The sequence below is a fragment of the Dipodomys merriami genome, unplaced genomic scaffold (genome assembly GCF_024711535.1).
Source record: "Dipodomys merriami isolate MVZ:Mamm:240054 unplaced genomic scaffold, mDipMer1.0.p SCAF_8, whole genome shotgun sequence".
Taxonomy (NCBI): domain Eukaryota; kingdom Metazoa; phylum Chordata; class Mammalia; order Rodentia; family Heteromyidae; genus Dipodomys; species Dipodomys merriami.
In genome coordinates, this window is record NW_027206401.1 from 21,784,769 (window position 1) to 21,928,947 (window position 144,179).

Consider the following 144,179-nt stretch of genomic DNA (forward strand, 5'->3'; position numbering starts at 1 on the left):
ATTTTAAGGGTTTCTGAGAGCCTGGCATGTTCAAGTGAATTATCCACACTGATGTCCTACTAAAGGAATTTTTCTTTCCCTTTCTTTTTTTTGAAACAATGTCTCTCTTACTAGCTAGTGCAAGGTGACCTCAAAATAGTGATCCCAGTGCCTCTGACCCTCAAGAACAAGTGTGCACAGCAGTTCTGATAATGACTCTGATTACCTTTGAGACTTTAAAATACAGATGGCATAACCGCAACAGTAATCACAGACACACGATGTGTAATATAGAAACATGAAGTTCAGAGGCTTTACAAAATTCACAACAAATTTGGAACTCAAGTCAACCTGGAGGAACTATTAAATCAATAAAAATAGAAAACAAGAGAGAGCTACCTTGGTAAAAGCAAAGTAAAAGCCATTGTTTGCCTTTTTATGTAATTTTTTAAAGTACAGACATACTTTAAAACATGGGTTTAAATTAACTGATTATGATCTAGTTAGTCCTAGAGTTAATCTGTGCCAAAACATTGGTCTGTGTGTCTTCCTTAGCCATAGGTGACTATAGTAGGAGGTGGGTTGGGCATGTAGAATCTTCCGCTCCAAAAACGTCTAGGGACTCTTAGGCTAAACCATGAGTTTAATATAGAAACAATTTCAGAAAATGAAATATATATGAATAATAAATGTATAATAAATATATATCTATCATTGTTACTTTTTCTCAGTAATCAACTACAGGGTAGATATTTATTTTTGTATGGACCATCTACCCAAAAAATTCTTATCCAAGCATAGTAGCAAAGTCCTGCAGTTTCAGCACTTAGGAGATAAGACAGGATGATTGTGAGTTTGATTCCAGCCTTGGCTACATAGAGAAACTCTCTCTAGGAAAACTAATATTCAAAAAATTGATTCAATTGGTAAATAAATAAAAGTAATTTTAAATTCTGAATTGTCTATTTGGGTAAGAGTGGGAGTTTCAAGTTTGATACAGACATGTAAAAATTTTGTTTTCTTTAAAAAAAAAAAAGAGCTATAATTATCTTACTTCACTTCATAGTATCTTGGATCATCTTTGCTTTGACAACCCAGTCAAACACATACATTTTGTTCTTTCTTAGGACTTTGCTGGTGAAATATTTCCAATAAGCATAGTTATTTTTAGAAAAAGAGGAGGCTCCTAACTTTAAATTGAGAGCATGTATAATTCCATTTTCAACATATTGGGTAGAATCATGGTTTAATTTCAAAATCTATCTATTATCTATCTATCTATCTATCTATCTATCTATCTATCTATCTATCTATCTATCTACCATCAATTTTTGTTTCTTATATGTGAAAAATGCTGTAAACAGTATGAGTCTGATTGTTTTCATGGCTATGACATAAAAGTCAAAATATATTTATTTTCAGAAAATATTTAGTTGGGACTTTTCTCCTAAATGAAGTGTTGAACAAACTTACAATATATTTAAGGAAATACTTATTTTTGAAGCAATCATGTTTACTAAGCATATTGCATAGTTGACTATTCCAATAAAATTCATAAAACAATAAAATTTGTATTGATCCTTCACATCAGGAACTACATCAGTATTTTCATTAAACCATAAGAATACTTTGTGATCTGAAACTACTGAGGGAGAATTTGCTCCCTTATACAATAATAATACTTATATAATACGAAAAGACTATTACTTATATAAGAATATACTAAGCACTCATTTGCAGTTTGTTCCTATATGAACAGGTTCATGGACAAAATAGGAGAAATATATTCAACTATTTTTGATAAGTGAGTTCATCTGCAGAAATTCAGGACAACATGGCAAAATAAGGGCATTTCAAAAAAGGCATTAAGACAGGATTTATTATAGATTTTAAATCTAGAAAAAGAAATAAATAAGCAGCCTGTTTTCCTCGTGCATGCTGTGTTCTCTGGGCCTTCAATACCAGCTCACAGCTCTAATGGATGTACCGTCACTGCTTCTGGCTTTCTTCTTTGGAAGTTTTCCAGTTGCTCTTTATAAGAGCATAAGCCTTGTTCTCTGCAGCTGGTGACTTTGCAAAACTGGCTTATTTTTTGAGGTTTTTTTGACTTTGCTTTTTTTTCTTTCTGTTTGGTCCTCTAGATAGTAGTTGTTCCAAGAACTTGCTATAAATCATTTCTCTGATGACAAGCTTTGGATGATAACCATGGTAGGCTGTTGATGGCCTTGCAGAAGATCTGACCACTGTACCTCTTCACTCTGTGTTTTACTCTTAAGGCAGAAGTGTTTATGCACTTTTTCAGAAGGGCAATAAAGTCTACTTGACTGTATTGCAAGCTCAAGCTATAGCCTTAAGCTGTAGCCTCAAGCTATCCTGTCTCAGGCTCCAGAGTAAATGGACCATTGGTACTATGCCTTAACTTTTTAGCCATAGATTTCTTTAGTTCTTTAAACATTCTTGTAATAATCATTGGTTTAAAGTAGTTGTTTTTTCCTTTGATGTCCAATGTCTATGGTTCTTCAAAGACCATTTTATCTTCTTTTTCTTTTTTTCAGAGCTGAGAATCTTGTACATGCTAGGCAAACACACCCTCAGTTCATAATTGCTTTTTTCTTTTTCTTTTTTTTATTGTGAAAATACTGTACAGAGGGGTTACAATTACATGGGCAAGATAATGAGTCCATTTCTTAGCAAGCATTGTAGCCTCCTCCTTTGTTTCCCCTTCCCAACCCTTCCCATCCTCCCCCTGTCCCCCACCAATCCTCCCCCCCACCCCGCACCAAAGTTGTAAAGTTCGTTTTTGACATAACGACTTGTACACCTCATTGTTGCAATGGGTCCACCTGTATCCCTATTTGCTTTTTTATTTTTTTTGAAACAAGGTCTTGCCACTATCTCTGCATGGGCTGTCCTTGAGTTTGTTATTCTCTTCTTATTACATCTTGAATAGTAGGGATTATAGGCATTTGCTACCTTGTGGGGCTCAGGGTTAGTTTCAGTTGATTATTTCTTCTTCCTATGTATCAGCCACACTTTCCTGATTATTTGTGTGTGTGTTGTAACCTATTATTGTTGTTGAAAATCGGATATTTAAAATACTATAATGTGACAACCCTGCAAGTCAGATTCCCCACCCCCCACCCCAAGGTGTTGAAAACCACCTTGTGCAATTATGCAATTCAGCTATATCATCCTGCTGTGACAATGTATGCTTCTAGGTGATGGCAGGACAGGACATCTCTCTCTATGGTTTGAGGCATATGTTATTATGTTATATATGTTATTATATATATTATATGTATGTTACTATATAGGATTTAAGAAACAGCCCTACCCTGAAACTAGTCTCTTAGCACACTTGCCTTCAGGTGTGAGTCCCATGTTCATGAGTCTCTGCTGCTGAGTGCCCAGGATCAGACCCATGAGGGCCTCTCCTCAGAGACCTGAGTTCAAGATTCTAGGTTTCTGACAAGCCTCAAGTCTTTGTCTTTGGATGATAGTTGCTTCCTAGGGGGTATGCACTTCTGTGTTTCTTCAGTGGTCTCTTTTTGATGTTTTATTTTGTTTTAGTTCTCTAACATCTAAGTATTCTTTTGACCATTTTATGATATAGTTCTAATTTATATGACTGGTAAATTTTCTGTTTTCCTGTCTTGGTTCCTCGTGATGCCAGTGTGAGGCCACTAGGAGGTTGACTCTAGGGATGCATAAAAAGGCAGGAGACAAGAACAATTGTCTCTTTCAGGCTGAGAGAGCTTTGTGGATACAGAAAACAAGGAGATCTAAGTCCTTTCTTCAACTCTGGTCTTTGAACCTCTCTCCAACATCTATTGACTCCGCCTAACTGGGAGTCAGATGACAAAGGAGAAATGTGCTTTGCTAAGCCCCAGCATCACATAGGGTAAGTTTGGAGCTGAGATTTGTCTGTGAGGCATTCTTTTGCTTAACTCATTGGAGCACTTACTCTATTTTAGAGGATAGAGTGTTGCATGATTCTATAACCCTAAATAAAAAAATTAAAATAGTTTAAATTAACAAATAAGACACAAGGAAATTTGTTAGCTTGTTTGTATTTGGGAGGATAAAGGGGGGCACAGAAAAAGTGGAATAAAGGGTAAACAAATACAACAGTGGTACTCACTTGATACTATGTGGAAAATGAACTGTGCATCCTGTAGGTGGGAAGGGGAGTGAAAAGCTGGGAGAGATGGAGAGAAGAGAAGACATAGTTCAAAAATATTGTACTCATTACTTGATTTATGTAACTGTAACCCCACTGTATATCACCTCAACAATAACAATAACAATAAAAAATAAAAATAGTTCAAATTATTATCATTTTGTCCTTTGACTATATTTAAGGAAGAAAGGAAAAACAATACCAGTCCTAGCACCTAGTATCATAGTAAAGTCAAGCCAAGGTCAAGCATAAGAAAGCGAAGTTAAGTAATGAACAATTAACTCTCCACTTATCATGTAAGAATAGAAATTCGAATTTAGTACATTGAAAAAATTTAGGTCCAAGGAATAATAGAATACAGTGACAAAAATATCATATAATCTAACACTCTATGGTTTGCCTTGTGTTATTGCATGGCTCTTGTGTGTGAGGTAGGAAATAGGGTCTGGCAAAATTAGGAAAATGTGTGGTTTTAAGATTGGACTTCCTACAGTATTTTCACAATAAAAAAAAAGGAAAGAAAAAGAAAAAAAATTAAAAGAAGTTTCTACCTTGGAATTGTTTAATTAGATACTAAAGGAATAGTTTCTCATGTGAAATTGGACACATATTTAGTCTTTTCTTATACACTTTAACTCTGGGCTTCAAGCCCTTTTCTGAGTTTTCTTGCTCATAGTTGGTGTTCATTTTGACCAATGCCTCCAATCCAACTTTTCTGGTTCCCTGGTGATGGTGTCTCATGGACTTTTCTGCCTGGGTTGGCGTCAAACCTCAGTCCTTTAGATGTTGGCCTCCTGAACAGCTAGAATTACAGGTGTAAGCCACCTGCTCCCATCATTAAAGTTTCTTAGTTAAACTATTAAAGACTATATACAAACCAACTTTCACATTTGGTTATAGCCTATTCAACTTAGCAAATGTTTTCTATAAGTAAAATTGTATTATACATGTTGTATTCACAAATAACTAAAGTCTCTAGGGTAATAAACTAAAGGGATGCAGAACATTGAGAGGAAACAGAAAACAATGTCTGCAAGTACAGTTCAGAGTCCTCACTTCTTCTAGGAGACAAATTAGATGCAATGAAGCAAGGAAGAATCTTATTTCCAGTCTCAAGTCTTAGATTGATACCTCACTTGAGAAGGAATCAGGATAATGTGTTTAGCTTTTATCTAAACATAATGACCATGGCCAAAATAAGTAAAAACTTTCATGAATTTTAGGGCAATTTAACAGTCTCTGTATTCATTTCATAAAGTCTCATTAGCCAATTTATTTTTTTGCCTAGACTTTAAAGGTCTTTTCCTTTCCATTTTGTGGCTAATGTCTTCCTATTATCAAGACTGTACATGCCTTTAACATCCACCCATTCCCTGTCACATTGTTGTTTTGAGGGTTGAGGTCTGAGTGACAAGTACATTGATACAACTGAATCATCCTTCTGCAGGCATGTCTTTGTTATCAGATCGGTTTTCAAGTTGATTCATACATTTTAAAAGCACATCCGTTGAACGAGATTAGTCTTTGCATGGTACGACATTCAGGCGAGTAAGAGGTGATAGAATTTTTTACTTTAGACATGTGAACCAAAGTAGATAGTAAGCTGACATATGGCTAAGCAGTTCTTTTCTACCTGGTTATCAGATTAAGCCACCAGAGTGAGGCTTGAGAGAACATTTATCATGAAAGTTTATTGGATCAGGGCCAGGTTTCCACCCTCCTACTATGCCAGGATTTTCTAGCAACTATGCCAAGTTATGTCTTGCCTTAGTGGAAAGAGGATTCAGAAAAAAAAATGAAAAACTGAGAGGTAAAAAATAAAAAGCCAATAGAAATGGACATTTTATTGGATTTCTATGAGGAACCTCAAAAGCATCCCAAAGAAGATCATATAAAAAACCAGTAAAGTTGGAAACATGCATTCCATCAGTCCAACTTTAGAAAAGATTCTATATTACTGTATAAAATAATTATATTCCCTAATCATTATATATGTCGGAAGTACATATTAGCAACAGAGTAAATATCCATATTGTTATTAGTGAGGAAAATATGAACAATTACATTTTAAAGAAAAAAAATTTTGAGAAATGTGAAGAGTTGTGAGGCCCTTTAAAATTACAAGAATTATTTGGGTGCTGGTGGCTCACACCTGTAATCCTAGCTACTCAGGAGGCTGAGATCTGAGGATCCCGGTTCAAAGCCAGACCAGGGAGAAAAGTCTATGAGACTCTTATCTTCAATAAACCACTAGAAAACCGGAAGTGGTGCTGTGGCTCAAGTGGTAGAGCGCTTGCCTTGAGCTGAAGAGCTGAGGGAGAGTGCCCAGGCCCAGAGTTCAAGCCCCACAACTGACCAGAAAAAAAAATTACAAGAATTACATTATTCCACCATATAGCTGTACAAACAGTTCTAGATATGTCTTATGAATGAAGTACGACTTTCCTCATTTGAAACACAGAGGATTTAGGTAGGAAGAATGAATTTGTTTGGCTTGGAATTTATCTAGGCTGTGGGGATATTAGCACACCTTTGTTTCTTTGAGATTGTGGTAACCTTTCATGAACGAAAATGTCTAAAGTGCCCTGATTTTCCTTCTGGGTCAGAAACAAACTTTTTGTTTGATGGAGAAGACCATTCCATAATAACAGAACATATACTTTTGGAAGGTTCTCTTCTTCGCTTTTACGCAAGTACTCACATTCTATTTTCCCCTCAACTTCTTGGCTACCTTTTTTTCTCCTCCTACATATCTCACATCTCTCATTGGCATAAGCTATAAACAACAACAAATAGTCATATACTTATCTTCTCTCACCTAACTTGTTGCATCCAGATCACTAGTTTAATATAAAGATAGATATCTTTAGTCTGCACCCCTCCCCCCCGCCCCAGGTGCTTGGGATCAATAACCTTATTGGCAAGTGGCTTACTACTGAACTACACTCCCATAGTGTAACGATCATTAACCACACTAGGGTGTGTGTGTGCGGGGGGAGGTCATACCAACTTTCTGAATAGTTTTTTTTTCCTTTTCTAGTTAATTTTTCATGTCCCTGTTTCATTTTGGAGTAAAGCCTAACCCTCTTCTTGAAGGTCCCAAATTCTTTATTATGCCTGATTAAATCTTTTTACTGAGTTCCTATTTCCTATTCTTTCCTGTTTAACCTTTTTGTAGATGCCTATTTAACTAAGGTTGAGCTTTCTTCTTCTATTTTTATGCTTACAATGTTTCCTTACCTTTGCTTGCTATTTAATTAAAGATATAATCAAAGACTAGCTAGTATTGCAGGAGCTCTTAAAAGCACAGTAAGTCCAATCTCTCTTGAAATGAAAAATTACTCTTAAATTTCTTTTATGTTTTCCATAATGGGTAAAAAGCATTCTCTCTGATTACTCTCCATTCCATTGGTGGAAAGCTTTCTGTACATCACCCTCATATTTGATGGAAACTTTTTCCTTACAAAGACTACTTAACTAGAATAACACAAAATAAAATCCTTCCATAACTTATAGGACATGTCTTGTTTCCTTGTGGTTTTCTCTTCCTAGGGTAATTAGTGTCAACATATTCAATTGTTCTTTTTCTATAACATGATACTCATCTTATATTATCTTGGTCCCTAAATTTCAGTGTTGATGTTTCTGTGTATAATTACCTGTTTCCTGAGGCTTTCTGCCCTAGTCTATCTGGGCAGTTATAACAAAAATACCACAGACTGATCGGCTTAAACAATAAGCATTTATTCTCTACTGTTCTTGAGTCTGAGAGAGTCTAAGATGAAGGTGCCAGAAGAATTTAGTGTCTGGTGAGAACCCACTTCCTGGATTATAGAGAACCATCTTTTCCCTAAAATAGCAGAAAGAAAACTCCATGAATTACTTACCTTAGTCTCTATGTCCTAATATCATTACATTGAGGATTAAGATTTCAACACATGACTTCAGGTAGGACCAAAATGCTAATGTTTAACATTAATTTTTGGGAAGACCCCCCCCTAAGGTTAGCCTAAAGTTAATGTATAATATTTCTCTTCAAGATATTCCAAATAAATATTTTATTTGAATGTTAACATTCATTTGATAATTTAACATAATTTTTTAATTTTTCAAAATTTCTGAGCTTCTTACACATCACTTATAAAATATGCTTTCTCCTCTGTGTGTGTGTGAGCTCTAGTATTGGCACAAAACAAACAACAATAATTTCATATTTCAGGCAATATTGCAATATGTATGTGCTAGTCAGCTTTACATTCCTGTGACAAAGTGATTTAGAAATAAGCTTATAGGAAGAAAGGCTTTTTGTAGACCAAGATTTGGAGCTTTCAATTTCATGTTGGCTAGAACTTTCATGATCTAATCACCTCCCAACACTGCTGTGTGATAAGCCTTTAGGATATAAGCCTTTGGGGAAATATCATATCCAAACCACAACAATGAACTTTCCATGTTTACACTTAGAGAACAAAGATGCTAGTATTGCTATTATTCAAAATTCATGGAAATATTAAACTGGGAAGAAGCTTAGAACTCACCTTGGTTTACCATGACTACTGATTACTAACTTGGAAAAATACTAGGGTTCTTAAATTATACTAAAAATTATAGGAAGGGATTTTTCCTTTGCTCTAAATTGTTTCTTAAAAGGAGGCCAAAGAGGATAAGTCTTTCCAATCATACCTTCATTACAAAGAGTTTTCAGCCACTGCTCATCTTAGTAAATGAAGCATTATTCTTAGGTACCATAAAATATATGCTGAATACTGGAAATTTACTAGAATTCAGTAAATTCACAGTAATGTAGATTCTTTCTAAACTCCTAATAAACCTATAACTCTAGACTATCTATCCTAAGATATGGAAATAATTTTTTCCCCTTAAAATCTACAAGCCCTACCTCCACCCCAAAAGGTGACTTTTTCTTAGAAAAATGAGCACATTTTAAGGTAAAAAATGTTTATTTAAGGGGTTTAGAATGTATGAAGCCAATTCTCTTGAGTTTGGGGATGAGAAGAAAAGAGTGGATATGTAAAGCTAGTCTATGTTTGGCACTTCTTGTTGGTCTTGTTAATCAAATTGTGATTTAAAGAATATTAATGGACAATATCACTTTTCTTGAGCATTTTATTGTTTTCTTTTATGAGATAAAGCAATACTGAATTTTTATATTAAAACAGGTATACTGGCATGTTCTGAGTATAGGAACAAAATTATCTCAGCTTTACCCAGTCTAAAACACTTGGAAAAGGGCAATTGATTTTTTAGTATTTTACTGAAAGTTTGAAAACATTTTTTTCTTGGAGAATGTTATGTTTATTATTTTATTAGTACTATGAAGTGGCATGATTAGTTAACTGTTGCTTGATTTCTGCCCTACTTCTCAATCAAAAATTTAAAAATAACTTAAGGAACAATCAGTCCTTGGAATAAATCTGAATCAATTATCAGCTTAATTGATATGTAATTACCCAGTAGTAAAGTTCTTAAGAAATCATAAAAATCCCACATTAACATTACTTGGGGAGGGGCATTATATCAAAAGTTTCATTGTTCAGCTGTGGCTTTTTTTCCCCTAAAAGTATAAACCTTTAAGTAAAGTAACCGTTCCTTAAAACTTTTAGGCTATTAATGTGTTGGGCAACACGTGAAAGAGTGGAGAATACAGAATTTCATAACTTGTGAAATTTCCAGGCAGAAAATAAAATCCTTGTTATACCACCCTTCCGGAATCATTCTAGGATAAGACTTCAATTGGATGAAATAAAAAGTCTTTTGTGACTGTTCATGGTACATATCCTGAGTAGGCAATTTTCAGAACTGTGACTCATGACAAAAGGAAATCCCACAGAAACTTTCTAAATTCTAACTTATTTTCATATAAATGATCACAATCAATGGTATTATTAGTAGTCAGTTGAATATTATTAATATTTGTGTGAACTATGGGAGTCTATAGGCACAGAGCTCTTTTTAAAATCATGGAGTCGGGCTGGGAAGGTGGCTCAGTGGTAGAGTGCTTGCCTTGCATGCCTGAGGCCCTGGGTTTGATTCCTCAGCACCACATAAGCAAAAAGAAAAAAGCCAGAAGTGGTGCTGTGGCTCAAGTGGTAGAGCGCTAGCCTTGAGCTGAAGAGCTGAGGGACAGCGCCCAGGCCCAGAGTTCAGGCCCCACAACCGGACCAAAAAAAAAACAAAAAAAAATCATGGAGTTATTTATTTATTTATTTATTTATTTTATTTTTGGTGGTTGTGGGGCTTGAACTCTGGACCTGGGCATTGTCCTTGAGCTCTCGAGTACATACCACTTGAGCCACAGCGCCACTTCCGGCTTTCTGGTGGTTAATTGGAGATAAGAATTTCATTTTTCCTGCCTGGGCTGGCTTTGAATGGTAATCCTCAGAGCTCAGCCGCCTGAGTAGGTAGGATTACAGGTGTGAGCCACCAGCACCCTGCGGTTTACCATTCTTAAGATGGCCAGAACCATATCCAGTGGCTTAAGTAGTTTTGATTTAAATTACTTTATCATCTCAGACTTTTTCTAGATTTAGGATTTTAAACAAAACCTTGAGAATATACTCATGCTTATCAAAGAAATAGATCATGACAGGGCAAGGAAGGGAATTTCCTTCCACAGTTCAAATGACTTCCATTGAGAGCCTCTTTTAAAACCTTACAGTGTACCTTTTATGTGGATTTTTTTCCTATGTTTAAATTTGATTTACTAATTTTCTTTGCTTTGTATTTTCTTTTGGATTTAAAAAAACGCTTTTCTCTTTGATTTTTCATTTATATTCTGTTGGTGCCTTGGAACATTTTGCACTGTGAATATACATCCTTTTAGTGGGCAAAGTGATGTATGAATCCACAGGTGACACAGAAACAGGAAGTGCTCAAGAAAACACCCAGAAGCAAACAATTTATAGATTTTAGAAATTGTGCACACACTTAAAAAGGGTGTCCCACCTGGACTCAGAGCAGAGTGGACACAGAAAAGAAATAGTTCATGTTTTCTCTGAAAGCTTCTCATGCAATTTTCTTTAAAATATATCAGGTTACCACCTGTAATCCTAGCTACTCAGGAAGCTGAGATCTGAGGATTGCAGTTTGAAGCCAGCCTGGGGAGAAAAGTCCTCATGAGACACTTATCTCTAATTAACATTCAAAACTGGAAGTGGCTTTGTAGCTTAAGTGCTAGAGCTCTAGCCTTAAGAATCTAGAGGCCCTGGGGCTGGGAAGGTGGCTCAGTGGTAGAGTGCTTGCCTTACATGCATGAGGCCCTGGGTTCGATTCCTTAGCACCATATAGCAGAAAAAGCCAGAAGTGGTGTTGTAGCTCAAGTGGTAGAGCTCTAGCCTTAAGAATCTAGAGGCCCAGAGACAGTGCTCACACCCTGAGTTCAAGCCCCACAACCTACCAAAAAAAAAAAGATTATTAGATTGATAAGGATATAGTCCTTTTTCAACCTAGGTGGAAGAAATTTTATTAAAGATTTCCAAATGTTGTAAAATACCTATAGTTCCAGCTTTCTAGAAAGCATTTCTTGAACCCAGGAATCTGAGACCAGCTTAGGCAACATGGCAAGAGCCAGTCTTGAGGATGAGAGGTATGGGGAAAAAGGGTGGAAAAGGGAGAAAAGAAAGAGGAGAGGGGTAAAGATAAGGGACAAATTGAGGAGAGAATAATTAAAAGCATTTCCAGTAAGGTTGGATACATCCAGGAATGTTGAGAGCTGGGTTCTGATTTCTTGAACATAGTATAGACAGGCTGAAAGTCCCACAAAAGTGCCCTCAACTTTCCATGGTGCAGAGACTAATGTTGGAGTTGGACAGGAGGATGGCATGGTGATAGCTGGAGAGGGGCTGTCAGCAGTATGACAGGGCAGATTTGTTGAGTGTCACATGCTGTATCACCAAGCTGGAAAACATTAAGAGAACCATCAGTCCTGCTGCATTAGATTCAGATTGGTCTGTGCTGTAACAAATACTGGAGAGAAATAATTCATGGAAGGAAGACTTCATCTGGCTCATGATTTCAGAGATTTCAGTTCCTGGTTGGCTGGCCCATGTTTTGGGCTTGAGGCAGAACATCATGGCTGAAGGACATAGCTGAGCTAAGCTCCTCTCCCCGTGGAAACTAGAAAATAGTGAAGAGTAACAGGAAGGGATCATGCTAGATACACCCTTCAAAGATATGTCCCCAGGAACATGCTTCCTCCAGTTGGGCCCCTCTGCAGTTGTACCACCTCCCAGTACTCTTGTCAAAGTTCAAATGAGTCAATGGATGAAACCATTGATTAGGTCAGAGCCTTTATGGCCTAATCATTGGAAACAGAGACACAGTCAAAGGTGTGCTTTAACTAATTTCTAGATGTGTCTCAGCCCAATCAAGCTGACATCCAAGATGAATCATCTTGTACCTGCCAAGGTACAAGAAAATTCTTAATACTGTGTTGAACTGAAAGGCTTTATTAGATATGCCTCCTTGGGTGTCAACACTGAGGCAGAAATTCAAGCACCCAGGTGCCAAACGAGACGCACTTCTTCTTATAATATTCAAGGGCTAGATGGAACCCATCTCTATACAGCAGAAATAAGGGGGTGCACTGGAGAACAAAGCATGCTTGGAACATTTTGCACATGTTGAATTGTTTTAGATACAAGCATGAATTAGGCCATTCAATTCCTCATTACCATTTAATAATGTTCAATTTTCATCGTTCATCCTACAGTGACAATGAAAGTTCTGAATAGAGAAGCAACTGACTTTATAGGTTGGCAAATGGAACAGAGCTTTTTGTGGTAAGTGTGACCATCATAGGCAATGGCCCGTGTGCCAGACCTTGCTTCTCCATCAGCCAATTCCAAAAGTAATAGGAGTTTTCACTTCACTTAATCAGATACCAGGAACACTCTTCCTTCAAATGGGCTGTTTGCCAAGCTTCAATGAAAGAGGCTTTAAAAAAAAGTAGTAGCTTTATTGACATATTTGTTATTAACATAACAAAAAGTCACTCAGTTAAGTGTATAGTTTTTGTGCTTTTATAGCAGGGAGGTCATTACTAGGATTTGAATTTGCAAAGCATGAAATTGTTGAGGATAGTACTGGGATTTGAACTAGTAAAGCATGCAGTTCTTAAGGTGCTTTTTAAAAATATGTATTTACATGGCAAAAGGTATCTGTAATGCCTCTATATATCATCTCTATAATAACAATAAAATATTAAAAGATAAAAAATATATTTATAGGATTGTGTAACCATTTCCACTTCTACATCTTATCAATATGTTCAGCAACCATTCAATAAATTGATTTTATTTAGTTTAGTTTTGTACTAGCTGCTACACTACATACTCTTAGAGAGAATAAATTAAAGGATATTTCTGCCTTTAAGAAACTTATGTAGGAGCTGGGAAGGTGGCTCAGTGGTAGAGAGCTTGCCTTGCATGCCTGAGGCCCTGGGTTCAATTCCCCAGCACCACATAAGCAAAAAGAAAAAATCCGGAAGTGGCGCTGTGGCTCAAGTGGTAGAGCGTTAGCCTTGAGCTGAAAAGCTGAGGGACAGCTCCCAGGCCCAGAGTTCAGGCCCCACGACTGGACCAAAAAAAAAAAAAAAAAAAAGAAACTTATGTCAAGTTGGGGAGGTGGAAAGGTACAGAAGCAAACAGATAATTAGAATATTACTAATATATGTGGCAGAAGAGATAAACAGGAAGAGTTTTGAGGACAGAGAGGAAGGATATTTATTCTGTGATAGTCAAAGAAAGTGTCCCCACATGTATCATACTAATAGGACTTCCCCGAGCAATAAATAGGACAGGAGGACAGAAGTATATTCTAGGCCAGTGGAATACCATGTGCCTTGGGGCAGGAAGGGCATGGCTAGACTTGAACCCTTCCAAGAAGGAGCTGAGACACAGAGTACTTCTGGTAAGGCAACAGGTTTGGTGGCAGGTGAAGCGAGGTGCATGCAGCCTTGAAATCACAGTGGAACTCTTATCTTTCCAGCAGGTTGACTTCAAAATTTTCCCATTGAAAGCTTTTGAATGGAAGAATGAATGGTTACTAGAGCATTTAGGACAACATGAGCTTTTGAAGAGAAAAAGAAGAAACCTTAAAGAACTTTTTTTCCTATTATGTTTCATGAGGTGTCTGACAACTGGAGAGCCTAGGGTTGGGGTTGAAAGCACCTTGGGTAAAGGAAAACGTTTTTACCCAGGTGTTATCTTTTTTTAAAAGAACTGCTATTTCCCACTTAGTAGTTCATGCTTCATTGTAGAACCTTTTGAGTTTGAGGGTTTTTGTTTGTCTTTTCAGGGGATCACTGTGTTTGATAAAGTTCATGACCCCACTATTAAATTTCCAAGGTTTGATAAGTCCTGTGTTAAGCTCTCTATAATGCGACACAGAAATTGGAAGCCACCCGGTCTTCTTTGAAGATCTGCCACGGCTTCCTTGAACACCTTTCTGTGTTTGTTTAGGGGTGCTGTCAACACTTCTGTCAAACAGAGCCCCTGGATTGCCTCATGTTCTTTGGGGATAGAACTTTGTCTTAGTATAAGGACTTGTTCACAAAACCTTGCCAATTTTCACTTACCTAGATTTCTGCCTTTAAAAAGAGAAAGGAAGAGAGAAAGTGAAGGAAAAGAAAAAGAAAATGAGTGAGAAAAGTTGAGAAAAATTCCATAGAAGGTAAGAATATCACTGGATGGTAGAATTAACTTGAAAGATCAGGGAAAAGTCACCTCTGTGAAGGCTTTACAGGTATTTGGCAACAATATTCAAGCTGGGTAGACTTAAGTTATTAGAGTGTAATCAGAAGTTCTAAAAGAATCATAGAACTGCAAGGGATCCCATGATAGCTAGATAGTTTATAGTGCAGTCCTATATTACTGCAACTTAGAGAACTCTAGAAATAGTTATATGCAATGTTGAATGCCATAATTTCAATTGTTCACCCCTCTTTCATAATAATAAGGAACATTTTTATTTCATTTTAATAATTATAGATTACAGAGAGCATTAACATACTGGAAAATACTGATTTAAATACTGGTAAATTTTAAACAGCTGTCAGGGGTAATAGTGTTTTAGCAACAACAAAAACACTTAAATAGAAGTTCGAATAGATCAGCAATCACTCAATTTAGAATACAAAGTGGAAATAGAACACAGAGAAACAAAATACTCTGGGAATGATTGATATATTACCGAAGAATTTCAATTCACACGAATCAAAATTTTGTTTATTTCTCTCTTTAAAACAAGACATAATGAGGCATAAAAGATTTACTGAAGGCCCACATTTGAAATATATATTTGAATATACATATTTGAAATATACTGAAATCTAAGTAATAAAAACCCATTTCATGAGTTGTTTTTTATTTTTCTCATACTTTCAAGATTGAGCCTACTTTATGAATTACAAGGAGCATAAATTTTAAATGTACCATTTTATGTATGTATAAAATCATTGAAGCGGGGCGCTGGTGGCTCATGCCTATAATACTAGTTACTAAGGAGGCTGAGATTTGAGGATCGTGATTCAAAGCCAGCCCAAGCGGGTAAGTCCATGAGACTCTTATCTCCAATAAACCACTAGAAAACCAGTAGTGGCACTGTGGCTCAAGTGGTAGAGCACTCACCTTGAGCTGAGGACTGCAATGCCCAAGCCCAGAGTTCAAGCCCCATGACTGACCAAAAACAAAACAAAACAAAAAATCATTGAATGATATATAGAATATTCCCAGTACATCATGAAACTCTGCATTTAATATTACTATGTTAGTAGCACTGGGGTTTGAATTCAAGGCCTTATGCTTGCTAGGCAGAAACTCTAAAATTTGAGCCATGCCTCCAGAGTTGATCTTATATTTTTACTCAGGCCAGCCTCAGAATTCAACTCTGTTACTTATGTCTCCTACATAGCTGAGATTACTATCTATCTATCTCTATCTATCTATCTATCTACCTATCTACCTATCAACTATCTACCTATCTACCCATCTTTGAGACTGCATCACTTTTTTTCTGTAAAAACAAACAAATGAACTATTGCTTCAAATACCTTCCTGGTTGAACCTCACAATAACTGTGCTGAGAAAGGAAGACAGATTTAAAAGAAACATGTAAAATCTCATCTATTTAAAATTTTAGAAAACGCAAATGAAGCTATAGTGACAAGTGATCAGTTGTTGCCATGAGTTGTGATGAGAAGGCAGTGGAGAACAGAAAGGATATGAAAACACTTGAGGAAACTGGATCTATTCATTGTCTTGATAGTTTGATGGTTATTCTGATGTATACATATTTGAAAATATATCTAATTGTATACTTTGAATATGTACAATTTATTGTTTAAATTATATCTCAAAACCATTAATTTTTTTTCAGGAATATATTTATACTATTTCCATTTATATTTTTCCACAAATCAATGTAAACATGAATGAGTTGTATACTATTTGTATTTAACTTTCCCATTGGAAGAGACATGCCATTATATTTCTCTCCTTTTATTCATTAAATCTTTCAGTGGCAGACATATTAGGATGTCAGAGAATCAGAGAAAAAGCTTTCTCATTAGTAAAGGAAAGAAATAGTATTATTGAATTCCTATTATGTAATATCGTCAGTTTACATGTACCACTTATTTTGAACAAAAATACACTTTTTTGGTTTTTAACTTTTCTATTGTTATTATAAAGGTTTTGTTCAGAGAGATTACAGTTACATAAGTCAGGTAATGAGCGCATTTCTTTTTGGAGAATGTCACTCCTTCCTTCACTCTCTCCCAGTTTTTCCCTCTAGTCTCCACCCACAAGTTATATAGTTCATTTTCAACATAATACATGTAAATGTATTATGTAAATGTATGTAGTTTATAGATGAAGAAATTAAGCCCAAAGAATTTAACAGCAAATAGTGCAACTATGACTGAAACCCAGCCCTGTGTGACTTCTAGGACGTAGGGCTTTCCATCAAGCCATAATCAAATATAAAGAAATTTTGGGCACTGAGTAACATGCCTAATTGTTTCTGAGGAAGTCTGAAGCCTTTGGGAGAGAGGCTCTAGTTTCTGAGATGCACTGGAAGCTCTCAAGCATTTTGTGCTTTTTTGATTGACAGAGTCAAATTACATACCACCTACCAGGCAGAATTATTATTTCCTTATTCATTGGTCCGGTACTACATATGTGGTCAATTCATAAGTCTTTTCCTTCTACAGTTACCTCAGTGATCTGTATTTAAACCAGCAATGAACAATTGCAATGGGGTAGAAGCTACCAGTTTTATTTTAATATAATATTTGTAAGCATTCTTTGTGGTCTGTTTCAATTCTCACAGGGATAAATTATTACTCATATTTCTGAATTGGAGTATATTACATAAAGTTTAAATGTGTAAAATAACACTTAAAAGTCATAAAATAAACATAAAATTTAGTCCTGGAATGATATTAAACATATTAAATGATGATAAAGTGTAAAATAACACTTAAAAGTCATAAAATAAGCATAAAATTTAGTCCTGGAATGATATTAAACAGCATTGATGGTTAAGAACTATTAGGTAAGCGTGCATACATTCTAAGCCCCTTACAAATTTGTATTACTCTTACGATTTCTTTCTATTACGTATAATGAACAGCTGAGTGAGCTAATTCCTTTCTAGAATTTGACATTTGTCTTTGATACAGACAAAACCCATTTAAAAAACAAGCTTCAACACCGCAGCTGCTTCCTAGTAGTAATGAGGCTGGCTTTTAAACATATCATTACTGCCTTGTGCTCTATGAAGTGAGGACACTGACTCACAGGTTATGATTTATGTTTAGTATTCATCATGTTACACGTTTGTGTTCAGTGCATACGTCACGACGCTGATGAGCACCGGTAATTGAGTCCCTGCTCCATACCAGAAACTAGGAATTATGCGACAGTATAGTGTCGCGCTGTAACCAAACTCTAAATTTAATCATGTATGCCACATTCGGAACAATAATCCGGAATTCAGCAGTAGGTCAAAGATCCTGGCTAGCAACTTTCAGTCCAAACTAAGAAGTCAGAGGGACGGGATTTCCCAGCAGGCCGTCCGCGGCAGTCCGTCCGCCCGTGGGCGGGGCCACGCCGAGACGCTCCACCCCTACCTCCACCCTCCTCCACTCCCCCCCACCCGCCAAGCGCACTAGTGCGCATGCGGAGAGACGACTGTGACCCTGAGACGTCGCGCCGTGCGCAGGTGGGACGCCGCGCGTGCGCAGACGCTCGGTGCGGAGCCCGGCCGGAAGCCAAGATGGCGTGTAAGTGGTCTACAGGCTGCAGTTGGCGATCTATCAGTAACTGAGCCGGGTGTTTTGGAAGCGGCTGTGACACATGCCCTGACTGCCGCCATGGCCCGACATCGCAATGTCCGGGGCTATAACTACGATGAAGGTAAGTGGCCGCGAGAGGCCGGGACATCCTTGGAAGCTGTTCCAGCTGGGACCCCAGCCCGTGGTACCCAGTTGGAATCCCGGGACTGTGGCGCCGGGCTGAAGCTGGGGAAGGTAGCCGTGCCTAATTGGGTCGTGAGCGCGTCCCTCCGGAGCTGGGGTTCCCGGGGGAGCGGCAGGTGCCGCGGCAGCGCGGGGAGCCAGGCGTCCGGCGGGGTTGGGGCCCAGCAGGCCGCACCCAGCGCCCCCTCTCCCGCTGTGGGTCTTCCCTTCTGGGCGCCCACCTGCCTGCTCCGGCCTTCTCCCTCGGAGCTCTTGGCGGAAACGCCCGTGAAATGTTATTTGTAAAACGCAGACTGCCTTAGTGCTGATGTTCAGCCGACCTGCAGTGAGTACCTGTGTGTTTTTCCATGGCAGGTTTGAGGATGAACACACGTTTTGTTTTTAGTGCAGAACGTAGTTTGAACTGTTTTTTTTTTTTTTTTCCCAATTAAGTTCATTTTGGGAACGTCGGAGTCAGTAGAAAAAAGATGCATACCCCAAGAAGGGCAGTTGTAGAGTCAATCAGATATTCTTTTTTGTTTGTTTTTGGGTTCGGTCATGGGGCCTGAACTGTCCCTCAGCTCTTCAGCTCAAGGCTAGTGCTCTACCACTTGAGCCACGGCGCCACTTCCAGCTTTTTTCTTTTTGCTTATGTGGTGCTGAGGAATCGAACCCAGGGTCTCAGGCATGCAAGGCAAGCGCTCTACCACTGAGCCACCTTCCCAGCCCTCAATCAGATATTCTTGAGGCATATACTCAGTTTCATGTCTGACAAGGCTCAATATAAATGTTTTGAAATGGTAAGAAAAAGCAATTCTAGAAGTAAAAGCATGGACAAAGACCCACTGACTTAAATAAAATATGTATGTATGAATGTTCTCTAGGAATTTAAAAGAAGTTAAAAGTTTTCAGAAGAGGACTCCACGCAGTGGGTAATGGTAGTCATCAGGAAACATCACATTAGTATAAACTAATGTGAACGAATGCAGGTGAAGAGTAGCTTTAAGACTTAAGGCTTAAGGCATTGTAAAAGTGCAGAGAAGATACTATTAAACAGGTTATTATTGGCACCCCAGTAGATTGTTCTACGTCATCAGTGCACCATAATAGGGAAGGAGAGCTACACTCTGAGCTGTATTTGGAGATTGTGACCCAGGGTGTCCAGCATATGTTAATTTTCTGGTGTTCACTTTAGAATGAAACCCCTTTTGAGTAAGTTTTGTAAAGCATTGTCACCTAAGAGGTGACTTCACACTGGGAGTTACTTTTACAAGTATGAAATGAAATACATGAATAGACCTTAATGTTTCTCATTTATTTCTTTAATAGAAATGTTGCTCTAAGATCAGCATTAAGATAACGGGTAAAAGCAACAGAATCAGAGAAGCTACAAAAAGTAAAGAGTGACACTATTATGTGGCTACATAAAAGAGAACCTATAAACCAGATGGGAGTAGGCTATGAGCATTTCTATGTGAAGGATTCCTGGAGAGAGAAGAACTGCTTAATCTCACATAGTGCTGATCTCAAGGCCACCTGAGGTCAGGTTGTCAGGTCTCTTTGGAACAGTTGGTGACATCATAACCAAACTGGTTTTGTAGCCTAGGAGTCTCAACCCCTTTACCTGCTGATGAAAGTGTACTCATCTTCAGTATGCACTTTACTCTTATTCCCAGTGAAGCTTTCCTTTGGACTCTTAGAATCATGATTTAAAAATCGCAAAAATGAGTCTAACCTGAATGTCTCGTGGTCTAAAACTGTATGTTTTTTTTGGTGCCTCTATTTAACTTACACTGTGTTTTTCTCTGTAATTTGGGTAGTACTTAATGTGACTGTCTCAGCTACTTAGTTTTAAAAGTCCTAGTTTAATTTTACAGTAGCTGGCATAATACATAAATGTAGTAAATACTTCAAAATTTTGTTGAAGAAACAATCCATTTTTATCTAGACCACAAGAAATAATCTTTTTATATTGTAGCACTTTAGGGTCAATTTCAGTATTGACAAGGTGACCTTGTTTTAAAAAGTCTTGTTTTAATTATCAAACTATAGAGTTATTTGTCAGTTATTTGCCAATTAATTTATTATTTGGAATTATTAATTTGGAATTGTGATCTAATAAATTTATACCTTTTATCAAATCTTAGCACTGGTAATTTTTCTTTGCCACAACATTTGGTTTTAGCCTTTGAGTATGATGACCCTGATGTATGATTTTGCCAACCTCACATTGGTTAACTATATCTTTGGGAATTGGGTTGGATGTTATATTCCTGCTCATCTTTCCATAGCCTCTCCATTCCTGGTTCTAGTTTAGTTCATCTTGAGTGTTCCCAAATTGCTCTATATTTCTCAGGTTGACACTTGTTGTTTGGTTTTGTGATTTTCCTTTCTTGTCTGAATTCTCTGTCAGAATTTTAAAGTGAGGAGCTTGGAATGTAATCACTTTTGTACCACTAGTTGTCTCCTTAGTAGTCCTTGAAAATGTTAGTATTTGCTGTATTAGTGAATGTATTTAGATAAATAATGTTTGTTCCTAATGGCTTTTTAGTATTAAATAGTTTCATCCATTAACTTTAAGTAATACTAATTTTGTGTCATATATGCCCTTCTCTACGCCATGTTTTGCCATAGAAACCCTTTATAACAGGTATAGTGATTTGAAAATCATTAAAGTGGAGGGAAGTGCCAGAAGGGAAGGTGGCCAGGGAGGTTTGCTGCCTTACTTAGAGTGAGCAGAGGATGTTCTGCAAAGAAGTGATATTTAAGCTGGAGCCTCACCAGGAAGAAACAACCTTAGGAAAATCTGGGCAAAGGTTGATTCCATTGCGAGGGGAACAGGTCTCTTAGTTTCAGTGAAGTGAACACAAAGGACAGAGGGACAAACAGTGTAGACGCTACACTCTACCCTGTAGAGTTATTTTTTGTGATATGATTGTATACCCTGTGCTAGTGAGTTCTACGGAAAGTCCTTTGGTATAGAGATTTAAATGCATTTAAAAAGGAATGGATCTGGGCTGGGAAAGTGGCTCAGTGGTAGAGTGCTCACCTTGAGTTGAAGAGCTCAGGGACAGTGCTCCGGCCTAGAGTTCTAGCTCCATGACCACCACCACCAGCACCACCACCACCACCACCACCACCAACAACAACAAAAAGGAATGGATCCTATTTCAGGTTTTCTTAGCCTTGGAAGGACAATTCAAGTATATTGTATATGGATTATAGTTTTTTCCCCCCCTGTATCAGTACTGGAGCCTGAACTTTTTACTCAAGGCTGTCTGTCTACCACTTCAGCCACAGCTCTACTTTGGGCCTTTGGTCTTTAATTGGAAATAGGGTCTCATGGACTTCCCTGCCTGGGCTGTTTCAGATTTCCATCTCCTGAATGTCTAGGATTACAGGTGTGAACCCCTAACACCCAGTTTATATATAATTAATTTTGAAATTAGTTTTGATCACATGTGAAAATTTGGGAAACCTGAATAGAAGCAACTAGCTTCAAAGTAGAAGAACCGTGTACATTTTTATAAATACAGAATATCATTAAGTACTAACTTTGTGGATGAAATTCATAGACTTTATGGAAAAGTAGTTCTAGGATTTTTAATTTTGACAGTTTTTTAAAGAGAATTTAGATACTTCCTCATTAATAGTAAAACAACAAAAATGAACTTCTGAATGAGCTTATCTCTCTTTTTTTGTTTCAGATTTTGAAGATGATGATCTCTATGGCCAGTCTGTAGAGGATGATTATTGTATTTCTCCATCAACAGGTGAATTTCACTGTCTTGGTTTGAGTACTTAAAAATGCCAAGTAAAGGCTATTGCTTTTCTAGGACTAAAGTATTTCATAAGACTACACAATTTGTAACATTTGAATATATATATAAAATATATAATATAAACCTGTTTATATATAATAAACATAATATATACATGTGTATATGTGTGTGTATATATAGATATATGTTAAATTTTTAAAGGTATATAGTTTGTCCATTATAGTATTTAAAGTTTTGATTCAACCTGCTGAAGACTATGCTTTTGAAGTATGTAATCTTAATATAATAAAATAGTCATTCCATCAGTAATGAAATTAACAATCTCCAGAGGCAGACAGCAGTTAATTTTATATCTCCAAGGATACTTTGAATATTAAGAAGCAATGATGCTTTAGGTAAATAAACACTTCCAATTTTACATACTTTTTGGATACTTTTTTAAAATTGGCACATACTATACATACTTATGAGATAGCAGTGCGATATTTTGTTCTTTAGTTTATCTGCTGCTAAATAGTTTGGTAAATAAACTATATATAGTTCAGTCTGCTGATAGAGCTATAGAGATTTAGAGTACAAATTCCTTTATGATTCTATATTAGGACTGCATCTTCTATATCATCTGCAATCATAGAAGGAAACTGAGCTTTTTTACCTATCTTTCATGTATTTCTCTAAAAGTATGTTTGTCTTCAAATTTTAGCCATCCATCTATATATATAAAATCAACCATTGTGTATAATGTGGGTGCATGTATGTAGTGTATGCACACACGCACGCACGCACGCACGCACGCACACACACACACACACACACACACACACACACACACACACAGAGGAAATGCCTCACAAATTCCTCTATAGTTTTATTATAGCAGTACAAGGTGTACAACTTACCAGTAGTTAGGTGTGGTAAAAATACAATTCATAAAACTTCAAAATTTTAAAAGTTTGGTATAATTAAAATTATCTTCAAAGTCCTCTGGGATGGTCAAATTTTGTTTCTCTTCAAATTCATATGTTGAAATTATATCTCAAGGTCATGGTATTAGGAGGTGAGCCCTTTAGTAGGAGATTCACTTATGAGGATGGGGTGCTCAGGCATGGGCCAAGGGATGAAGAACATTTGGTCATAAAAGTTCTGAGAAATTATTTGCCTGTAGACTTCTTTTGGCTTATCTCCATTTAGTGATAATTTTATATGGCCCTCAAATAATGTTGACATATCCAAATGGACCGTTGCAGAAAAAAGGTTTCCCACCCCAAAAAATTCCTTTGCCCTCCCGCCTTGTGAGGACATAGCAAGTAGGCGCTGCCCATGAACCAGAGTTTGCCCTGATCTTAGACTTCCAGAGCTGAGAAATACATTTTTCTTGTTTCAGAAGGTATGGAGTTAATACAGTATTTTGCTGTCTAGCCTGAACAGTGTAAAATATTTTTCTTGTCTCGTAGTCTGTTAGGCTATTGTTTTATAATCTGTATCTGCTTAAATTCTATCTTTAGTCCCTGAAGACCAAACACATCTTTTTAGCAATTTTTTCTTTATAAAGGTATGTGTGCTTTAGAACTAGTCTTAAACACTTCTATTCCTTCTATTATCCTTTTCTAGTTACTTGTTTTGAAATCCAACTGGGACTTTATTTATGTGCCTTCGCTTAAGGTCATGTACTTTCCTCATTTAACCTAATCATGTCCTTTCCAGACTGTTGCCAGTCAGGATTCTGTTAGGAGATAAAAATTATACCAGGCACCTTACCTGAGGAAGTTTAACTTAGAAAGCTGTTAAAGTCTTACAGAGCAAAACACATGCAAAGGAAAACCAGAATATCAAGAAGGTAATAACTTCAGGAAGTACTTACAATCCCATTTCATAGGGGAATAATTAATTGGGTAGGGTTGAAACTGACTTTTTAGAAACTTGTGGAGGCTTCCTGAAACTGAGACTTAGACTACAAGAAGAGGGTTTTGCTTTATTGTTTTGAGTGTGAACTTTACAGGAGGGCTGTATAGGTGGTATTTAAACATCTAGGGTGAAATGCACTGCCCTGATGATGCTGGTGTCTCCAATGGGACCCTTTGAAGCTGGGGTTCAGCCTTTTGAAGAAGGGATTCCACCCTCCTGGATGGGTCTGGTATCTGCAGAGTGAAGGTGAATTTGATGCTTTTTCTGGGGACTGTGGAGAAACTGACATAATTGTTTACTGAAAGATTAATGTTGCCAGGATGATGCTGGCTAGAATAAGAAGCAAAAATGAAAAGAGTGTATACCTTCCTTCTCCAGCCTTTCACTTTCCCTTTAGCATCTTATTGGCTCATCCTAAAAGGGAGTCAGCTATCAAAGACGACGTGTTGCTGGGCGCTGGTGGCTCATGCCTGTAATGCTACCTACTCAGAGGCTGAGATCTTAGGATCGCAGTTCAAAACCAGCCTGGGCAGGAAAGTCTTGAGACTCTTATCTCCAATAAACCACTAGAAAACCAGAAGTAGCGCTGTGGCTCAAGCGGTAGAGTGCTTACCTTGAGCTGAAGAACTGAGGGACAGCGCCCAGGCCCAAAGTTCAAGCCCCATGACTAACAACAACAACAACAAAAAGACATGTGTTTCACAGACATAAACCACAGAGCTGAATAAATGGTGGGTTAGTAACTGGAGAGATAGCTTAATAATGACATTTCTTTGAAGCTCCCTATTGAGGGACTTGCGGTAATGTAGGGGTTAGTGATAAGAGAGGTTACATTTTTCTCCCCTAGGAGTCCCACTCTGTGTACTTCACAGGACTGTGGCAATATGGCAAGAGCCTAGTCATAGTAGGTGACAGTACTACTGTCCATGCCACTCACATTTGCAGTGCAATAGAGATGTATGGTATTTTCACGTATTTAAAATGATTATAAGGGTTCAGTATTAGAATGGCATTTTAAAGAATACCCCTTCTGTATGGCAGATAGTGGACTGAATGAGGTTATTGGATTAGGTAGACTTAGGAGACTATGATACTAATTTAGAGGCAATCAGGAGATTTGGGATTGTGTTCTTGAAGTAGGGTGTCTGTACCATCAGTATCAATTGAAGTTTGTTAGAGGGCACTCTTCAAGATTCTGAAACTCAGAGTGAGGTACAAGCAGCTGTTTGAACATGCCCACTAGATTATGGTCCCCCACAAAAAAAAAAAACAAAAAACAAAAACTGGTGGTGATGTGATGATGATTTTGTTAGCAAGAGTCCCAAAGCATGGGGGACATCACATGGGAAGAGCTGGAAGTTTGTGTCTCCTACACCTCTTAAAAGAATTGCTTTAGGCTGGGTGCTGGTGGCTCAGACCTGTAATCCTAGCTGCTCAGGAGGCTGAGATCTGAGGATCGTAGTTCAAAGCCAGTCTGGGCAGGAAATTCCCTGAGACTCTTATCTCCAGTTAACCACCAGAAAACTGGAAGTGGCAGTCTGACTAAAGTGATAGAGCACTTGCCTTGAACTAAAGAGTTCAGGGACAGCGCCCAGGCCCAGAGTTCAAGCCCCATGACTGACAAAAAAAAAAAAAAAGAGTTCAGGGACAGCGCCCAGGCCCAGAGTTCAAGCCCCATGACTGACAAAAAAAAAAAAAAATTTTTTTTTGTTTTTGCAATGAACTACAGGATTTTATTCTGGAATACCAAAGGCCACCTTTCCCCTCCACAAACTTGTATATTTTTATTACTGAGATCTTTACATATTTTAAAAGTCAACCTAAGCTGGGCGTGGCGACATATGCTACTTGGGAGGCAGAGACTACCAGAGGATTGTGAGTTTTAGGCTTGGCAGAGTTAGTAAGGCGCTATTTCATAAAAAAAGTACAAAAATCAAAAGGGTTGGGGACTTGGCACAAGAGGGAGAGAACTTGCATGCATGAGGCCTTGGTTTAATCCCTAGTACTAGGGGGAAATGGCAAAACCAACCTGTATTTTTAATAATCTTGACTTCCTGAGTTTGGAGGTGGAATTGGGAGAGTGGCATCCTGGGTGGAAGAAACTACTTAGGATGAGGAGACCATGTACTCATGCAGGTTTCAGCAAAGAGGGCTAAGAAAGGAAATAGGAACCAGAGATTGGGTAACCAAATTACTCACTCCATAATCCACTGCTTTAAGTCATAGATTAGAACCTTTAATTTTTCTTTGTAAGAGAAATTGAATGGTGCTTGCTTCAGCAGCACATACCTCTGTGGTCACTGTATTTGATTTTGGTGCCCTGGGTATTGTATATACGTTTATCTGAATAGGGAAGGGAAAGGGGACAACAAAATGGTGAGACAAAGGACAAAGGGCAAAACAGTACAACAACAGTACTCACAAGACAATATGTTGGAAATGAACTGCACAACTTGGCGGGGGATAGGGGAGAGGGAAAGTGGGAGAAAAATGAGGGAGGAGTAACAACTCAGACAAGAAATGTACTCACTACCTTATGTATGTAACTGTAACCCCTCTGTATATCACCTTGACAATAAAGTTAAAAAAATGAACATGAAATGGCATATTATAGTGTTCCTTAATCATTTTATATTCTAGCTGCTCAGTTTATTTACTCACGACGTGACAAACCTATAGACTATGATTATGAAGAACTGAAAGACTCTCCCAATTCTCATTTGAACCACCAGCTAAGTGAAATTGACCAAGGTATAGTAAAATAAAGAACTGTATCTATGATTCTTACTTGAAAATGATCAAACACTAAAAACACCAGAATTGATGGATTTATTGTTATTGTTTATGGTAATGACTATGGATAGTAACAATATTAGCATATTTTGTATTTTGTAGGAAATTGGAGATTTGTTCCTTATAAGGAGTAAATTTAATTGTATGATTTAAAAGTTAGCTGTGTGGCTGTTGGTTTTCAACTGGGAAAATTTATTTGGATTTTCCATAGGAGGGAAGTTCCAGTGATTTATTATAAGACATTAAAAAATTATTTATTTCATGAGTTCTCTATGGATCTTATGGTTAGCTTTCAGGAACTCCTTTATTTACAAAGATGCTAAGTCTGGAGAAGCTAGAACGAAAGATTGAAGACCAGTGTAATACTGTACAAGTGTCCTACTATTCACATTTGTGTACATTGTTTTAAACTAGAAGTTGTTTTAAATTAGAAACATTTTATGAATAATCTTTAAATATCATGTTGCCTCAAGCATCACTGAAGTCTTAGGTTGATATTGGCCTGACATGACATATAGGACAGTAATGCATCTGGTGATAGTGAGCAGGTTTTGATAGTGAGCAGGATTTGATAGTGGACTGATTTGTTTTTTTCTCTGCAGTGTCATTTCTTTCTATAGATACTGTAATTAATTTGTAATTTGTAAGTTGGAAACAGTAAAAAGAAATGTAGGAATCTGAGCTAAGTCAGTATACCAGCTGCCAACCAAATAGATAGATGATAAAAAAAAAAAAGGCCTAAATCTAAAAATATTATGCTGCAGAAAGAACAGAACAGAAAAAAAAATAAAAAATTAGGAATCTTGCTTGAAAATCTGGATAAAAGTTTGGAGAGGTGATATTTTATGAACTAATCAGTTGTATTAATTGTGTTCTTAGAGTATTATGGTAACTTGTGGGATTTATCCTTTTCTTATTTGTGTACCTCAGAGGACACAATAGTTAGGAGTTAGGAGTTCAATGCATGGTTGAGAAGCAAAGTTAACATTCAAGCTCACATATATGCTGGGCACTAGTGGCTCACGCCTGAAATCCTAGCTAACTCAGTTGGCTGAGATCTGAGGATTGAAGTTTAAAGCCAGCCTGGATCAGAAAATCCATGAGACTGATCTCTAATTAGCCACGAGAAAACCAGACATAGTGCTGTGGCTCCAAGTGGTAGAGCACTAGCCTTGAGCAAAAGAGCTCAGGGACAATCCCAGGTCCTGAGTTCAAGCCCCATGACCACCACCAACAAAAAACAGCAAGCTCACATATGTAAGTATAATTGCAATAGTATAGTAATTGCAACCACTTTTACCAGATGGTACTCATTTAAGGGCTAACCAGATATTAACATAGTTAATCCTCACAAGAACCTTACCAGCTAGGATGGTTTATTGTCTTCATTTTATAGGGGGAGGGGAAATGAGGACCAAAATAATAATGAATTATTATTATTACCTGGTGTTGTAACAGCTAAGGAAGTGGCATTTTGATATGATCTAAGCCAGTCTGCCTCTGTAACCTGTACTTTTAACCTCCCAATACACTGTCTCTGTTGTTATAGAAAGTAGTTCTTATAATAATTAGAAGAGGTTCTGAAACTAGCCAGTTATGCTAAATACTCTGTTCTTACATTCAGTAATTCACTCATTTACCAAATAGGTCTTAGTATTGCCTTTCAGCCTTTTAAGATAAATCTTCCACTGAAGCAAAGTAGAATTGCCCAACACAGTTTTTAACTAGTTTTTTAAATTACTATTTTTCTTTTGTTGGTATCAGTATTTGAACTCAGGTGTTTTCTTAGTCATGGGTATGAGCTTTTAAGTTCAGCTCTGTTTGATTTTTGTTTTAGTTATTTTGTTTGCCTGGGGTCAGCCTTAGGCTTTGATCCTCTCACCTATGCTTCCGACGCAGCTGAGGTTATAGATGTATACTATCATTTCACCTATTTATAGAGATGGAATCTTTATGCCTTGCTGCCCATGAACCTTAATGCTTCCTATCTCTGCCTACCCAGTAAGTGGGACAACAGTGTGAACCACTATATTCAGCCTTAATTGCTCTTTCTTTGAAAAGGAAATGGCAGTAGAGCATTTGAAGTTGTTGCACAAGTGGTAAAGTGCTTGTCTAGGAAATGCCAGTAGATCTTCTGTTCAACATGGAAACATTTATAATGAAGCACAAATTAGAGTTTGTTGAATTTTTTTTTTAATGCTGGTCTTGGGGTTTGAACTCAACATCTGGGCACTGAGTTTTTTTAAGCTCTAGGCTAGCACTCTACCACTTGAACCACAGCTCCACTTCCAGCTTTTTGGTGATTCACTGGAGAGAAAAGTCAAGCAGCTTTCCTGCCCAGGCTCATCTCAGCATCTTTAGTAGACGTGAGCCACAAGCACACAGCTTCTCATAGACTTTTGCATTAAAATAGTGACTTTATAATATAGTCACAAGAAAACTAAACTCTTTAAAGGATAATTCCAGGTTTAAGATTTTTGTTTTTAAAATGAATGTTCATTTCCTTTTCAATTTCCTGGAGTTCCTAATTTTTATGCTAGGTGTTTTCATTTTTTTAAGTTACTAAGGGTGATTTTAGTTGGCTGGCAAACAAGTTAGCCTAGCCCGGCGCCGGTGGCTCACACCTGTAATCCTAGCTACTCAGGAGGCTGAGATCTGAGGATCATGGTTCAAAGCCAGCCTGGGCAGGAAAGTCTTGAGACTCTTATCTCGAATAAACCACTAGAAAATCGGAAGTGGCACTGTAGCTCACGAGATAGAGCACTTGCTTTGAGCTGAAGAGCTGAGGGACAGCGCCCAGGCCCGGAGTTCAAGCCCCACACTGACAAAAAAACAAAAAACAAAAAAACCAAGTTAGCCTAAAAGAAAACTTGTAGTAATTATAAAATGTAAGGAATAAACTTAGTGATTATAATGGAGTTTGCAAAATTATGGTCCCATAGTTACCCTGCCTTTCTAATATACTAAAGGTGATCAGTGGTAGATCTCACTATTATCATTAAAAAGATTAGTATTACCATTGACCTTTTTTTCTTGTTCTTTTTTGGCTGGTACTAGGACTTGAACTCAGGGCTTCTTGCTCTCACTTGGCTTTTTTACTCATAGCTGGCATTCTATTGCTTGAACCATGCCCATATTTCTTGTTCATTGCTCACTATTTGGAGACAAAAGTCTTGGGATTTGTCCACCAGAGCTGGCTCTTAACTGAGATTCTCAAGATCTCATCTTCTGAGTAGCTAGGATTATAGGCATGAGCCACAGGTTCTGGAGACACTTTACATTTTTTTTGAATTGTGAAAATACCGTATAGAGAGGTTACAATTACATGGGCAAGATAATGAGTCCATTTCTTATCAAGCATTGTAGCCTCCTCCTTTCTTTCCCTTCCCAACACTTTACATTTTTTAAGCATTCATCAGTGTTATTCTGGAGGCATTTATTGTCATGTTGGACTGAAAATACATATTAGTATACACAATTTACAATGTTTTGAATGTATTATTCAAGAACATTTCATGTAGGTACTTATTCTTTTGGTAAGAGAAGATAAGTATATTATAGGTAGAAGATGATCATCAAATAATTTTTGCCAAAGAAGAGTTCAATAGACATGTAGAGTTTTAAATCCTTTTACAATTGATTAAGGGTTCTTTCATGGCACTATGTCTTACAGCTTTTAATCATTGTATGTTCTAGCTCGTCTTTATTCATGCCTTGATCACATGAGAGAGGTACTGGGAGATGCTGTGTCAGATGAAATACTGATTGAAGCAATTTTGAAGAACAAGTTTGATGTGCAGAAGGCCTTGTCCATGGTTCTGGAACAAGATAATGTACAGAAGTTGAAGGACAAGAGTGAAAAAGCAGTAGCCACAGGGAAGATAGCAAAAGGTATGCCTTTATTTATTCTTTTTTAGTTGTTTTACATAGCTGGAAATCTTGTTTGCTTAAGCTATTAAGAAAAAAATTCATTTGCTTAGGCTGTTAAAAATCTTATTTTGCAGTTCACCTTGAATATTATAAGTGATTTTCTAGATTATGAAAAATTTAAGCTGAATGCTCTATTTCCTTTGTTATAGCCTTAGTGCATATGTAATTATTTCACTACTTGTTTGCATAACTAACAGAACATATTGAAATAAAGTCAAATAAACGAAGGCATTTTTTCCTTTCTTGTTAGTGTCTTAGAGAATTTAATTGTTGCTTTTTTAACTCTAATGAAATAAGAGAAATTAAAAGATTTAATGTTTAAAATTCCCTCTGTCATGTATAAATATAATTTCATTTTAGATATACTATAGTTAAATAATGTATTATAATTAATCTAGAAGTATACGGTATCATCCTAAATTTCATTTCTTGACTAATGCTTAAGAAAAGCAATAATCTTTAATTTTAAATTTGTAGGATTTAAATTTGTAATTTAGTAGACATAAAGGAAGTGAGGCATAGTTGTATTGATATGGTTTCTATTAGTAAGAGCATAGTAATTTGTTAACTCAGGATATATACCTTGTAATGTCTAGGCTAGCCATTTATTACAGCAAAAATTTGTCTAATCATTTACCATACAATAAGAGTTCCTTGAGGAGTGAGCAGATGTGCATTTTTTACTTGAGCAATATGGGAATGAGTATGTAAGTTCTTCATGTTAATACTATAACAGATCATAGCAGGAACTATTACAGAGTGCCCCCTACCCCCCTACCAGGGGCTGTAGATTTAACCTAGAGCCTTGTGCATATTAAGTACATGCATTACCACTGAGTTACATACAATTTCAACTTGCTAGTTTGTTTTTAAGTTATTAAAAAAAGAGAGGAAAAAAGAAGCTGGCTTTTTCATGTTTTGAATTTCAGGTAATCAAATAATTAGTTAAGACATCACATTGTGAAATTGGTAAGAATTAACAGATTGAGTTGGTACTTACATGAATATATGCTAGTGAACAAAGTAATTCTGTACAATATTGTATTATACCTTACAAAAGTAATTCTTAATTATTTTTACCATGTTTACTTAATGTTAGACAATAGTACTGCTTTATTCATATACCAATCAAAAGAAGCATTTAGTAATTAAATGCCTCATTTCATGTTTTCTTTTGGTTGCTGTGACTGTCTTCTGCAAATGTCAACACATTCATCTGAAAATTAATGGCTTTTGTAAGGTAAGGAGTCTTATTTCCTTCCTTTGAAGTTTCAGCTGATAATGTTCAAAGTTCTTATCATCAACCAGAGAATCATTTGGATTGGAATAGCAAATGTGATTTTTCTAGCTTAGGAGCAAAGAATGGATCATATCATGCTTCAGTTGTTCCCAGTAACTATTCACTTCATAGGAAAAAAAAACTTGACAGACCTAAAATTGAAAAGAAACTAGAATCATGTAAGTTACCAAAAGAGCTTTCATTAGCTGACCTAATTCATGATATGCCAAGAGATTCTTGTAAAAGTCAGCCATCAGTTGGATTATCATCCACAGATAGTCTGGAAAGTCCCCTTTCGAAGAATGTAGATACTGATTTGTTAAGACCGTATGTATCCAAATGTGTTCCCAAAGATGATCTTGTTTTTAAAGGGATACCAGATTTAAAGTCCTTAATGAGAGAGAATAGAACAGCTAACAATTTGTCTTTTCAAAACAGTTCAGTACTTGATTTCCAAAGCAACCTAATAGAAAACAGCTTGGGAACTTTAAATAATCCTTTGCACTTAACTAGCTCATTGGAAAATATGACGCTTGGCAATTTAAATCTCGTTGAAAAGACTGAGGTTGGAAATGTCTCTTTAGTTGAACCAAGTGCCAAGAATTCCAGTTTAAAAAATGACAGTTTACACTTTGCCCAGCATGGAAGTCCATCCCTAACTGAACTGGTTGAGAAACATGAAGAAAACAACCCAAATCAGTGCTATACTTTATCTGATCTTTGCAACCAGTCTGCCAGTTTCCCAGATCTAAGTTTGGGATCCTTTCCCCTATCACAACTAGCAAATCGTACTCAGTCTTCTACTGGAATATCAGACTTAACAGGATCCCTGTCATCACTGGCATTTTGTAAAGCTTCTCCCTCAAGAGACCTTGAGAATTTGTCACTTTCTGATTTGATTGCAGAAACAATTGATGTAGATAACTCTCAGATTAAGAAAGATTCTTTTGATCTCAATTTATCTGAAATAAGGCCTGCTGGAATTGATTCAAATATTGACCTTAGTGTTCTGATAAAATCTTCAGATTTTGTTCCAAAGTCTACAGTTGACCAATCTGTTACTCCAACACCAGGAACTAAAGTTCTAGGTTCAAAGTTAGGAAAAAATGTCAATTCAACTAAGGATAAGAAAACCAATAAAGGCTGTGTGACTAGGAAATCACCTTTTTCTTTGTCTTGGACCAAGGCCCTTGCAGCTAGACCTTCAGCTTTTGCTTCAACATTGTGTCTTCGTTACCCACTGAAAAGCGGCAAGCGGCATGCCCTTGACCTGTATAAGACTTTTCGTTATAATAGACAAGTTGAAGATGGAAAGGACAAAGAAATAAGTCCTCTTGTAGCAATAACACCATTTGACTTCAAATCAGCATCACCTGATGACATTGTAAAAGCTAATCAAAAGAAAGCATTTTCTAGAGAATAGTAACTAAAGGAAAACTTGGTTACTGTTGTAGAGCTTTTTATTTTAAATTAATGTAAAGTCTTTGTTAGAATTACTTCATCTTATGGGATTCAAGTTACGATTTTTATTAAAATTGTTTTAAGTCAGTTGATAACATAAGTTGATATGGATTTTTGCACTGAAGAAATATTTTATACGATATCTTCTTATAGTAATAACTGGCTTTGATTTGATAGCCCATAGTGAAAGTATGTTTACATAGTGCATATGAAAATTTGATATTGTGAAATTGAACCTCAGATTCCTTTTTTGGCAATTCAGCTTTATAAGTTTTTATGATATATTTTTTCTATAAAAGATTTTGTGCTTTTTCTTAAACAGAACAACTGCTTGGGATTATTATAAGTGAAGATTATTTTTAGGACATATGGCATAGCATAGTTGGGACATGATTACGTTTTAAAATATTATTTGTTATCATTCCTAGTTTTATACTGTACATGAATACTAAGTTTTTCTCTTAGAAAATATTGAAATTCTTGACTTTTGAGAGCAGTTATGGATGTGGTTGGAATACATTTTGATGGCAATAAAATGAGATCTTTTAAGGGACCATGTAAATACTGGGGTTGTATTAACATAAATTATTTTTATATATTTTCTCAACTGTTTGTCCTAAATGTACACTTTAAAATAAATATACAGAAAGTGTTTTGAAGTATGGTTGCATGTTATTTGAATAGACAATTTTCTAGATATCTTTAACATTTTCTTTAGTGAAATGTGGAGTTCTTTTGCTCCAGGCAGTCATGTGCCCTACAAAGATGCCTCCCCAAGAGAACCTTTCAACTTAGCAGACTGAATATGTAATTCATCTTTTATAGTGGTAGTCCTCAGCTAGCAGTCACAATCATTGGGAGAATGTTTGCAAAATGCTTTTCTCTGGACTTGCTGAGTCGATCTCTGAGTGATGGTAGTTGGGATGTATATTCTCAAGGTGATTCAGAATCACATCTTAGAGAAAGAAATTGGTAGAATAGAATCATTCATCAAAAACATAAGTCCAAATAATTTTCTAAATATCGGGAATACTAAATTGCTAATTAGGATTATGAAGTTATGTATAAAATAATATAGGTAGAATTAGTATTTCTTATAGTGGTATGAAATGTTATTTCTTTTTTCTTTTTTTTGTTGGTCATGGGGCTTGAACTCGGCTTGGGTGCTGTCCCTGCACTCTTCAGCTCAAGGCGAGCACTCTACTGCTTGAGCCACATCACTACTTCTGGTTTTCTATTGGTTTATTGAAGATAAAGAGTCTCATGGACTTTTCTGCCTGGGCTGGCTTTGAACCGTGATCCTCAGATCTCATCCTCCTGAGTAGCTAGGATTACAAGCCTGAGCCACCGGCGCCTGGCTTGAAATGTTCTTTCTTTCTATCCTTCCTTCCTTCCTTCCTTCCTTCCTTCCTTCCTTCCTTCCTTCCTTCCTTCCTTTCTCTCTCTCTCTTTCTTTCTTTATTGGTTCTGGGGCTTGAACTCTGGGCCTGGGCGCTGTCCCTCAGCTCTAGCTCTCTACCACTTGAGCTACAGCGCTGTCCCTCAGCTCAGCTCAAGGCTAGTGCTCTACCATTTGAGCTACAGCACCACTTCCGGTTTTCTGGTGGTTTATTGGAGATAAGAGTTTCGGCTGGCTTTGAACCATGATTCTCAGATCTCAGTTTCCTGAGTAGGATTACAGGCGTGAGCCATTGGTGCCCGGCAAAATGTTAGTATTTCTTAATGGGAATAAAATAGCTGCTCTTTTTCCAATGAAAACATTTTTCTCTGGCAGCTGTTTTACTCTGCCTTTGATGATGTTTTTTGTATTATTTTATTTTCATAATGACATTCCAATATTTTTGCTCTTTGAAAATCTTGTATACATATTTTGGTGGGAAAAGGTGGAATTGTATCTTCATTTTTGGGCGGTACAGAAATATAAACTCTGTGCTTACTAAGTATGTATTCTACTTGAGCCATGTTCCCAGCCCTCCATTATTTTCATTCCTTTTTTGGTAGAAATTTTTTTTTGATCTTTTGAATTAAAAAAAATTTTTATGAACACAGTGCATCTTGATCAGTGTCACTCCTTCCACCAGTCTCACCTATTCTCTTTCATTTTTGTTGACCAAATGTCTCTTGATTTAAGATGATTTATCTTTTCTTCTCTTTATTTTTTCTTCTTTGTTGTTGGAGATTGAACCCTAGGGCCTTGCCTAAGAGTTTCTCTACCACTGGCTTATAGCCTCAGCTCCAGGTTTTCTTCCTCTCTTCTCTCCCTTTTCCTTCCTTCCCTCCCCCTTCTCTCCTTCCTTTTTCTCTCCCTCCCTCCCTCCTAATTTCTCCTCCATCTTCTCTCTCTTTCCTCTCTGTCTCTGTCTCTGTCCTCATTTCCTTTTTCCCTATCTCTTCTCTATCTCTCTCTTAGGCAAATGTCTTTTACTTTGCTGGATTCCTAGCCCTTTTTACTTTGATTTGATTTTTCAAGTGGGGTCTCACTTTGTTTGCTTGGGATGGCCTGGACTATAGTCCTCCTACATAGCTGGGGTGACATGTGTGGTATCACATCAAACTGCTTTGTTGAGATGAGATCTAACTTTTTGCTAGCCTTGAATCACAGACCTGCCATTCTGCTTCCCAAGTAGTAAGTCACTGTTTCAGGTCCTCAGGTGGTGCTTTTAACTGTGTGGATGTTAGCGCACATAATATACTTAGAACATAAAAGTTATAAGCTCTATTTAATGATTAGTTTTAAAATTTGGATTATCCGTAACAGCTGACTTTGTTTTTCTTGTCTGAAACCATGATCATTTTTGTAAATGAGCACATTTTGTAAATGTGTATGATACATCAGCCATTTATGTATAGGCAGTTTCTATTTTAGAAGTGAATTGTATTAACAATTATATTATAAATGATAATTTCTGATAGATTATGTCAAGTGAACCCAAAGATTTAGCCCACATTGAGGTACCTTTACCTTCTTTCTAACAAATTAATTTCTAAGTAGAGGAACAGTACATTTTAAGCAGACTATGAAATATGAAATGTAACCCCCCTTGTTGGCTGATTTGGATTGAAACTACCACTTAGGAGATTCATCTTGTGGAGGGAAAAAAAATTGGTGTGATAGGAATAAATGCAAAAGGGGAAAGCAACAATATTTCTGTTTTCCTTCTCTTGGCTGTTGTTCTGTAAGGCATGTACCTGATAGGGGTCCATGACTAAGGAAATGTTAGTCTCTAAAACTCTTAACGGTGGAGCCAGAACAACTCCTCGCTTCCTCTTGGTCATTGACTCTTGGTAAAAGGACAAGTGCCCACTTGTTCATAAACATACTCTTTGGGACACTGGTTATTGGCATTAAGCGCATATGCTCTGCCCAGCTGCTGTTCATTGACTGGTTGCAGTCTTTGGTAGTTCAGCTATGCTGAGTGTTTTGGGTTTACTTTATTTTGTATTTCAGTTTTCAGAAGCCTAGCCAGTTTTTGCATGTGGTAAAATGCATTCATATCTGACTTCAGAAATAGAAATATAATTATATTCTAAATGAAATAAACGGTACTCAGAAGTAACCATTTTCACCTTTCATCTTTTTAAAGATACAATGCTGTTCATGGATGTTTTGTCCTTTTTTATTCTAACGTCTTTAGTAGACTTTTTTGTTATGGTTCTTTTTATAACTCACTTCTAGGAACTAGAATTTTATTTCTGTAAGAATACTTTCTTTTTTCTCTTGCCTTTTCCCTCTTTCCTGCTTGTTGGCCTTCTGACCGACATTTCAAACTTCAGCTTTGAGTCTTTCTTTCTTAAACTTTTATGTTTTTTTTTTCTAATAGAACCATTCTCAGTGTTTTATATTTAATACTCAGTAGGAAGCCATGCAACTGTCTGTCACAGCAAGGATGAAATTGGTAATATGTTTTTCTTTGTATGTAATGGGTAGTTCTTAAGAATTGTTAAGAAAGAAATGAATTTCTTATGTGAGTGTTACCTTTTGTATTGACTTTAAATCTATATTTGGATCATTGTACATTGAAATAGAACTGTATATCTGAAGACTTTGTGTTTGTGTTCACTAAACTATATTTTATTATAAAATCAGTTTTATGGTACCTTTCAAGTTGTTTTCTATAATCAATGGAATATATACAGACAAGAAGTGTCAACTGGGCAGGGAATTTCTAATTTTCGTTGACCTGTATACGTGTAATTACATATAGCTCAAGGTGATTATATAATTTTAATTTTTAGTCTGTAAATGACTTGTGATATTTTGATGGTGTACAATTTTATAAAAGCTACATTTAAAGAAATTATATTTAAGGTTTACTAAGCAAGTGTACCAACATAATTTATCCATTAGAAGTTTCTATATAAACCTGATATTTCAGAATGGTATTTTGGTAATTTATTTAGAAAGTACTGTTCTATGTTTCTATAAACAAATTCACAAACCATCTGGTTGTGAACATTTTTTGTTTTTGTTTTATCTGGTGCTGGTCCTAGGTCCTGAACTTAGGTTGTGGGTACTTTCTTGAGCATTTTTGCTCAAGTGGTAACTGGAGCCATAGCTTCACTTTCAGCTTTTTTGGTTGTTTTTTGGAGATTGGAGATAATAGTCTCACAGACTTAACTGCCCAAGCTGGCTTTAAACCTTGATCTTCAACCAGCCCCTTGAGTGTCTAGGATTACAGATGTGAACCACTGATACTTATATATTTACATTTTATGATTCTCATTGGAGCACCTAATTTTTATTTATTTATTTATTGCTGGTACAGATAACTTGGTGCCTTGGATTTGCTAAGTAGGTGCTTTACTGCTGAGCTATATCTCCAGCCCTTTTAGGTGCTGGTTGTTTTTAAGATAGGGGCATTGACTCCTTCCTTTGCCTACCTATGGAGTACAATCCTCCTATTTTTTCCTTCCCATATAGCTGGGATGATATGAATGTGCCCCCATGCCTACATTCCTCTGTTGAGATGCATTCTTGTAGACTTTTCTATCTGGCTGGCCTAGGACCATGTTCCTCCATATCTTAACCTCCCTTGAAGCTGCTGTTACAGGTATGATTAAAAAGCACTTCACAGAACTTCCATTAATTACCAAATATATTTTGGTGAGTATTGATGGCATAATTCAGAAATGACAATGGAGAGTAGAATTGATAAGATTGCATTTCTGATGTTGCCCTGCCTGATTTGTATTGTATATCTTAACGAAAAAAGAATTTGGATGCAGGAGATACACCTGATGAAGGAGGAGGAGGGTGGGTATGAACATGATGAAGGGGAGAGTGGGTATGGACATGGAAAAACATAGCCAGGTTTAACACATTGGGTCATGTATAACATGACACACTTGAAAGTGGCATCATTGTTTTTCCTCATTCAGACTGCCATTGTCTCTTTCCCCATCTTGCTAATATAATTGTCTTCTAGTTGCCCAAACCAGAAACCCACCATCATCCATCATTCTTAGCTTCCTCACTCACTGCTCACTAGATGACTATTCCTGTTACTTGTATTTATAACTAATGTATTTATAACTAAGTAAATGTTTTAGGTACACACATAAACATGTAAGCACACATAAGAACCTCGATTTTCAGCATCCTGAGTAGCTAAGATTATAGGTGTGAGTGAGTCTGAACATGCAGACTTTTAATATACGAGTAATAAGGATGCACATGCATTGTTTAGCCCACTGCTGACCAGTTTTTACTTCTTTTAGGAAATACTGGAGACTCAAGGCCTCATATTTGCTAGGTAGTATTAATACCACTGGACAAGCCCTTTTTGCTTTAGTTTATTATTTTTCTTCAGTATTTGGCCTAGGACTGTGATCCTCCTACCTCCAACTCTCAAGCTGGAATTACAAGCATAGACACTCATCCAACTTTTGCATCTTTTAATTGTTTTGCTGGTCCTAGGGCTCGAATCCAGGACCTGGGTTTCTTTTGCTCAAGATTAATGCTCTGCCACTTGAGCCCCAGCACCACTTCCTGCTTTTTCTGAATAGTTTATTAGAGCTATGAGTCCTACGGATTTTTCTCCCTGGGTTGGCTTTGAACTGCAATCCTCAGATCTCAGCCTCCTGAGTAGCTAGGATTGCATGTGTGAGCCCCAGCACCTAGCCAACCTCTGCATCTTTACTGCTATACTTAGTCTTTTAAGTGCATTTTATTTTGATGGAATTACTGAACACTTAATTGGTCTTTTGACTTTTCAGTTTGTACTTTATGAATTATAGTCAGAGAAATCATTCTAAATCGTAGGTCAAATTCTCTCATATTTCCTAAGCCTCTCTGAAGTTGTTTCTGAGGGTGATCCTTAGATGCAAACTCACCTGAACAACTCTCCCTAAGCTTCCTCTTTTTCTATAGTGCTTGCTTTCCTTTTCCCCTCAGTTGATCAGATAATTTATTCTCAATTGGGAGGTAGAGGACCTTCTATGGATACTCATGGTTTACTGTATTTCTTTTGTTTCCCCCACTGAAATTGTAATCCCCCTCTCTCTGTAGTCATCCTGTTTTGTCCCTCACAGCACTATTATCTCTGTGTGTGTTATGTACAGGCTTGTTACAATATAAACATTTTTCTACTAAACGTGAACACGTCTGCATATTTTTACACAAAAGATACTAGAACCTCTTTTTATTTCTGTACTATTCAATATATCAGCTTTTAGATCAATGTCAGTCACAGTTGCATAGAATTATATTATTTGTTGTTGTACCATGATGTATAAAACCAGGCCTGTGAGTGAAAAATTTTAACTGTCTCCAATTGCTGTTGATAACAATACTAACCAAATACCCATGTTTCTAGATACTGAATGTGTGCCTACATTTTTTTTAAATAGATGCTGTTGCCTAATTGCCTTTAATAAAGGTTTTACTAATTTCCTTCTCACCAGATTATGTGTTTCTGCTCATACTTTTACAGAAAAGGATATTTTAGTATTATAAAAACCTGATAATTGAAAAAGTTTTTCATTTTCTTAAATATTTCTATAATGAATGAGGTTGGCTGTCCTGTCCATATACTTCATGCTGTCTCCCACCTCCCCAGAAAAACAAAAACAAAAATACCTGTTCTTAATCTTTGCTTTTTTTTCTGATTTAATTTTCATGAGTTTTATAGGAGTATGTTTGTGTACCTGCAAAACTCACAGAAGATCACCTTAAAAACAGAACTAGAGAAATTTCAGTATGATAAGGTAGATCAATACTAGAAAACCTTTTAATAATAATGTAATGCTTAATGTTGTCCAAGTAAGTCTTTGGCATCTATGAAGGAAGTACTTTCTCCAAGGATGTTTGGATATTATTAAACATCCATGATAAAGGAGAGAAAAAAGACAAGACAGCCTACAAAATATTAAAGTTTAACAAAAATAAAAAGCTACACTAATTTAAAAATTCATTCAGATACCCAAAATGGAGAGATGGACAGAATTTAGTTTATATCACAAGTAGCGTATTTTTTGAAAAAAGAATGAATACCTCAATATTCTTCATAGTTGAGGTACTATTATTGATGGATTTTCTTTTAATTTGCTCATACTAAATCTCTCTCATTGTAAAGGTGATGTACAGGGGGTTACCGTTAGTCAGGTATTGAGTACATTTCTTTTTGAACAGTATCTTGAGTTTTCAAGTAAAGCTTTTATTTAGAAAATGAGTTTAATTGTATTTTAGGATGTAGTTACTTTTTTGTATGTTAGTTACTTTTTTGTATGTTAAACTACATTTTATATATATTACAATTTGAACATCTAGTGTTATTTACAACTTTACTCAAATCACAATTTCACATTGAGGGTTTCTGATAAAGTTTTTTCCTTAGAAAAGAGTCGAAAAGGATGAAGTAGAGTTGGGAACAATTGGGAACCAGATAATATTTTTCTCCTTATCTATTCTGATGTGTCTATCATCTTGTTGGATGTCATCGGAGTCACCAAATGAGATAGTAACCATAGATTTATATGAGGAGATACAGCCTCTTCTGTCTCCCTTTTTTATCCTTCTCTTTAGAGAGTAAATCTTGCTATTATAATGATTTTTATATGAACTTTTAAATGCACTTAAATGTATTTCATCTTATTTTAGTCATCTTATACAATATTAAAAATGTATTTGATTTCCCTTTTAAAGTACATTTTCTTTGAAAAAAATCACTGAAAAAATTAGTATGTATTTTTGTTGAAGCAGTTAGAGGAATTTTATATTTCTTGTAAAGATAACTTCAGAATTAATTGGCTTTCTGCTTAAAATTATGTGGGCTTTTTGAAAGGAAGTGGTTGATTTCAGTGAAAAAAACTTGAGTTCAGAATGTTCTCAGATAGGTTTTAAGATTCTCTTTGTATATACACCTACACTGGAAAAATTGAAGCACTAATTACCCAGTTTAAAAATACTTTGCTTTAGATTCTGTTAAAGGAGCTTCTTCATCAATATCCAGTATCATATATTAATTACATAAATGTTATCTTGGACTTGAAAAACTTTACAAATTATAATTAGATTATATACATTTGTATGTACTTATTTTATGCTAAGACAATTACATTTAATGAACAGTATTATTGAATGCTTGTTAATATGCTAAGTGTTACTAAGTATTTTAGCAAGGAGATATATTGGAAGAAGATGACAAACTGATTCTGTTTGGCCAGCATACATTGCATATTTCTTTTTTATCCCCCAAATGTGCTAGCATTGGCAGTATAAAATTAAGGCATAGGCTCTTTTCTCTGATTTTGTAGAAATACCAAATAACAGCCAATTGCTTTCACTCTGAACATGTTACCTGTTTCTTATTTTTTGACTGCATGTAAAATTTTCTTTTCTGAGAGCTGCTATTTCTTAAGGGAAGACAGAAGTTAGCTAATGTATTGAATACCAGTTGAATATTGAATATCATACTTCGTATATATTTATTGGCTCATTCTAGCAATCTGAGGTGGGTGGAAATAAGCTTTGGCCTTATTTCACATGATTATTAAGAGAAAAATTAGAATCTGAAGAGAATTTTTTTGAATTTCCAATGCCTTTATATTGTTAGGCGTTATTTTCTTATATATACGTACATTTATATATAAAATACAAAAATTTTATGGGAATTATGGAAGGGGTGATGTTGATCAAGATGTACTTATAAATTGACTTGTTGAAAAACTCATGTATAGCTACTTAAAGATAAAAATAGTCATACATAAAGGATATATTCCTCTTATAATGCTAATAAGTTTAGATATTATATTCCATTTCTGTGTGTTTAGCTATTTTATTTGCCCAAAGACCTATCAGAGGAACTTTTATAAGTTTTAAAATTATTATTATAAATTTATTATTATAAACACATTTATGCATTCTCAATTATAAAAGACATTATACAAATGGTTCTATAATCATATTGGCTGAAAAAAATAATCAGAATACTTTTAAGGCTTGTAGGACGACATAAAGTGAGGCTACCCTCCAGAAAGTACAAGTTTACTTCTTAGATTTAATTAATCATAATAACCTTGGTGACATCTTGAAAAGGATAATTATATTACAGCAAAGCATTTTATATTTGAATTGAAGTTTTCACTAATAGGTGGACAGAATCAGATAAATTATCAGTTTTTCTTGGCCCTGTTATGCCAAGTCACCCATGTGTTCTATAAGTGGTATCCATAGTTCATTCATACTACTACAGATTAGTGTTGCCAAACATACCATTTATCCATAGAAAATTGTGTCTACCTTACAGGGTCCTAGAAGAAAATTCATATGATACAGCTAGCACAGTATCTTGCGAATAGAAAATGCCTAGGAAGTGGTAACTGAACTCAGAACCCAAGTTCTACTAAGTTCTAACTGAACTTGGGTCTGAGTTCAGTTACGACTAATGGTAGTGTGTAGTGAAGCAGAAGGGGTGGTAGCTCTGAAATTGGGGAACATCATTTTCTACCTACCTTTATCATTTGTTATCTGCATTACCTTCATTCATGATTGGATTTATTTTGAGGTTTAGTGTCTTTAAAATGGTGATGTGTAATATTACCTAGTGTAATATATAATTTTATCTATTGTCCAGATAACATTACCTAGTATTATAATGATTTATCTTTCACCCAGCAAAGTCTACAGTATAGAAGCCTCATAAAGCAATACCGGATTCTCTTTCCTTCCCTTTAATAATTGCTTTACATAAAAACGATACTTGCCACTATAGAATTTTTTCTGGAAATTGGTGCTGTTGCCAAGTCTTTCTAAATTATTTAGGAATCACTCTTGGTCCCACATAAGAATTTAAGACAGGGTTTGGTGACAGTATATTATATGCAGAAATACACAGGGACCTATTGTTATCTTTTAAAACTTAAATTTGCTTAGGATTTTAAAAATACAGTAGCCTTTCTGTAGTATTTGAGTAGATTCTTTGTCCAGCATGCATGAGGCTTTGGATTTCATCACCACCTCTAGAGACAAAAAAAAAAAAAAAAAAAATAGGTTGAATTTATGAAAACCCATGTATCTCCATGTATCTATATTTTAATGTTTTTAGGGTCATTAAAACATACTTGTTTCCTAAAATAAAACTCAATGTCTTTTAAGTTTGATTAATACAATTTAATTTTCGTTTATTATCTCTTGCTAGATAGATCCTTTTCTTGAAAATTTCCACAGGGTTCTTGTAAAATCAGAACAGGGGTTCTGATTTTCAGTGAGGTAAACTGTGAGATTTTTATCTCTCCTCATTTCTCTAGATGTTCAGTGTTTTACTGGTTTCATGACCTGAAACTGTTCCTCTGTAATTTAAAGGAGCACAGGTACCATGAAGATATATAGAATATCTCTTAGAATTTAGAGTAAAGTGAAATAGACAAAGGCAGAACATTGAAAAACACCAATGTGTCTATCTAGGTTTTTTTTTTTTTAAAGCATTTGATTTGTTTCTTTTGGTAAGAAGGCTTTATGTTTTAGATTGTCTTATTTCTGGTATAACACAAATTTCACAGCAGTAATATTTGCAGTTTTTTTAATTGTGAAGATACTGTACAGAGGGGTTCCAGTTGTACTAGCCCTTCTCTCCTCCCCAACTCCTCCACACCCAAGTTGTAAAGTTTGTTTTCAACATAGTGTCTTGTATGTCTCATTGTTACAATGGGTCAACCTGTATCCTTGTTTTGGCATTTTGTTATTTCCCTTCCCCTCACCAACAGACAAACTTTTTTTTTTAGTCCGGGGAGGGGGGAGACCTTAACTCTTGACCCTGGACACTGTCCTTCAGCTCTTCAGTTCAAGGCTAGCGCTCTACCACTTGAGCCATAGCGCCACTTTTGACTTTTTCTGATTATGTGTGCTGAGGAATTGAACCCAGGGCCTTATGCATGCTAGGCAAGCACTGTACTACTGAGCCACCTTCCCAGCCCCCAGACAAACTTTTAAATGAAAGTTGCCGATGCCACAGTATTATTGCCTTTATTTTCCAAGTCTTGAAGTAGTGGAAATTCTTTTTTTTGTGGGTGGGGAGGGTCCGGTTATGGAGCCTGAACTCTGGGCCTGGACACTGTCCCTCAGCTCTTCAGCTCAAGGCTAGCGCTCTATCACTTGAGCCACAGCGCCACTTCTGGCTTTTTTCTTTTTTCTTATGTGGTGCTGAGGAATTGAACCCAGGGCCTCAGGCATGCAAGGCAAACGCTCTACCACTGAGCCACCTTCCCAGCCCAAGTAGTGGAAATTCTTTGGCTGTAAAATAGTCACAGTTTAAATTTATTGTATGTACTAAATGGTCATTTTGTGTCAAGGTTTATAACCCAATCTGTTTATGTTTTTTATTTTTAAAAATGTAATGGTTCAGTAATATTTACATAAAGTTAAATGCCAGTCCCACTGAATATATTTGGGTTCTTTTATCTGATAAGAGATTGGTGCTGCATAATGGGCTTAATGAGGAATTTATTCTATAATTGGTTTATGAAAGTAAGTAGTTCTTAGTTAAGAATACATCACAGTGCAACTGTTCTATTGAAGGAAGTGACCTATTCTCTGTAGTCTGGTTTGTGTGTTCTCTTGTTTTTTTGTTTTTGTTTTTGTCGGTCATGGGGCTTGAACTCTGAGCCTAAGAGCTATTCCTCAGCTCTTCAGCTCAAGGCTAGCACTCTACCACTTGAGTCACAGCACCACTTCCTGGTTTGTGTGCTTTCTTTTTTTTTTCATTGTGAACATACTGTACAGAGGGGTTACAATTACATGGGCAAGATAATGAGTACATTTCTTATCAAGCATTGTAGCCTCCTCCTTTGTTTCCCCTTCCCATCCCTGCGGATCCTTTTCCCCCTCGTCCCCCCAGTCCCCCCCCAAGTTGTAAAGTTCGTTTTCGACATAGCGACTTGTAAGTCTCATTGTTGCAATGGGTCCACCTGTATCCCTATTTAAATGATTGTTTTTTCCCTTCCCCTCCACAAATTATAACATCATCAAATACAGTGAAAGCAGGGGTTATACTATACGGTGGGGGAGGGACATACAAAGCAACAAAGAAATAATCTTATGCGTTAGATACAATTGTATGAAAGAAAAAAACATTTGAATACATATCTTAGGGTTCATTTCCCTAACAGCAACTTAACTGGCCTTTTCTGCTTGACTCAGACGTATACTGGTTATTGCAAATAAGGGAAACCATGGGACCTATTTTCTTTGGGCCTGGCTTACTTCACTTAATATAATTTTTTCCAAGTCTTTCCATTTCCTAACAAATGGGGCAATGTCATTTTTTCTGATGGAGGCATAGAATTCCATTGTGTATATATACCACATTTTCTTGATCCATTCATCTACTGAGGGGCATCTGGGTTGGTTCCATATCTTAGCTATGGTAAATAATGCTGCAATAAACATAGTCGTGATGGTAGCTTTAGTGTGGTCTTGTTTGTGAACATTTGGGTAAATGCTTAAAAATGGGATTGCTGGGTCATAGGAGAGCTCTATGTGGATTCTTTTGAGGAACCTCCATACTACTTTCCAAAGTGGTTGAACAAGTTTACACTCTGACCAACAATGCAGTAAGGTTCCCTTCTGTCCACATCCCCTCCAGCATCTGTTGTTATTAGAGTTCTTGATTGTAGCCATTCTAACTGGGGTGAGGTGGTATCTCAATGTTGTTTTGATTTGCATTTCATTTATGGCTAGAGAGCTTGAGCATTTCATGTGTCTATTGGCCATCCTTCTTTCCTCTTCAGAGAAGTTTCTCTTTAAGTCTTTAGCCCACTTATTTATTGGGCAGTTGTTTCTTTGAAGATTTGTTGTAGGGGGATTTAAGTTTTTGAGTTCCAGGTATATTTTGAGTTCCAGGTATATGTCTGTTGTATGGCTAGTGAAGATCTTCTCCCAATCTGTGGGCTTTCTATTGATCTTGCTAGCTGTGTCCTTTGCCATGCAGAAGCTCTGCAATTTCATGCAATCCCATTTGTGCAACCTTTCTTTGATTTGTTGTGTTTCTTGGTCTCTATTAAGAAAATTTCAGCCTGTGCCAAGGAGACCTAGGGTTTCTCCTATTCCATCCTGTAATGTTTTCATAGATTCTGCTTTGACTCCGAGGTCTTTGATCCATTTGGAGTTGATTCTGGTGCAGGGTGATATATAAGGATCTAGCTTTAGTTTTCTACAAGTAGTTAACCAATTTTGCCAGCACCATTTACTGAAGAGGCTGTCTTTCTTCCATTCTATTTTTTTAGCTCCCTTATCGAAGATTAGATGGTTCTAGGTCTGTAGGTTCATTTCTGGGTTTTCAATTCTATTCCATTGGTCCTGAGGTCTGTTCTTGTGCCAGTACCAAGCTGTTTTGATTACTATGGCTTTATAGTAGAGTTTGAAATTTGGTATTGATATTCCTTCAGTACTGTTCTTTCTGTTGAGGATCGTTTTTGCTATTCGGGGTCTTATTGTTCCATCTGAATTTTTGGATTGCCTCTTCTATTTCCTTGAAGAATGAGGTTGGAATATTTGTGTGCTTTCTTAATGGACACTTTCTAACTAGAATTTTAATATGTAGATTCAATGAAATGATTTATTTCAAGTAGTTTCAAGATTTTCACACTGATTTCTTTGAAATTTAAAATACCTTATTTGTGTGTGTATGTATGTATGTATGTGTACTGTCAAAAAATGTACTTTCCTGGAAATCCCCTCAACACCTTCAAAATCATGTTTTTTAAAGTCAAGAAGTTTTGATCTGAATGACAAGTTGACAATTTGTCTGACATTAAAGGAGTTTTTTGTGAATGTTAAGCCATATAAGTAGAACAAATCTCCCTCTCTTGTTCCTTTCCTCCATGCCTTCTTCCCTTGCTTGCTTGCTTGCTTGCTTTCTTCCTTCCTTCTTCTCTTTCTCTCCCCCCCTCCTTTCCTTCCTTCCTTCTTTCAAATTACCCTTCTACAATGTTAAAGTAATATATTCTAAATGTAGAAGCAGGGAAAAAAAAAAATCCCTGCACTGGGGAGGATGAGTCCAGCCTGAATTACAAAGTAAATCCAGCCAGCTTAGGCTATGCAGCAAGATCCTGTCTAAAACCATCCAAAAGCCAAAAGGAGGAAAAAGCCTCCATGGCTTACCTAAAGAGAAAAATCATACTATTTTTTGCCATATTTTCTTCCAGTGTGATTTTTCTGCTCTTTTGTTTCTTTAAGATTGTATTGTACAAATAACTTTGCATCTTAGGTGTTCCTTTGCACTGTATGTAATCAACTTTTAGATCCCAATTCGAAGTAGGCATTTTCAATTAAAAGCAGAAACTAGTGTTCTGCAATACTATTCTATGCTCATATTTTTGTTTTGTTTTGCAGAGCTGAGAATCAGACCTAGGGGTTCATGCATACTAAACAAGTATTCCTACCACTAAACTCTACCCAAATGAAATTACTTAATACCACAAGTTTACTTTTGAATCTTGTCCTTTGTAATATATACCACAATTTGCTTATGGATTTTTATATGAAGACACATACTACCTTGGTTGCTTTGATTAGGTTTAAGAGCAACTGTTACTTTCTAAGTAACAGTTTTCATTTGTAGCACTGTATTTATGCTGATGAAAGTATTAAAATGTATATGCATTTTCAGTTGGTGTTTAGAAGTTAGGTAGGTGGATTACTCTCACTTAACAGGCTAAGTGGTTATTTTAAGGACTTCTAATGTTGATAGTTATGAACTAGTTAATCTTTTTATGCCAGTTAAGTAGTTCTCTGTCTTTTTTCTTTCCTGTTCCGTGATACCTGAGAGACAGAATGATGCTTGTCAGCATCAGTGTCTACCAGTGACAATGATTTTCAAGAAGGAAGAAGCAAGGTTCTGAGTTCTTTTGAACTGCTACTTTGACCAAGCTGAGAATCACTGGATTATATGACATGTTAACTTTTTCTCCATAAAAAATAATTTTTTATTAAATATATGAATGCTTAGTGTATACAAGTCATCTTTCTTTAATGGAAATATAAATATATAATATAATATAATATATGGCTATAAGGCTGGGAAGGTGGCTCAGTGGTAGAGTGCTTGCCTTGTATCCATAAGGCCTTGAGTTCGATTCCTCAGTACCACATAAGCAGAAAAAGCTGGAAGTGCTGTGGCTCAAGTGGTAGAGCGCTAGCCTTGAGCTGAAGAGCTGAGGGACAGTGCCCAGACCCAGAATTGAGGTCCCATGAGCGACAAAAAAATAAACTAAATAAAAAGTATGTATATAAAATATAAAATTAACCTGATTTTCACATGCTAGTTGGAGAGGTGAAAGGTGACATTTTTATTATTTTATAATATATGGTACATGATAATATATAGCAAAAAGCCTTTCATACTTAAATTATCTCATTTAGTTCTAGAGCTAAATTTTTTGGCAACTTGTGATATTTACGTTGGCTTAAAATGGTAGCATATTATGATGGTATATCTTACATCCTGAGGGTGAAGAAGATGGTATTCATCCATGTGTTGCAAGGAGAGGACGACAAGCTCATTGCCCTTCTAGTTTTCCACTGCAGATTCAGATTGTATTAGGCAAAATCTTTTTCTTTGTTAAGCAGAGGATGATCTCTAACTAGATGCAATATATTCTTAGATTTTTGAAGTGTACATATTAAACTGAATCAGGGTTTTGTTATTTTTTTTTTTTTGTTTTTTGTTTTTTTTTTTTTGGTTGGTCAAGGGGCTTGAACTCTGGGCCTGGGCACTGTCCCTGAGCTCTTTAGTTCAAGGCAAGCGTTTTACCACTTGCGCCACAGCACCACTTCTGGTTTTCTGGTGGCTTATTGGAGCTAGGAGTCTCACGAACTTTCCTGCCTGGACTGGCTTTGAACCTGGATCCTCAGATTTCAGCCTCCTGAGTAGTAAGATTACAGGCATGAGCCACCTGTGTCTGGCAGAATAATTGATTTTAACATTAATTTTTCAGAAATATTTGAGTAGTTACTAAGCATACTAGTTATGCTTAGTAACTACTAAATGCACAAAATCAGGATCTAGACAAAAGATTTTAATTTTCTGAGGTACTTGAGTTATAATTTTTTGCGAACATTTAGCTTCATAATGACCCTGGTTCAGTCATCATGGGAAACTACGTCCATATATCTGAGGAATTGCAATTAGAAGACAAGGGAGTGTAAAAGGACCCTGGAGTTTTAAAAGAGTGATCTTGAAATTGTACTTGATTTCCATCTTTATAGTAATGGCTTGGACAGAATTACCTAAAAGGATTTCCAACCTGAAAGTATATAAAATTGATTTTGCATATGGATTCCACAAGGAAGGTGAATACTTATTTTCTATGGCTCCTTATTGACTATTGGAGTTTCCTCTTTGGCTGACTTCTCATCTTCCAGTTTCTGTAAGCTGTTTAAGTGTTGACTTTTTTTTTTTCCAGTATTTTAATGGTATTCACATTTGTTCTGCAGACCTGATTATATGGCTGTTGTGTATGTATCTCTGTGCATATATCTATCCTAAAGGAATCTCAGATCCAGTGTGTCAGTATTAACATCTAGTTTAAGAGTCTTAGTTAGCAGTCACTTGTTTTTGACTTTTTGTTCCTAACATTTACTTACTCATCTTCTGTTAGTGGATTGTGTATGTTTCCTGACCCCTTTTATTCATTGTCTGTGCTATTTACTTGCTCAGCTATAATTTAGAATGTTTATGATCTCTTACAAAGTTCTCCTAACTTCCCTGTGTTATTTTCTAGTTGTTTATCTCAGTGTCCATCACATTTGTCAGAATGAAAATTACCTGAAAACAGAGATTATTACTCATATTTGTGTTTCCAGTGATAAAAACACGTTATAATTTAACCTGACAGACTCTCTAAAGACCCAGGATAGTTTCTAAGCAATGTTATAAAGTCTTTGGTAGTAGTGTTCAAACTACTGGCACAGTTATTTGTAACTGAAATATCATAGCAGAGTTCTCTATGGGTCCACCTGCTGTAATCTTGCACTGAATGAAAATCTAAGAGAAGCTAGACTTCTCTCCATTCCAGGGAATGTATTTCTTATTTGGTAGTGGCATCACCATCCTCCCTTTCTTCCTTGCAAGAAAAATCTGGGGACTGTTCTCTCACCTTTGTATCCATTCAGATCTCCTCTGTTGCTCTCATTAACCATCTTTATGCTCTCCTTTCAATCTCGCCTTTACAATCCATTACACAGTCTATGGTTTGAGCAGTTTTAAAGTGTGCAGTATGATGATATTCCTGGCTTTGGAATTCTTATTTGGTAAGAATATATATGTGTTCAATGAAGTTGCATTTATAACTCACCTTCATTTTTCCTACATTCCTTAGAAATATATGAGCTAATGGAAATCTATCAAAAAGTGATTTTTTTAGGTAGATGCCAGTAGCTTATAACTTTAATCCTACCTACTAAGGAAGCTAAGATCTAAAGCATCGTGTTCCAAAAGATTCCATCCCAAAATAATCAGCAAAAAGCTAGGCTGAAGGCCTGGTTCAAATGGTAATAGGCTATGAGCCCAGCCAGCAAGCTGAGTAAGTATGAGTCCCTGAGTTCAAACCTTAGTATCAGATTGAAAAAAGACTTGATTTGTTTTATTTGACATTCAGAAAACATGCATACAGTATTTTTATGCAGTTTAAAACGTTTTGGTTGATCAAGTGACTGGAACTTAACACACAGATCAAAATGTTAAATAAAATTCACATTTACTTCCCAAAGTTCATATCATCTTGGCAGATGGTAAGTCTCAGTGGATTTTTGTTACCAGATCATTCCTTTGTTGTTATGTACCCTTTGCTATCGTGTGGTAATCATTTATCCTAGCACTTGTTGATTCTGTAATCTAAAATTTCAGAACTAAAGAGGATAAATGGATGTAGAAACATCCAAATTAAAAATGGTATGTTTTACCGGGGATAATTTAGTCTTTGCAATATTTGATAACTGGGTCAGGTTTGTGTTTTATAAATTTTCTGTGGCACAGCCTTAAATTTCGAACTACTAAAGTTGATTGGTCCTGTGTATAAAATATTATAGGATATAAATGGAATCCTAAAACTAGATCTTTTAATGGCTTTATTTTTGTGTGTCTGTGTGTGTATGCATCTGTATGTATACCAGTTTTGGGGTTTGAACTTAGGTACTGGGCTCTGTCACCTAGTTTGATCTAAGTGTCATTCTACTACTTGAGCCACACTTTCACTTCCAGTTTTTGCTAGTTTTTGTCTAGGCTGACTTTGAACCACAGTCCTTGGATCTGAGCCTCTTGAGTAGCTGGGGTTACAGATGTGAACCATTGGTACCCAGAGGGAAATGCCTTTATAATGACTTTTAAGGAGAATGTGAGGGAATTAATAATAGAATGAGGAAATATGGCAGCATATTTTCTGGATAAATCACCATACATGAAGTTTCTCTAGCTTTTGCTTAATCTTAATTTGGCCCTCCCCATTTCTAAACAGTTTTAGTAATTATCTTTCCTAAGGCTATTTTACACTATATCCATTTTACATTCTACTTACTAAGTGAGAAAAGGAGTCCTTAAATCCATAAAAGAGTTTTTTTTTTTTTTTTTTTTTTTTTTTGGTCTAGTCGTGGGGCCTGAACTCTGGGCCTGGGCGCTGTGCCTCAGCTCTTCAGCTCAAGACTAGCGCTCTACCACTTAAGCCACAGCGCCACTTCTGGCTTTTTTCTTTTTGCTTATGTGGTGCTGAGGAATCGAACCCAGGACCTCATGCATGCAAGGCAAGCACTCTACCACTGAGCCACCTTCTCAGCCCATAAAAGATTTTTTTTACAAAAGTTTTCATTCAAAATCTCAGCTAAACAAATGTCTGAACATTTATTGATCAGTGCCCAATGTTTTTCAGAAATTTTGCCATTTGCCTTTTTTTATTTTTATTTTTTAGGGTCCGGTCGTGGGGCCTGAACTTTGGGCCTGGGCGCTGTCCCTCAGCTCTTCAGCTCAAGGCTAGCGCTCTACCACATGAGCCACAGCACCACTTCTGGCTTTTTTCTTTTTGCTTATGTGGTGCTGAGGAATCGAACCCAGGGCTTCAGGCATGCAAGGCTAGTGCTCTACCACTGAGCCACCTTCCCAGCCTCGCCTTTTTTTATTTTTAAGATTAACTCCCAGTTTGCTTATTAAACCTTTGTTACTAAGATATATACTTCAAATATTTCTTTTTTCTTTTTTGTCTTTATATCTACTACTTTTTTTTTTTTTTTTGCCAATTCTGGGGCTTAAGTCAGGGTCTGGTTGCTGTCTCTGAGCTTTTTTGTTGAAGACTAACACTCTACCACTCGAACCCATGATGCTACTTCCAGACTTTTTGGCATGTAATTGAAGATAAGAGCCTCGCTTACTTTTCCTGCATAGGCTGACTTTGAACTGAGTTTCTCAGCCTACTGAGAGCTAGGATTACAAGTGTGAGCCACCAGCACCTAGCCAATAACCACCACTTTTAATAACATCTCAAAGGTTTCTGAGCTTCTTGAAGAGTAATTTATTATGTATGTACCTTAAAAAAAATCTGGGTATGTCATAATCCAAGATTGTATACCTGTCATATCAGCCATGAGTTTCTGTAAAGTAGGAATTATACCTATTCTATAAAGTAGGAATTATGTAAAGCACTTGGAAGAAGAGCATAGTGCCCATAGCAAGCACCAGTTTCTGTTTCCAAATGTTAGGAGGTAGTTACTACTAAATGCAAGAAGTAAGAAAAGAGACTAAAGGAAGCTATTGCTCGAAGAAGGACTCTTGAGATAACTTGTAAATAGAGGTCAACTTGTAGTGGTAGAATTTAAACCCATGGGAGTTGATCATTAACCTGTTTATTGAAAGCTTATTATTGGCAGAGCACTGTGACTTGTGAATGATGTGCTCTTGTGTATAAGGTATTTCCATTAAAAATCTTTAAAAAGGGATAAGTCAGAAGAGAGTAATTCATGTGCATATGCAAACATGATTCAGTAATAGTCGGTAAATTCAGGAACAGTTGTATGGTGCTGTAGAGGTCTAGCTTTGAAAGGATGCATTCTTAAGTTAAAACCTGTACGACTTTCAGTCCCAGAAAGGATACCGTAGAGCCCTGGAATAAACAGTTCCCCTAGGTAACCACTAGAGACAGGAGGTGGTAGTTTGAATTAGGCTGTATTACAGGATAACTGATATGTGAGCAAGGTGAACTGAGCAGGGAGGTTGACTCAGCCACTGAAACACAATCATTTCACTTATTTGTCCCTTGTTTCTTTGTCTGTAAAACAAGTTGTTTTACTGAGTTAACTGTTAATTTTTCCTAAAGTGAAAATCTAACAGACAAATGATTCTTCTTTATTCTGCTAGAGACAGATCAATAATGATAGGAATCTTTAGAGTGTATATCTTTTGGGTGTACTTTTGTGGATTGTGCATGGTTTTGAGGAGGCTATGCAGACTCCTTTGGAATGGCAATTTTACCTCATAATGGCTTATTTGATATAAAGAGCAGCTTAGTGATTTGGCATAGATACATACATTTTCAGAGCTAGAAATCACTGAATTCAGTTAATATCGAATAAAGTAGAAACTTTATAACATGAAACTTCAGATAAGGGTGGGGGTGTGGTGCAGTATAACTCCTTGGGATTCATCCCTAGTGCCACAAAAACCCCCAGACCACCCCTGAAAAGTTTCAGATGAAAGTGAAGTTTGGATGCTGTTAGGTAACAATTCATGAGTAGTAAGCCAGGCTTAGATTCCAGCCTTCCTATAGTTAATATCTGGAGCTCATTTTGAGACTTACTGAATTTGAATGACAGTTTGGGTATTAACAAATGAATTGGCTGGAAGGATGAAAGAAGAGCGTGTACATTTTATGTTAAAAATGTGATTAAAGGGGCTGGGGGTTTAGCTCAGTGGAAGATGATTAAAAATTATGTCTCTTATTGGTCTGTGGCTAATGATTTTTAGTGGTTAGGTCATTCTGACTGGGTCAGTAGTGTTCTTCCCCCAGCCATCAGGTGCTCATTATTTTGTAATATGGCAGGGGAAGTGAATCCAAAGTACATTGCATTGCTGGTAGCAATAGCTCAGTGGATAACTGAATATAGGTTTTTATCTTTGGCTGTGGATATTATTAATTTGAATTAATGTGTTTCCAAAATAGCCTGGGCCAGTTTATCTCTTAAAAGGATGATTCTAGAATCAGATTTCCTGCATGAAGCATACAAAATTGTATTTGTATGATACATTCTTCCTGAAGAATGTGCCTTGCTTGGTTTTTATTTTTTATAGTTAGCTTTTTTTGTTGTTGTTGGTCATGGGGCCTGAACTCTGGGCCTGGGCGCTGTCCCTCAGCTCTTCAGCTCAAGGCTAGCACTCTACCACTTGAGCCACAGTACCACTTCTGGCTTTTTCTGCTTATGTGGTGCTGAGGAACTGAACCCAGGGCTTCATGCAAGGAAGGCAAGCACTCCACAACTGGGCCACCTTCCTGGCCCCTGTGGTTAAAGACATACCTGACCTAAAAACAAAAACAAAGTGTTTAAGGAACCACCACTTTAGTGGGTATAATGGTCTTTTCCCATCTACTTTCACATAGTAAGTTTTTTGCAATGTTGCATCTTGGGTCTTTACAGATACCCCTTCCCCCACAAAACTAATGTATCTTTGCAAATCAAGAAATATTTACATGACAATATTTGGAAAATATTAAAAGTGAACCATAATAGGAAATTTGAAGTACGTTTGTAGAACTTGGATTGAGACCTTTCCTTCCTTCCTTCCTTCCTTCCTTGCTTCCTTGCTTCCTTGCTTCCTTCCTTTCCTTCCTTTCCTCCTTCTATTTCCCTCTCCCTCTCTCCCTCTCTCCTCCATCTCTTCTTCCTTCCTTCCTCTTGTCCTCTTTTATTCTTTCTTAGGATGACAGACCAAGTCCTTATTTTACTTAGCGTGTCTACTCCTTTGTCATCATCCAATTATTTCTTTCCCTCTCCAGCCACTCTTTACCTTTGTATACCTCTAGAAAATTTTTTTTCTTCCCATGAAAGCTCACTCCTCTAAGTCTCAAACTGTTTATTTCCTAATGTTTTTCCATTCTGTGCCAGCATTGCCTTGCAAGCCTCAGAGCATGGGTCGGCAACTATGTGGGCCGTCAACTTTATTCTTGCCCTTCCAATATCATTATTACTCCATATTTTTCCTCCCTTACATCTGCACCTTTTAGCTTTCTATTACCTGAAATCAGCCTTTTAAAAACAATCATTCCTGTCCACTCTCAGAGACTTTGGCTGCTGGCTTACCATTTCCTTCCTAACCATAGCTTAACTAATGTGTCTTAACTAGTGTATCATGTCCCCTTACGACCAAGACTTTCCATTCATTGACTGTCAGTGACCTTCGAAGACCTCTCATCAGTAATTCCTTATAATCACCTCTCCTGAAAAGTCACTCATGCACATACTGTGGCTTTTTGCCAACTCTTATCATTATTCTGTTACCATTTAATTAATTTTCAAGTTCCTGATCCTTAATCATTTCAGTACTGTTTTGGGATATCTTTGCAGTATGTTCAAAACCTTTTTTCTTATTTGCACCTGTTGGGTAGACTCTTAATTCCTCATGAAGCAGGCAATGCCTTCATTGTTAATGCCTTTTCCTAAATTGACTGGACATTGCTGGAGAAGGGCAGAAAGCAGAGTGGTTTTATCATAAATGCATAATCACAGAACTTAAATTGGGCCAAGAGAACAAATTCCTCTAATTTTTTTAGCTGCTATATTGAGAAAATAGAAGCCTGCCTTCAGGAATTGTCATCTTTCACTAAACATACAAAATTGACTTATTTTGTAAAAAAAAGACTTTTTCCAGACTGAGAGCGACTGTACCTGTTTCCAATCTTGGTTATAAAAGAGCCGTTTCCCAGTCGTAGTTTCTATTTCTTAGTTTCTATTTTTCCCTTCTTTTCCAGAAACTCTAAAATGCTGTTTTTTCTCCCTTAATGTATTCAACTAATTCCTCTCACTTTTTTCTTTACTTTCATTTTACATCTCTCTTCTATCATTACCATTACCATATGACTCTCTAGCCAAACTTAAAAAGTTTCTTACATCTACAGTTTCTTATCTATCTACAGTTTCTTATCTAAAGCTCATGGATTGGATTTGATTTAAAATTCAGAATATTTTAGATTTAGAAAAACATTTTCAGGTCCATACCATGTGTGACATAATGGCCTCAGGTAGTTGTGAAGGAGTACCTTGTTATCAAATATAGCTATTTTCACTCTGAAATATGTAGCTTTTTAATTTAAGTATGACAAGACAAAATGATGCATAGTCTCAGTCCATGTCAGATTTGCTTCTAAAGGAGTTAATTCCCTGGGTGAGCCAAGCAGACATTTAGAAGCCACAGGCCAGAGGATCATGAGACCAGCCTGGATGATGAGTCAGTTCTAGACCAGCCTGGACTAACTAGTTAGTTCTAGACCACCTTGAACAATGTAGCTAAGACTCTTTCTCAAAAAAGCAAAAGCAAAACAAGAAAACCAACTAGGAGTTATTAACTTAGGGCTTGTGGACTTGGAAATTACAGAAAAGAGATCATAGACATGCACTTCTGCTGGTTTTCTCACCTGTCTTCTGTATTTTAACCTGTTCTGGCTTTTGCTTCCTTCTCTTTTTACCAGTGGCTCTTGCTAACTCTAGCAGTGACCTTTATCTCATTTCACCAGTGCATTTTCAGCTCTCCTGTCTTCTGACTACCATCATTGTCAGGTCCATCATACACTGTTCCCTTAGCTTCCTTTGTACCATCAGTTCTCCTTCTTCCTGGTGCAGGTATGTCATCTTGTCTTGCATTTAAATGCTGGGCTTCTCTAAGACTTTGTCCTAGTGCCAATATTTTTCCTACTGCTATATTATCTTCCTTGGTTATCAGAGCTTACTTGCTCCAGATAACCCTTGCCTTTGAGCTTGCCCTTCCCATGCCAAACATGCCTTTATGTTCTCCTGTCCTTTCTCTTTTCTCTCTTTACTATTTACTGTCCTCATTTTGCTGGCATCCAGATCTGTGGAACAAACATTAAGATCTTTGGTATGGCTTAAGGGTCCTGAATGGCTGGCCTTGCCTACTTCTCTAGCATCTTAGCCCCTTTTCTGTCTTCTACCCTTAAGGCCATTATGCAATGTGTATGGAATGTTCCTCCTTTCTACACTAATTTTTTTTCTGTCTTAATTCCAGTACTTTCTTCCATGTGCCCTGTTAGCAGATTTTATATCACCATATATTATTGTTGTTCATCCTCCTCCTCCTCCTCCTCCTCCTCATCATCATCATCATCATCATCATCATCATCATCATCATCATCGTACTGGAGCTTGAATTTAGAACTTTCGTGTGTTTCCAACCTTTTGGCTCTAGTTATTTTTTGAGTAGGGTGTCACATTTATGTCTGAGCCAGCCTGGACTGATCTTCCTATTTATATATCCTGCATGGTTGAAAATACAAGTGTGTATCACCACTTCAAGCACGTCTTTCTTAGACTGCCTTTGAACCCCAATCATCCTCATTTCTGCTTTCCAGATACCTATAATTATAGGCAAGAGTCACTGATCCCAGTCCATATGATTTTTTTTTATAATATAGTAACAGTTTAAATAATATGATCATTTAATGTTTTCTTCAACTAGACTAAGCTCTTAACTACAGCAGTGTGCATTTACTCTTATTACATTCCTATCATTTACTCTTATTATATTCCTAGCATAATTGAATGAATTCTGTAATTTATCTTTTCTAACTTAGTAGTTTCTGTGTTTACTACTGTAGCAATACAAAATTCTATAATTTTTATGTGACTCTAATAATGTTAGTACTGTTTTGAAAATTATGTGGATACATTTTTTTAAAATTCAGTGATCTAAGGGTGTGGCTCAGGTGGTAGCATGCCTAGAGCAAGCTTGAAGCCCTAAGTTCAAATCCAAGAACTGTTAAACAAAAATTCTATGAATTGCATATATCAAGATCAAATTTAAAAAGTCTTACTTTGATCTAGCTCGTAATATATCCTTCATATCCTTAATTCACTTTTTCTATATTAACCTCTTCCCCTATGTTCTTTGTAGATAGATAGTTGTGTTCTAGCAAAATAAAGCTGGTTCATCAGTGTATAAATCTCACAAGGTTAAAATAGTTTAACCATCTGCTAACTGACCAGACAATTTTAGTCTTGTGAAAGGGTGTGGTAGATGAGGTAAGTAGAGGGTTTAGGTAGAATGTAAGAATAAGGCTCTGTGAAGAAACCACCTTCTGACCTCTTAATACTGAAACCTAACAGTCAGTTTGAAATTAGGAAGAGATTTGATAGAGGTTAAGTATAGGAGAGTCTTGACAGTAGGGTATTTCCCAGGATGGCTGATAGGAATGCTCTCAGCATTTATATCTCACTGATTTAGAGAAAGGATATGTGTTTTTAAAGATATAAATTCTTTGCATATTAATCTTAATCTATATTCTATAAGACATGTGATGCATTTTTAGAACTTAACTTTAGCCTTTTCTATTTTACTCCTTATTAGGAAAATCAGTAGGATCTCAGTCATCTCGAAGTGAATCTGAAATTGTGCCAAAAGTTGCTAAAATGACTGTTTCTGGAAAGAAGCAAACTATGGGATTTGAAGTGCCTGGGTAAGATTTGAAGACTCTCTTCCCACTTTTGAGAAATAGTATTGTTTCCTTTAGTTTGTCAGAAAGAATCTATGTCAGTTTTGCATGTATTGGCATGGGAAGGTCCTGTGTCCTCAGTGTAACATGGTACAAAAGAGAAGGGATTGGAAGTTTGTCTTGAATATAGCTTTGTATGCATATTACTTCATCTCACTGTCAGTTCCTCATATAAATCATTTATAGCTACTTAAACTGATTTTGTGAAATTTAGTTTTGTGAGATAGGGGATCTGTACCACTAGATGGCATGGGTAAGCAGGGCTGAGGTGTTAAATGTAGGCAGTAAATCATGGAATTACAAATTACATTTTAATAACTAAAATATTTAACCTTTTAGATTTTCTATTGAATAAAATGATCATTGTAGCAATGGCATAAAATTAAACTCACCTAGAATTCCAGATCTCTAGAGGAGAATGGTTATAAGTCAAACAGTAGTATTTTTTTTAATCTTAATGTCTAAAATTGTTGCAATGCTAAATAAGAAACATTTAAATTAGTGGAGATTTTTTTGGGGGGGGGGTCCGGTTGTGGGGCCTGAACTCTGGGCCTGAGCGCTGTCCCTCAGCTCTTCAGCTCAAGGCTAGCACTCTACCACTTGAGCCACAGCGCCACTTCCGGCTCTTTTCTTTTTGCTTATGTGTTGCTGAGGAATCGAACCCAGGGCCTCAGGCATGCAAGGCAAGTGCTCTACCACTGAGCCAACTTCCCAGCCCTAAATTAGTGGAGATTTTAAGAGGTAAAATAGAATATATTTGAGACTTTTTAAATGAAGTTACTAATATAACTAGTGCTTTTCTCTGGAAATATAGGGTAAAAAGGTTAATGTTGAGCATGTAAAACTGCTCTGAGGAGAAAAACATGAACTGTTTTTAGTTAACAGTGAGGAAGAAGGAGATAGATTTCCTCTTCTAACCATTTCCATTTCACTCTTAGGTGGTTCGTGTAACTGCTTTCTGTATATAGTTTCTCTGTGCCTGGTCCACATTAAGTTGGATCTAGTTGGCTTCATTCTTAACAGCATGCAATTTAACAGGCTCCTGGCCTAATTCTATTTATTTATAGTTTTGAAGGGAATGCAAGGCAGAGTGCAATCTGCTTGAGTAGCTCACATTCTTCATAGCTCTGCAGGGCCAGCAGCTATGCTGTTTCTGCAGGGATTGGCCAAAGAGCTGAGGGAGCTCTGAGGTCAGTGCTCACCTGTGGAGGCACCAGCGTCGTCACGGAAATGAGAAAGTAATTAGGTGGTCTTAGTTCTGCCCTATATATCTCAGACTCTCACTAGACTAAGTTTTATTTCTGTCTTTTTTGTTTGTTCATTTCTTAAAGCAATGCATAGTATATGTTGTAGTTTTTAGTAAATTAAGTCTGTTGAACTAATGAATTGACTAAGGTTTAGTAGGTGAAGGCTGTTGGACTAATGCTGTTTTATAAAAAAATCAAAGTATAGACGTTTAGAAGTATTTAAGCTTAAATGTTTGAGCAAGGAAAAAAGGTTATAGCTATGTTGTCAAAAGAATGAGTCAGTAGAAAATTTTTTTTACAATGCCTTATTTGATATAAGTTCTAAAAAATGTAAAATGTCTCCTTTATGCCATATATTTTGATAGAAATTATGATATAACCAAGGCTATGGTCTATAAAGTTATTTTAGCTTTGAATTTATTAAAGGTCCTGTACTTATTTTCAGGATATCCCTCTCCCTCTCTCCTTTCTCCCTCTCCTTTTTCTCTTTCCTCTCTTCTGACTCTCCCTTCCTTCCTTCCTTCCTTCCTTCCTTCCTTCCTTCCTTCCTTCCTTCCCTCCTTCCCACCTTCCTTCTTACCTACCTACCTTACCTACCTTACCTACCTACCTACATTACCTACCTACCTACCTTTCCTTCCTTCCTTCCTTCTTTCCTTCCTTCCTTCCCTTCCTCCTTCCTTCCCTCTTTCCTTCCCTACCTTCCCTACCTACCTTCCCTACCTACCTTCCCTACCTACCTACCTTACCTACCTACCTTTTCTTCCTTCCTTCCTTCCTTCCTTCCTTCCTTCCTTCCTTCCTTCCCTTTCCTTCCTTCCCTTTCCTTCCTTTCTTCCTTACCTTACCTACCTACCTTTCCTTCCCTACCTACCTACCTACCTTTCCTTCCCTTCCTTCCTTCCTACCTTCCTTCCTTCCTTTCCTTTCCTTCCTTCCTTCCTTCCTACCTTACCTTACCTACATACCTTTCCTTCCTTCCTTCCTTACAAGCTGGCCTCAAACTTATGATCATGTTAGGCTCTTTTCCACCAGGATCCTCAAATCTGTATTTGTGTGGTTTGTATCTGGCTACTTGTCAGTAGGCTCTAGCCACTTAGCCGAGATCATTTTTTGGGTTACATAGATGATGGAGAGAAACATATTCTCTGTCCCTGTAACACTATACAACATGCTTTTAAACACTGCTTTCTGATCCTTCTGCAGAGAAAATGGTCATGGTCTCCACACACCTCAGAAAGGACCTCCTGGTGAAGATAACAGCATCATTTCTTCTGACAGTCTTGACACCGGCTCTAAGTCAGCTCTTCCACCCCACTCCATTCAAGTGTCTGAAGAGCAGAGCACAATGCCGACGTCAGTGAAAAAGTCTGGCAAGCTGAAGCAGCAGATTGATGTGAAAGTGGAACTGGAGAAGCGGCAAGGCGGGAAGCAGCTCCTCAACCTAGTGGTCATTGGTAGGCCTTCCTTCCTCCAGAGTCTCAGTCAGCTCTGTGGTAGCCTGGCAGCTCCCAGGAGTGGCATGGGAACAGTGAGTTCCTCTGTGGGCGTAGTGATGTGCAAACAAGGAGGCATGGCATCATAATGCTTCCTGTCACCCTGGGGACATAATGCCAGTTACCAAGGCAGCCATTAGTCTTGGTTTGTGGCACTTTCACTTTGTAAGCAAATGAAAGAGAATTCATTTCCAAAACTGGGAAAGTTTCTTCCTCTCAAAAGAGATTTACTTTTTATTCTCTGTTTAGATGTTTGAGCTGTCATTTAATAAAAATTGTATTTATTTATGCAGTGCTGCAATGCAAACAATATCTAGAAATGGACCTACTATTAATCTTGAATCAATTTTCCTTAGGTCACGTTGATGCGGGGAAAAGCACTCTGATGGGCCATTTGCTTTATCTTCTGGGTAATGTGAACAAAAGAACTATGCATAAATATGAACAGGAGTCTAAAAAGGCTGGCAAAGCTTCGTTTGCATATGCATGGGTCTTGGACGAAACGGGTGAAGAAAGGGAAAGGTAGTCCCAATATTTCAGAATTTCCAGTTTGAAATGGTCCCATTATTTAAAATAACTGTGCAGTATGTGTTGTTCTAAATTATGTGGTCTAAAGCAATGAAGTGCTTTAGGAAAAAGTTTTATCAGGGAAATTACTGGTTTGACACAATGTCAATTATTGTTTTTCTCATTGCAATTACATTTTTTTTCGTTTGAAATCTGTGAAAATAGATGAAAGGCATGTTTATCTAATGCAAAATAAAACAAAACCACCACACAGAGGAAGCAAATACCTAAAGCTAATTTTTTATGGGAGAAGTTTCACTTGTCACATTCCTAGGTATATGTCCAGTTGTTTTGATTTTGAGTTGTAAGACTTTATTTATTGTTTGGGGTTTGCTTTCAGTTTTTTGTGATGGTCTTTAATATGTGGTACAGGTCAGCCTGGAACTTAATATCTTCCTCTCTCAGTCTCCTGAGTGCTGAGATTTAGAGTAAGACTTAGTATTAGGCTGTGAAGGAAAGGCAGCTGTGGTAAACTTGATTCTGTGTAGATTTCATAATGATCAGTGACTTCAAGATACCATGCCTAATTCATTTTTGTTCTTTCTATGTTTTCATGAGACAGAATCAAAAATAATTTAAACATATCCTACCATGTAGATGGTAACTAGTCAGTTACTCCGCCTCTGTTTCAATGTTAAATGCTAGTTTTGGAGAGATTCTCACAGGAGAATATAGATTCATAGCTCTGGCCAAAAAAAAGTATTTTTTAGAGGTCTTTATAAAGTACCAACTATCTCAAAATGATGGCTAACAACCTATGAAGATCTTCTGAATTAGCAGATAATAAACTGAATTCCTCAGTTCCTTTCATCTGATTAATATATTAGAAGTCTATCTGCCTTTTGGGTGGAAATTCATTTTCTCGTAGTATTAGTTTACATCCTACACATAAGACAATTCTTCATGAAGCAGATTATGATGGTCCTTGTTTTTTTGATAAACAGCAATTTATATATATTTATATATTTATATAGATATCTTTTGAACTGTGTATAATTGGACAGTGGCCACATTTTGGAGAACACAATGCGTATATTATAATTATAGAGGATACTAATTTTAGAAAGGTAAATAATTCCTACCTATCCATTTAAAGAGATTGAAAAAAGTGCAATTTAAGTATTATGTCTTGGTTGAACTTGTAGTTTATTACAGTGACTATTACGACTTTTTTTTGGTAAGTAAAAGGAAATGCTTCTTCATTATGTAGCCCACATTTTCCCCGTCTAGATTCCCCAGGTCTAACATGATGCAGTATTCTTGTAGACTTTGCTTAACTTTTTGTGGTTTACAAGAGGTACTGTGTTGGTCTTACAGTGAAATGAGATGAAGGCAAATAATTTCTGTTTACCGCTTTTGAAAAAAAAATAGGCATCTCTAACCTGTTTTCTCAATGTGTAACATACTGACCAACTTTTCTGATGAAAATTTTATGAGTTTATTTCTAACTTGGGGCAACCTGCCTTGTACAGTGGTCATTTTTCATATTTTTTTCATTGCAGTCTTTATTTTTCTCTAAAATGGTCTTATATTCCCTTCTTTGCTTACATCTTACACTATTTCTCACAAAAAATTAAGGAAGTGGGAAATATTAGTATTTTAATTGTTCAGGCTGTATCCACAGCCTCTTTTAAAGACACATATACTTTTATTACAACAAAAAAGTTCAATTCCCCCCCCCCCCAACAAAAAAAAGTTCTGTCCCCAATTGATAGCTTGGTAATTTGAAATAAATACAATAAGGTTCTCATTATTTAGTTTATTATTTAGGCTGTTATTTAGGAATTTAACCTGTATCAATGACTGTTTACAAAGTGTATTTGTTTTGTTTTAAGGGGAGTGACAATGGATGTTGGCATGACAAAGTTTGAAACTGCAACCAAAGTTATTACATTAATGGATGCTCCAGGCCATAAAGATTTTATTCCAAATATGATTACAGGAGCGGCCCAGGTATAAGATACTTTCTTACCTAATTACACTAATTTATTTATATGACTTACTTGATACTGGGGTTATAATTCTAGAAGTTGAAAACACAGTATATTTCAAAATTTTTGAACTATTTAAAAGTTGAATTTTTTATTTTTCGTTTTGTTTTGTTTTGTTTTTGTCGGTCATGGGGCTTGAACTCTGGGCCTGGGCGCTGTCCCTCAGCTCTTCAGCTCAAGGCGAGTACTCTACCACTTGAGCTACAGCGCCACTTCCGAATTTTTTATTTTTCAAGTATTTTAACTTATATGTTGACAGTATTCATCCTTCTTATGTTCTAATTTTGTTTATGTTTTCCCATTTGCGCAGATATTTTGTTAATTGTTTAATTGTTAAATAATCAAATATACACTTTTCTTTATGTCATTATTTTGGCATCCTGTGAGTACATATTAATACAAATTTTTATTAAAAAATGTAATCCAGCTGGTAGCTACTTAAGAGGTTGAGAGCTGAGGATTGCAGTTCAAAGCCAGCCTGGGCAGGAAAGTTGGTGAGACTTTTATCTTTAGTTAAGCACCAAAAAAGCTAGAAGTGGAGCTGTAGCTCAAGTGGTGGAACACTAGTCTTCAGCACAAAAACTCAGGGACAGTGTCTAGGCCCTGCGTTCAAGCCTTAGTTTCTGGCACAAATATATATACACACATACCTATATATTTATCTGTGCAGTTCTCATGTTATTTGCATTTGGTGTTTGATTTTAGGTTGGAGTTGTATTCCAAGTCTGACCAAATTGTTGAGTAACTTGTCATTTCAATTAAAGTAATTTTATTTTTATTTTGTTTTGTTTGTGGTTTCTGTAGGCAGATGTAGCTGTCTTAGTTGTTGATGCCAGCAGGGGAGAATTTGAAGCTGGATTTGAGACTGGAGGACAAACTCGAGAGCATGGCCTCTTGGTCCGATCTCTTGGAGTGACACAACTTGCAGTTGCAGTCAATAAAATGGATCAGGTATCAGAATTTGTTTTTGGTGCTAATTCAGATATTATTCTGGCCATGTGGAATCCCATGTGACTAGTACTTTTATGAGTCAAGTTCTGTCTTAAAAATAAGAGTGTTTACAATCCTATGCTAAGTAAATGACTGATTAGTAATTGTTAGGCAAAAATGTCTTCTCATTTTCAAAATTAATTTTCAGAACTTAAAAATCATTTTTATTACAACAATAATATATTATAGGATGGAAGTATGAAATTATTTGGTACATCCTTCCAGTTTTTACACACAAAGATCTTTTCCATTACAACATTGTTTTTTTTAAGACAACATCAATATTATAATGTATGTTTCTAATAATAAGTCTTGGATAAAGATACTACTTTTATAATTTAGTCTGTTTTAATGATAGGATTTATTTCCATCATCCCATCCTTCCGAAGACTTCCAATTGTTTTGTGTGTTATGTGTAAGTGTCTTTAGAAGTAGTTTGTTGTGTGAAAATCATTGAGCTTAAGGACATATATGTTTTGTTTTAATTTGCCAATTCTAAGGTTTGAACTCTGAGCCTCACACTCAACTAGTGCTCTACCACTTGAACCATGCCACCAGACCATCCAGCTTTTTGCTGCTTATTTTGGAAAATAAAGCCAACCTGGACTGGCTTTGAACTCTGATTTTAACCTCCTGAGTCCCCAGGAGTATAGGCATGTGCTTAACTTTCTTTTAAGATTTGCTGAATGTGATTCAAATGCCTTTGAGAAAAGTTGTGGTTATTACTTATGTAACATATAATATATTTACTTTCCAAAATCCCTCTTAAGAAAGCTATGAGAATTTTTTTATTTGGTAAAAAAGGGCATAATCTTTCTGGACTGGAAATGTGGGTCAAGTGGTAGAATGTTTGTTTAACAAGCACAAGTTATGAGTTCATACACAGGGTTGCAAAAAAACAAAAAGAAACAACTAAAAGCATACTCTTTCTTCATTGCTTATGAATATTAATACTATATTTTCTTTGGAAACTGTGAAAATCATTTTTGTTTTGTTTTGTTTTTTTTGGTTGGTTGTGGGGCTTGAACTCTGGGCCTGAGTGCTGTCCCTGAACTCTTCAGCTCAAGGCAAACACTCTACCACTTGAGCTACAATCTCACTTCCTTTGGTTTTCATTTGAACATATATTCAAATACACATTCTTTTGACTTTCTATTTTGACATTGTTTTTCCCCTTGGATCAGATAAATACTCACCTACATTTTCTAGTAGTTCTTTTATAGTATTATTACGCGTATTTAAAGTTTTTCCTATAACATTGTAGTATTTCAAATGTAGAGAAAAGTTGAAGGAATTTTATTACAAACACCAATATTGTGTACTATGTTAAGATTTTACTAGGGCTTCGATCACATATTTCTACTTTCTCCCTTCATTGGTTCATTGGTCTATCTTACTTATCATGTATTTCGATAAGTTTCAGATATTAATTAGTACATTTACACTTAAATATTACTACATATTATTATTATGAGTTCATATTACAAATACTTTTTTAGTCTGGTGAGTGTCAATTTTATTTTATTCCAATAGTTGATTCTGGCATGGTTGAATAAATAAATCACTATTGTTCCCCAATTCAAAAATCACTTTTAATATATATTAAAAATTCTAAGTACATTAGCAGTTGTAAGTTTTTTGTTTTAGGAAAGAATTTTAGGCCATATCAAGATTAAATTTTAATTGGTCAAGTTTTAATTTTAGCAGATTTTATATTTGATAGATTTTTATACTTATAGTCTTGATTATAGTTTATTGTAGAAATAATATATATTATATTCTGAAGGCACAATTCTAAAAATAAGTTGGATCTTTGTCAGGTTAATTGGCAACAAGAAAGATTTCAAGAGATTACTGGAAAACTTGGACAATTTCTTAAGCAAGCAGGTTTTAAGGTAAGAATTTTATTTGGTTATTTCTGTAAATCATCTTACTGATATAAGGAAACTGTACAAGCAGTTAATATTCTTACCTTATTAACTGTGTTTAACTCCTTTTTGCTTGCTATTTCTTCCTAGTATATGTATATAATATATTCTTTGGACTACTTTACCTTAGAAATTGTACATGTTGAATATTTGGCTTAGATTTTATAGAGGTGAAAATCTTCTCATTACATATACTAAATAACATCACAAAGAATATTGGTAGAGAAAAGTTTGTCCAGCAAAAGTCTGTAATGTGCCTGTCACTAGATAAAAATGATTGAGTGTTTTAGAGTATATTTTTGTATTTCCCACAAATAAAAAAAAATGAAACAAAACTATTAGATCAGATACCTCAGAAGATAGAGTTATATATTTCACTTAGCTTTTGAAAAACATGTTATAGTTGCTTTAGAAATTTTGGTGCAGTTATGGTAATGATGAATCCTTTAAGTTTTTGTTTAAACAATTGTCATTAATTTCATATGTTCAATATTTAATTAGGAAAGTGATGTGGCTTTTATTCCTACAAGTGGTCTCAGTGGTGAAAATCTAATCACAAGATCTCAATCTAGTGAGCTCACGAAATGGTATAAAGGACTATGTTTATTAGAACAAATTGGTAAGTGTTCTGGCATTCTGTTTGCAATACATTAAAAATTACTAATAAATTATTTAGAGTTCTTCATGAGAGACAACATATGAGTGGTATGTATGAAGAAAGCATTATATTTGTGGTCAGAGGAATTAGGATACCAGTTTTAAAATGATGTGTAATATTTCAACTAACACTCATTTTCTTCTGAGGCTTGAGCCTGCCCTACCTTCTTCATGGATTGTTGTGGAAATAAATGAATAACGTGGGGCAAAATACATTTTATAAATATAAAGTACATGAATATCAGTTATTTTACAACTACTACTTACCAACTGTAATTTAGTAGAAGTGAGGATACAATGATGGGTTCATTGGAGTGAGTAAAAACAAGTCTTTCTTTGGTGCTGTAAATTGATCCTCTTGTGTTCATACTAATCACATAGTCTTCTGCTGAGCTATATTTACAGCCCCTTTAAATTCAACTTTGCTTTTTGCCATTTTCTCCCAGATTCCTTCAAGCCTCCTCAAAGATCTATTGACAAGCCTTTTAGATTATGTGTGTCAGATGTCTTCAAAGGTAGGTGCTGCAGGGCTTGTTTATCAAAGTTATTCTATTGTTCTGTTTCTCCCTTCTCTATTCTGATACTGTTTGACACTGTCAAATTAATCTTAATTCATTCTTTTCTTGTGGTGTGAGGCTTGAACTCAGGACCTCATGTGTGCTAGGCAAATGTGTACCACTGAGCTATACCCTCAGCTATCAAGTTAATCTTAAAATGCCCAGTTCTAGTCACATGGCTCCTCTACCTAGAACACTCTTTAAGTTTCTTTTCCCATCTCATCTTCATTGGCTAAGTATTAAGAAAACCTTATCTTTTGCTTTCTAACTTTGTGTTTTTTCCTCTCCCATTAGTTCCTTTTAGTTTCCATCACTCCAATCGAAGTGGATCATTCACTGTTTCTTAAGTTAGGACCAGTATTGCCACTATATTTACTCATGTTTCCATGTTTTGGTATTCTTCTCTTCATTTGCGCTATCCATCTGTAATAGTCTAGGTAGAAGACAGATATGGGTAAAATGGGAAATGTAATACCAAAAATTGTTAATTATGATAAAAAAGGAGCCATAAGATATGAAGAAACCCTACATGTTACCATAGGGCTGAGAAAAAGGATAAATATGGAAAGAGCTTAGACTCCTCTACTGGAGATGGTACAGTATTAAATATCTAAGAATATATGTTACTTAATGTGTACAGGGTCCTATCCAGAAAATCATAAAATGGAACTAGAATAAAGGAACGTAATAAATTTTAAGGATATCACATTTGTTGGAATAACCACTACTGTAAAGATGTTAGTTGTCTCCTAAATCTCCACTGTCATTGAGCAGGCAATGAAAATGGATTTGGAATGGAATAGTGCTAAATTGGTAACTGGTCTGCTCACCCCTCACGTGTCCTACGGCATCCCTCTGTGCTCTCTGTACCCTATCACTGCATTTTTCTTACAGTATTGTACTTACTTCTGTGCTGTTTGTTTTGTGAGTGTCTTGAGAGCAATCATTATATCTTGTGTGTCTGCAAGACCAGCCCTGAACTTAGAAAATGTTTAACAAATGAATGAATGAAGGTGCTTTTAGAAATGATGCAGTAAAATTAAAATCTATCATTCTAATTATTGGCTTCCAATGTTCTGCTGGTAGAGGGAAGATGGCAGTGGTTTCCAAAAAACCCACTATCTAAACTGCAAGAGATAGTTTTAATTAATATCTACATTCTTATTTCCTGTTCTCTCTTCAGATTACTTGCTAGGTTCTGCCTGTTCTGCTACTGCTAAGATCACTCAGCGCTCTGTTTGCAAAAGTTAATGCATACTTCACTTTTCAGTTCTCTTTCTGTCTTTATTTAGTGTTAACCTCTATTGCTGGTAGACAAGTCCACCTGAGAACTCTTCTCCTTTGGTTTCTGTGATCTTTCCTTGCGTCCTGTGAGCTTCTCATGCTCTGCCTCTGAAACTGCTGTCTTCTACTGTGAATGCTCCTTATAAAGTGAATCCCCTAGTTTCTTTACCACTTGCATCTTGATACTTTCTTTCTTTCTTTTTTTTTTGGGGGGGGGTCCGGTTGTGGGGCCTGAACTCTGGGCCTGGGCACTATCCCTCAGCTCTTCAGCTCAAGGCTAGCATTCTACCACTTGAGCCACAGCACCACTTCCGGCTTTTTTCTTTTTGCTTATGTGGTGCTGAGGAATCGAACCCAGGGCCTCATGCATGCATGCAGGCTCTACCACTGAGCCACCTTCCCAGCCCCATCTTGATACTTTCTAACTCTTAACCTCTACCAGATCTTCTCTCCTGCCTCAATGCACTCCCATAGGAGAGTGTTCCTGGAATACTATGCTGGTGGAACATAGTATGACTGGTGCCCACTGGGGTGCAGCTTTGCCACCCATATTGTGTAGACATTTGAAACTCGCCAAGGGGAAAATATGTCTTGTTCTTTAATTTTCTGACTCCTAGTCAGTGCATCAACTTGGATGCACTTTTGTCATTATCCTTCAGTGACCCTATCACGCTACCCTTGTCATTCATTATTCCAGATTGTTGAATTGATTCCCTTTTTGTGGGTAATAAATGCATTTCCATCAGCCTCCACTGTAACACAGAAATGCCATTAGGTCACTTTTTTTTTGTTGGTTTCCAGTTACTTAATGCAAGGTGAAGGTCAAACAGTAAGTATAATTTATGAGGCCTCTTTTATTATTTCTGCCTTACCTACTTCTGTTGCCTCATGTCTTGTCTTTCCTTCATTATAGTTCTTCTTCCTGATTCCAAACCATGTTGGCTCTTTCCACATACTCCTATTCAGTTTTGGCTTTGCACATGCTGTTTCCTGGGTCAGCAAACACTTCATTTTCCCCAGCCCAAATACACACTCACCTGGTAAATTCCTATTCCTGTTTCTTTGAAATGCCCATCATACCATTATAGATTGTTTTGGGAGTGAGGAGTGGGCTTACTGGCATAGAACCCAGGGCCTTGCACATACTCAGCATGTGTAATGAGCTACATCGTTAGTGTGCCATTGTAAATTCTTAGATGCATCTTTTTCTGTTTAAGTAGTATTGGTTTCAGTTCAATTTAATTGTTTTTATCTGTTTACTAGTATAAAATTCCTATAGATTGTGATGTAAATTTCCTATAGATTGTGATTCTATTTTCATCTCTTTATCTCTAGTGTTTAGTAGTTGGTTATATTTAGCAGTCATTCAACAAGTATTGAAAAAGGAATGAGATGCAGCATGTTTGTGTGTGTGTGCATATGTGCGCACAAATGTACACCAATCTTGGGGCTTGAACTTAGGATCTGGACACTGTTCCTGAACTATTACTCTGTAACTTGAGCCACAGCTCCTCTTCCAGCTTTTTGATGATTAATCGGAAATAAGTGTCTCCTAAACTTTCCTGCCCAGTCTCGCTTTGAACCAGTTTCAGATCTCAGCCTTCTGAGTAGCTAGGATTACAGGCATGAACCACCCACACCTGACTACCACTTTAAAAAGATAGGAGTGTTTTTATTTGTAAGAAAAAAAATGAAAATAGTATGCCTTATTTAGTATGATGTTCATTAAAATATTCTATTCTATGAATCATAAGACTTTGGCATGTTTTACAGATCAGGGATCTGGATTTTGTGTGACTGGTAAAATTGAAGCTGGCTATATTCAGACTGGTGACCGACTGTTGGCAATGCCTCCTAATGAAACTTGTACTGCAAAAGGTATTCATCAGCAAGATGCTTTTGCTAAATTATAGACTTTGAGACAGCGGGGGTTTGTTTTTTTTTTTTTAAAGTAGTTTAGTTATAACTCCAAAGTAAATATCTTCTTACTAAAACTGTAACTGACTGTCAAAATGATACTAACTGTTGGAGATTAATATGTAAAAACATTGAGCAATTTTTGTTTTTTCTGTTGTGACTGTGTGTAGGTACATAGAGCATTCTAACTGCAGTAACATTGTGTTTTTGCTACTGATTCGAGAAGCCTGGTTAGGATTAAACCAGATGTGTAGACACCTGACAGATACATTTTAAATCATATTCTGTAAACGAAATGAGACCTAAACCCAACCTGATACTAGTCAATGACAAATCAAACAGTATCATTTTCAAATTTCTATCTCAGAATAACAGGTTTGATTGTGTTTATGCTTGAACATGCACATGACCTTTGATCAATAATTCATTCATATATATTGTATGAAATATTATATGAAATAATAAGGCTTAAGTGACACAGAAACATAGATAACTTAATGTTGAAAATGAGTAGAACTGGTTTATATTACCACACCTACTTCTTTTACTCAGAAATCTAATATATTCTTTCATGTATATCAGTTGGTAATTATTTCTGTCTTAGCCTTATATATATAAATGTTGAATGCACATACAGACATTTTAAAAGTTTGTATTCTCTACTTTTTTTTTTTGTCAGTTGTGGGGCTTGAACTCTGGGCCTGGGCACTGTCCCTCAGCTCTTCAGCTCAAGGGTAGTGCTCTACCACTTGAGCCACAGTTCACTTCCAGTTTTCTGGTGGTTTGTTGGAGATAAGAGTCTCATGGACTTTCCTGCCTGGCTGGCTTTGAACCATGATCCCCAGATCTCAGCCTCCCGAGTAGCTAGGATTACAGGCGTGAGCCACTGGCGCCCGGCTATGTATTCTGTACTTTTATGTTCTATACTTATAATCTGGCTTCCAGCTAAGTCTGTGATTTCATTGTAATATTGAAGATGTAATTTAAAGTAGTATTACTTATAACAACTTTAAGCTGAAGTATAACTATTTAGTAGTTCCCTCTGTTGTGTTCAGTTCAGTTTATATGTGGAGTTACATCTGAGTAGTTTAAACATTTGAATGAACACTTCATTTGTTCAGCTTAAAGGTAGGGTTTTTTTTTCAGTCCCCAGCTGGGCATTGAACCCAGGGCCTTGTGCATGCTACCTCTTGTATCCTTAGCTTTTGTTCTTTTTTTTTTTTTTTTTTTTAAAGACAGTGTCTTGCTATGTAGACCAGCCTGGCTTTGTCTCAAGTCTCCCCAGTGCTTGGGTTACAGGCATGTGCCATTGTGTCCAATTCATATGTGATTATATAAGTAATGCATTTTAGTAGATGAGTAAAGTTTAAGTATTTAAGCTACATTTAAAGGTAGCTATACAAACAAAAAGCATTATTTCCATTAGACTGGTTTTTTTTTTCTGCCTGTTAGTGCCTCTGAAATTTCTGTTTAGGTCAAAAGTAATATTTACTTTAGGAAGTATTATTTTCTATAGCTCAATATTTTTCAAGTACATCTCTGGGATTTTCTTTTCTTTTAAAATGTTATTTATATATATATTTATATATTGGTTATGCATAACTAATATATATAACTTGAATTCCTGGATGCATGCCCTGAGGTTTTTTGCTCAAGGCTACCACTTGATCCACATCTCCACTCTTGGCTTTTTTTTTTTGGTGGATAAGAGTCTCATGGAATTTCTTCCTCAGGCTGGGTTCAAACCTCAGTCCTCAGATCTCAGCCTTCTGAGCAGCTGGGATTGTGGGTGTGAGCCTGCAATCACTTTTAAAAAGTGATTAAGAGCTACAGTCTTTTTGAAATACTAGTCTCCTAAGTGTTAATACGTTTTTTGAAAATAAGAATTTTCTTATAACACGTAATAGAACATAATCTTAAGATCATCACAGAGTTTAAGACAGGTTCCCTGTGACTTCTTAAATGCTCATCTAGTCACTGCTAAAGTTTCATATCCTTTTCTTCTCTTTTCTCTGTCCCTTCTTCACAGAGCACTCCAGGCATTACCTCTCATTAGTGTTCTTTAAAGGGAGGCTTGGGTGGAAGCAGTGGGGAGAATGCCCTCCCTGAGAGCTTCTCTTCTAATCAGAGAGGTTCAGGTTCTCAGCCTTCACTTCTCACCAGATTGCTTTTGCTTAGTGTGTTGGACTGTTCTATGCACATTTCTCTCTGAATATTTAAGCTGCTACTGTGATGCTCTTAACTACAATCTTTAAAAAATGAGGTTTGAGTAAACCTGCTAATACCAAGTAGAAATTCCAAATCATTTTTTTTATTAACATATTAAGTACATAGAGTAGTGGGGAAGAACCTCAAAGTTTTTAGGAAGACAAATATGAGACAGCAGTGTAACATTCTTAGGGCAAAGAAGAACCAGGTATGATCATTTTAATTTTATATTTTATAATTGTATTCATTATAATTTGTATTTGATAATTAAATTTAATTAGTTTTTATTTGACAAGCTTTTTTTTGGAGACAGAGTCTTTTACTATGTACCTGAGAGTGACTTTGAATTTTTATCTCCTGTCCTGATTAACATCCTGAGTGCTGGGATTACAGGTGTGCACCACCACTTCTGGTTGGATAAATATTTCTAAGACAGAGTCTCACAAAACTAACAAAACCTCAAAACTAAAAAAAAATCCAAGTAACAACGACACAGAACATTGAAGTAAAGCTAATATAATGAAATATTCAATTTGAACTATTTCATTGTGCCTGAATCCATTAATATCACAGTAAAAGTTGAATAGGGCCTGTTTATGGATCATCATTTGATTGTATAAATGAGTTTAAAATAGGTGATTAATGAGAAGAAGTCTGCCTTTTTATGGTCAAATGCAAGTCACTTTCTGTTTAGGGGGTGATCTGGAAGAGTCAAGTCTAACGGAAGTGTGTTTTCCTCAACGCTCACAGTTACATTTCTCACTCTCAGGCCATTCAAATTGAAAATGATGAGTAGAGACTGATGAAGCACAAACCAGCCAAGCTCTCTTGGTTGTTATGGTTTGGTGTTTCACCGTATGCTTTGGTTCTTACTCATTTCCAGGAATCACTCTTCATGATGAACCCGTCGATTGGGCAGCGGCAGGCGATCATGTTAGTCTTACTTTGGTTGGGATGGATATCATCAAAATCAAGTGAGTAAGAAAATGAGTTTAAGCAACAATTGTTTTGGGATTTGAAAACACTTGAATTTTACAGCCTACCAGCTCTTATTTGGCCAAAAATAGACATTTGGAGTAATATTAGCAAATTGTCCTTAATATTGAAATTAACACTGTCAAATTTTCTTTGAATGAAAGCTGTAAAGTATGAAGCAGTGCTTTAAGTCAGAGGGAGTAATTAACAAAAGGGCCTAATATGCCTCATTGTTTTTATTTCTTTACAAGTAGTTGCAGAGAGATTTGCAATGAATGTAAATATATTTATCCCTAATCTACCTGTCTTCATTTTGTTGTTGTTGTTGTTACAGTGTTGGCTGCATATTTTGTGGCCCCAAAGAACCCATTAAAGCTTGTACTCGTTTTAGAGCCCGAATCCTCATCTTTAATATTGAAGTTCCTATCACTAAAGGATTTCCTGTAAGTTTCAGTGTTATATTGTTTTTGCCTTTATAAGTTTAATCTTATCCAAAAAAGTAATAACTTAATTTTAGATGTGTTAGGCATATTTATTCTAAATAATCTCATTCTAATCTATAAATTCATAAAGGTAGAATTTGCAAGTCATTTAGTTTAGTTGGTTTTTATTTTAATTCTTAAGCCTAAGGACTTTTTAAAGTAGGATTGAGAAAGCATGTCATAGTCAACCAGATAAAAACTGTGATAATAAAATGTATTGGAGGAAAAGGAGATAGGCTTTTTCTGTGTTTTCGATTTTATCCAGTGTTTTAAATTTGGGTCTTTCAAGTTTTCTATTTTGCTTACTATGCTTATTTGTAGTGTTTCTGATTATAAGTGATAGATGATTTTAGAAACTTTTGGAAACTTCAAACATCTAGGAAATAATGTTTCCTAATTGCATAATCGGTGGATACTCACTCATGTTTCAGTGTATTTTATACTCATATTATCTGCCCAGTAGTGTGCAAATTATGTATATACTGATGATTGCTTGATAAATGGTAAATTTTAATTGTGCTAAAGGAACACCTTGCATGTTATATTAACACTGACCAACATTAATTAAAGATACATGTTTTATATGAAAAGAGGATTTTTATTTATACAGGAAAAATATTGCTTGTGAATATTCTGAATTTCTCTTTTATGTTTATTTTTTAATAGATTTAATACTGTACTCTGTAGTTTCATACTTTGCTATTGTAACTTAAATATTTTCTTGTTAGGTTTTTATTTATCAATAGCTCATGTTGTATAGGTTATATGTAACAATGAAAAATTTGTATTTGAAAATATAAATGGATTATTTTCAGTATTTAATGCTTAATGTGTTTCAAGTGAATGAAATTAAGACAGTAATGATTGAACTTTAGAAGTGGTGCTGTGACTCAAGTGGTAGAGCACTAGCCTTGGGCTGAAGAGCTGAGGGACAGCGCCCAGGCCCAGAGTTCAAGCCCCATAACAAACAAACAAAAAAAAAAAAAGATCATCATATGACTGAATTTCCAGCTTTTTGAAACTAATGAATGTTTTAGAGGTTGGGAATAAATTATTTATCTCATGTAAATTCATCTTATAATTATACATTTTCATTTGAGATAATTATGGACCTTGCTTTAATTCTTTGTTTCTTTATAAATTTGGTTATGTAAAACTGTATTTGTAGAATACTGCTCAAGTACCTCAATAATTCTGTAAAATTTCTTTTGTACACAAAAAAGGAATAAAAGTGTCTCACCAAATATTTATAGTTGAGAATATGTAATTTTTTGGGGGGTCCAGTCGTGGGGCTGAACTCTGGGCCTGGGTGCTGTCCCTCAGCTCTTTAGCTCAAGGCTAGCACTCTACCACTTGAGCCACAGCGCAACTTCCGGCTTTTTTTTTTCTTTTTGCTTATGTGGTGCTGAGGAATCGAACCCAGGGCCTCAGGCATGCAAGGCAAGCGCTCTACCACTGAGCCACATCCCCAGCCTGAGAATATGTAATTTTTAACTATTAAAAATTTATACTGTCAATCAGCAAGTAACTACAACTTGATGGCTTTTGGTAGCATTGAACTCATTCATAGAAATCAAAATGTCCTATGTGGGGAAGGTAGAGAGGTTGGTTACAGCATGATCTTACTCATCCAAATTGTATTTGCCAATGGAGAGGTAGAGAGGTCAAGAGGTCGTCAGTAGTTACTTTGAATAGCAATAATGTCTTCTTGTTTACAAATTTAAAAAAATAAGCATGAATTGAAAGTGTTGGCATTGTGTTTTGAGAGTTGACATTTGTATATTGAGTCACAAAAACCAGAATGAAATTTGATCAGAAAAAAAATCATACTCTATGGGGAAAATTTCTCAGAAAAAATATTTTTAAGCAAAAAAATATTTCCTAATGTTTATTGTCTAGACACAATTTCCTCAGTGCTGCATAAGTATGTATAAATTGCCCTTTTTTAAAATGGTTTAAGAGAGAAAACAAGAGAATACATTAGACTTGAGCTGCATTCCTGTTTGATTTCTTTTCTAATTTACTAAACTGTACATAACAGAATTTGCCATTTTGGCCATGAGATTCAGTGTAATTCCATGGCATGAAATGCATTTACAATGTTATATGGGTATCACTAATTTCTATCTCTAGTTTTTTTTTATTACTTCAAAGTAAAAATCTGTATGCATTCAACAGTAATTGCCCATTGTGGTTTTTATTTGCATTTCTGTAATGATTAGTGATAGTGAGCTACTATGTACTTATTAGCCATTTGTGTATCTTTGGAGAAATGTCAATTGACATTCTTGCCTCATTTTTGAATTAGAATTGTGTGTGTGTGTGTGTGTGTGTGTGTGTGTGTGTGTGTGTGTGTGTGTGTCTGTCTGTCTGTTGCTATAGTAATTCTTTATTTGTTCTGAGTATTAACCCTTTACCAGATATAGAATTCAAAAATACTGTTTATTCTTTGGGTTGTCTTCTTTTTCTCAATAGTGTTATATATTTTGAAGAAAATTTGTTTTTCTTATGTTCCTTATGTGTTTGGTGCCATAGCCAAGCAAGCCTTGCCAAGTACCGTATCATGAAGTTTTCTGTTCTATACTTTGTTCTATATGTTTTACAGTTATATTTTAAACATTTTAAGTAATTTACCCATTTTTGGAGTTCAATTTTTCAAATATAAATATTTATTCTTAGTTGTTTTCTTATTTATGTTTAGATTTCTAAACAACACTTATTCTACCTGTAGAATGACAAAAGATTATGACAGGGAATTCAGATGTTTAAATAGAAATGGAATCAAGGGTAGGCATTATCTGAGTCACAAGGGACAGATTTCTTAATTCCACTTGTAGCCAGGGTCCCTTCTCAAAAGCCTTCTTTTTTAATCTTTTTTTTTTTTTAGTAAGTTTTTTTATTGTGAAAATACTATACAGAGGGGTTACAGTTCCATGAGCAAGGTAATGAGTACATTTCTTACCAAGCATTGTTGCCTCCTTTGTTTTTCCCTACCATCCCTTCCCTCCCACCTCCACAGCTACACTTTTCTTGTGCTGGGGCTTGAACTTGGCCTGGGTGCCTCTCCTGAGCTTCTTTTGCTCAAGGCTATTGTTCTACTACTTGAGCCACAGTGCTACTTCTGGTTTTTCCTGAGCAGTTTATTGGAGATAAGAGTCTCATGGACTTTTATGCCCAGGCTTGTTTCAAACTACCACAATCCTCAGATTTCACCCTCCTGTGTAGCTAGGATTGCAGGCATGAGCCACCTGTGCCTGGCCTCTTTTTAAGTTTTTTTTCTGCTCTTTCCCCCACACACCTCTATTTCTGTTTGAAAGCATTGTCTTTCTGTCTATTTCCTTGAACTGTTTCTTAGGCTGTTTCAGGGATTTGTGTCTTCACAACTGGACATGATGTCTGCCTCTCCTTCCCCCAGACTCTGACCTTCAGTTAAGTTTTGTATATGGTAGTAAGTAATACTTCATCTTCATTCTTTTCCATGTGGATATCTAGCTTTTTCAACACCATTTGTTGAAAAAACTGTCCATTCCCTAATGATCTTGGCCCTCCTTTGAAAGGAAAATGACCACATAGTCCTTAATATATTTTAAATGTAGGTTTCTTAGAATTTAAGGAAAATAATTATTTATCAGTTAATATCATAATACAGTTTATAGAACACTAGATAATTTGATTCTTAAAACATCACATAAAGGAAAGTTCTAATCTGAAGCCCTTCAGGTCTATATGTTTTAGAATTCAGTAGTGGTAGGATTTTAGAAACATAAATGTCATTGTGTATATTGTATACACATGTGGTTGGCCAATACTGGAACACCCTATAAGGAAACATTGATATTCCCTGTCAGACTTTGTCAGTATTCATACTATATGTGATACACAGGAGTATAAATTATTTTACTTCAAGTATAGTTTTGCTATTTAAGTAGGTTCATAACTGACTTTGGAAAAGCAACTTTTATCAGTCTTCTGGGATTTGGGAAATGTAGATAAAGGAAACTGTGGAACTGTGTTAGTATTGTCTGCATTCACAGAAGATCTGGGCACTCTTGAGAGGTCATGACCATGAATAGTGAGTGGTTAAGCACTTTCATTATGAAATGCAGTATTTTTTCCCTCCGTTACACTCTGGTACAGATTGGTTTGAATTATGGTTTGAGCTATATATATATATATATATATATATATATATATATATATATATATATAATTTGAATTAAAATATTGTACAATCATTTGTCTTGTATATAGGTTCTTTTACTTGTATTTAACAAGCATTTTGTTCACTTACAATTTTGTAAGATGCTGTGGAGACAGAGAAATCTAATCCTAATTTTCAAATTTACCTTTATTTTCTTTGACTTAGTTTTTTACAAAGTAAACTTTTAAGAAGTAAATTTACCAATTTACCTTGTTTTTTACTTTGTGACTTGATTTTTAATGACTTCCCAATGTTTTTAGGATTATGTATCTACCATCTCTCTTGTATTTCTGCTTTCTTTCATTGATTTTTGTCTGTAGTGTTGGAAATGAAACTCAGAGCCTTCAGTCATGCTAGGCAAGGGTTATTATATCACTAAACCTGCATTTCTGTTTTCTGAATAGGAAAACTATATTTTGAATAGGAAATTCTAGCTCTGAAGTGTCTGTGTCTGTATAACAAAACAGCGTAAAAGTGGTGTTTACAAACCAATTAAAATTTGATAGCTTTATTACTTCCTGGGAATTGAGTCTTTTCACTGTAGCTAGAGTATGGACTGTAACTCAGATATGACAAAGGAACTCCTGGTGTTCCTGGCTTGTCCACTTAAAGTTTATTATTCAAATAAGGTTAGTCTAGTCATCCTGTATTCTTCTGCTATGGATTAGGATCTGTACAGACCTTTTATGTGATTTCTACAAGTCCTTTAGTAAGCTGAAATAGGGAGAACTCTTGAGATTTGTAGTTCCAGCTGATCTAAGTGAGATAAAATGCCATGGCCACATTAAATTACGTTATCTTTTTGGTATCATTCCCTTATATGTCAAACATAAGTAGTTGTTAGCTAACTTAGCTCCGACAGATAGCTGTATGGCCACATTACATTGCAAAACTTTTAAAATATTTTCCATGTATGTCAAACAATGGACAATGATAGCTGGTATGTAAATTAAGTTATCTAACTAACTGAACATTTTCCATGTGCCAGGCACTACTTAAAATAACATATTCTGATTTTCCTCATGTCAGTATAAGGAACCTGAGGATGGGAATTTTGCAGGGAGAAAACTTAGTGCTTGCCATGATGATAGTGATTTGAACTCATGTCTGATGGATTTCAGTGCCTATCTAAACACCCATACAAACAAGATTGAATCACACTGCTTGGTATTTAGGGGAATTTAACATGTTATTTTTCTTCCTTTTCTCTATAAATAGTTTATGTTCATTACCCAACAATAAGCACATGAATTGCTGTTGAATATGACGTGCCTTCTTTTTAGGATGGAACCTTCCATAGGTATTGAGCATCTATGCCAGGCATCTCCTCAACCTGTTTGATTCTTTGCACAATGCAATTAAAGCCTTCCTGTGGTCTAGCTGATGAAACTGAGGTACAGAGAGATTGCATGCCACTGTACCTGATTATTCTGTTGTTATCCTCACTGTTTCAAAGGAAAAAGACAGAAAGATTATGCAGTTTGCTAAAGTTTACACTGTGCATGTAGGGACAGGCATTACTATGTTAAGCAATTATTCAGTGTTGCAATTATTTGTTTTAGGTGCTGTTACACTACCAGACTGTCAGTGAACCTGCTGTTATTAAACGACTGATTAGTGTCTTAAGCAAAAGCACGGGTGAAGTCTTGAAGAAAAAGCCTAAGTGAGTGTGTTAATGCAGAAATTGTAAACAGTAACAATGTAAGCAAATTGCTTATAGATAAGCTCATATGTATAGGTTTTCAGGTAAGTGAAATCTGCTTTTACTTGTTCCACAAATTATTTTTTATGGCTGAATTAAAACAAACCTAAAAATAGAACACTTAAGCCCCTGTTTAGCTATAAGTTTCAGGTAGATGTATATATGTGTATTTATCGAGCCCTAAATAATGATACTATATAGAATAAAGAAATTTCAGAAACTAGCTGTATAAGATGAATTTGAATTATGTCTTCCCTCTGGTTTCACATCTGAATTTTAGGCTTTCTTAACTTCCTGTAACCAGCTTAATGAGTTCATGCTCTTGGCTTGGAACACAGTCATGTACATGTTCTTTAGCCTTACTTTTTCTCTCCTGCAAAGTATTTTCTTTTTTGTTTTTAGTCCACAAGAGCCTTTTTGATCACCATTTTGATGATCACCATTTGGCTTCTTTGATTATCATTTAGTATCCAGGACAGAGTGTGGACAGTTCTCCTTTTGCTGAGACAATACTGGGACTTTTCGAAGGAAATAACTTCCTGAGAAACTTAAGTGCATTGGAACCAGAAAATACAAAAGCTAGTCACAGATCTTACAAAATACAGGTGTCTTAGTCCAATTAAGCTGAAGGCTATCTCAGTTTGGCTTGGCTGCTTCTGCTGTGGGGTTTTCCTCAACTTCAGCCCTGTGGGGAAACCCACCCAAAACCCCCTTTTTTTGTCTTTGAATGCTACCAAAGTGCACCTGCTAAGCCACTGCCCAGCATGGTTAGCTGGGTAGTGGACCAAGCTGCAGGCACAGAAGAGATGCTTCACACTTAAAAACCCAGTGCTGCTTCTTAGAAGGGGCAGCTGCTCTACCTCTGTTTTGAAGGTGGTTCTTTTTGGGAGGAGTCTGTGAAAGTTTCTAGCATACGTGGTTGCCATAATGTTCTCAGGTAAGTAATAGAACTCTTAAGATGAACAGCTCTCTTGAATTGGCTCTCTCATGATGTAAAAACCTTACAAGTGGCAGAGGCAGGATTTTAACTTCTTTGGTTCATATAAAATTTATACAAAAGCTAGGTTGTTTGACCTAGAAAATAGGAAAACTTTCTATTAGAGTTGCTACATTGTGTCTACTCTTGATTTTCCCCCTGTCTATAGCAGCTAGGAAATCCTCTCCCAAGGATCCTAGGGTTGAAGATGTTCTCCAATAGGTTTTCCTATCATCTATCTGTATCCTATCCTTTTCTCTTATTTCATACCAACACTGCTTGACCTTTTTCCTTCATTTCAGATCATGTACGCTGTATACCTGACTGTGGTACACAGAATGGAATTGAACTTTGTAGAAATTAAATTAAGCATAAGTCATGAACAGATTTGATTATCCTCTTCCTAAACATAGGACTGAAATAATCTAAAGCCCATATTTGAAGATGTTCATGTATTTTATTTTTTGAAGAACTTGTTTGTTTTAGTTGGTCTGTCCCTGAACTCATCTTAAAAAGGGTAGTTTATGTTCTCTTTTTAGAGAACACCAAGATGAAATTAAAATGCAGCCCATGCATGGGGATTTTGTTTGGAACCACTTGTGGTTTGGCCTTGGCCTATCAATCTTCATTTCCCATAAGGAAATATAATATATAAGAGTATATATAGCTGGGCATCAGTGGCTCAAACCTGTAATGCTAGCTACTCAAGAGGCCGAGATCTGAGGATCATGGTTCAAAGCCAGCCCGAGCAGGAAAGTCCATGAAACTCTCATCTCCAATAAACCACCAGAAAACAGGAAGTGGCACTGTGGCTTAAGCAGTAGAGCACTTGCCTTGAGCTGAACAGCTGAGGGACAGTGCCCAGGCCCCAAGACTGACCAAAAAAAAAAAAGTATATATATATATATATATATATATATATATATATATATATATATAAAATCTGAGTACTTATGTAGAGATTTCTCTGATTTAGACTATTCTGAGCACTTATGTAGAGATTTCTTAGACTGGGCGGGGTCTATAGTTCAGTGGCAGAGCCTGTGTTTCTCATAAACAAGGTTCGGGTTAAATAACAAATCAACACAAATCAAAAACAATAAGGAGCCCGGCATCGGTGGCTATAATCCTAGCTACTCAGGAGGCTGAGATCAGAAGATCGAAGTTCAAAGCTAACCCTGGCAGGAGAGTCCATGAGATTCTTATCTCCAGTTACCCATCAGAAAACGGGAAGTGGGGGCTCAAGTAGTAGAATGCTGGCATTGAGCTGAAGAGTGCAGGGACAGCTCCCAAGCCCAGAGTTCAAGCCCCACGACTGACCAAAACAACAAAAAAACCACAACAATAAAGATAGCTTCCTACACACAATTTCAAAATTCTCTGAAGAGGGCAAAAGGATGGCCAATAGACACATGAAGAAATGCTCAACCTCCCTAATCATTAAAGAAATGCAAATTAAAACAACACTGAGGTACCACCTCACCCCAGTTAGAATGGCTATAATCAAGAACTCTAATAACAACAGATGCTGGAGGGGATGTGGAGAGAAGGGAACCTACTGCATTGTTGGTGGGAGTGTAAACTTGTTCAACCACTTTGGAAAGCAGTATGGTGGTTCCTCAACAAACTCCACATAGAGCTCCCCTATGACCCAGCAATCCCACTTTTGGGCATTTACCTGAACGATCACTAACAAGACCATACTAAAGCTACCAGCACAACTATGTTTATTGCAGCATTATTTACCATAGCTAAGATATGGAACCAACCCAGATGCCCCTCAGTAGATGAATGGATCAAGAAAATGTGGTATATATATACAATGGAAAGAATGACATTGCCCCATTTGTTAGGAAATGGAAAGACTTGGAAAAAATTATATTAATTGAAGTTAGCCAGGCCCAAAGAAACATAGGTCCCATGGTTTCCCTTATTTGCAATAACTAGTATATGTCTGAGACAAGCAGAAACTGTCAGATAAGATGATGTTAGGCGAAATGAACCCCAAGGTAAGGTCTCAAATGGTTTTTCTCTCTTGCTATTGCTTCTAACATATTTATAAGATGATTTCTTTGTTGCTTTGTATGTCCCTCCCTCATGGTAATACCCCTGTTTTCACTGTATTTGATGTTGATATAATTTGGGGAGGGGAAGGGAAAAAAACAAATTGTTTAGGGATACAGATGGACCCATTGCAACAATGAGATGTACAAGACATTATGTTGAAAAAGGAACTTTACAGCTTTGATGGGGGGCAAGGATGGTAAGGGGAAACAAAGGAGGAGGCAACAATGCTTGATAAGAAATGTACTCATTACCTTGCTCATGTAATTGTAAGCCCTCTGTACGGTATTTTCACAATAAAAACTTATTAATAATAAAAAATTTGAATTTTAGTTGTGCTAGGCGTGGTGGTACATGCCTGTACTTCTAGTACTTGTTGGGGTACAAGCAAGAGGATTGAAAGTTGGAGGCCAGCCTGAGGTGAGAGTAAGAGCCTGTCTCAAAAGCAGTGCCACAACAAAACGGGTTTACTGCAAAAGACTCAGGCCTTATCTTCCTCTTTTAAAATGTACTTCAAGGATTAGTATTTTCATTCCCTCTCCTCTCTCCTCCCCTTCCCTGTCCTTTCCTCCCTACCTCTCCCCACCCCTCCTGTCCCCTGCCCTTCTGTCCCCTCCCTTGATTTAGGGGATGAAAGCTCCTTCAGCTTGCTCGCTCATGGCAAGCTCTCTACCACCTAAAACATGATGCCTCCAGCCTGGATTTTTGCTGATTAGTTGGATATGGAGTCTCACAGACATTTTTACCCAGGTTTTGAACCTTGAGCCTTTAGGTTTCAGCCTCCTGAGTAGCTAGGATTGTAGGCCTGAGCCACTGCTACCCAGCAGTTACCTTTATTAGATAATTGAACATTGTGATTTCTTTAGGGAATAAAGTATATTGATCAGGATGGGTGTTGAGCATTTCAGGTTCCAGTAGAACTTGTGTTTGAAAGATTAGAATATAAACTTATTAAGTATCTAATATTTTTTAATTTATGAATTACTCTGCATTTCTTTTAAGTCAAAAGGACTCAAAAGGCATATATTTTCATATTTAAAAAACAGCATTTTTCAGTTTTCAGAAGATAACGTTTATTGATAAAGTATTCACTTTTCAGGTTATTGTTAGTACATCATTCAGCTTGACAGTATTTGTACTTTTCCCCCCTTTCTAGGTTATTGACTAAAGGCCAGAATGCATTGGTGGAGCTACAAACACAAAGACCAGTAGCCCTTGAGCTTTACAAAGACTTCAAGGAGCTGGGGAGGTTCATGCTGCGGTACAGCGGTTCTACAATTGCTGCTGGTGTCGTCACTGAGGTATTTTGAAGTGACTGAGTCTTTTTTTATAGTTATATTCTCTCTTTTTAAGAATGATGATTTTTTAAGGATGATGGCTGATACTATATAACTAAAGGAAAGCACAAGAATGTTATTAGGACAGGAAATTAAAATTAATATTAACAAGTTAAAAGACTGATCAGAAGATATTTTATCACATAGGAAATATATGAGAATCTATAAGGTCTATAAGAATAGTAGAATAGTTCTGTCAGGTGCCAGTGGCTCAAACCTGTAATTCTAACTACTCTGGAGGCTAAGATCTGAGGATAGTGGTTTGAAGCCAGGCTGGGCAGGAAAGTTTGTGAGACACTTATTTCCAGTTAACTACCAAAAAGCTGGAAGTGGAGCTGTGGCTTAAATAGTAGTGTACTAGGCCTTGAACAAAAAATGCTCACAGACAGTAAGTGCCCAGGCCCTGAGTTCAAGCCCCAGGACTAGTACACACACACACACACACACACACACACACACAATATGAAAGTGTAGATCCTAAGAATCACATGAATTGGGGAGTGTTGATTTTATTTAATGGAAGAATCTTAAGTATTCCTTCCAAAAGTTTAAATATCATTATTTATATAAAATATTTATGGAATTCAGGGGGAGAGAGAAGGTTGGACCAGAGCTGAACTGTTTGTGTTCTTGCTGCACTGACTTGCAGCTAGTACAAGTATTTCTTCTTCAATTGAATTATCTGTAAAGGGGGTCCTTGGCTTATTTATTTATAAATGGGTAATTAGAATTGCTGTGAAATGAGAAGGGCCACCCAAAACACTTGGCACAGTGATCAGCCCTATCCTCAGTAAACCTGCTTAGCAGCCTTATCATCAGCATCAGGTTTAATCTATCAAGGCATTTTTTTTTTTAATAAAAGAGCATTCTGTAGTGGAGTTTCTTGTGGAGAATAATAGAGAGATTGAAGAAAATCTTATAAACTGCTTGGCTAGGGAAGGGAAGACAAAGTTGTATGAAAATTTCTACTTGCTAGAAGTATTTTACTCATAGTCTTTTTGTTCTTTTCTTGCAAGTGTGGTTAAATTACAGAAAATATTTTTTTTCTTTGCAGATAAAAGAATGATGAACCAAAATTTCTACCATGCTTCCAAATGCAGTGGAGTAGTGAATGGCTGGGTTTGTTGTGTTGTTGTTGTTTTGTTTTTAAGGAATCCAATTATGCAATTAGGAAACAATGTGCAGCTGATATATTTATTTTTACATGACAGAGTTAAAGCTATAGTTAGCTGCCAAGAAGTGTTCATAATCACTCCTGGAAAAATTTCAAGTTGCCAACTGACAAAGAAGGGCTAATACTGCACTTTTATTTAAGATGAATCTTTCTCTTTGGAATGGTAGTAAGTGAATTTATTTGCTGAAACTTATGGAAAGCATCAGAAATGATACTAGAAGGCCGTTTAAATCATCATGAAATGGACTCCAGTCAAACCACACAATATTTGCAGTTTTCTCTTTTTATTCAACTGTTCTGCATATGTTTTACGGGAAGGTAACTGAATTGGGCTTTTGGAGTAGGCGATGGTTGGCCTGGGCACTTTTTTTTTTGTTAACTCTAGGAACAGACTTTCTGAAGGTTATAATAAAGATATTCTGTGTTGAGCATAAAAATGCCTTTGTCCATCAAGTCATTTTTGAAAGCATAATTTGGAATTATGGAAACTGTCTCTTTAGTAACCAGAGCACTTAAGTTGAAAAGTTAGTTAATCAAATGCCTTAGTTTGAACAGAATTCATACTGTTATTTTGTTTCTTACACATTTACATTTTGGTCCATCACTGTCACTAAATACAAGTTGGGACTTCTGTGGGATTGTTTTCACCTGAGCTTCCTGTCTCTTTTACATGATTTTAAAATTTTTATTCTAACAGTGAATCTAGTTTAGTCTTACCTATTTCTAGCTATAAGTTGCTTTTCATGTTAGCACAAAACTTTCAGAATCATTTATATGATGACTGTATCTCTAGCTTATATACATTACAGAATGTGGTTCCTAGGAGAAAGACTTGTATTTTTCTTCAAAGTTTAATGACAAACCCTAAGGTTTACTTATTTTAAAAGTATTTGCCTACACAAAAGGATGCAATGAAAATATGCCATGGGGCCATTTATTGGATTAAAAATCTGAATGTCAAAATAAAAATGAATCTAAAACAAAAAAATAGTATTTGCCTCCTGGATATAAGGAGCCTGAGACCCTAATTTGAGGAAATATTTTTATAAAGTATTTTATTTAAAAATTATGTGATTTTGCCTATTGGTTACTTAACATATGTAGCAACATTTTTTTTTTTCTTTTGAGATAAGGTCTTTCTGTATAGACCGGGCTGGCTTCAAACTCACAACCTTCCTATCTCAGCCTCCTGAGTGCTAGAATTACAGGCATGTGCCACCATTCACTGAAGAATAGCATCATATGGTAAAGTGCTCAGATCATAAAGTCACTAGGTGATCATATCTATATATTTATTTAAAAGTATTTGTGAGGTTGTTACTTGAAATTAAGCTTTCTCAAGCAAGAAAGGGTATTTACATATTTTATTAATTAGGAATTTAAGAGGTACATGACAGAAACCTGATTTAAAGTGACTTAATCAACAAACTTTTTATTGATATAATTGCAATAGTTAGAGGAAGTCCTGGCCTTGAATCAGCCTAGGTCAAACAGCTCACACAACATCCGTGAGGCCCCAGTCCTCACAGGGTTGCTTTGCCCTTGGAATCCTTACAGAATTCCCTGGAATGCCAGGTTCTAGAGAGAATGTGGTGACTCCATGCTCCATCCTCAGATGCTCTAACAAGGGCAAGGACAGGCCAAAAGAGCACGTCTTCTAGAAGTCCTAGAACCGTTTCACCACTGATAGTAATCAGATTTTCTTTATTTTCCTGAGACCACCTCATAGTGGAGTATGAAGTAATACCCCAAAACACAGAGCCGGCAGTTGGGGGAGGGTGTTGACATTCAAGGTACTGGAGTTTGGATGGTGGGGTAGCAAGAAGAACATACACTGTGTATATATTACATAACATTGTGACAGAATTAAGCATTCTAATTCAGACTTTTATAAATAGCTCAGTGCAGAAATGAATTTATCCATTTCTCCTGTAAACTGTGATAAAATGCTGCTGTCTTGTTATTTGTGTAGTATTTACAGTTTGCTGTTGAAGGTGGTAATGTTATTAGAAGGACTCACTGAAGGAGAAGCGTGTTGGCAGTGGAAGACTGAGGTTACTTAATGACAAAAGGATGTAGATGCGTCCTTGTGTTACCTCAGGCACCTCAGCACAGCTTGACCTCACAGACTTCATGTGTTACTTTCCAAACTTGCCTTGGGCACATGTATTTAAAGGTGAATGAGAAACATCATAGGACTGTAGGAAAACCTACAGTGCATACAGTGTACTGAGCATATGGAAGCAAGACTTTTTTCACTTTTATTGTAGTAAGCATTTGTTTTATTATTTTTAATCAGACATGTTCTCAACCATGTGTCTCAAATCTTAATTATATATATATATATATATATATATATATATAAAATGACACTGAGGATCAAACCCAGAGCCTTGCACTTTTTAGGCAAGCACTGAGCTGTAGCCCTAGCTACATGTTTCCTTTAGACAATATCCATTCAACTTAGATGTGAGAGAATGTTGCCCTGTTGAGGAAAGCATTAGTCCAAAGCTTTGTGAACTAAATCCTGAATTCAATACCATTTGAAGGCTGTAAGGAATGCATATTATAACCGTGAACCCTGAAGCCACTCATACAATGCAGATAGATGAATGCAGAGACACTCCCAAGCTGTAAAAGAAGACTGCACTGTGTTTTATGTAAAAGTCTCAAAGGGAATACAACTGCATTTTCTGTTAAACCTTTTAAAATGTATAAGACTAATGCCTCTTGAAAACAAAAAGCTCCTAAAAATTTCATCTTTAAGGAAACAAAATCTGACAACTTAATACTTTTCAACCTTAGTTTGGGGGCATTTCAGTCAACCCACAAATTCAAGATTCAGCTATGGTATTATGTATAGATGAGGACAAGAAGGTTTCAGGTACTCTGCAAAGGGCAAAAGGTGTGGGTACCTCAGTCCATCCCTGGCTTTCCCCACCTGCGTATGGCTCCTAGTTTTCAGTTCAGTATTTCTTCTTGAAGATATTTTTACAAACTGGCACTGATAGCTTTATGCCTATAATCCTAGCTACTCAGAAGGCTGAGGTCTAAGAATCATGGTTGAAAGCCAGCCTGGGAAGTAAATTCATGAGACTCGTATCTCCAATTAACCACCCAAAAGATGGAAGTGGAGTTGTAGTTCAAGTGTTAGAGCACTGGCCTTGAGCAAGGACAGTGCTCAGGCCCTGAGTTCAAGCCCAAAACTGACCAAAAAAAAAATCCTGACATGTGTTATGAGGTAGAAATCTTTTTTTAATAAGTTTTTTAATTGTGAAAATACAGAGGGGTTACATGAGCAAGGTAATGAGTGCATTTCTTATCAAGCATTGTTGCCTCCTCCTTTGTTTTTGCCCTACTATCCCCTCCCTCCCACCTCCACAACTACACTTCCACCCCCACCCCCACCCTCCCACCCCCACCTAAATTATAAAGTTCTTTTTTCAACATAGTGCCTTGTACATCTCATTGTTGCAATGGGTCCACGTGTATCCCTATTTAAACATTTTGTTTTTTCTGTTCCCCTCAAATTATACCAACATCAAATACAGTGAAAACAGGGGTTATACCATGGGGGAGTAGGTAGAAATCTTAATTCCACTTTTCCCATTATGGTTCATTTTGAAAGTATCTCATATAAATGGGCAGAAAAGTTCCAAGTACAGTATTAAAAAAACCTTTTACCAAACTATTGATAATATGATGTCCCATAAGTACTGAATATCCTGGATTTCTATTTCTCGCAAATAATACTCTGCATCATCCATCAAAATCAATACTAACATGTATACATTACTGTAGCCAATCAACTCATTTTCACAAGTCAGCCATGGAAGCAGAGGATCTGACCCCACTTGTTCTTGCTATGAGGAGAAAGAAAGGCTGTTCCCTGACTTGTCTCCCTGCTCTGGTATCTTGGGATTGATCCCACTCCTACATCCTTTTTTTTTTTTTTTTTTTTTTTTTTTTTTTTTTTTTTTTTGTGGATGGGTAATTTCAGAAGATTACCTCAATTCTGGTTCAACTTTTTTTTAAAAATGTAAGTTAACTTTTAAAGAATGCACTCCAAGATACAGTGCCTTTTTCTGGAAGACTCCTGTTCATGATGCTCCTAAAGCCCACTTTTCATGGAAACTAACTGATTTGTAGTTCCTGGTGCCATAATCATTGTCAGTGTAGATTTCTGCCTCAACGTGGTCCTCTGCCTAGCTGCATCCTCAGCATGTCTCTGCATCCCTGGTTTGTTCTTGTCATGCTGTCTAGAGAGCCATAGCTCCTTCCAGTGTGAAGAAAGAAGTAATGTTAACGTTTTGCCTCATTCCTGGTGAATTGTGTACATGGACTGAAAACCCATGTTCTGGGATCCACAGTCCTTTTCCAGTTCTGCTTAAAAAAAACTTAAGTGTTTTAAAGGATAAAAGTGGCCCCTGGCCAAGTAAATCCTTCTTGTAAAAATCAGTTCTCAGAACCTGAGCCCATGAACAAATTTGATCCAGGAGTGAGGAAGCTATTGCATAGGAATTAGGAGTAAAGGGATCAGATAACTTTGAAAAGAAACAGTCATGTTCATTCGAATGTGTTGTGGGTCAGAATCGTCTTGAAATGGGCCACTTGCTAAGCAGTTGAATGTACTTTAATAAAGTCACATCTTTTCCCCAACCCGTGGCTCAGAACTACTGTATCTGTGTGATTCTAATATCTGATCTGCCAGCATCCATGCACCAATATGGACTCAGGGATTGCAAAGTTAGCTCTTCCCTCAGCTTGGGCCTTTGTAATATCAGCTCCCTACTGGGTTTAAACTGATTAAACTGGGTTTAATTTTTGTGGCTTCAGAGCTGGAAGAAGAACACTGGCTCCCTGTGACATACCTATCTTATTCAACTGGCAACAACTCTGGAGTCTTCCCTCTCAGATGGGCACTGTGCTTTCTCCTCCTTTTTGATTAAGGACCTAGGCTTAGGGTTGCAGCACTAATAGCTACTGTGTATAGTGTCCCGAAGGCCCCAGGGATTTGACCATGCCTCTTTGTTTGAGGAAAGGAGCCCTTCCCCAAACAGATACTCCCATCTTTCCACAAACAAGGGCTCAGTACTAAGGGACTGCTGTGTATAGGGCAAAGTACCAATGACAATGTTTGAAATGCTTACTTGCTAAAGTTGTTTGCCTGCCAACCAGAGTGGGCTAGTTTTTGCAGTGAGTGGCTAGAAATTGATCTCTAAATATAATGACATAGTGAAGCGCGTGTATTTTGTAAGAAGCACCACCATATACTAAAACAGTTTACAGTGACTGCTGTCCTGACTGTCTAACATATGGTTCCACATCCTGTAACCTGCCATCAGGAACATGGCATGGCATCCATGGTATGTAGTCTGCATAACACTGGGAGAGACTGGACAGTCTCTATCTACTCGTTGCCACTGGCCAGAACTACAGACATGCCCCATCCGAATGACAACACAGTGAAGAATGCTTCTGGAGAGAAGTGGGGGTTAGAGAACCTTCATGGTGTCTGCCATAGGGAGCCTCTAGCGTTTCCCCATTTGGCTGAGTTTATTGTTAGGTATATGCGTTGTTAAGATTCAATTGAAATGGAATCTGATCAAAACGCTCCTTGAATGTCACTCATCCCTTCTTCCTCTGTCCTAAATTTTTTTACCCTCCAGCTTCATCTCATGGTGGTCCTGTGAACATTATGTCCCTGTTCTGTAGGTAGTCTAGCTGAATAACACCCATTTTTCCCATTTTGAGCTCCAAACGCTATAGGGTAAGGACATCATGTTCAAAAATTCCCCAGGATGGGGCTCATTCAACCCCAAAGCCTCTCCTGTTCATGTTGACAGTTTTCCTGACGTGATGGTGCTGCACTATGTCTTCCTCCCAGGAGTGAGGCCCACTGTACCCTGTCATTGGTGGGAGAGCAACCTGTGTGTGTCTCTTCTCCACACACTGTGCACATTTAATTTTTAAATGCTGATTGGCCTTTTGGTCTGGCCAACAGAATATTTTTGTATATCACATTTCTTGATAAACAAAATTGAGCATTTGCCAATACATTCATTAGCCAATTGTGTTCCCCTTACTGTTAAATTGCTTTTTACTATATCCTTGGCTTAATCTTCTGTTGGGGTACCCATTTTTCTTATCAACATGTAGAACTGGGCACAAGTCTCTGGCTTGCTATATATGTTATATATATTTTTTGGCTTGTATGTTCATGTCACATCTTGGAAGAAATGTGTGAGTTTGGGTGCATTGACTTAACATCTCAAAACCTCAGTTTTTCGATTTTCTTTCTTTAATAAAAGAAGGAAAGAAAGTAATGATATTGTTACACAGAGGATTGTGTGAAATAAGTGAATAAATTCATGATGTTTTTGGACTTAATGGAAAAGCAATGAACAATTTACTGTGCAAATGAAAATCACACACAGGTACTTTTTGATCATTTGAAAAAGCTGAGGATACACAAAACCATGTTGTTCATAATGTGTCAAGAGTCTGGTGTTTTCCTCACTCTGGAGGTTAGAATGAGCTGGTGAGTGCCAGGTCTCCTCCCACTTTCACTAATTGGCACATGAGGATCCTGGAGCTGGAAGAGAGCAGAACAACTGAGGAAGAGGGGCAACGTTGTAAGGACAACCTGTGTGAACAACTGTGAGAGAAAAGGCAGCATTTTCCCTTACCATGGCTGGAACAAAGGATCTTTTGATGCTGGAAAACTTCATAGGTGGACAGTTTTTACCATGTCATTCATATATAGATTCTTATGATCCATCTACTGGAGAAGTATATTGCAAAGTACCAAATAGTGGAAAAGACGAGGTAAGTATATGCACTTACAGAAGACAGAAATATATTTATGGGTGGAAAATCATGGGTGACTTAATTCCTAAAAGCAAAAGGGGTTAGAGAGAAGTATTAAATTGTTAAATATTAGCAGAAGGAAGACTTAAAAAGATTGATTTGGGAAATCGACATCTATAAGCTAGAACAAGCTTAGGTTACTACATTTAAGATAGTTAATTTTCTAACCAGCCATACTTTGCTGAGAATGCAAGGTTTAGATTTAGTTTTAGTTTTGCTATTCTCAGAATTCCCTAAGAGGATATTATATTTAAGAGGTGTCATTAAACGCATTATTTTCCCCCACCAAGTTTAACATGAATTTACCACTGCATCTATGGACTTTTTTTTTTTAAAGTGTCTATTCACCAAAAACAAGTAGAGCAACAAGAACTCCCCAAACCCTAGGTCTTCATTTAGATTGTCCTATAATAATTATGCATGTCTTCAAAAGTACCATAATGGAATCAGTATTTTGATAAAATTAGAGATCAAATTCTCATAAATTTGGAGTTAGATTTAGTTTTTTTAATCTAAAGGAAAGTACTTAATGGTTCATGCCACTACTTCTTTTTGTCTTCCCTTCTTCCTTCCCTCTCTCCCTCCCTTTCCCCTTTGTTCTTATAAGAGTAAAGAAGTAACTTCTTTCTCTCTTTTTTCTTCTCATTTTCTTTCTATAGTGATGACAGTTTTATTTGTAGAATTTTATAAAATATTTGAGATATGCTTTATTGCTTGTTATTGACAGAATATAAATATGTAGATGATTTTAAAATATGGCCAATAGTCATCTATGCTTAGTAGATGATAATTTGTTTTTCAAGACATGGACAATTATTTAAAATATAATTATAGTTTTCATATACAGATAAGTTAAATGCATTTTTTTAACTTAGCTATTTTTCCCCCCACTGGTAAAATTTCAACTCTGTTTTTCTTTAAATACAACCTTTAGACTTGTTTTCAAACATTGGTTAATTTGTTGGTTAAACTATAACCTGTATTTTTGTTCTTCAAATGACCCAAGAAGCATATGAGAAGTCTAGTCTTGTCTTTTCCACTGTCCTGTCTTGCAGTGTTTTCCAAAGTGAGCTAAAATTAAACAACTGTGGCAAATTCAGCTAAAACACTTTCTATAGCTAGTGGCTCATTCGTTTTTAGAATATGGAATCAAATTGAAAATAATGTCAAATATTTTCCAGCAATCCTAAAAATGTCCTGATTCTATAAAATCCATTTCTGTTTTTGTCAGTGCTGAGAGTTAAACTCAGGGCCCTGCTCTTGTTAGGCCCTTGCCCTTAGCCCTTGAGCCTTATCTCCTGCCCCTTTTGCATTTTTATTATTGAGGTCAGGTCTCTATGTCCAGGCCATTTTGGTCTGTAATCCTCCTATTCGTGCAGCCCACTGCACAAATTGTTTCCACATAGGTTGTGATGGAGTCTGACAACCTTTATGTCCATGCTGTTCTTGAACTGTGATGCCCTAATCTCCACCTCCCAAATAGCTAGGATTACAGGCTAAAGCCATTGTGCCTGACTTATTTTTTGACATGGAAAAATGGCAACTATACAAAACCAATTTTTCCAAATAGCCACAGAAAATGCTACTCGACTCCTAAGATGACTTTCACTTATTCTGCTTTAATTCTGTGCTTCAGATTTGCCAAAATAACATTAACCGTATCCCAAGGAGCAAGTTGAAATAGTCTAGAAGAGAGAATATATTATACAGGTTCCTTTACAGAGAACAGTATGCTGGCAATTTCATCTGCAATGCATAAATCAAGATATTTATTTTCATCATTTACATTGCGGCATTTCAACCATAAGCACAGACAAGAGTCAGACTACCTGGCTTGAAAGGCCAACTCCACCTGATGATATCTATGACCTTGTCTTAGAGCTATCATTCTTCATATCTCAGTCTCCTCTTTTAAAAAACTCCCCACTAGTAGTAATAGGATACTAATAATACTGAGTGTATAATCTTGTCCTGAAGATTACATGGGTTAGTACAAGTCAAGACCTAATGTTTGGTGTATACTAAAACATGTTCTAAGAACTGCTAGCACTATTATAATAGTAGACATATTCCTTATTACATGGATATGAGACAGGAAAGAAGCTAAAAAATGTGGGTGAACTTGGATTTTCCAAATAGCCTAAAGATCAGAATTTTACACTGACCACTATGGGAATGAACTCTGGCATGGGCCTTCTGAGCTTGAGATACAGACCACCAGAACCCACATCTCTTCCTTCGTCCCACCTGCAGGTCCCTGGGAGGTTCAGTTTTAGAAGTGAAGCTACCTTCTTCTGAACCATTTCTAGTGAAGGTGCCTTGCACTTGCTCAGTTTGCTTATTCAGCTTTCTTAATGGACTGATGCTTTAAAGCTTGAGCCATGCCTCCGGCCCAGGTTTTTGCTGTTTTTTTTTTGACAATGGGAATCTCATGGACTTTTCTGCACAAGCTGGCCTCTATGTCTCAGCCTCCTGAGTAGCTGTGTTTATAAATGAGCCACCATCACCCAGCTGAGAATCTTAATCTTACTGTGATAGTTTATTTCAGCTCATCTGAAAGTGACTTTTATTTTTATTTTTTTGAGGAAGCTGGAAGTAGCTCTAAATCAAATTTTTCATGAAGAGTTAGCCTGGGCTCCAGAGATCTGAGTTCAAATCCTGATTCTGCCACTTAATAATTGACCTCTGGCAAGTTATTCGATCCCTGTGTATCTGTTTCCTCCTGGGTAAAATGGGCATAAAATACTCATAGTATATAACTTTAAAAGGGTTAAATGAAATAATTTGTCATATCCTTCATATATAAAAGGTAGTGAGCAAACAACTAATAGAATTAATCATTCCATATTCTAACATCACTTGAAAATATTATTTTGTACAAAACTTTAGACCTAGAATGAGAGCTTTGCAGATTCTATAGACCAAGTTTCTTCTCACATACCATATTCAAAAAAGTCTAGCTGGGCATTAGTGGCTTAGTGGCTCTGCTGTAATCCTAGCAACTCAGGAGACTAAGATTGGCACACATACACACATTGTGTGTGTGTGTGTGTGTAATTTGAAAAGGATTACAAATGCACATATGTTAAAATTTAAATTGCGTCTAATTGTCTGATTTATTACATTCTAAATACCTTGATGGAGAGGGGGCATGATTTTTTGCTTTTGTGGTATCCTGGTTTGCTGGTTAACCCCTTCCCTCCCCTGGGGTTGTCTACTCTGTGGGTAGCTCAGCACTGGGACATGTAGGATAATTGAAATGAGGCAGAAAGAAAAACAGGCGTGTTGACACCTATTGATTCCAGATCCTTCGAAGTCTTCAGGAGTGCCACCTCTAAGATGACCTTTGTCCCTTTGTTTCTCAAAGGTTGAAGTGGCCGTGGAGGCTGCCAGAGGGGCCTTTCCTGGCTGGTCTTCCCAGAGTCCAGAGAAACGTGCCCAGGTCCTGAATCGGCTAGCTGACTTGCTGGAGCAGTCCCTGGAGGAGCTGGCCCAAGCAGAATCTAAAGACCAAGGTGAGAACCCTCTTTGGCAGAGCTTGTCCATCTTCCCTACACCATTTCTCTAGCAGAGCCACGGTTTGAGAGAGCAGGTTGTCTCTTACTAAATGTGTATGAATGTAGCCAGCCATTATGCAGATACTCACCACCATGTCCTCACTGCAATTTGTCAGATGATCTCTGGTCTCATAACGAATGGGACTCTGAGCACCTATCGCTATTCATGTTATTTCCACGAAGGCACCTGCTTCTGTCAGTGGCACAGGTAGAGGCCAAACCAAACAGGACTGTGGAAGGCCAAGACTCTTGCTCCTGTTTCATTCAAAGCCAAATGGCAGGAGAATGCATTCTGCAAAGAATCATGGCCAGAATAGCTATGGGGAGAGATGAGGGACTAGAGCTCACCATGGAATCCTCCTCTTCCGAGTAGAAGATTCAATGGCAAAGACAATTTGATCAGCAGTTACAGTTCTTCAGAATGTTTGCTTATGTATTCATTGCAATCACTTCCAACACAATCAACTACTTTGTTTTCTACCCTTTTCCAGCTGGGTTATAATCATGGAAGAAATATCAGTAAATCTTTACAAAAGAAAGGCTAACCTCTTTTAAAAAGTATTTGAATGCTATGAAACCATGCTAAAGTTAGAAAGCATCAAGTTCAAGGCCTGGGAAAGGAAATATTTCCTCTACTGTATCCTGGCAGCGGAGTGTCTCTGAATCACTGAAGGACACTCAAGGGCAGCCAGATAAGCTCATGCTTCCTTCTTTCATTCTAGCCATAGCGGGCCAGGTAGGCCGTGGGGTAGGTGTGCAAGTGGCACACAGCATCCTGTGCTGGGGTTCCTGCCGGCCACTCTGACCATATGTTGAGAGGAAATTTAATACACCATACCAGTTCTCCTGGGATGTGCATCTGTCCCAACACTTATTATCTGAATCCTGTCATCACACTTTACAAAGCCTGGTGGCACACCAGAATGTGTATGAGAAAACTAGTCGTGTTGGCCAACTCACCAGGAGAGCTATGAGCTACAGCAAGTGAAGTCCACCTGAGTCAACCTCACACCTAATTGTTTCATCGTTTTATCCACCTACAGTGGTCAAGGAATGTCCAGTACCAGTTGGGTTACGACTGTGTTGACAGCTGACTGGCAGCGGGTCTCCACTAACTGTGTGACACAAACATACTGTTGTACATGGTTTACTTCCTTCAGGGAAAACGCTCTCGCTGGCTAGAACCATGGACATTCCCCGCTCCGTACAGAACTTCCGGTTCTTTGCTTCCTCCATCCTGCATCACACCACCGAGTGCACGCACATGGACCACCTGGGCTGTCTGCACTACACGCTGCGGACCCCCGTGGGAATTGGTAGGTACTGCCCGGGAAAGTCTGCATCGTGATCTCACACAGAGATGCACAGAAAATTCTATGGAATTAATCTGGGAAAGAAAAAAACAAAAAGAAAAAAGCAAAACTAATTTTTCCTACTTTTACTGAAAATTCATTCAGCTCATGAATTTGTTTCTAGTTTATTCTTCTGAATTTCCTTCATATTCATGGAAAATATATAATGCTGAGTAAACTCACATGCCAATATTTTTATTGCTACCTGTAGTTAAAACAAGAACAAATAGAGCATAGCTGTAGACTAGAATTGCACGGGGCAGTCACAAGTTCTCTGGGCTTTCCTATCTTAAAAGCTGGAAAAATATAGTTCAATGTTATCTTCATACATGTTTTAATAATGTGAGTAAATAAATGCATTCATAAGTGCAGGGCACTTTCAGTAGTACCAGGTGAAGAACTGAACTACCTACTTCTCTCACTCAAATTCTGTTCTCCCTTGACCTTTGAAAGAGATCTAAATGTCTGTTATGATGAAAAATATCCACTAGATGTCACTATTTGCCCTGAGAAGAAACACCATATTTTACAAGTTAGATTTTATGAAGTCAAAAGGAATGAAAATGAAGCATTTTACTGCTTTGGTTCTTTGAAACCTCAAGAAACCATATTTTCAAGACATTATAGAAAGCCTTAAGCTTCTCCTGAGTAGTATGCTAATGTATTTTGCTGCAAAAATATTTTTATCCCATAAAGAACAAAATGTGTAATGGGAAATTCAGTAGTACAAAAATAGATTTTCACTTTGATAGCACAGGATGGAGGTTAGAGAATAAATAAAGTTAATCCCCTTGTTTATTTATTTTTTCTTTCCCAGATTAATTCCATAGATTTATTATAGGGAAGTTTTTATATCTGTGTGTTGCTCCAGTTGGAAACTTGGGCAACCTTTCAGAACATTACATAGAGACACACTGTAGAGATGAGTATTTTACCAATCCTGCAAACCTATCTGGTCAGGATGCAGTAGAATTTAAAGAAAAATGGTCAAAGCAAATTTCACAGTTTATATATCAAAGTTTATTGGCTTCACTGATGGGAGGGCCTGTTCCTATTTATAAGTAATTTATAATTACTTATATATAATATATATTATATTATTAAATATTCTGTATTCTATAAATATTATATATTATATGTTTTATGTATAAATTTATAATTTTTAATTTATAATTTATAAGTAATTATATAAAGCTTTAACAGTCTCAATAAACAGCAGATTAGAAACAGAATTATTAGAAGAAACAGCAGAACATTATTAGAAAGAACAGCTTAATAATAAAGAAGTTAGAGCGCTCGCCGTGAGCTGAAGAGCTGAGGGACAGCGCCCAGGCCCAGAGTTCAGGTCCACGACCGGTAAAAATAAATAAATTAATTAATTAATAATTATAATAAAGAAGTGTTTTTTACAATTTTTTGAGGTAAGCATTAGTCTGTAAATCTCAAGATACATTCCATGCTGGAAATTAATAATTGCCTGGTGGCAGCCTTTGATCCCTGGAGTTGATGCTCCTGTGGTTCATACATACAATGATGAATCATCAAGAAATGGACAAATTGTGTTGATTTTGCTCTATTTGAAAAGATACGTTGCGTGCAACAGATTTTAGAATGATTTCCTTAGGGTTGGTACAAAGACGCAAAGCTGGGAATCTTAAGAGTTAATCCAGTCTCATGCAGCTAAGAAGAGTTCTGCATTAGGAACCTCAGGCCAGTGTGTGTGTTGTCATAGCCGTACATCTGCTCCTGCCCTTTAGCTGGTCTGATCAGCCCTTGGAATTTGCCTCTCTACCTGCTGACCTGGAAGATAGCTCCAGCCATTGCTGCTGGGAATACTGTGATAGCCAAGCCCAGTGAGCTGACGTCTGTAACTGCGTGGATGTTGTGCAAACTCTTGGATAAAGCAGGTAAGTCAGTGGTAGGGCTTGTGGAGGAGGCAGAGAGATGGATCAAAGTTGTTATCTACAGCAGCAAAGTTTGTGCTAGTTTTATCTGTGAGTCATTGCAATTGATTTCTCAGGGAAGCCTGAAAAAATTTCCTTTATCGGTAGCAGGGTTCTCTCACAGGAGCACCTCTACTCAATGCCACAGCAGCATAGTGCCACCTGCAGGAAGGTGGTTGGCAGCTTAGGAAGTACACTGCAGTGTACAGGCTGAGTCAGTCAAAGGTATTGACTGTAACCTCCATACAGTGACTTAAAGATATTAAAAATATGATTTAACAAAGACCAGCTCACTCCAGAAACTAACTTCAATGGTCCATTTAAACCTTCAGTTAGAGCCACAAGTGAATCTTGATAGAAATAAGGATACTGTTAGGTATTCCTATACAATACCTAGTAGATACAGCTATTTGCAGGGGATTTGCATATCCATGCCTTCAATTTTCCTTGCATTTGGGACCACTACTGGGAAGCTGATAGGATTTGGGCTTTTTCTTGGAGTTATCCACTCAAGGCTGGTACTCTACCCCTTGAGCCACACCTCCACTTCCAGCTTTTTGCTGGTTAATTGGAAATAAGCATCTCACACACTTTTCTGGCTTTGAGCTAAAATCCTCAGATCTCAGCCTACAGAGTATCCAAGAATACAGGCAAGAGTCACCAGAGCTCAGCTGCTAATTGTTTAATGGCCACATTCTGACTATATTCCAGATTTTCTTTTGGGTATAATTCTGCACAGACACAGCCTGACACTGCTTCAGTGTTTGAAGGCAATAGGCAGGAAGTCCAGGCTGAAGATGATGACTGGGTGGTGAGAATAGTTACCATCTTTCTGGCAATGTCACCTGCTTCTGCTGACAGAGAAGGTACTCTTAACTTCTCCTATTCTGAGAATGGGCAGTGCGTAAAACCCATGCCGCCCCTGCCCCTCCTCCTCCCCCCCCCCATCTCTAGCTGCAAACACATACGCATTAGCTCTTAGTAAATTTTAGCCAGTTGGTTTAGGCTTCAGATGTTAGAGTAAAGCTGAGCCTATTTAGGGAAGTGAATTGGCCTCTGTCCTAGGAGTTAGGAATGACACCTGTGGATGTCCTAGAGGAGTTAGGAATGACACCTGTGGATGTCCAAGACCTCTGAGGGCCATAGGATATAAATATGCCCCTGTTTCTCATGTGTCAGAATATGTCATTCCTCCTTATGGAAGAGATCACATTCTTAATCTTATTCTTTGCAGACAAGCTGAGTCTCTGGTTCATACGGGGGTGCACAGTGTTTCTTCCCAGCCTGGTGACTTAAGACTTCTTAGGCAGATAGGATTGAGGCTGTGTCAATTATCTTTCTGTTACTATAAAAATACCTGAGATAGATCAACTTAAAAAGAGGAAATGTTTGTTTAGGTTCATAGTTTTCGCCAGTGTGCCCTGTTGCTTTTGGACCTGTGGTGAGGAAGTATATCATGACCATGGTGGGAACATGCCACATGTTCCCGCTATGGAGTGAAGCAAGCACAGGGAGGGAAGGAGAAAGGCTAGGATCTGATATTCCCTTCTAAATTATACCTCCCAATGTCCTAACTTCTCCCTCTAGGCTCTACCTCTTAAAGGTTCTTCTACTTCCTAGTAGCACTACGGCCTAAGGACCTAGCTTCAGCACATGTGACTTTGGGGGACTGGTTCAGATGCATTGCAGCAGAACTCTTGTTCTATTGTAGTCCTACCTAGGGAAGAGGGTACACAGACTAGCATGGAATCATGGCCCCCTGAGAGCTTTCTCCTAAAATCAGACAAGTATTGATCTATGATACGTTTGCTTTCCTAACCACTTTTCTGGGAACCTGCTCTATATAGCTTCCCATTTCAATCTATTTGTAAAGCATTGATCTCATTTCTTGTGAACTATTGGGCCTATTATACTAATGCAGCTCTTTTCCTCTTTCTTCTCTGGGCTGTCTTGGCCAGACTTTCTTCCCCTGAATTAGAGTGAAATGTGTTCAGAGTGTACTTCCCTTAAGCACTTGGTTTCTCTGCTGGGATTGAGAAGACATGTAAATCACGTATATGACATTCTGTCTTACAACAATGAAGAGAAACTTTTAAGAATGTGGGAGTACAGAGAAAGGCTGCTAATATGTTCTGGATTTAAATGCTAATGCATTTAAATAACTAGTTCCTCTAGTCCTGGGTGTCCATGCAAACTTGATAGCTGACCTCCATTCAGAAATAAAACCATTTAAAAAATACACAGAAAGTATCTCTTTGTGAATTCTAGAATTTTCCTCTGTGTGTGTGTGTGTGTGTGTGTGTGTGTGTGTGTGTGTGTGTGTGTGTGCGTGCATGTGTGTGCATGCTGAATGGGGGCACCAAACTCTCCCCATCCATGGAGAATCTACTTACTAGGAGTCTTTAGCCTTTCCTGCTAGTACTTTTCCTTCTTTTAGCTAAATTTAAAATCCTTTTTTTTGCTTCTCTACCAGGCCCTAGTGTTCAGAAGGCTTCGTGCTTATCTGTGTGTTCCTAACTTGTCTCTTTAGCCATCTACCCTGAATTGTACTGAATTTGTTTGCCAGCTAGATTGTTTTCCTTTTCTTATTGCCAGATTTCCTTAACAGACTGAAGGTAGATAGCATTACAAGACTTTCATTAATGTCTGGATTAAATGGTAAAATGGTACTGAGAAATCAAGGCCAGCAGATACTTCTTAACATATTCACATCAAAGCCCAAGGAAATGTAATCAAAATGTTAATACACAGTGTGGAAGGCAATCAGCCTGCTGAAATGAGCTCAATTTCCTGTGGTGAGAAATATGTGGTGTTCCTGTGTTCTCTCAGCCTCTGTTAAAATGCTACTGTAGACATCAATGGTGATTCATTTTACCTTCAAGGTTTAGAAATAACCCTCCCTCCTCACTCTTCCATCCACCCCTACACATGTCCTGTGTGAAATGCAGGTCCAGGTCTCCCCCAAGAATGGTGGGAAATGGTCCTTGTTTACTTCCCATTACTTTCTCCTTCTCCAGACTCTTCTGCACTCCAATCCAGAATCTGAATGCTTTCCCATGATATCTGTGCATCTTTAGTCCCTAAGGCTTAGTCCGTATTACGGAATAAAACACCTAACGTGTTCTCCATTGTACCTCTCCAGGCCAAAATACCCAGACAGATTCTAGAAGGCAGAGGTGACACCATAAGACTTACTGTGTTAGTAGACTGGAAGGATCTGTAAAAGCTTTGGCTGTTGTAAAAACCTCCCTTGTGTTCTCTAACCTAAGCTATTAGACTGTCAAGGAGAGTCTCTATGTGATCCGAGGTTCTTGTCACATTGATAATTACTACTGAAAGTGCTGTTTCCCATCCAGGTGTTCCACCAGGTGTGGTCAATATTGTCTTTGGAACAGGGCCCCGGGTAGGTGAGGCCCTGGTGTCCCACCCCGAGGTGCCCTTGATCTCCTTCACTGGGAGCCAGCCCACAGCTGAGCGGATCACCCAGCTGAGTGCTCCCCACTGCAAGAAGCTCTCTTTGGAGCTCGGGGGCAAGAATCCTGCCATCATTTTTGAGGATGCCAACCTGGAGGAATGTATTCCAGCAACCGTCAGATCCAGCTTTGCCAACCAGGTATGGCCTCTAAGCATCCCCACGCCCTATGCCCCATCACTGTAATGAATGAAATTCATTACAGGGCAAAGCCCAGGAATGAATGGGTCAGATCAGTCATTTCCATGCAAGGGAACATCCAGTACAGTGTGTTAGTCTAACCTCAGTCAGGGCCTGCAAGTCATAGCTTCTGTTCATCTAGAGCCTCTTGTTGAGGTGCACAACTTTTATTGAGTTGCCAACGATGTATTACATTGCTCCGCGTGTCTCCAGTCTTTATTCACACAGTAGCCCTGACTGCCACCCACGAGTCCTATTCCCACGAGAACACTTCCATTGCCTCCATGCGCTGTTGTCATGACCAGTACGTTCCATAGCAGGTTGTTCCTCGTGGGGTTACGGAAAGCTTCCAGTCCTTAACAGCATGGATTACAGCATGAATATTCCTTTAAGTTCCATAATGTTTCTCAGACATCCCAAAGGTGTAAGCATCAACCGGACAGCAGCTTCCTCACAACGAGAACAGTGATGGTCCCTGTGCAGTAATTCCATTATCATTGCCGAGAATCTTGCCTAGAACTTGGCAGGTGTGTGTAAACCAAATGGTGTGCTGTACAGGTCATGTGTTTTGGCAGTTCTGGGCTTTGAACTCAGGATCTCAGCTAGGTAGGGCACATGATTCAACAGAGCCTTGCTCCAGTTTCCACTGGTTATTTTCAGGTTAGGGTCTCACTTCCTGGGGAGAATGCCCCGAGCCATTATCTTCTTGTGGAGAGAGTGACTACCTATTGTGTCCAGCTTGCCTCCATGGGAATGGAGTTTTGCAAACATTTCGGCTGGGCTGGCCTGGCACTACAGTATTCCCAGTCTCAAGGCAGCTTGCCACTGTGGCGAGCTATGGACTAAGAAAGGGGCCTGAAAAACTTCCCTGCCTGGGGATGAGCTCAGCTATGGTCCTTCCATTCTGAGCCCCCCACATAGTTAGAATTACATGGCTGAGCCACGAGCTCATCTAAAAGTTATTTTTATTTTAGTTGAAAATAATGACATTCCAAAAAGTTAGAACTTGCAGAGAAAGATGAAGTAGATCTGAATTTTCCCAAATCAGTTAACATTGGATGGCACATATTTATCTATATAATTATTTGAGCAATAGCAGTAATACATTCCCAACAGGATTTTGTGAATTTAGAGTGAAATTCATTACTTTCAAGATGGTTAAAATTGTGATCTACTTCCCTGATAATTCCTAGAGAAGATGGCTAGAAATATATAATATGTGTGTATCTATATTTGGATCAATAGCAAGTATAATATTATGGCAACTGTTTTAATCATTAGAATAAGCAAATACCAGGTGACAATTAAACCAAGTTTTTTGATGACTTTAAGAGAAGACAGGCTCTACCTGTGTGGTTTGAGAACTGAGATGAATGAAAGAGAGTTGAACTCTGTGTTACATAAACTCATGCTGAGCTTTGGAGATATGATGGATGGATGGCAGGCTGCTCACCTACCAAAAATCATGTGGGAATTTGGGCATATCTGAAGAACCTTCCTCTTGGAAGTGTTTTAAAGCAATCAGCCTGATTTCTTTACTTCAATGAGTGGCAAGTTCCATGTAGGGAATATTTTTTTATTCACAGAACATAATTGACTTTTGGCAGGGGTGGGGGGGTGGAAGGTGGAGAGGAGGCATCCCTGTGTGGCCTTGGGTGTGTACTGTCTCCTGCTCTCCTGCTCCATTCCCAGCTCTAATCTGAGTTTGCTAACACAGCAGCACAGAGATATTATGGAGAGAGCATCCAACACAGTGTCCAGTATATGTCAAGACTCAATAGATGATAGTTCACTTACTTCTTCCAAAATCTCTTCCCCAGGGACCCCACTGCTACCAGTGCTTTCCTAATACTGAGGGATGGGAAGCTCCATAAAACCTGCAAGTCTCTTAATTATACCCTTCATCCCTGTAGGGTGCAGGACACTTTTACAAATGAGTCCTTCAGGTGTTTGGCCGTTTCCCAAGCTAGATATACAGATGGTTCTGATAGATCCTGGTTGCCGAAAGAATTTATTATTTTGGAACATTAACTGTTTCATTTGGACCATGACCTTTATATAAATACCAAGATAATTAGAAACATTCTGTTCCCTAGGATTGTTTGTGAAGACAAAATATAAATGTGATGAAAATAGTTATTTACTAGGCATATTTGGATTGTGCTATGCAGTGTCCAGAATGTGGTTTGTAAGCTATTGAATGTTACATTCAAGTGCTGGTTAGGATTATGTGTCACTCAGAAATTGGCCATAAGTTGTCCCCTAATACTCCATGTCCCTGTGGGAGGGTATTTGTTAGGTACCTGAACTCAACGTGTCCACAGCAGAGCCCTTAACACCATCCCCTCACGTCGCCTTCTCTTGGAGTCCTCTCTCTCCATCTCAGGTGCTCTTTCAGGGACTAGCACCACCCTCCACTTTGTGCCTCAGCCACAGACCCAGGCTCCAGGCTTGTCTCTGCTCTCTCTTTCCCACATATTCACCCATCAGCGGGTTCCATATGTTCTGTTGAACATATAGCCTGAAATTCATGATTGTCCACTGCATACATGCCAGTTTTGCCTACCAAATTGCCTACACTTTTAAGGTCTCATACCCCTGTAAGAATCTAGAACTCAGTAGTTCCCTATTACTTCTTCTCACTTGCGTTGGTAGCTCACTGGGTCCAGAGACGTCTGCTTCATCTGAACTTCAGGATAGTCTCTTTACTCTCCATTTGGTTTCTGCTCTATTTCCTTCCATTCTGTTTTTCACACAGCTGCCAAAGTGGTTGCTTCAAAGGGTAACTTGGATCATGTCATTTTGTTGCTTAAAACCTCGCATTCCATTTTTGGTGATACTAAAAATAAAACACTGGCTCCTCACTCTTAGAACTTCATGAGACTGCATTGATTTTCTCGACCCCTGATCTCGTCTCCTACCACTTACCTCCCTTCCTCTCTACTCCTGTCCTCCGTCTTCCTGTCTTTTCTTGTACCCACAAAGCCCAGGTTCTCAAAGTTCACTGCTAAAAATCCCTGCCTTTGGATCTTTGCCCACTCAGCTCCTTCCTATTAATCAAGAAACCCTTCAAATTGCCTCTCTTTGTAAGGGCCTCCCATGACATCTTTACTAAAATCCCCCTCCCACTCCCTATCAGTCTCTATTCTCATCCCCTGCCTACTTGTCTTATGGCTTTGATCACTATCTGATGGTGCATCATGGGTCATATGTGCTTTTGCTTTTGTCAGTCTTCCTATGAAACTGTGCGTGTATTCCACAAGCCAGAAGTTGGTCTTGTCTTGCACTGGATACACCTGTCCTGACAGTGCCAGATCATAGCAGATGCTCAGAAGTGTGGAGGGATCTATCTGTGAGGGAGAATGTCCCCCAGTGTCCCCCAGTGTCATTATTGTCTTCATTCTTGGCAGGGTGAAATCTGTCTCTGTACCAGTAGGATCTTTGTTCAGAAGAGCATCTATTGTGAATTTTTAAAGCGGTTTGTAGAAGCTACCAGAAAGTGGAAAGTTGGCATTCCTTCTGATCCATCAGCCAGCATGGGTGCTCTGATAAGCAAACCACATTTGGAGAAGGTAAGTAACCCTCTGCCACGTAAGACAGAAAACTCTCATTTGAAGAGAAGCTCAGTTCAAGCAGGGTACACATCAGGCTTTGAAGTATTACAGTGACTTTCAAAAAATGTAGAGGTGAGGGGAGTTGTCTCTGGATACAGAGTCTGACAATTGTAAATATACATATGCACAAAGAACTCAGATTAAAGCAGAACCTTAAATAGGATGAATAAACTCGAGGAGTCAGCTTGGAAATACTACCAGTAGAATGAAATCAGCTGGTAAATATGGAGTCAACCAAGAGGGAGAGATAAACCCTTCAGGTATTTGCTTGGCTCTGTCCTCCTCCCTCCTTATATCACATGCGGCCTTCTGGATGAAGGTTTTCTAGCCCTTACTCAATCAGCTAGGACTTTTCTTACTTTTTTGGTGTTTTTATTTTTCTCCATGGTTCTGTTCATTTGACATACAATCATTTCTTCCCGTATTGACCATCTTCCCTTGACTAGCACATAAGCCCATGGTCAGGTTTATTCATTGTTCTGTTCTCAGATCTAGAAAAGTATCTGCGACAGAGTTGGTGCATAGTAACAGTTGGCAAGATAATTGAATTAACATTATAGCTATGTTCCAACCATTATATATTTTAAAACTTAAAGCACATATTTTCCTTGAATGCTTTTCAATCCTTGGCTTAAACTAGAATTGGATCCTGAGTGCACAGGCCCTGGCCAGGCCATTTCTCTTGCCAAGATGACTCAGCACTGACTCTGAAAGGAAAAACAAATATCCCAGTCTTTTTTCATGAAAGCACGTTTGTCATTATCTCTGAATCATTGGGTTAACTTCTTACATAATTTATTTTCCATTATCATTAGCTTAACTATATTACCTACATATTTTCAGAGTATAATCAGTAATGAGACTAGAAATTAGAATTTATTTGTTCTGGAAGCTTAGATACCAAAGGACATTCTGGTCTTTAAATCTTACACATCATTCATTCCTTCCTTTTTTGCAATAGTACCTCCCCTCAAAAAAAAAAAAAAAAAAAGGAGGGAGGAGAGAATATTCTATTGTGTATTGAACTATAATGTATAACTGAATGTGAATTCAGCTTTGGTATTTAGTGGATCTGGGAACTGTGTATACTTTCTGAGGCTCAATTCTATCATCAACAAGTAGGAAACAATAATAGATTCAAAATGGCTGATAGAGTGTTGAAAGATTTAAGTGAGAATGTACAAAAAGTACTTGCCTGAGTGCCTGGCCTGTGGACATTAAGTCAGTTACTTCTGTGTGCTGATGAAGGCCTAATGCCCAACTAATGAGTGGAGACTTAGCAGCTGCATGATAAGATAACTCTAGATTTCTTAGCAGTGACCTTGTATCATTTTCCAGTGATTAGAAAATATTGATTGTTCTACTGATTTGTGTGAAGTCAAATGGCAAGAGATCGCTAATTATAGTTCTTACCTGCCCAGGTCAGAAGTTATGTCAAGAAAGCTCGAGCCGAAGGGGCCCAAATTCTGTGCGGTGAGGGGGTGGATATGTTGAGCCTTCCCCCCAAGAATCAGGCAGGCTACTTCATGCTTCCCACAGTGATAACGGACATTAAGGATGAGTCTTGCTGCATGAAGGAAGAGATATTTGGTCCAGTGACGTGTGTGGTCCCCTTCGATAGTGAAGAAGAAGTGATTAAAAGAGCCAACAGTGTTGAATATGGTCTGGCAGCTACTGTGTGGTCAAGCAATGTGGGGCGCGTCCACCGGGTGGCAAAGAAGCTACAGTCAGGCTTGATCTGGACCAACTGCTGGCTCATCAGGGAGCTGAACCTGCCTTTTGGAGGGATGAAGCACTCTGGGATAGGAAGAGAGGGAGCCAAGGACTCTTATGACTTCTTCACAGAAATCAAAACCATCACTGTGAAACACTGACCTTCCCCTGCACTGATGCCTACTGGTAGAAAATCAGCCATCCATTGAGGTGTGAGGCGATCCTGGGACACATCACACCGTGCCTTGCTTACAGGAGGCTAGCTCTAGCTAGCCTCTGTGTTTGTATTCTGCTAGCTGGTGAAGAGCTGCTATGTATTTCAATGTGGTCACAGAGAAGAGATGTCTGTATAGGACAACATACCAAGGAAGCCAGATTGTCATTGGTCTCCCCCGCATTATGCCCCCATAGTGTTTTTGCCATTTTTATTTACTTCTTAACATTTTGATTTACTTACAAATAGAAAAATACAAAGCCAAAGGGAAGGTAGAAAAACACAAAGCCAAAGGGAAGGTAGAAAAAAATACAAAGCCAAAGGGAAATAATCTGCACTAATTTCCTACCAATGAAGAGATTATATGATAGTCCCCTAACCATATTAGTCTCCAGTCAGGCTCATTGATAGTTGCCCCTATCTCATTATGCAAAGAGGAAGTGTATGTCTACAAAGTCTGCTAGGGAAAGACTATATGGTAAGTCATGCTCACTATCTCCGACAGCCTCACAGCTGCCTTAAGTTACACCCTAGAAGCAGTTGAAATATTTGTGCTCTCCAGCACATTTCACACAGCTGGCTGCTCATCAAGTGTTGAGAATTTGCCTAATCGTATCATTGGCCAAAGATGAGCAGATGTGCCATCTCCATGCATTGATTATGACTTTCCCTTCCCACACCTCCTCCCCTTCCTCCTCCACATTCCTCTGTCCAGTCTTACCCATGGATCTATCATTACACGCCAACCTCATCTTATAATTGCAATGAACTCCATGGTGACTCAACAATTTTCCACCAAGTTTGGAAAAGTACTCATCAAAATGTTAAGGACGGCTATATTGTCACTGAATCATAATGAGCTAGATCGCCAGACCGCCTGGGTTCATCCTGGGCCGGCTCTCCCCCCTCGTCCAGATAGACAGCTGAGGCACAGAGAGGTTTACTGTCTTGCCAAAGATCTTATAGCAGAAGCTCTCCCAGAGTGCAGTTGGGACACAGGACATAATGAACACCCAGAAGTACACAAACATTGAAGAGCTAGAGGTTTTCTGAGGACAATGAAAAAAATACTGTAAATTCCAATAAGTGTTCTGGAGTTCCCACCCACATAGAATAAACAGCAGGCCTTTCTCTCCACTGAGGGCAAGATATGGGTGAAAAAATGTTCTTGATTAATGTTGACAGAATAGAATTTATATGTGAAACAAGACATCTTTTAACGCTTTGAGTTCAGACACTGAATGGCCAGAGTTGAGTTGGAATCCCGCCTCTAAAAGACTCTAAAGTCAGGTGGTGTTTGTGTCCTGGGCATTTGGTTTGCTGGATAGGAAACAGTCTGATTCTGTGCAGTTTCAGTGTCATCCCTAGGGCTGTGGGGCTCTGTGGTTCTTGCTGCCCGTTTCCTGTGTGGGAGCAGGTTCCTGGGAGGGTGGTGTGCATAAAGCTCTTGTGCTTCAGCATGGCATGAAGGGCCCTCATGCCAGATAACAAGGACCACCCCTGGGAAATAACAGCTTATGAATTTCTAAGCAGGAGAAATCTGATTTTCACGCATCATCCTTGAGAAATCAAAGCATGTGAAAAATCACTGAGATAGATAAAAATGCTAAAATCGGAATATTTACCTCTTCAAGAGGAGCTTTTTATTGAGTGATTTTTCATACATTTAAAGTGGAGCCAAATACTACATATATTGGAAGGCTCTGTGGTGTGTGTGTGTGTGTGTGTGTGTGTGTGTGTGTGTGTGTGTGTGTGTGTGTGTGTGTGTGTGCGTGCACCAGTTTTAGATATCTTTAAGGGATTACACTTTGTTTAACAATGGTAAATTGCCAGACAGCATTTCTGAGCGGTTATTTATAAGTCTCTGGACCTTTGAGACACTGACTGAGCCTTGCACTTAGTGGCCTGCATCCAGGCCAAGTTCCATCATCAGGATGGAAGTGATACTGTTCCTACTGTCCTTGTGATAGGGATACTAAAATGCTTATGAAAGCTCTTAGTCTGAGCTGAGACTACTGACCTTCTCTCTCCTGTCCACCCCCACACCCCCAGCCCGGCCCCACTGCTTCCTCTGCTAGCCTAAATATAAGGAGAGAGTTCCTATCTCTTGGCAAGAATTTGTAGAAAATACTGTACGCTTTCCTCAGGATGTATTTAATGCACTCTGATCTTGAGAAAGGTCAACTCCCTGAACTTTAAGGTTAGAAATAATTAGACAAGAAAACCCCTGGTCTGGATTTCATATAGCTGTCAGGATGATGAGTAGCAAAGATAATTGCTTCAGGTCAGATTTCCCACTCTCCCTCAACCCTTGCCCTGTATTGTTTATGGAAAGAATATACCATCACCATGCCCTGATAAGGTGAGTTGATGCTATTTCTGCCTTCCACTGTTCATTATGAATGGCTTTTGTAAGCAAAGGCCTGGAGGAGATGGCTTCCAGACACCTCATTAAATACAATGATGACTCAAGATTGTTCAATACACTGACCCTTTCATTCACTTCTACTTTGCGGAAGAAAATTCTCTCTCTCTCTCTGTCTTGGCAAATGTGTTTTAGAAAAGTGATTTAAATGTTGGCAGCAACAGGTAGCTTTTATTACCTACTTCCATTTCTTTAGAAATCATCCATAAACTAACATTTCATTCATGTACTCAGAAGGACTTCACTGTGTTTCTATTCATTAATGATTTTTACATATTTGGAAATGTAGATAAGCAAGTGATGTTAGGCTTCCCGTATAAGTGCTCTGAAAATAAATTCCAACACTTTCACTTTCCATAGAGTACAAGCTTTCTGAAAGCAGGGATTGCTTTTCCCATCAGATCCTTCCAGGACTACTTTTGTGGGTATAGATCTGAGATCAGTGCCCGGCACTGACTAGAGACTGCAGAGTACTTTATGAACTAATTTTCAGATAAATCAAAATCAGTATATGAACTGTCTTGTGTCCTGAAGAAATGAACACACTCGATTATGATGTAGCTGAAGCCATGTTTTAATTATTATTTCAGGTACAATTGATTTCTGAATAGAATACAAGTGAGCACATAGAAGCAAGGTATCCTGGCTCATCAGATAATGTAAGATCTGATGCCAGATGCTTGCTGCTTGATGGAAGTGAGAGCCCAAATCCTGGGTGATGGAGCGATGATCCTTGCACCACCATTCAGAGAGCTGTGGCTTAGTCCAGCCTATTGTTCAGGTGCACTGTTTACAGAGAGTTCATTAAGTGGGACTCTCTGTGTTCTTCTCCCTTCGGGGCCTGTGTGACTCAAGTATGGTGATATATATCACCACTGCTTTAGAACTCCTATAGTGAGTCATGGTACTTTTGTAATGTTCTCTAAATGGTATGCCCAGAATGAAAAACAATCACTTTGTAGTGGAAAAACTTTTGAAGGAGAATAGGTACTAATAAATTCAATCTAATAAGAATAACACTCAGGGGCTGGGAATGTGGCTTAGTGGTAGAGTGCTTGCCTAGCATGCATGAAGCCCTGAGTTCGATTCCTCAGTACCACATTAAAAAAAAAAAACTGGAAGTGGTGCTGTGGCTCAAGCGATAGAGCACTAGCCTTGAGCTGAAGAGCTCAGGGACAGTGCCCAAGCCCAGAATTCAAGTCCCACGATTGACACCCCCCCCCCAAAAAAAAGAAAGAAACTAACATTTTGAAGGAATTTTAAATCAGAAATTTCAAGACAATTGTTTTGGATCAAACAGCAAAGCAACGAATTCATCGGTTATAAAACAGACTTGTAGTAAGATGATCTGGCCATTTAACAAGGAGTTACATTCTGAAGCATCCAAGTCCCGGGGGCTTGTGCATGGATATGTCATCCATAGCTTCTACTTTTAGTTTCTAAAATAGAAAAATAAAATGACTCCAAAACATTTTCTCCTTTTAAAAACAATTTCTTTTTGGTCCTATAATTATAACAAAAGTAAAGTCTTGAGTTTGATCCATGCCTGAGAAACAAGTAGACGAACATGGTTTTCATCTTATTTTTTAGAGTAAGATATTGTTTTCCTCTACCTTCTTAAGATCCATAATTAAGTTCTGCAAATGAAATAAGAGGAGAGTTGAATAGGACAAAGGGAACTGAAAATTAATTTTTAGTTTTATGTGCATGGTGGGCGATTCCAAAAAAATGAGACAATCCAATGAAGACTCGGGGTCTTATATACCATTTTAACAAAAAGTGATTAATAGTGAAGAAGTGGCCAAGTGAAGGTGAGAGGGTTTGGTGGTAAACCACAGGAAGATAAATATTTAGGGGAAACTAATGGGAGATACAAGTTACCAAGTAAGGTATAGTTCTACAAACTCACCTTATTGTTATTTCTGTCTGAGCTGATAAAGGAAGGTTAAGCACTATGTCTACAAAGAAAATTTATATTCTGCTGTTTAGGATAATAGTGGAAGGCACAAGGGTCTTTCTGTGTTTGATTTTTATCTGTTCCTTCAAGCTCAAAATAATCCTCATGTCCAAGCAGCTTTTTCACATTTTTATAGATAAAGTTTCATGGTAGGGCTTGAGGTAGCCCAAGCTGGACTGAAACCTATGGTTCTCTTATCTCCATTTCCCCAATTCTGGGATTGTAGGCATAAACTACCATATTAGGCTTTTACTTAGGATATTTCATGGTGACGTATTCTGATGTCCTTCATTTTTTATCTTTCACCTCACAAAGAACAAAAAAAAATACAAAACATTAACATCTATGTGAAGAAATACTTGGAGTGTTATAGTTGAGTAAATATATTCTGGGAAGCAAAGGTGCCCCCTCCCCTCCCCCCATAAGAGGGCCAATGATGTTCAAGGTATGAATGACTAGGGTTCTTAAGTACTCAGAGAGCTGTGTACACAGAAGGATAAAACACAAATGCTGGTATGAATCCTAGGTTCTAAGCTTATCCTAGAGCTGAGATAAAGTCAGCACTACGAGGTAAAGCTATTGATTTGAAGAAGGGTTATGAGAAGCAGAGTTGAATTTAACATCTAAGGACTCTGCCAGCCAACTCTCAGTAATCTATCATAAGAAAGGGGACAGAGCTCAGGCCATGAGTGTAGAATGATGAAGACATTCTCTCTGTCCTCCCCCACCACTCAGCCCTTTTTATGGAATAGGGTATTTTTCTCCAGATTTCATATCTGGAAGAAATCTTCTTAGCAATAATTTAAAACAGCTTTTAGCAAGGATTTTATTTTTAATGCCATTATTCTGTCAATATTCAATGAGAATATTCTGGGTGTGGATTGAATATTTATAGGATCATACAGTGAAGCCCTGAAGGAAAGTAGATTCTGATTCACAGTGGAAAAAAAGTCATTCAAAAACAGAAGTGGAGTTAACAAAACTCCTATAAAGTATAAATAAATAAAATATGAAAAATGGTAGTTATCACAAACTGATATCCTGCCATAATAAAACATTAGAAAAGTCTGAAAAAGCAGAGGGTTTAATTGACTGGTGGAGGGAGGAAGGAGGAAGACAAAATCAGGAAAAGGAAATGCATTCCTGATCATGGAGACACTTTTAACACACATTGTCATGACTATCTTACCCTTTTCGGGAGGGTGATTCTGTTCTTTAGGAACTGGTAAATTGGTTAGCATTGGCAAAAGGTTTTTTTTTAAAGACAATATCTTTAATCTCTTTCTCTAGTCTCAGGTAATTGTGAATGAATTAACTCTGTCCAACCCACATGTTTTGAAAGAAGCCAGATCTCTGGAATAGGATAAATGTCGCAATATGTTTTGGACTTGTGAGTCAGCTGACTTTGGGGACAACCATTATTTTCTATAGAGCTGTTTGGTTCATAGTGAATAATAGAACCTCATTTCCTTTCTTCCAGGAATATCTATCTCCTATTAACCTTTTCTTGGTCTGTTAGATATTCATTATTTTAAAAACTAAAAGTTTTTATTTCCCCACACATTTTTCTTTCTTTCTTTTTTTATTGTGAGAATACCATACAGAGGAGTTACAATTACAGAGGAGTTACAATTACATGGGCAAGAGAACAAGTACATTTCTTTTTATTTATTTTATTGTGAACATACTGTACAGAGGGGTTACAATTACATGGGCAAGATAATGAGTACATTTCTTGTCAAGCATTGCAGCCTCCTCCTTTGTTAAACCTTCACACCCCTTCCCTGACTCCCCCCACCCCCCCACTCAATCCTCCCCCCCCCCAAAGTTGTAAAGTTTGTTTTTGACATGACAACTTGTACTTCTCATTGTTGCAACGGGTCCACCTGTATCCTTAAACGACTTGTTTTTCTCCTTCTCCACAAATTATACCTACATCAAATATAGTGAAAGCAGGGGTTATACTGTGGGAGAGGGACATACAAAGCAACAAAGAAATCATCTTATAAATATGTTAGAAACAATCACATGAAAGCAAAACATTTGAACACTTATCTTGGGGTTCATTCCCCTAACATCAACTTATCTGACCTTTTCTGCTTGACTCAGACATATACTAGTTATTGCAAATAAGGGAAACCATGGGACCTATGTTTCTTTGGGCCTGGCTTACTTCACTTAATATAATATTTTCCAAGTCTTTCCATTTCCTAACAAATGGGGCAATGTCATTATTTCTGATGGAGGCATAGAATTCCATTGTGTATATATACCACATTTTCTGACCCAATGTGTAGCTGCATATAGCTTTCCTGGCTTAATCACATCCCCACAAGTAGGTTTGGTCCAAACAACTTCTTTTCTTTGAATTTCCTTTTCAGTCCTTGATAAGTCTAAGTTGCTAAGTTGCTATTTATCTATGTCATAGTTTACTTTAATAAAATGTATCAGTGTGAGATTGCGAATTCTGCAGTGCTACCTTTCCCCCAGATGGGAGATGATTGTGCATGTGAACTGGTCCGATTCAGGGAAGTTCCATGCCTAAATCCTTTGTGGTCTTCACTTGGTCCTTGGTACTGCCTTTGCCAGGGGTGGAACATATTCATGCTGTGGGGTGGTCCAGGAGGAGAGGCCGGCCTGGAGGGAGTTTACCAAGACTCCCACAGTGTTGAAGCCATTGACAAGTGGCTAATGTAAACTAATAGAAATTGGATTAGTTCTGTCTAGCCTCAAATTCATCTCTTTGGGAATGACATTAATGAACTGCATTAATTGATAGGGAATTGGGACCATCGTTCTTACCGGCTGTCAGAGCTTCACAGGATTCAGATTGACAAGTGTGTTGTTACTCTGGTGACATCTACTCACTGAATTTGAGAAGATAGTGGCTGCTCATTTAAAATATAATGAAACTCCTCCTGTAGACCTAGGCTGCAGCAATAACTTGACTGGTGCTGGGGAAGAGGGGGAGAGAAGGCTAGTTTGGGATGGAGAATGTAGGAGTACTCTTTGTTTTCTTTCCACATGTCTTTCCCTCCTCCACTTCCCTCTTGATTTCCTCTTTTTTATTTTCTACTTTCTGGTATGTTTTAGCCAGTAGTTTTATGACTGTGCTGGTCTCTGGATTTTAAACAATATCTGCACCATCAAACATTCTTCACCCTCCTCCATCTCTCCTGGCTTGAGGTAGTTTCAGATACCAAAGGAACAGCCTGTACTCACAGCTCATTCATATCATGGGCTTCCCAGAAGTCTGCACATGCACTTGTGTCACTGACTGTGGCTAAAGATGAAGTGTTAAGATTATGGGGATTTGTATTAGGTTACGGATTCGGAGACATCATGTGAGGTGGTGTGACAGCTAATGTTCCTTGGCGCATATTCCTCATGGGGCTTTCTGCAACCCATGTGGTTTTTAGAGCAATGGCTGAGTAAGTTCTCTTCTAGTTGGGTGGCAGGGAATGGGGATATGTGAGGAGACACCCCTCTTCAGTTCTTTTCAAATCGTGCCAAAGATCAGGAACAGAGAAAAAGTCAAGTCCTGCTTGACTGATGTTCTTACTATTGACCTACCTCTGAAATTAACTCATGCTGAAATGCTTGGTACAAAGATTGCTCAAAGGGCTGGGAGGCTACAAGGTCCCTGTGAGCTAGTGTTTGCCTCCACAGGGCTGCTCAGTCCTGGAAGAACCAAATGATGCTTTCACATTCTTACTGGCTGCAGTACTCTGATCAGAAAAGCATGCTGCTGTGAATTGAGCAGAAAACCTCACAGCCATTTGCTGCCTGTCCCTATGAGGATCCTGGCTGGACTTAGAAGGTTAGGAGGGTTAGAAGGTTAGAAATCTGATGAGATCTATTTGTGTATCCTGATCTAATCGCCATGGCTCTCAGCCAGTTGGTTTATGGCTCATATTCTGTCAATGTGCAGACAGTACGAGTTTCATCAGGGTGAACATAGCTCCATTACAGAGCGTTCCTTGATCAGTCAAGGAAATGTCACACTGAGGATGACAGGCCTTCTTAAGTAATGACAATAAAACTTCTCTCTTAATCATGAATTATTTTTTATGTCCAAATTAGAACTCACAATTGCCAGTCAACAGTGCTGGTTTATTTACTAGTTCGTCTTAGATAAGAGTATTGAAGCCCTGAACCAGAGGGTTACAAGAGGTTGCTCGGCTGTATTTCAGCAGAGCCTGGCATGACAAGACCATGGTCACTTATTTATGAGACAGGTAAGAAGTGAGACCTGCACTGACTGTTCTGAAAGGTCAATATAGGTAGTCCTCAAGGACAAGGGTACTCAGCGAGGCAGTCACAAAAAGTGACAGCATGCAATTGGCAGTGAGGATCAGATCACTGCATACAGACACCTACCTAATGGGATGGGGCATGAAAGATGGGAAATGAGCAGAACAAGCTCTCAAACTGTGCTTAACATTAGAGTTTGGAGTTTAGAGTTTGATGGAGACAGTTGGGCTCTTCTAGAGAGGTGGAGATCTGAATCTTAGCAGCTTCCTGGAACACCAGGAACACCAGGCAGGGCACCAGAGCCAGACGATTATGGGGACACTAGGAAGGCTATACCAAGAGAGAGCCTTCCCTCAGTATGGGTGAGAGTCTCATCCACTCGATTTGTCAGAATGAAATACCAGTCATGGTTAAACTAGCTGCCACATCTGAGCCTGGAGCTTCTTTAATCTTCCCTTCAGCACCCAAGGAAAGCCCAGCTGGTCTGAATATGTAAGTGAAGGCCCAATGGATGGTACGTGTCAAGGAAGAGAAGGAAAAAGTGCAAGAAATGGACAGTGGGAGCTGGAACCTTACCCCAGGCTGATAATTCTTGGTCTAAAAGGGCTGTTAAGAATTCAACATTGGTACCCTGTGTCTTGTATATACATTTATCTGATTTGGGAAAGGAAAGGCGAATCATAAAATGGTGAGACAAAGGACAGAAGGTGAACCAGTGCAACAACAATACTCATAAGACACTATGTTGGAAATGAACTTTACAACTTGGTGGGGAGGGGAGTTGGTGAGAAGGGAAAGTGGGAGAAAAGGAGGGGGGTAACAATGTACTCATTACCTTATTTATATAACTGAAATCCCTCTGTACCTCACCTTTAGAATAAAAAAAATTTTTTTAAAAAAGAACTCAATATCAGATATGATGTATCAGAACAGTTTCAGAAAGAAGATCAATATGAAAACTTAAGCAAAACAAGAAAGGAAACCCAATTCCAGGAGACAGATATGCTGACCATCCTTAGCCACAGAGCTTTTAATCTGGGTAGGCCTTTCTGAATGCCCTTCCCCAACTCCAGATATATATATATATATATATATATATATATATATATATATATATATATATATATATATAAAATCTCCTATTTATCTTTAAGAACTAATTTCAATCAACTTTTTTTTTCTAGGGAAGTAGGCTTCCCTGACTCATGACATCCTCCTTCAAAACCTCTGGAGCACTCAGTCAAAGTTAGAAGTCCATATTCTTGCCTGACATTTAATTGCAATTGATTTCGACCAATGGCAGGTGGATTTCTCAAGGGTGGACTACATGTCCTACTTTACTGGTTCAGTGCTTGGTATACTTTAGGTGTTCAGTCACTATTTGGTGAGTGGATGAATGAACACTTCGAGAGACACAGAACTTTTTCTTTTTTTTAGTGGTGGTACTGGGGTTTGAACTCAGGGTCTCTTGCTTGTTAGACAGGTATTCTACCACTGAAGTATTCCTCCAGGCCTGTCTTTGGCTTGACATTTTTAGCAAATGCAAGGTGATTATCTGGTCTGCAGTCTAACTTTGGTCTTTGGTTTTCCTGTAGCTGCTGAGATCACAAGAGTGTGCCCTTTCCCACATAAGTGAGGATGACAAGCTCTCATTACTGTATGCACCTATGGATTGAGAAGGGATCTCTCTAAGTTTTCTACTCATGCTGGCCTTGACCATGATCCTTTTCACCTTATTCTCCCAAGTGGTAGGAATGCAGATGTGAGTTAATGGCATCTGGGCTAGAACACTTTTTTTGTGAACAAAATAAGAGAAAAGCTCAGTATCTGATACAGTAAAGCATTTATGATATGAGCTTGTTCTGGAAACACATTTCAAACTTTCCAATGAAAGTTTGAGAAATTAGAACCAAAGGAGTTAAAAAGCCTAGAAAGATTGGCCTAAAAGTCTTCATTCACTTGGCCTAGATTTTTATGTAAGTAAACTACAATGAACGTAAGTAGGGTCTTAAAAATGTTTGGTCCATCTCAAGGGTAAATAGATGGTAAGCACTTACATCCTACTTTTCCTTTTTCTAGTCCCCTACACTAAAATAAATGTTGACCATCTCTTTAAAAAAAATAACAAACATGTCACAGCCATAGCAGGACTGGAGGATATAGAAGTGGGATGCCCTCAGAAGGCTAGTATTATTGGGTGTTCAGCAACAGATGCTAATATTGACTATGACCTAAGTTTTATGATCAAAGGGAAAGCTGGAAAGCCTGGTGTGTGTGTGTGTGTGTGTGTGTGTGTGTGTGTGTGTGTGTGTGTGTGTGTGTGTGTGTGTGTGTGTGTGTGTGTTCTAAAATCAGATTCTATTTTTATTTTATTTATTCTATCATATTGCTTGAGATTTCAGTTTTGGGAGTAAGCAACTCCTTGGATTTTTTTTCTACTTCTACCAGCTTTTATCTGAAGTTTAAGTACAAACTCATAGAACTAGACAGTAAAACAGGGTAATTAAAGGATGGGTGAAGAGATATATGGGAAATATTGCTTAAAGGCCCCAGGTTCAGACTGGAATGAGAAAAGGGTTCTGGAGATGGATAGATGTAAAGGTAACACAACAACGTGAATGTATTTATTACCATTATAAGATTATGTTAAATGTGTTTTACTACCATAAGAATAATATGTGCAGGCCAACCAGACTCTATGTCAAGACAGGTGTCAAGACAGGGAACATGGGGGCTCATGAGCAATGGAAAGAGGCCAGTTGAGCACTAGGTAACACAGATTGGAAATCTTCAGGTCCCAGCTCTCTTATGTCATTTAGGAAAATTTTCAAATCTTCCTGAAACTTTTTTTTCTCATTTGAAGATAGTAACTCTGGCCCCATTACCTGCTTTATAGGAACAGAATTAACCCATGGTGGACTGTGGTAACCTTGAAACATTTTATGCAAATGGAAGGCTTTACTTCCTGTAAGAATGGAAGAGCACATTGTCAATCTATCTACAAAGGCCTGGATGACAGGAAGAGACCAGCACTTTCTTAGGTTGGTATCCAGGAGGTGGCTGGCTATCCAGGTGGTTAGGAAAGGTTAGGAATAAAATGAGTTCAGGGTAGGAAACAGCCATTCATATCCATGCTACCTAATCTAAACTTGTCCTGAGTTGTTCTACTGTGTCGACATGCCACTATGATTTTACAGCCCTGAATGCAAGGCTCAGACACATCATGGCTTTGATGAAGCAGCTGACATTTCTAGCTGAGTGTGTCTGAATTGCCTGCCAATAATGGAGCAGTTAATTAACATCCATAAAAGCCAGTAAGGGGTGCCTGCTGGATACATGTGACCTATAACTGGTACAGGATTTAGGCTAATAATGATTGGCTCCAGGCAAAATTCCAAAGTTTCAGCTTTAGAAACCAAGGGTTTATTTCTATGCTAACTCATTATTTATTAAGGTGAGATTTGACACGTGGAATTAAAACAGATTTCATCACAAGATCCTTCTGGTTTTATTGTCTCCTGCCTAGATAAATATTTTCAGAGAGGGTATCTTATTGAGTTTTGGTTGATCAGGCTCTGAGGATATTGAATACCTTTATAATATTTTAACCAAGTTTTCTGTCACTCCATAGTGATGACACTTGGCTGTATTTTTTTTCTTGGCTTTAGGAAAGGTGTCCTACTGAACAGAGACTTAGCGGTTTAGCTAACACTTCAGTCTCAGGTGTTTCTTCTCCCAACACACTGGACACCTAGGTATGATGCCTTTTTACTGCCATGTCTCAAAAGGTCTTATCCTCAAGATTTTATTTCTTCCATGTGAATTTGGCTATTATGTTCACCAGTGTTTGGATCTCTGTGACAAATACAAAATGTAAAGGAGGAAAGATTGATTTTTGCTCACTGATTCAGAGGTTTGAGTCCGTGGTCAGCTGGCTTTCTTGCTTCTGGGCTTGTATAAGGCAGAGAATCATAGCGGAGGGACATCGTGAAGGGCATCTAGCTTCAGGAGGGAGACAGAAAGAGGAAGAGACTGGAAATAAGATTTGTTAAAGGTATGCCTATGGTAACCAATATTCTTTATCAAGTCCCACCTTCCAAGGTCCCATCCCAATGGTTCACTCCAGCTTAATTCCATTACCCATCTATTAGATCAGAACCCTTAAGATTCAATCACCTCGAAGCAACTTCAACAGATGAGACTCAGGATGAGGAGAATCCAGATCCAAACTAGAAAAGCTATGTTATATAACTATTTACACACACACACACACACACACACACACACACACACACACACACACACACACACACACACACACCCTTGTGGCTTCTCCTTCCAATAGCCTTGACTTCATGTTCTTTCTAGATCCATACTAATTAGCTTTGGCTGTCCTAAGCTCTTAATTTTTACTGGTGACAAAATGGCATAATGTAGCACTTAACACTGTAACCATTATTAAGTGTACAGTTTAATGGCATTAAGAATCTTCATTACACACTTGTAGGTAGCATTTCTACTCATTCTATGTCTTTCTGCACATACTCAATTTTCCATCTCAATTGGAATGGAGGTAAGAACTAGAATTATTGAATTCTGGTGAGCTCCATGTTTGGCCACTCAAAGGACTACCTGGCACTGTCTTTATGGAGCTTTGCTGTATCTTCCTAGGCTTCGGGATTCCTCATCCCATAGTGACCAGCCCCAGCCCACGGTCATTTGACCTCTATCCTTTTGTGAGAGGAAGACTCCCCTCCCCTCCATTATCATAGAACTTGTCTTTTCAAGACACTGAATGTATTAACTTGCCCTGATTTAAACTGACTTCCTCTTCAAATATCCAGAAAGGTCAGGGTTGGGAGAGAATTAGGAAGAAGAGACATGGTAGAGGAAAATAGGGAAGAGAAAGAGCAGCACAGAGGGAAAGTAAAAATGAAGACAAAGAGAAAGGGAAAGGAGGCCCCGTGGCAAATGGGAAGGTTTGAAATAGAGAAAATGAGAGAGGAAGGAAGGGGAAGATGGTGGTAAAGAAGATGCTATGTTCTTTCTTGCTTGTTTCCCAAAGAAGAAACTTCCTGCCCCTCAGCCATCAGCAACTAGCCCTTGGTCATAATTACATCTGTTTCTGGGAGCTGATGGGGGGTGAGGGGCTCACTAGCTCTTCCTTCACTTGCCAGGCATACCATAAGTCCAGCTCAGGCTTGGAAGCCCTACTCAAGGTGGCCTGGCGGAAGCTGATTTTCAGTGAACATATCACCTGGGGAAGCAATGGGCTGTTTCTCTCTATAACATCTGGCTGCTGATTTTAGGGTAAGGTTTTTTTTCCCAGCTGGGGTAGGAGTATGTTGGGCACAGTTCCCAATCATAACAGGGATCATTAGTGACACACAGCCCAGTGTTTAAAACAAAAGGGTTCTGACAGAGTTCTGGAATGTTCTTGAAGATGTGAAGAAGCAATCCACCTGGCTGACCTGCACTCAAACAATTGCCCTGCAGGTTTTGCTCCAGTGCCCAGAATTAATATGAGGCCTCTAATTGTGAGCCTGAAGAATTCCAATCAGTTCTCTTTCAATGGCAATTTTTGCAGTGTATGTTGCTTCTTAGAAGCTTCTATCATCCCATTCTATTTATAAATTGCTTTTATAAGCATAGGCTTCAAAGACTGAAAGACACCATAGAAAGGCTGTAATGAAAAAGGCCCTTTTTAAATTCCAGTTGCAAAAGTCAATTGTTTGTGACCTTGAGTAAACCACTTACCTTGTCTGTGTCTGATTTGCCCCCTTGTAAATGAAAAGGCTTGAACTGACTGTGCAGTTATTTTGGTTTCCTCCCTTCTGTATATTTCACAGAGAGAAGCCAAGGCTCTGAGTAGTTACGCTTGCAGAATCCATCAATCAGCGTCAAGCCCACCAGCCCCTTGCACCATTCCCATCCCTTCGCATAGGACTTTCCCACATGCTCTGGGATGTCTTGCTGCCTATCCCTCCCTCTATGGCCTGTGCTGGCTTCCATAGACTGGAGCAGCTGAGACAGGGGTTCTTGCTCACTGGGAAATGGACTTAATAGTGCTAATGAAGGGCTTTCTTGGTTTGCTTACTGAAACACTATCATCTCTGTCAGAGTATACTCTCTTACTTAGACAAAGGGTGAAGATTTTCTAGTTTGAATATGAACACTTTTCAAACTGAATACGGTTCCTTTTTAGAGTCATTCACCTACACCTCCAGTTCCTGCAGCCGTCCTTCAGTTTAAACTTCTAAATACTGACTGGGCCTATCTAAACAGGTGGACTGTGGGTGCCATGATCTGCCATTAGACACTGAACCCCTCACTTGTGCCTAGCCTCACTCCATGATTCCTTCTATGTTTTCTATATCCATCCTTAACAGTTGTCAACACCAGCATCAACTCAACAGCCTAAGCCATATACATCTTGGCCATCTTTGATCCCCATCTCCTCCTGGCCACTCCTACCAACTGGCCTCTGTTCATTTCCTTGAGCTGTCTAATGAGGTCCTGCAAACTGGTTGCTCAAAACAACTAAAGTTTATTCTTTCCCATTCTGGAGGCCAGAAATCCAAAATCGAGGTGTCAGCAAGGTGGTCATAACACCTAGGGGAGAATCTATTCTGTGCCTTTCTCTTAGTTTCTGGCAGTCCTGGTTGTTTGTTGTTGTTGTTTTATTTTCATGGTGTTATCTGGCTTGCTGATGCTTCAATGTGTTATTGCGTTTTTATGTGACAATCTTTCTATGTTTTTCTCAATCTCTCTTCTGCTTCTATAAAGACACTGGTCACACTCACAAGTACCAGGGATTCGGACTTAACTACAATTTCTTGAGGAACGTAATTGGACCCATAAGAGACAAGTCCTGCTAATTCTACTGGTAATTTCTTCTCATGTGGTGGGGGGAGGGGGGGACAGGTTGGGGGGGGGAGTCCACAGGAGTCACATGGGAGGCGGGGCATTTCCTTCCCCTAGCATGAAGACAAGATGCCAGACCCTGCCATCCACCATGTGACCAATATGGTGCTGGGCAGACCTGACCTCCCTACTTCGTTTGCATGTGTGTGTATGCTTAGAAGCATGTCTGTGAGGGTCCTGCTCACGCTCTCACCCCACGGGAGGAGCAGATGAGACTTCCTTTCCCTCTTAATGTGCACACCCCAAGTCACTTTTGCTCTGGACTTTGTACAATTCTGTATTGCCTCAATCTTTCAGTATTGGGAATTGAATTCAGGACCTCAAACATGATAGACTAGGATTTGAGCCACTCTCTTATTTCTTTAGTTTTTAGTTCGTTTTATAGGTAGGGTCTCTTACTTTTGCCTGTGCTAATCTGTTAGTGATCTTTCTATTTCCACCTCAGAAGTAGCTGGGACTGCAAGTGTGCCCTCCCATGCCCAGCTTGTTTTTGAGATAGTGTCCTGCTAACTTTTGCCTCATTTGGTCTTGGACCAATATCCTTATCTTGTCCTCTTTAGTAGCTAAGATTATAGGCATTTAGCACAAATCTAAATCTTACCACATGCTTAAATATTTTAAACAAATATTTATCACTTTTGAATACACAAAAGTTTAAGCATTAGTAATTCATAGACTTTCAAATTCCTAGACATTAAACCTCTTAACTTGGTTGTGAAGAGCAAAAGTATGAAAATACTCTTTTTTTTCCCCAAGGGGAACACTAATTTTTACTTATTTTCTGAATGTATGGTAGATGTATATACCTTCTACAGAATAAATAGGAAGCATTAAAGGCAGAAAGAAAAGGAAGACATGCAGGAAGGGAGAAGAAACAAAGAGGGAGGGAGGGAGGCTGGAGAAGGAAGGAAGGCACCCATGTTCATGTATCGACTGATCAATGACCATGGAAGTAAAACATTAATTATATCTTCTTTTACTTTTGTCAACATTTTAAAAATTATTTTTTATTTTTATATTTTATTGTAAAAGTGATATATAGGGGTTATAGTTACACAAGTCAGGTAATGAGTACATTTCTTTTTGTACAGTGTCACCTCTTCCCTGTTTTCTCCTAGATTTTTCCCTCCCTCCCTTCTCCTCAAGTTCTATAGTTCATTTGCAATACAGTGTCTAGTGAGTATCATGCTGAAGTAATTCACCCTTTGTCCTACCACTTCTGTGTTCTCTTTACCCTTCCCTAAATAGATAAACTTACATACAAGACCAAAGGGGCAGAAATAAAAAACAGTGACAAAGGGGGGGGTGGTGGATAAAAAAACAAAAAACCTTCTTGTTTCCATTTCTTGGAGTTCATTTTGATAAACAATTTTATATATCTTATGCACATAGCTATTGAACCCTTGTGATCCTCTCCTAAGAATATATTGCTTTGGTCTCAATGTATAAATGTTTAGAGTATAACTGTTTAACTTATCATGTCCAAGTATAATGTTTTGTCTTTTACCATCCATTGTGTTTACTCAATCCTAATTACTACAAAGGAGGGTAACCATGCAATCTACGTTTCTTTGGTCTGGCTTGCTTAGCTTAATGTAATTTTTCTAAGTCCTTCCATTTCCTTGCAAATGGGCAAATATTCTTTCTTATGGAATCATAGAATTCCATATATATATATATATATATGTATATATACACACCACATTTTGTTGATACATTTGTTTGCTGAGGAGCATCTGTGTTGATTCCATATCTTGGCTATAGTAAAAAATACTGAAATGAGCATGGTTGTGCTAGTAGCTTTAGTGTGGCTGGTTTTTGGTCAATTGAATAAATGCCTAGGAGTAGAATTGCTGGGTCATAGGGAAGCTCTATTTAGTCTTTTGAAGAACCTTCATACTGTTTTTCAGAGTGGTAGAACAATTTTACGTTCCCACCCACAGTGGAATAGAGTTCTCTTCAGCCACATCTCAATGTTGTTTTGATTTGCATTTCTTTTGTGGCCAGAGAAATCAAAACTTTTTTTGTGTGTCTATTGGCCATTCTTACTTCTTCTGAGAAGTTTTTCTTTAAATGTTTAGCCCATTTATTAATTGGGTTTCAACATTTTAAATTATCTTTATGTACTTGTACAAAGGAGTTATCATTTAATAAATCAGTGTATGAAGATAATGCTTTTTGATCAGTATCACCCAGGTAGTTAAGCTATCACCTTCTCAACCTTCTTTAATTTTATATAAAATAGTTCATTGTTACAAAATTTTTTCAGTGCAAGTTCTATTGCAAATCTTTCTTTTTTTAAGAATGTAGTTTCATTTTTAATTTTTATTTTTTATTGTGAAAATACTGTACAGAGGAGTTACAATTACATGAGCAAGATAATGAGTACATTTCTTATCAAGCATTGTAGCCTCCTCCTTTGTTTCCCCTTCCCATCCTGCAAATCTTTCTTGTTCAATAGAGAGTTTCTCATCTGGTTACTGTCTCAAGAACTCTGAGATAACCCAGAGACCTTTGAAACTTTTCAATTTATTTATTTATTTATTTTTTAAAATTAATTTTATTTTATTTGAGAACATACTGTACAGAGGGGCTACAATTACATGGGCAGGATAATGCATACATTTCTTACCAAGCATTGCAGCCTCCTCCTTTGTTTACCCTTCACCTCCCTTCCCCGCCTCCCCCCTCCCCCCACCCAACTATACCCCCCTCCCCCCCCACACCGACATTGTAAAGCTGGTTTTGACATGACATTTTGTACTTCTCATTGTTGCAACAGGTCCACCTGAAGAAACTTTTCAATTTAATTTAATGTCCAAGAGCTATCTATACCCAAGAGATCTGTCTGTGCTTCCAACTCTTAGTCAAGTGTCTGTGAAGAACAACCCAGAACTTCATAATTCTGACCCGAAATGCAACTTTGAAGCCTGTTTTCTACCTGGTCCTTGAATTCCAAACTTTATTTTGAGCCTGGCCTCCAGGAGAGCTAAAGTTGGCTTAATGATTGCTTCTCAGAGAATTTAACTGAATTGTGAAGCTAATGAGAGCAGAATGTTCGAACATCAAAAATTAATAAACAGAATAAGTATACAATCCTATTGCTATTCAAATAATTGTATATTTGAATAAGCACATGTTTAATCTTTCAGATTAATGGCCTTCTTCCCTTCCTCCCTCCCTCCCTTCCTCCCTCCCTCCCTCCCTCCCTCCCTTCCTTCCTTCCTTCCTTCCTTCCTCCCTCCCTCCCTTCCTTCCTTCCTTCCTCTCTTTTCTTTCTCTCTTCCTTCCTCTCTTTTCTTTCTTTCCTTTCTCTCTCTCTCTCTCTCTCTCTCTTTCTTTCTTTCTTTCTTTCTTTCTTTCTTTCTTTCTATCTATCTATCTTTCTTTCTTTCTTTTCTTCTTTCCTCTTGAACTCAGGGCCTTGAGCTCTTGCTTATCCTTTTGAGTTCAAGGCTAGCCCTTCCAGCTTTCTCCAGGTTAATTGGAGATAAGAATCGCTCAGATTTGTCTGCTCAGGCTACATTTGAACTTCAGTCCTCAGATCTCAGCCTCTCAAATAGCTAGGATTACAGTCTTAGTCACCAGCGCCAGCTGACAGTATTTATTTTTAAAGAAAATAACCCAATTACTAAGAAATTGTTCACATATTTCTGCTGTGGATTAATTGGAACAAAATTCTCAAGAACATTTTTAGAAGTTAATTTTAGAAAATATACTAAATTACATAATTACCTAGCTACATGCTGCTTACTACACTCTTATTTGAAAACAATGAAGAGCTGGCTACAACTCATATATCCAACAAAAGGAATATGAAAAATTATAGTGTACCCATAAGTCAAATGAAATAAGTAAAAAATAAAATCCATGATTAAAGTCAATGTTGTAGAGCATTCTTTCTCCAATGATATTCATAGTCACATGTAGGGAAGACAGAGTCTAACTTCCTTCCTGCCCAAACCTCTGTAATGACAAGAAAATTAAATCATAACCCAATAAGTTAACCAATTTACTGTTTGTGCATGATTCCAATGTGTCATGATTTAACCAACTCATTTCTCAATTTTTATTCTTCTAGAAGTCGCTGGGAGTCTTTAACCCACTGTTATTATTTTTGGTCAGAATCTTGTTCTTTTCTGGATCCTTCCCCTCTTTTCTCTTTTCTTAAATGTGAACACTCTCTTGATATAATATACAGAGTTACTTTAGATTTGTATATATATTTCACTGATAGAGAAGTATATCCAAGTGTTAAATTCCTTTCTACATTTCCTTATACAATCATCACCTCAACAAATACTCTTAAAAATGCTCTTTTGAAAATCTCTGACAGCCAGGAAAGCTTTGTACATCTTATAGTCACTTTGTCTTGTACAATAGCCAGGTGAGTCTTCATAAAACATAGTGCTTATCATTTCCTTTTCCTCCCCAGAAACTGTTAATACCTCCTGATTGTTTACCAGAATAAGCTCAATTCTTATCTGTTCTTTTACTGAATCATCTAATTGTGTCTCCAGTTCCTGTTCCTGCCTTATCTTAAAAGTATTCCCTTTAAAAGTTCAACGTGGTTAAATTAATCCTCCTGCTGTTTCCCAAAGATTTTTTTTCTTTTTTTTTAAAACTAAAAATATATTCTCAGCATTCTTCTGCCTCTATTTTTAAATTCCTGCTCTTCTTTTGTCTACCACCTCTTAATCTCATCAAAACCGTGTCATTTTGCTGGATGATGTTCTATAACATCTTCTCTGGCCTACACCTGAGGTTCAGGTTCTTAAAGTATGATCATTTGTCTTACCTGAGTGATACTTAACTTTCTGTGTTTTTTCTTCTTTTGTTCCTTTTGATAAGATTTGAACTCAAGGCTCTGTGCTTGCAAAGCAGGGACTCTATACTTTGAACCAGTGGTTCTTCTTGGCTTGAGCTGGCCTGGGTTCTGATCCTCCTGATCTCAATCTCTTTCATGTCTGGGATCACAGGTTCATGTCACCATGCCCAGCTTTGAGATCTCAAATTTTTACCTGGACTGGCCTTGAACTATAATCCTCCTGATCTCGGTATCCCAGATAGCTCCCTAAGGAGCTATCAGCAGAACTTTGTATATTTCCATGCCCAGTCTCTAAAAGGGCATATTATACCTATCCACAAAGCTTTTCTTAACAGAATTCAGTAAATACTTAATTTTCTCCATATGGTTGCATTTTAGACCTGGAAGGAGATGTGAAGGTCTGGCATGTGGACGAGCAGCTTGATTGATTAATGATAGCTGAATAAAAAGAACCTGTGTCTGTGAACCTAACTACATACAATACTTATCAGATTTTTGACTAAGTGGCTTTCACAGCACATATTATTGGCCTGATTTTTGGAGAAAGATATATAGCAGAGATGAACAATGTGGTATAAAAGTAAATATGAAAATTGGCTAAAATTAATCTTGTCAAGGTTTAAACATCTCAGCTTCTGATTAAAACTAATTCTCCAGAGTTTATAATGGGTCAAGCCTTGGTGTAACAATTTTCCCTCATTACCATGTGCATCCAGCATCACTTTAAACCAGCAGGTGGCGATGATTCTCTGCAGATTGTGTGTGTGTGTGTGTGTGTGTGTGTGTGTGTGTGTGTGTGTGTGTGTGTGTGTGTGTGTGTGTGTGTGTGTGTGTGTCTCTACAGGATGGTCTCCACTTACATTAATTTTACTCTTGCAAAGGCCAGACCTAGAAAAATAATTTAAATCTTTTACACTAGAGGAAATAGGATATTTATTGCAAATAACTAGATGAACAAACATACCAAGGGGCCAAATTGTTATTTGATTTCGTTTTTCATTTTAACATTTCTGACTTTGGAGATTTAGTTCTTCTCATTGTCATCACAGATAATGGGTTTTTTTTTTTTCAGGTAATATCATCAGATACTATAATACAACCAGGGACCAAAAGAATTTGAGCAAGCATTTATTCCTGCCCCCTTCCTCTTTTCCACGTGTGACACTCTTGTAGATCAGAGTTCTTGTCAAGATCATTGATCAAGTCAAGGGTAGAGGTAGCTGCCTTCTATCCCATCCTGTCTAGTACGCATGCCACTTACCATAGTATGACAAGAGCCAAGATTGCTCTCAATCTGAGAAGAGTTAAGCTCAAAGTAGGGGAAAGTTTTATGGACTGGTTTTAGGGAAGTTTTATGGAGTGGTTTTTGAAAAGAGATTTTGTAAAATGATTTTGTTTCATTCATTTTGTAATATCTGACTCATGGTATGTCCTCAACAATTATTTTCTTGGCAGTCCAAAGAAATTACTACAGGTAGGAGCTAAAACTGAAGAAACAGGAGGGAAGGAAAGGAAAAGAGGAAAGAAAGGAAGAGAGAAAGAAGGAAGGGGGAAAGAAAGGAGAAGGAGGGAGGGACTCGGTGATTTGTAGCAATTCCTAACAATCAATGAGATCTGGAAGATCGAGAGAGTATTCAACTTGGTTTCAAACAATATTTGGAATTAGATGTAGGATACTTTCTGGCCAAGTGGGTTGTTCTCTTAGTTCTTATTTCATCCTATTTGACTCAGTTGATAAATTACACAGTGAATTTGGCAGCTTGCATCTATCTTGGTGAGAATAAATCTCCTGCCACTTGCGTAGAAGCTGCATTCGCTGCAGACATTACACAGCCACCTGACTTCCTTCCTCTCACATCATGGAAAATGCCCATTCACAGGCCAGATGGAGTATGGAAGGTTTTGGCAACTAGTCCATATTCACAGTCAGAAAATTCCAGGAAATCCAAATGCATGGGTTTATTAGAATCATGTCTAGGATAAGAATTATCACCCTAAGTGGAAGCAGAGCGAAGAGACCCAGACAACAGGTAGAACTCTCCTACTTCTGACTCAAGTGTAAATTATTGGCTTTTCTTTCTGGGATATATCTAATTTAGAGGCAAGGCCCCAAATCCTCAAGTAGTATTTCCTAAGACTTGGTCACTCTGTGAGGCAATGTCTGATGCTATGAATCTCATGGATCTCATTTTTTGGGGGCGCGTGGGTAAAGGGGTTTTGAACTTAAGGCCTGGTGCTTGCTAAGCAGGCATTCTACCAGTTGAGCTGCTTACTACTATCATCCATTTAGCTTTAGTTATTTTTAGGATACAGTCTCATGTTTATACCTGGGCTGGCCTGGACTGTGATTCTCCTATTTATCCTTCCCATGGAGCTTTAAAGATAAATACCCATTCCCAGCTTTTTGTTATTACTGTTGGTTGTCGTAGGGCTTGTAAACTTTTTGCCTAGGCTGGCTTTGAACGGTGACCTTGAACCATGATCCTCCCTATCTCTATTACCCATCTAGCTAGAATTATAGACTCGAGTCACTGTGTTTTGTTGTTGTTTGGATGGTTCTGTGGTTTAATTCGAAGCCTCACACTTGCTCACATTGAACCATGTCCCTAGTGCAATACTACTCACCTCTAAGGCACAAAAACTCCTAAATCTTGTAGTGTCTTTATCCATTTTGGCTGCTGTAACAGAATTCCTTAGATGAGGTTATTTATCTATCTATGTGTATACATTAGAGATAGGGTCTTGCTAGATCAACCAACTAGCCTTAAACTCTTGCTTCTTCTACTTCAGCCTCCCACATATTGGGCATACTGTATATATGTAGAGAATATCTTGCATAAATAGCAGAATTATTTTTGCTCACAGTTCTGGGGTCTGGGCAGGCCAGATTCAGAGTCCGGCTGGGCCCACTCTCTACTTCTTGACTGCACTACCTCCCCACGTGATGGGAGGATAAAATAGTGCCCCCAAAACTTTTACTAAGGTAACTAATTCAGTTCATGAAGGTTGTACACTCAGGGCCAAGTCACATCCCAAAGGTCCTATCTCTGAAGACTGTTAATGTGGGAATTTGATATGACATACAACCTTCAAGGGGAAGCAAATATTTAGAACATAACACCTTGTAAGAACATGCGTCAAGATAAAAAAAACGTAAACGATACATGAACTAAACCTCTGAAACAGCATGCTCAGTGTCTTTAGCCACTGTGAGAGAGGGACACCGTTACTGTGATAAGTGCTAACCACTTCACCTACTGCTACCTATCCTCTGTTTGCCAGAGCTGACTTCTGTCTTGGAAACCCAGTTCCTATTACAGCTGCAAAGACTTGAAATTTGGAGATTTTGATAGGCCTGCTTCAAACCTGGGAGCATAAAAAATGGCTGACATAACTTTGCTCTTCAAATTTAAAAGTTATTAAAAATCAAGTAAACTGCTAAATGCAGTATATTCTGTTCCCTTGCCATGTTAGTGTCAAACTCCTAACCTCAGTGCCTGCCCATTCCAAGTGTTGGGATTATAGGTGTGTGCCACCATTCCCAGCTTTGAGCCAGTCCTTTGAAGGCTAAGAACAACAAAAGAAGCCTTAAGAAAGGTATAGAAGATATGTGTGTCATATCTAGTTTGTTGCATGTGCATACAAAGTCGTCACAAGATTCCCTGACACTAGACATTTTCCAGATGGATCACAAGGTCTTAATATTAAAAGAGACCTTAGTCTAGCAACTCTAAATAAGGACTGTTCTGAACTGAAGCCAGGTAGTTGCCTCTGTCAAAGAAACTGGTAAGGACTCAATCCCGTGCAACCTTCCTTTTTTTCCGCAGCTAAGTAAAGGCCTCCACATTCCCTTCATCATTTCTATGTGCTGCTTTAATGATGCCTGGAATTCTTGCCATTCTAGTTCATATCTCAGGATTCCTATCGTCCCCAGAAAGCGCCTGTTCCTCATGAGATTATTGTTCTCACAAGCTAAAAGGACCCAAGTCTTTCCCCACTATAATCTGTCTGATGATGTGGCAACAATACTAGAAAGTAGAAGGCCTGGGTTGAAAGAAAGGAGCCAAGGTTGATGCGCTTCAAGGAAGTGAAGCCAGGGCAGACCCGTGAAGAACGCCCTTCCTGAGGAAACCAAGGCATGCATGACAAGGGAGAAAAGATGGATATTGACGGTTGGGAGCTGAATTTTGTGTGCTCACAAAAGTCATCTGTTAAGGCTTGAACCATAGTACCTCGGAAAGACAATAGAACTTTGGAGACAAGTTCTTTAAGGAGGCCATTAATTAAAATAAAGTCAAGTCAGGAGGGTTATGCCCTGATCTAATATGACAGCATACCTTACAAGAATTGGAGATAGAAACGTAGGGAAGATGGCGTGAGACATGGAGAGAAACAGCTGTATTTCTGTTACTCCTCTTAAATCATATGGCTCTGGCTTCTGATTGGCTCTGGGGAAGGCCTCGTGCAGATGTGATAGTGTGAGCCAGAGGACTCACATACTAAACCACGGCATGAGCGGAGACACTACTTTTCATGATATGTGATCCTCCAGGCCAGAGTTGGTGTTCTATTTTACTGAGTTTAAGGGCTATGATGATGTTTGAGTATATTATCTTCATTTTTGTGCCTATGGAATAAAAGTGGAGACAGTTTTTCTTCTCCAGGAGATGCAGATCTACAGAATCCTTAACTCACTCAAGGGAAGTAATTCATAACAGCCTGATTTCATTTGTCAGATTCTCATCATTTTGGAATGACACAGCTATGTTTTAGACTCATTTTGCCTGTTAAAGACTAATTCCAGAGTACAGTCATACTATTCATTTAGTCTGTTTTCAAATCTATGTGGATCTTCTATGTAAAATAAAAAAAACTCCAAGCCTGGATTTCACTTCTGCTTGAAATTAGTTACAGCAGGTGAATCTATTCCAAAGTCTGTCTTTCTCTCTCATGGCCTTCCTTTCCATCAGAATCTTTTTACTTTTTTTTCCCCAAAACATGTGAAGACATAAATGATTCAATTTCATCCTCATTCTTGAGGATCTGTGGAGGTGGAAGGGATGCAGACTGATGGGAAAGGAAAATGCACAAACCTGGATGAGTTGTTGTTGGCCTCTAGTGCCCAGATCTGTGTTTGTCCAGGCTGGGTCCGGCTCTGCCTCCTGATTGCTCTCAGTGAACTGGAGCACCTAAGCTCTGGGCTTCTGAGCTTTCTGGTTGGTTTGGTCCATAGAGGGGCAACGTAGGGAGAGAAAGATGCCTAGGTATTTACAGACCACTGTTCCTGCATGATTTGCCACATTTCTGGAAGTTTTCCCACTCTGTCTAGAGCTCCTGGTAGTGAGCTCCATGAAGAGCATCTCCTTGCTTTTTGCCCTGCGGGCTCAGTGGAAGGAATGGCTCAGTCTCCTCTGTTAGTCCCTTGATGTGTCTCCCTTCCTTCTCCCCAGAACTGTCACTGAGTTCTTCTCAGTTAAAAGTGTACCTGCCGGGTCTCTGAATGAGCAGATTCATGGTTCCAAGGACATTAGTTTCTTTATACTAGACACTAGACAACAGTAAATGTTTATACATTCTAGCACTTTGCCATCATTTCACTCTTTCTTTCTGCCTACTTTGTGGACAGAGAATATAGACTAAGTCCCCATACATATGCATTCTTGTAGTTTTCACCAACACTCAAGCTAGGTGAGGTAAGAGTGTGGTCGAAGTTTCCTGTGTGAAGTGGAGCCAGATGTAGGTCTCCAATGGTATCCTAGGAAACGTCCAGGAAGCTCTGATTTGTGGCCTTTGCCATTTTCTATAAGGCAAACCCGATTACCATGCTGATGTTAAACCACCGGTGTGACATTATTATTGGACACAAGTCAGGAAGCGTCGCAACCTTTAGCATCAGCTTTTGAAAGTTAAGGGAGCTCGTGCCAGCGTGACCCCTGTTTATACCCTGCCACAGGTATGTGTGGGATGCACACACCTCTATCACAGAGGGATTTAACAGGTTAACAGTGACAGTGAAGTGGTTTGTAAGGGAAGTCCTTGTGGGATCAAATGTATTCATTACTCGTCAGGTGTGCATACATAGGAAGCACAGGTGTGTTTGTGTTCCCAGGGATGGCTCAACTGCTGTGCGGTCATCTTGGGTGCCAAAGGCCAAGACAGACTCGTGATTCTTGACTCTTGGTGCATAGCAGCAAAGTTTCTCAGCTATGGAGTGTGTTGGCTTATTATTTGCAAATGAGGCTTTAGGTGGAGCTTGCGGCTTATTATCTCCTTGGCAAAATCAGATTGATATCTAATAAGCAAGACTAAGATGAGGGGCAGGGCAAAGAAATGCACAACAACAACAACACATAGTATCCTTGAAGTGTTCTGAAGACATTCTTGAATGGGACCAAAGTTTCCTAACCAAAAATTAGAATCTAGAACCCGAGATCCAGCCTCTAATGCTTGAAAGGACAATGTTTGAAGTAAATAGAAGTTCAAATAGTAAATTACAGATATTGAAGATGGAGTACTGCTCACCTCTTAATGTGGAGCATGCTAAACATAGAAATGGGTTCCAAAAGTCATCAGAGAAATTCTGGAATCAATGGAGGATCAGAAGTTATGGAAAAATAAGTTAAATGTCAAATTAATAGTAAACTTTTCTTTCTTTTTTTCCCTTATCTTGAAGTAGTTGTACAAAGGGGTTGCAATTTAACACCGCAGTTTATGAACACAGTACATCTTAAATAATGTCATGCCTTTCAACATTCTCACCTATCCTCCCTTTCCAACCCTTTCCTCATTCTTCTTAATTTTGTAGGATTTACTTTTTTTTTTTTTTTTTTTGCTCTTGAAGCTTGAACTCAGGGCCTGGGCACTGTCCTTGAGCCTGTCTATGCTCAAGGCTAGCGTTCTACCACTTGAGCCACAGCACCACTTTTGGATTTTTCTGCTTATGTGGTATTGAGGAATTGAACCCAGGGCTTTGTGCATGCTAGACAAGCACTCTACCACTAAGCCATATTCCCAGTCTCTACACTGAATTCTTGACAGCATTCTCCTCTTCATGTGGCTCCACCTTTGGCCTAACCCCACCCTACTCCTGTCAACTGTCAACTGGGCGTTAATTTTGTTGAACTTTGACTTTGCCTTTCTAAGGAATTACATTATTTATTTGAGTTCTCCTTTGAATCTACCATATGTCAGTTAACATATTTGTACACAGTTGCATACCACCCTATGTATTTACTTATACGTTTATAAGCTGAATCTAGCTTCTACATATAAGGGAAGCATGCAACTTTTTGAAGTGGAAAATGTGCCAACTATGATCCTTTAAGCCAGTTATGTCAAAAATCCAGCAGATGCTAAGATTGGAATCTATTCCAGTACTCTTCTTAACTTGGGTGCAAATTGAGTTTCTACGTTCATATTAGATCCATTAGTAGAACTTGGAGAGGGAAGGAGGGTGTGTGCTCGAAGGGGTGGATCCCTGGGGAGCAACACAGAGATGCATTGTCCCTAGAGCATTCAAAAGCAGAAATAAATCTGACTACAAGTCAACTGTTTATCATCACCAGGTGCTAGCAATTCTAAACCATGTCTGTGATGAAACGCTCTTTGAAGGAAATCTGTTGTTGGTTTAAGCTCCAAACAATTGTTATGATCACTACTCAATTCCAGTTATACATGTGCTGGCTACATATTTATGTATATTTATACTTGCCACTTAATAAACATTGTATGTTGCATGAAAGTTAATTAGGAAAATCCCCAAATATCTAGTCATCTCCAGCATTTTTGGAATTAGCTATGCATTCTTGGTTTCTGGACTAGTTCAGAATAGCTTGGAGCTCAAGCTCACATCTAATGAAGCGCATCCTCCAGTCTCTAGGATACCACATAGTACTCTATCAAAATAGTAGGTTTGAAATAAGCAAGAAGAATATAGAGATTACAAAGATGAAGAATTTGATTTATGTCCATTCAAATTTTAAATGCCTACTTTGGTGTTTAGATTTAAAATGGTAAGCAGTACTAGCTATAGAATGTAGTACTTTTATTTGGCTATAGTACTTTTATTTCTTCATGATACAATTTTTAAAAAATTTACCTGATCTTTAAAATACAAATTGATCTTTAAAATACAAATTTCAATTGTTAGGAAAAACATCCACAAAAGGAAACATTAAACCAGTCGTACGATTTTGTGGTTGCCTGAATTTCGAACTCTTGTAGATGTTTTGGCTTTATTACAAAAATCACTTCTGGCTGGGTGCTGGTGACTCATGCCTATAATCCTAGCTACTCAGGAGGAAGAGGTCTGATAATTATGGTTTGAAGCCAGCCTAATCAGGAAAGTCTGTGACACTTTTATATCCAATTAACCTCCAAAAAGCTAGAAGTGGAGCTGTGGCTCAAAGGGTACAGCCTTGAGCAAAAAAAAAAAAAAAACAAACTCAGAGACAGTGCCAAGGTTCTGAGTTCAATTCCCAAGACTGACACCAAAAATTAAAAAGAAAGGAAAAAGAAAAAGAAATCACTTCTTAAAAATGATTTTATGCCTGGCATGTTTACATTCACAAAGTTCAATAGCAAAAGAGTTTAGCTGCCTGTGTTTAACTTTTATTATTTTATTTCACTTTGGTATATTTTTACTAAAAGTAACTTTGTCATAAATGGGAGGGAATGAAAGCAGGCTGTGTTGTAAGTATGTGTGCTAGGTAAAATACTCTACATAGAGTATTAGTTATTTGAGGGATTTATGGTAAATACCTTTGTAATGTCATCCTTACATGTCTCCTTTGTGACGATGGTGTTTTATACTATAACTATCCACACAGAGCATCTCCAATTTGAGGTATATAGATTCTGTGAAAACACATACAGTTTCTGGAAATGTGTGGAAGAACAAAGAGGTGTCCATCAAGTTACTCTCCTTCCCATGATAGTTACTGTAGGCTCACAGGCTGAAGAAGAGTCCTAGGAAACTGCAAACCCAGTGCTAAATATCTAAAGGCCAGTTGCTAAACAGCATATGTGCATGACATGTGTGCACACACACATACATATACTCATGTACTTTTCTTCCTTTGAACCCTATCCATCTGCAATTCACATATGGGCTATATGAGCAATCGGGATGTCTTATCAGTGAAAATATGGATCCAAGTCTACTCTAGTTTTTTTTAATCACAAAAATATAATAATATATGGAAAATGGAATTGCTCTTTGGAGTCCAGTAAAATGAAAATGTCTCTACTATTGTATTTCAAACTTACCTATTGAATCAGTTATCAGTTATCTTACATTTCAGAATGAAAATTACTTTTCCTGTCCAAGGGGAGGCTGAGCAACTATACAGTTGGCTTTAGTTACTGGACACAGTGTCAACTATACACAAAGACAACTTTTATAACAATTAAAAAACATATTTAGAAAGTTTAAAATTGGCATTTAGTTTAAACTTCTTATTGTCATTTCTTTGGAAGAATGTGTGAGGAGAGCAATATGTTGAACTCCGAGTACTAGTTGAGGCAGGTTGCTTGGTTCCTAATTTAAGGTATTTTAATTTAATCACACATAGAACCTATATTAGTTCTTTCTAAAATTAAACCTATTAGAAGTTGGCAGTATATCTTGGATGATAAATCTTAGGAAGAAAATCAGCTTCTCCATGTGTCAGATTATCTTTATGGGTAGCAGATGAGAACATTTCTCTTCTTTCCTTTTTTGTTTTTTTTACAGAGGAGGGAAGATTTACTTCTCTTGGCTCACATTTTCTGAAGTGTCAGTCCATTGTGGCAGGCAGCGTGTGGTATGCGGCTGAGTAGCTCACATCATGGTGGAAGGAAATGGAGAAAGAGCAGGAACTCTATTCTCCTCCCTTTTCCTCAAGTGATTTCTGAATGTAAAATTTGAAGTTAAGCATGAATTAAATTTCTTTTTAAAAAGATGTATGTTATATCCTAGGGCATGAACCATAGATCTCCACTAAGCCAAAGCCAAACTGCTATTACTTTCATCCTGCCAGGCTGACCAGATGTACTTTTCTGCCTACTAGTTAGCTATTTCTTTATTGTCTTTATTCTATTAGTGGTAATAGAATAAAAAGTTACCCATGTATTGAAACAGCCTAATGTGGTGTGCAGTTAAGACTGACAACTAATATAAATACTTAAGGGCACATTTAGTCTGCAGGTTGGTATCTGTGTTGGAATAATAAACTTGAGAAATCAACATGCAAGTCTTTTCATCTTTAAGTGACTGTGCCACAGTTGGGTAAGAGACTGGGAGAAATTATCATAACTCTACTTGAAATTAATTGAAGTAAGCCAGGCCCAAAGAAACATAGGTCCCATGGTTTCCCTTATTTGCAATAACTAGTATATGTCTGAGTCAAGCAGAAAAGGTCAGACAAGTTGATGTTAGAGAAATGAACCCTAATATATGTATTCAAATATTTTTTCCTTTCATGCGATTGTTTCTAAAACATTTATAAGATTATTTCTTTGTTGCTTTGTATATCCCTCCCCCACGGTATAACCCCTGCTTTCACTGTATTTGATATAATTTGTGGAGGGGAAAGGAAAAAACAAATGGTTTAAATAGGGATACAGGTGGACCCATTGCAACAGAGATGTACAAGTCTAAAACTAACTTTACAACTTTGGTGGGGGGGGGAAGGTTGGTTGGGAGGGTGGGGGGAGAATGGGATGGGAAGGGGAAACAAAGGAGAAGGCTACAATGCTTGATAAGAAATGTACTCATTATCTTGCCCATGTACTTGTAACCCCTCTGTACAGTATTTTCACAATAAAAAAAAGAAAAGAAAGACAAATTCTTAATCTTCTAAATTTAGAAGCTTCAGGTTCAAGTGCAAGACAGAGTTTCACTAGACTTTTGGGCCTACTTTTAGAGTTGTTTTGATTCCCTTTTATCTCTCCTAAACAGGAAATAACCACTTGTGCCTGATCTCCTGGTTAAAGCCTGGAAACTCAGGATTGCTGGAGATTCTGTGCTCCTCCTTCTCCTTGCTCACTGGCAAAGTGGTTGCCATATGCCTAAATGTCCCTGGTCTATAATAAGTGGGCAAAATCCTATATCAAGAAACCATGTAAGGCTTCTGGGGTCCCTGGGTGCATAGGAATGACCTTTGAAATTTCTGGGGCACTGATCCCCTGCAGAAAAGTAAACAGATGGTCAGTTCAAACCCAAATTCTTGATTCTTGTGTTATAAATTTTATACAATAAGTAACTGATGAAATCATGATCAAGTTGATCAACCCACATAATACATAACTCTGGGAAAAGTAACTAATAAATCAAGCACACAGAGGAACCATTGGAAAAATGCAATCATTTGTTTTTGATGTGTAATGAACCCTCACTGCGTACACAGTGTCAGGAGATCATTGTTTATTTATCACAGACATACCACTGTTATCTGAGGATCTTGTGGAAAGTTCATGGGGTTTGATTGTAATATCCAATATTGCTTATGTGCAAAAAAAAAAAGCTATTAACTCTCCTTCAAGTCATGTAAGGGCCAAACCTAAAATAGACCATATAATTTATAGTTTTATAATTCCAAATAGGAGATGAGGGTGAACATTTGTAGTTTTATTTTCCTCATAGGATTATAAATTAAAGGCTTTAAATGATCACTGTCTTGGAAAGTTTTGTATTGCTAGAAATAGCCAACATCCTTACTTCCCAATGCACTAATCATGAATTATGTGTAACTGTTAATCACTGGGAAGGTGGCTACTGTGGCTAAGAACTAAATTTTAATCTAACTTACTTTATTTTCAATAGTCATTTGTGACTAGTAGCTATCACAATTGAATACTGCAGATCTAAACTAATCCCCTCCTCAGTCTATGAAAAATATTTTGTGAAATAATAGCAGTAGATTCTACAAAAATTTGCATAATTTATATTCTATCACTCAGTTAATACTGGCTTCCTGTTGGCTTATTCACATCATTTTTATACAACAACACTCTGACTCCCTAGTATGTTATGAATTCTTTAAGGGAAATCTTATGAATTAGGAATTATCTTCTTTGCACCCTTCACATATCTACCATAGAATACTGTAGCCAATAGCAGGTATCAAAAAGATTTGATTGCATTGCAATAAATGTGATGACAAAGAAAGGACACTAATTTGTAGGTATATATGTGTATATAGACTCCACCATGATTTGAAGCTTCTCTGTACTTGTTAATTTGTCTACTTGCAAAATTTATTTCTTACCCCCAGATCAATACCCCATTGCTTTCGCAGTCATTTACACAAATGTGTGGGATAATAACAAATTTGAGTTGACTGTTGTACATGTTCTCAGCTGAATAAGTTGATGTTTTGTCTTCCTGTTTTAGGTCTTATATGCACAAGTGTCCTTTACACAATATACACAGTTTATATAGTTCCATGTTTTTCAAATTTGTATGCTTTTTGGTGATATTCATTTATTTATTTTTGTGCCAGTCTTAGGGCTTAAATTCAGGGCCTAGTGTTGTCCCTGAGCTTTTGTGCTCAAGGCTAGTATTCTACTAGTTGAACCAAAACTCTAGTTCTGGTTTACTGGTGATTAATTGGAGATTAAAAAAAATAAATCTCAAGAATTTTCCTGCCCAAGTTGACTTTGAATCAGGATCCTCTGATCATAGCCCTCTGAGTAGCTAGGATTACAGTTTCTGGATTTTTCTTTGATTTAAAAAAATATTTAAAATGGCTCCAATCACAGCACTGTTGTTGTCTAGTGTTCCAAATCCCAAGAAAACTGTGTCAGATAAACTTCATTTAGCTACAGTTTATCGTGCTGTTGGCTGTGTAGTCAATGCATTAACAATATATACTAAATAAAAAGGCCTTAAACAGACTCTTGTTTTTAACATTTACATGCTTTCTTTTCAAGGGATGCTTTTTGGTTAATATTGTTATTATTGCCACTCTACTCAGCACCCTTTTGAAGTGACACTATTTCCTTTAGCATATCTGATTGGGCCAGAGATTGATATGTTGTACTAACATTTGTTAAATTGAGTCATTAAACCTTTAAAATAAGGTCATATATGATGGATTATCAATGATGTGAGGAGCAGAGCCGATAGGAACCTAATCCCATATTTCCCCATAAGAGCAATG

The 144,179-nt window shown here is 37.6% G+C and overlaps 2 protein-coding genes across 4 annotated transcripts; both read left to right on the forward strand.

Moving 5' to 3' along the window:
* The first annotated feature begins 18,276 nt into the window (after window positions 1-18,276).
* Window positions 18,277-88,171, forward strand: Hbs1l (HBS1 like translational GTPase). 3 transcript variants are annotated; one of them, XM_070010706.1, is made up of 18 exons: window positions 18,408-18,597; window positions 22,346-22,411; window positions 26,966-27,076; window positions 30,815-31,009; window positions 59,837-59,945; window positions 62,435-62,685; window positions 63,081-63,246; window positions 65,127-65,244; window positions 66,087-66,233; window positions 68,093-68,167; window positions 68,702-68,819; window positions 69,304-69,372; window positions 72,472-72,576; window positions 75,707-75,797; window positions 76,133-76,241; window positions 82,044-82,144; window positions 86,380-86,524; window positions 87,615-88,171. In XM_070010706.1, exons 1-18 carry the CDS (start codon window positions 18,555-18,557, stop codon window positions 87,624-87,626), a joined length of 2,031 nt encoding a protein of 676 aa, XP_069866807.1. In that variant the 5' UTR covers window positions 18,408-18,554; the 3' UTR covers window positions 87,627-88,171. The 3 variants fall into 3 exon arrangements, with proteins under 3 accessions (XP_069866808.1, XP_069866807.1, XP_069866809.1); XM_070010708.1 differs by lacking the exons at window positions 18,408-18,597; window positions 22,346-22,411; window positions 26,966-27,076; window positions 30,815-31,009 and adding an exon at window positions 32,483-32,506; XM_070010707.1 differs by lacking the exons at window positions 59,837-59,945; window positions 62,435-62,685; window positions 63,081-63,246; ... (9 more) ...; window positions 86,380-86,524; window positions 87,615-88,171 and adding an exon at window positions 32,294-34,447 and having other exon boundaries at window positions 18,277-18,597.
* Window positions 88,172-94,307: 6,136 nt separating this feature from the next.
* Aldh8a1 (aldehyde dehydrogenase 8 family member A1) lies at window positions 94,308-115,717 on the forward strand. The gene is made up of 7 exons (XM_070010085.1): window positions 94,308-94,562; window positions 97,972-98,119; window positions 99,322-99,477; window positions 101,271-101,420; window positions 104,813-105,069; window positions 108,519-108,680; window positions 110,144-115,717. The coding sequence occupies exons 1-7, from the start codon at window positions 94,425-94,427 to the stop codon at window positions 110,594-110,596; spliced, it is 1,464 nt and encodes a 487-aa protein (XP_069866186.1). The 5' UTR covers window positions 94,308-94,424; the 3' UTR covers window positions 110,597-115,717.
* The last annotated feature ends 28,462 nt before the right edge of the window (window positions 115,718-144,179 follow it).

What these genes read in the sequence shown, in the direction of transcription:
- Hbs1l (XM_070010706.1), top strand. Translation starts at nt 18,555, where the DNA reads ATGGCCCGACATCGCAATGTCCGGGGCTATAACTACGATGAAG. An exon ending in CCTCAACCTAGTGGTCATTG is followed by an intron (nt 62,686 to 63,080) that starts GTAGGCCTTCCT and finishes AATTTTCCTTAG; the next exon opens with GTCACGTTGATGCGGGGAAA. An exon ending in ATGGATATCATCAAAATCAA is followed by an intron (nt 75,798 to 76,132) that starts GTGAGTAAGAAA and finishes TTGTTGTTACAG; the next exon opens with TGTTGGCTGCATATTTTGTG.
- Aldh8a1 (XM_070010085.1), top strand. Translation starts at nt 94,425, where the DNA reads ATGGCTGGAACAAAGGATCTTTTGATGCTGGAAAACTTCATAGGTGGA. An exon ending in CAAACTCTTGGATAAAGCAG is followed by an intron (nt 101,421 to 104,812) that starts GTAAGTCAGTGG and finishes TTTCCCATCCAG; the next exon opens with GTGTTCCACCAGGTGTGGTC. An exon ending in GCAAACCACATTTGGAGAAG is followed by an intron (nt 108,681 to 110,143) that starts GTAAGTAACCCT and finishes TTACCTGCCCAG; the next exon opens with GTCAGAAGTTATGTCAAGAA.